Source organism: Schistocerca piceifrons, unplaced genomic scaffold (assembly GCF_021461385.2).
Source record: "Schistocerca piceifrons isolate TAMUIC-IGC-003096 unplaced genomic scaffold, iqSchPice1.1 HiC_scaffold_2481, whole genome shotgun sequence".
NCBI lineage: Eukaryota > Metazoa > Arthropoda > Insecta > Orthoptera > Acrididae > Schistocerca > Schistocerca piceifrons.
Window position 1 is genome coordinate 28179 of NW_025728425.1, and position 144179 is coordinate 172357.

General features: G+C 38.5%; 1 protein-coding gene across 1 annotated transcript; it reads left to right on the forward strand.

The window, feature by feature from the left end:
* Positions 1-31494: 31494 nt before the first annotated feature.
* Positions 31495-33407, forward strand: LOC124743645 (piggyBac transposable element-derived protein 4-like; the record flags this gene model as incomplete). The annotated part of the gene is made up of 2 exons (XM_047248846.1): positions 31495-31688; positions 31792-33407. Coding segments are annotated over 2 exons (1810 nt in total), but the record flags the coding sequence as incomplete, so codon positions are not given.
* Positions 33408-144179: the final 110772 nt, after the last annotated feature.

Consider the following 144179-nt stretch of genomic DNA (forward strand, 5'->3'; position numbering starts at 1 on the left):
AGGTCCAAAGGATACAATAAACCTGGAGTGTAGCATCGGAATCTATAACTAGTGTCACAGGAATGGTTCAAAACATAGACAGTAAGAAGAGTCAGTCTTCGTGTACTTAGGTCGGCACTGTGCTTTTTGTATTAAATTCCGATGCAATTTCTGTGTTTCATCGTCAATAAGAAGGTCCAAGGGATACAGTAAACCTGAAGTGAGGCATCGGAATCTATAACTAGTATCACAGGAATGGTTCACAACATAGACAGAAAGAAGAGTCAGTCTTCTTGTACTTAAGTCGGCTTTGTGCGTTTTGTATTTAATTCCGATGCAATTTCTGTGTTTCATCGTCAATAAGAATGTCCAAGGGATACGGTAAACCTGAAGTGAAGCATCGGAATCTATAACTAGTGTCAGAGGAATGGTTCAGACCATTGTCTATAAGAAGAGCCGGTTTTCATGTACTTAAGTCGCCATTGTGCATTTGTATTTATTTCCGATGCAATTTCTGTGTTTCATCGTCAATAAAAAGGTACAAGGGATACAGTAAACCTGAAGTGAAGCATGGGAATCTACAATTAATGTCACAGGAATGCTTTAAATCATAGACAGTAAGAAGAGTCAGTCTTATTTTACTTAAGTTTGCATTGTGCCTTTTCTATTTAATTGCGATGCAATTTCTGTGTTTCATCGTCATTGAGAAGGTCAAAGAGATACAGTAAACCTGAAGTGAAGCATCGGAATCCAAAACTAGTGTCACAGGAATGGTTCAAAGCATAGACAGTAGGAAGAGTCAGTCTGCTTGTACTTAAGTCGGCATTGTGCCTTTTGTATTTAATTCCGATGCAATTTCTGTGTTTCATCGTCAATAAGAAGTTCCAAGGGATACAGTAAACCTGAAGTGAAGCATCGGAATGTATAACTAGTGTCACAGGAATGGTTCAAAGCATAGTCTGTAAGAAGAGCAGGTCTTCTTGTTCTTAAGTCGGCATTGTGTCTTTTGTATTTAATTCCGATGCAATTTCTGTGTTTCATCGTCAATAAGAAGGTCCAAGGGATTCAGTTAACCTGGAGTGAAGCATCGGAATGTATAACTAGTGACAATGGAATGGTTCAAAACATAGTCAGTAAGAGGAGTCAGTCTTCTTGTACTTAAGTCGGCATTGTGCCCTTTCTATTTATTTTCGATGCAATTTCTGTGTTTCATCGTCAATAAGAAGCTCCAAGGGATACAGTAAACCTGGAGTAAAGCATCGGAATCTATAACTAGTGTCAATAGAATGGTTCAAAACATAGACAATAAGAAGAGTCTGTCTTCTTGTACTTATGTCTTCATTGTGCCTTTTGTATTTAATTCCGATGCAATATCTGAGTTTCATCGTCAATAAGAAGGTCAGAGGGATACAGTAAATCTGAAGTGAAGCATCGGAATCTATAACTAGTGTCACAGGAACGGTTCACAACACAGACAGTAAGAGGAGTCAGTCTTCTTGTACTTAAGTCGGCTTTTTGCGTTTTGTATTTAATTCCGATGCAATTTCTGTATTTCATCGTCAATAAGAATGTCCAAGCGATACAGTAAACCTGAAGTGAAGCATCGGAATCTATAACTAGTGTCACAGGAATGGTTCAAATCATTGTCAATAAGAAGAGTCGGTTTTCATGTACTTAAGTCGCCATTGTGCCTTTTGTATTTTTATTCCGATGCAATTTCTGTGATTCATCGTCCATACGAAGGTACAAGGGATACAGTAAACCTGAAGTGAAGCATCGGAATGTATAACTAGTGTCACAGGAATGTTTCAAAAACTAGACAGTAGGAAGAGTCAGTGTTCTTGTACTCATGTCGGCATTGTGCCTTTTGTATTTAATTCCGTTGCAATTTCTGTGTATCATCGTCAATACGATGGTCCAACGGAAACAGTGAACCTGAAGGTAAGCATCGGAATCTACAACTAGTGCCACAGGAATGGTTCAAAGCATAGACAGTAAGAAGAGTCAGTCTTCTTGTACCTATGTTGGCATTGTGCCTTATCTATTTAATTCCGATGCAATTTCTGTGTTTCATCGTCAATGAGAAGGTCAGAGGGATACAGTAACCCTTAAGTGAAGCATTGGAATCTATAACTAGTGTCACAGGAATGGTTATAAACATTGTCAGTCAGAAGAGTCAGTCTTCTTGTACTTAAGTCGGCATTGTGCCTTTCGTATTCAATTCCGATGCAATCTCTGTGTTTCACCGTCAGTAAGAAGGTCAGAGGGATCCAGTAAACCTGAAGTGAAGCATCGGAATCTATAACTAGTGTCACTGGAATGTTTCAAAGCATACATAGTAGGAAGAGTCAGTCTTCTTGTACTTAAGTCGGCATTGTGCCTTTTGTATTTAATTCCGATGCAATTTCTGTGTTTCATCGTCAATAGGAAGGTCCAAGGGATACAGCAAATCTGGAGTGTAACATCGGAATCTATAACTAGTGGCACAGAGAATGGTTCAAAACATAGACAGTAAGAAGAGTCGGTCTTCAAGTACTTAAGTCGGCATTGTGCCTTTTGTATTTAATTCCGATTCAATTTCTGTGTTTCATCGTCAATACGAAGGTCCTAGGATACAGTATACCTGAAGTGAAGCCTTGGAATCTATAACTAGTGTCACAGAAATGGTTCAAAACATAGTCAGTAAGAAGAGTCAGTCTTCTTGTACTTAAGTAGGCATTGTGCCTTTTCAATTAAATTCCGATGCAATTTCATTGTTTCATCGTCAATAAGAAGGTCCTAGGGATACAGTAAACCTGGAGTGATGCATCGGAATCTATAACTAGTGTCAATGAAATGGTTCAAAACATAGTCAGTAAGAAGAGTCAGTCCTCTTGTACTTAAGTCGGCATTGTGCCATTTGTATTTAATTCCGATGCAATTTCTGAGTTTCATTGTCAATAAGCAAGTCAGAAGGTTACAGTAAACCTGAAGTGAAGCATCGGAATCTATAACTAGTGTCACAGGAATGGTTCAAAACATAGTCAGGCATTGTGCATTTTGTATTTAATTCCGATGCAATTTCTGTGTTTCATCGTCAATAAGAATGTCCAAGGGATACAGTAAATCTGAAGTGAAGCATCGGAATCTATAACTAGTGTCACAGGAATGGTTCAAATCATTGTCAATAAGATCAGCCCGTCTTCATGTACTTAAGTCGGCATTGTGCCTTTTGTATTTCAATCCGATGCAATTTCTGTGTTTCATCGTCAATAAGAAGGTACAAGGGATACAGAAAAATTTAGTGAAGCATCGGAATCTATAACTTGTGTCAAAGGAATGGTTCAAATCATAGACAGTAGGAAGAGTCAGTGTTCTTGTACTCAAGTCGGCATTGTGCCTTTTGTATTTAATTCCGATGCAATTTCTGTGTTTCATCGTCAATAAGAAGGTCCAAGGGATACAGTAAACCTGAAGTGAAGCATTGGAACCTACAATTAGTGTCACAGAAATGGTTCAAAACATAGACAGTAAAAAGACAATTCCGATGCAATTTCTGTGTTTCATCGTCAATAAGAAATTAAAAGGGATACAGTGAACCTGGAGTGAAGCATCGGAATCTATAACTAGTGTCACAGGAATGGTTCAAAACATAGACAGTAGGAAGAGTCAGACTTCTTGTACTTAAGTCGGCATTGTGCCTTTTCCATTTAATTCCGATGCAATTTCTGTGTTTCATCGTCAACAAGATGGTCGGAGGGATACAGTAAACCTGAAGTGAAGCATCGGAATCTATAACTAGTGTCACAGGAATGGTTCAAAGCATAGTCAGTAAGAAGAGTCAGTGTTCTTGTACTTAAGTCGGCATTGTGCCTTTTATATTTAATTCCGATGCAATTTCTGTGTTTCATCGTCAATACGAAGGTCCAAGGGATACAGTAGACATGGAGTGTAGCATCGGAATCTATAACTAGTGTCACTGGAATGGTTCAAAACATAGACAGTAAGAAGAGTCAGTCTTCGTTTACTTAAGTCGGCATATTGGCTTATGTATGTAATTCCGATCCAATTTCTGTGTTTCATCGTCAATGACAAGGTCCAAGGGATACAGTAAAACTGAAGTGAAGCATCGGAATCTATAACTACTGTCACAGGAATGGTTCAAAACATAGTCAGTAACAGGAGTCAATCTTCTTGTACATAAGTCGGCATTGTGCCCTTTCTATTTAATTCCGATGCAATTTCTGTGTTTCATCCTCAATAAGAAGGTCCAAGGGATACAGTAAACTTGGAGTGAATCTATAACTAGTGTCAATAGAATGGTTCAAAACATAGACTATAAGAAGAGTCAGACTTCTTGTACTTAAGTCGCCATGGTGCCTTTTGTATTTAATTCCGATGCAATTTCTGTGTTTCATCTTCAATAAGAAGGTACAAGGGATACAATAAACCTGAAGTGAAGCATCGGAATGTATAACTAGTGTCACAGGAATGGTTCAAAACCTAGACAGTAGGAAGAGTCAGTGTTCTTGTACTTAAGTCGGCATTGTGCCTTTTGTATTTAATTCCGATGCAATATCTGTGTTTCATCGTCAATAAGAAGGTCCAAGGGATACAGTAAACCTGAAGTGAAGCATCGGAATCTACAACTAGTGTCACAGGAATGGTTCAAAGCATAGACAGTAAGAGGAGTCAGTCTTCTTGTACTTAAGTTGGCATTGTGCCTTTTCTATTTAATTCCGATGCAATTTCTGTGTATCATCGTCAATGATAAGGTCAGAGGGATACAGTAAACCTGAAGTGATGCATCGGAATCTATAACTAGAGCCACAGGAATGGTTCAAAGCATAGTCAGTAAGAAGAGTCAGTCTTATTGTACTTAAGTCGGCATTGTGCCTTTCGCATTCAATTGCGATGCAATTTCTGTGTTTCACCGTCAGTAAGAAGGTCAGAGGGATACAGTAAACCTGAAGTGAAGCATCGGAATCTATAACTAGTGTCACTGGAATGTTTCAAAACATGGACTGTAAGAAGAGTCAGTCTTCTTGCACTTAAGTCTGCATTGTGCCGTTTGTATTTAATTCCGGTTCAATTTCTGTGTTTCATCGTCAATATGAAGGACAGAGGGATACAGTAAACCTGAAGTGAAGCATCGGAATGTATAACTAGTGTCACAGGAATGGTTCAAAACATAGTCAGTAAGAGGAGTCAGTCTTCTTGTACTTAAGTCGGCATTGTGCCCTTTCTATTTAATTCCGATGCAATTTCTGTGTTTCATCGTCAATAAGAAGGTCCAAGGTATACAGTAAACCTGAGGTGAAGCATCGGAATCTACAACTAGTGTCACAGGAATGGTTCAAAGCATAGACAGTAAGAAGAGTCAGTCTTCTTGTACTTAAGTTGACATTGTGCCTTTTCTATTTAATTCGGATGCAATATCAGTGTTTCATCGTCAATAAGAAGATCAGAGGGATACAGTAAACCTGAAGAGATGCATCGTAATCCATAATTAGTGTCACAGGAATGGTTCAAAGCATAGTCAGTAAGAAGAGTCAGTCTTATTGTACTTAAGTCGGCATTGTGACTTTTGTATTTAGTTCCGATGCAATTTCTATGTTTCATCGTCAATAAGAAGGTCCAATGGATACAGTAAAACTGATGTCAAGCATCGGAATGTTTAGCTAGTGTCACAGGAATGGTTCAAAACATAGTCAGTAAGAGGAGTCAGTCTTTTTGTACTTAAGTCGGCATTGTGCCTTTTGTATTTAATTCCGATGCACTTTCTGTGTTTCATCGTCAATAAGATGGTCCAAGGGATGCAGTAAACCTGAAGTGAAGCATCGGAATCTATAACTAGTTTCACAGGATTGGTTCAAATCATAGACAGTAAGAAGAGTCAGTCTTCTCGTACTTAAGTCGGCATTGTGCCTTTTGTATTTAATTCCGCTGCAATTTCTGTGTTTCATCGTTAATAAGAAGGTCAGAGGGATACAGTAAATCTGAAGTCAAGCATTGGAATCTATAATTAGTGTCGCAGGAATGGTTGAAAACATAGACAGTAAGAAGAGTCAGTCTTCTTGTACTTATGTCGGCATTGTGCATTTTCTATTTAATTCCGATGGAATTTCTGTGTTTCATCGTTAATAAGAAGGTCAGAGGGATACAGTAAACCTGAAGTGAAGCATCGGAGTCTATAACTAGTCTCACAGGAATGGTTCAAAGCATAGTCAGTAAGAAGAGTCAGTCTTATTGTACTTAAGTAGGCATAGTGCCTTTTGTATTTAATTCCGATGCAATTTCTGTGTTACATCGTTAATAAGAAGGTCAGAGGGATACAGTAAACCTGAAGTGAAGCATCGGAATCTATAACGAGTGTCACAGGAATGGTTCAAAACATAATCAGTAAGAAGAGTCAGTCTTCTTGTCCTTAAGTCGGCATTGTGCCTTTTGTATTTAATTCCGATGCAATTTCTGTGTTTCATCGTCAATACGAAGGTCCAAGGGATACAGTAAACCTGAAGTGAAGCATCGGAATCTATAACTAGTGTCACAGGAATGGTTCAAAACATAGACAGTGGGAAGAGTCAGTCTTCTTGTACTTAAGTCGGCATTGTACCTTTTGTGTTTAATTCCGATGCAATTTCTGTGTATCATCGTCAATAAGACGGTCCAAGTTATACAGTAAACCTGAAGTGAAGCATCGGAATCTATAACTAGTGTCACAGGAATGGTTCAAACACAGACAGTAAGAAGAGTCAGTCTTCTTGTACTTAAGTCATCATTGTGCCTTTTCCATTTAATTCCGACGCAATTTCTGTGTTTCATCGTCAATAAGAAAATGAGAGGGATACAGTAAACCTGAAGTGAAGCATTGGAATCTATAACTATTGTCAGAGGAATGGTTCAAAACATAGCCAGTAATAAGAGTCAGTCTTTTTGTACTTAAGTCGGCATTGTGCCTTTTGTATTTCATTCCGATGCAATTTCAGTGTTTCATCGTCAATAAGAAGGTCAGAGGGATACAGTAAACCTGAAGTGAAGCATCGGAATCTATAACTAGTGTCACAGGAATGGTTCAAAACATAGACAGTAAGAAGAGTTAGTGTTCTTGTACTTAAGTCCACATTGTGCCTTTTGTATTTAATTCCGATGCAATTTCTGTGTTTCATCGTCAGTAAGAAGGTCCAAGGGATACAATAAACCTGAAGTGAAGCATCGGACTCTATAACTAGTGTCACAGGAATTGTTCACAACATAGACAGTAGGAAGAGTCAGTCTTCTTGTACTTAAGTAGGCATTGTGCCTTTTGTATTTAATTCCGAAGAACTTTCTGTGTCTCATCGTCAATAAGAAGGTCCAAGGGATACAGTAAACTTGAAGTGAAGCATCGGAATCTATAACTAGTGTCACAGGAATGGTTTAAACATAGACAGTAAGAAGAGTCAATCTTCTTGTACTTAAGTCGGCATTGTGCCTTTTCCATTTAATTCCGACGCAATTTCTGTGTTACATCGTCAATAAGATATTGATAGGGATACAGTAAACCTGAAGTGAAACATTGGAATCTATAACTAGTGTCAGAGGAATGGTTCAAAACATAGTCAGTAATAAGTGTCAGTCTTTTTGTACTTAAGTAGGCATTGTGCCTTTTGTATTTAATTCCGATGCAATTTCAGTGTTTCATCGTCAATAAGAAGGTCAGATGGATACAGTAAACCTGAAGTGAAGCATCGGAATCTATAACTAGTGTCACTGGAATGGAGCAAAACATAGACAGTAAGAAGAGTCAGTCTTCTTGTACTTAAGTCGGTATTGTGCCTTTTGCATTTAATTCCGATGCAATTTCTGTGTTTCATCGTCAATATGGTCAGAGGGATACAGTAAACCTGCAGTGAAGCATCGGAAACTATAACAAGTGTCACAGGAATGGTTCAAAACATAGTTAGTAGGAAGAGTCAGTCATCTTGTCCTTAAGTCGGCAATTTGCATTTTGTATTTAATTCCGATGCAATTTCTGTGATTCATCGTCAATAAGAAGGTCCAAGGGATACAGTAAACCTGAAGTGAAGCATCGGAATCTACAATTAGTGTCACAGGAATGGTTCGAAACATAGACAGTAAGAAGAGTCAGTCTTCTTGTACATAAGTCGGCATTGTGCCTTTGCTATTTATTTCCGATGCAATTTCTGTGTTTCATGGTCAATAAGAAGGTCAGAGTGATACAGGAAACCTGAAGTGAAGCATCGGAATCTATAACTAGTGTCACAGGAATGGTTGAAACATAGGCAATAAGAAGAGTCAGTCTTCATTTACTTAAGTCGGCATTGTGGTGTTTGTATTTAATTCCGATGCAATTTCTGTATTTCATCGTCAATAAGGAGGTCAGAGGGATACAGTAAACCTGAAGTAAAGCATCGGAATCTACAACTAGTGTCACAGGAATGGTTGAAACATAGGCAATAAGAAGAGTCAGTCTTCATGTACTTAAGTCGGCATTGTGGTGTTTGTATTTAATTCCGATGCAATTTCCGTATTTCATCGTCAATAAGGAGGTCAGAGGGATACAGTAAACCTGAAGTAAAGCATCGGAATCTATAACTAGTGTCACAGGAATGGTTGAAATCATAGTCAGTAAGAAGAGTCAGTCTTCTTGTCCTTATGTCGGCATTGTGCCTTTTGAATTTGATTCCGATGCAATTTCTGTGTTTCATCGTCAATAAGAAGGTCCAAGGGATACAGTAAACCTGGAATAAAGCATCGGAATCTATAACTAGTGCCACACTAATGGTTCAAACATAGACAGTAAGAAGAGTCAGTCTTCTTGTACTTAAGTCGGCATTGTGCCTTTTGTATTTAATTCCGATGCAAATCCTGTGTTTCATCGTCAAAAAGGAGGTCCAAGGGATACAGTAAACCTGATGTGAAGCATCGGAATCTATAACTAGTGTCACTGGAACGGTTCAAAATATAGACAGTAAGAAGAGTAAGTATTCTTGACTTAAGTCGGCATTGTGCCTTTTCTATTAAATTCCGATGCAATTTCAGTGATTCATCGTCAATAAGAAGGTCCAAGGGATACAGTAAACCTGAAGTGAAGCATGGGACTCTATAACTAGTGTCACAGAAATAGTTGAAAGCATAGACAGTAGGAAGAGTCAGTCTTCTTGTACTTAAGTCGGCATAGTGTCTTTTGTATTTAATTCCGATGAAATTTCTGTGTTTCATCGTTAATTAGAAGGTCCAAGGGATACAGTAAACTCGAAGGGAAGCATCGGAATCTATAACTAGTGTCACCGAAATGTTTCAAAGTATAGACAGTAAGTAGAGGCAGTCTTCTTGTACTTAAATCGGCATTGTGCCTTTTGTATTTCATTCCGATGCAATTTCTGTGATTCATCGTCAATAAGAAGATCCAAGGGATACAGTCAACCTGAAGTGAAGCATCGGACTCTATAACTAGTGTCACAGAAATAGTTGAAAGCATAGACAGTAGGAAGAGTCAGTCTTCTTGTACTTAAGTCGGCATTGTGCCTTTTATATTTAATTCCGATGCAATCTCTATGTTTCATCGGCAATAAGGTCAGAGGGATACAGTAAACCTGAAGTGAAGCATCGGAATAAATAACTAGTGTCACAGGAATGGTTCAAACATAGACAGTAGGAAGAGTCAGTCTTCTTGTACTTAAGTCGGCAGTGTGCCTTTTGTATTTAATTCCGATGCAATTTTTGTGTTTCATCGTCAATAAGAAGGTTCAAAGGATACAATAAACGTGGAGTGTAGCATCGGAATCTATAACTAGTGTCACAGGAATGGTTCAAAACATAGACAGTAAGAAGAGTCAGTCTTCGTGTACTTAAGTCGGCACTGTGCTTTTTGTATTAAATTCCGATGCAATTTCTGTGTTTCATCGTCAATAAGAAGGTCCAAGGGATACAGTAAACCTGAAGTGAGGCATCGGAATCTATAACTAGTATCACAGGAATGGTTCACAACATAGACAGAAAGAAGAGTCAGTCTTCTTGTACTTAAGTCGGCTTTGTGCGTTTTGTATTTAATTCCGATGCAATTTCTGTGTTTCATTGTCAATAAGAATGTCCAAGGGATACGGTAAACCTGAAGTGAAGCATCGGAATCTATAACTAGTGTCAGAGGAATGGTTCAGACCATTGTCTATAAGAAGAGCCGGTTTTCATGTACTTAAGTCGCCATTGTGCCTTTTGTATTTATTTCCGATGCAATTTCTGTGTTTCATCGTCAATAAAAAGGTACAAGGGATACAGTAAACCTGAAGTGAAGCATGGGAATCTACAACTAATGTCACAGGAATGCTTCAAATCATAGACAGTAAGAAGAGTCAGTCTTATTTTACTTAAGTTTGCATTGTGCCTTTTCTATTTAATTGCGATGCAATTTCTGTGTTTCATCGTCATTGAGAAGGTCAGAGAGATACAGTAAACCTGAAGTGAAGCATCGGAATCCAAAACTAGTGTCACAGGAATGGTTCAAAGCATAGACAGTAGGAAGAGTCAGTCTGCTTGTACTTAAGTCGGCATTGTGCCTTTTGTATTTAATTCCGATGCAATTTCTGTGTTTCATCGTCAATAAGAAGTTCCAAGGGATACAGTAAACCTGAAGTGAAGCATCGGAATCTATAACTAGTGTCACAGGAATGGTTCAAAGTATAGTCTGTAAGAAGAGTCAGTCTTCTTGTTCTTAAGTCGGCATTGTGTCTTTTGTATTTAATTCCGATGCAATTTCTGTGTTTCATCGTCAATAAGAAGGTCCAAGGGATTCAGTTAACCTGGAGTGAAGCATCGGAATGTATAACTAGTGACAATGGAATGGTTCAAAACATAGTCAGTAAGAGGAGTCAGTCTTCTTGTACTTAAGTCGGCATTGTGCCCTTTCTATTTATTTTCGATGCAATTTCTGTGTTTCATCGTCAATAAGAAGCTCCAAGGGATACAGTAAACCTGGAGTAAAGCATCGAAATCTATAACTAGTGTCAATAGAATGGTTCAAAACATAGACAATAAGAAGAGTCTGTCTTCTTGTACTTATGTCTTCATTGTGCCTTTTGTATTTAATTCCGATGCAATATCTGAGTTTCATCGTCAATAAGAAGGTCAGAGGGATACAGTAAATCTGAAGTGAAGCATCGGAATCTATAACTAGTGTCACAGGAACGGTTCACAACACAGACAGTAAGAGGAGTCAGTCTTCTTGTACTTAAGTCGGCATTTTGCGTTTTGTATTTAATTCCGATGCAATTTCTGTATTTCATCGTCAATAAGAATGTCAAAGGGATACTGTAAACCTGAAGTGAAGCATCGGAATCCATATCTAGTGTCACAGGAGTGGTTCAAATCATTGTCAATAAGAAGAGTTGGTTTTCTTGTACTTAAGTCGCCATGGTGCATTTTGTATTTAATTCCGATGCAATTTCTGTGTTTCATCGTCAATAAGAAGGTACAAGGGATACAATAAACCTGAAGCGAAGCATCGGAATGTATAACTAGTGTCACAGGAATGGTTCAAAACCTAGACAGTAGGAAGAGTCAGTGTTCTTGCACTTAAGTCGGCATTGTGCCTTTTGTATTTAATACCGATGCAATATCTGTGTTTCATCGTCAATAAGAAGGTCCAAGGGATACAGTAAACCTGAGGTGAAGCATCGGAATCTACAACTAGTGTCACAGGAATGGTTCAAAGCATAGACAGTAAGAACAGTCAGTCTTCTTGTACTTAAGTTGACATTGTGCCTTTTCTATTTAATTCCTATGCAATTTCAGTGTTTCATCGTCAATGATAAGGTCAGAGGGATACAGTAAACCTGAAGTGAAGCATCGGAATCTATAACTAGTGCCACAGGAATGGTTCAAAGCGTAGTCAGTAAGAAGAGTCAGTCTTATTGTACTTAAGTCGGCATTGTGCCTTTCGCATTCAATTCCGATGCAATTTCTGTGTTTCACCGTCAGTAAGAAGGTCAGAGGTATACAGTAATCCTGAAGTGAAGCATCGGAATCTATAACTAGTGTCACAGGAATGGTTCAAAACATAGACAGTAGGAAGAGTCAGTCTTCTTGTACTTAAGTCGGCATTGTACCTTTTGTGTTTAATTCCGATGCTATTTCTATGTTTCATCGTCAATAAGAAGGTCCAATGGATACAGTAAAACTGATGTCAAGCATCGGAATGTTTAGCTAGTGTCACAGGAATGGTTCAAAACATAGTCAGTAAGAGGAGTCAGTCTTTTTGTACTTAAGTCGGCATTGTGCCTTTTGTATTTAATTCCGATGCACTTTCTGTGTTTCATCGTCAATAAGACGGTCCAAGGGAGACAGTAAACCTGAAGTGAAGCATCGGAATCTATAACTAGTGTCACAGGAATGGTTCAAACATAGACAGTAAGAAGAGTCAGTCTTCTTGTACTTAAGTCGGGATTGTGTCTTTTGCATTTAATTCCGACGCAATTTCTATGTTTCATCGTCAATAAGAAAATCAGAGCGATACAGTAAGCTTGAAGTGAAGCATCGGAATCTATAACTAGTGTCACAGGAATGGTTCAAAGCCTAGTCAGTTATAAGAGTCAGTCTTATTGTATTTAAGTCGGCATTGTGCGTTTTTTATTTAATTCCGATGCAATTTCAGTGTTTCATCGTCAATAAGAAGATCAGAGGGATACAGTAAACCTGAAGAGATGCATCGTAATCCATAATTAGTGTCACAGGAATGGTTCAAAGCATAGTCAGTAAGAAGAGTCAGTCTCTTGTACTTAAGTCGGCATTGTGCCTTTTGTATTTAATTCCGATGCAATTTCTATGTTTCATCGTCAATAAGAAGGTCCAATGGATACAGTAAAACTGATGTCAAGCATCGGAATGTTTAGCTAGTGTCACAGGAATGGTTCAAAACATAGTCAGTAAGAGGAGTCAGTCTTTTTGTACTTAAGTCGGCATTGTGCCTTTTGTATTTAATTCCGATGCACTTTCTGTGTTTCATCGTCAATATGATGGTCCAAGGGATGCAGTAAACCTGAAGTGAAGCATCGGAATCTATAACTAGTTTCACAGGAATGGTTCAAAACATAATCAGTAAGAAGAGTCATTCTTCTTGTCCTTAAGTCGGCATTGTGCCTTTTGTATTTAATTCTGATGCAATTTCTGTGTTTAATCGTTAATAAGAAGGTTAGAGGGATACAGTAAATCTGAAGTCAAGCATTGGAATCTATAATTAGTGTCGCAGGAATGGTTGAAATCATAGACAGTAAGAAGAGTCAGTCTTCTTGTACTTATGTCGTCATTGTGCATTTTCTATTTAATTCCGATGGAATTTCTGTGTTTCATCGTTAATAAGAAGGTCAGAGGGATACAGTAAACCTGAAGTGAAGCATCGGAATCTGTAACTAGTCTCACAGGAATGGTTCAAAGCATAGTCAGTAAGAAGAGTCAGTTTTATTGTACTTCAGTAGGCATAGTGCCTTTTGTATTTAATTCCGATGCAATTTCTGTGTTTCATCGTTAATAAGAAGGTCAGAGGGATACAGTAAACCTGAAGTGAAGCATCGGAATCTATAACTAGTGTCACAGGAATGGTTCAAAACATAATCAGTAAGAAGAGTCATTCTTCTTGTCCTTAAGTCGGCATTGTGCCTTTTGTATTTAATTCCGATGCAATTTCTGTGTTTCATCGTCAATACGAAGGTCCAAGGGATACAGTAAACCTGAAGTGAAGCATCGGAATCTATAACTAGTGTCACAGGAATGGTGCAAAACATAGACAGTGGGAAGAGTCAGTCTTCTTGTACTTAAGTCGGCATTGTACCTTTTGTGTTTAATTCCGATGCAATTTCTGTGTATCATCGTCAATAAGACGGTCCAAGTTATACAGTCAACCTGAAGTGAAGCATCGGAATCTATAACTAGTGTCACAGGAATGGTTCAAACACAGACTGTAAGAAGAGTCAGTCTTCTTGTACTTAAGTCGGCATTGTGCCTTTTCCATTTAATTCCGACGCAATTTCTGTGTTTCATCGTCAATAAGAAAATGAGAGGGATACAGTAAACCTGAAGTGAAGCATTGGAATCTATAACTATTGTCAGAGTAATGGTTCAAAACATAGCCAGTAATAAGAGTCAGTCTTTTTGTACTTAAGTCGGCATTGTGCCTTTTGTATTTCATTCCGATGCAATTTCAGTGTTTCATCGTCAATAAGAAGGTCAGAGGGATACAGTAAACCTGAAGTGAAGCATCGGAATCTATAACTAGTGTCACAGGAATGGTGCATAACATAGACAGTAAGAAGAGTTAGTCTTCTTGTACTTAAGTAGGCATTGTGCCTTTTGTATTTAATTCCGAAGAACTTTCTGTGCGTCATCGTCAACAAGAAGGTCCAAGGGATACAGTAAACTTGAAGTGAAGCATTGGAATCTATAACTAGTGTCACAGGAATGGTTTAAACATAGACAGTAAGAAGAGTCAATCTTCTTGTACTTAAGTCGGCATTGAGCCTTTTCCATTTAATTCCGACGCAATTTCTGTGTTTCATCGTCAATAAGAAAATGAGAGGGATACAGTAAACCTGAAGTGAAACGTTGGAATCTATAACTAGTGTCAGAGGAATGGTTCAAAGCATAGTCAGTAATAAGAGTCAGTCTTTTTGTACTTAAGTAGTCATTGTGCCTTTTGTATTTAATTCCCATGCAATTTCAGTGTTTCATCGTCAACAAGAAGGTCAGAGAGATACAGTAAACCTGCAGTGAAGCATCGGAAACTATAACAAGTGTCACAGGAATGGTTCAAAACATAGTTAGTAGGGAGAGTCAGTCATCTTGTCCTTAAGTCGGCAATTTGCATTTTGTATTTAATTCCGATGCAATTTCTGTGATTCATCGTCAATAAGAAGGTCCAAGGGATACAGTAAACCTGAAGTGAAGCATCGGAATCTACAATTAGTGTCACAGGAATGGTTCAAAACATAGACAGTAAGAAGAGTCAGTCTTCTTGTACATAAGTCGGCATTGTGCCTTTGCTATTTATTTCCGATGCAATTTCTGTGTTTCATGGTCAATAAGAAGGTCAGAGTGATACAGGAAACCTGAAGTGAAGCATCGGACTCTATAACTAGTGTCACAGGAATGGTTCAAAACATAGTCAGTAAGAAGAGACAGTCTTCATGTACTTAAATCGGCATTGTTCCTTTCGTATTTGATTCCGATGCAATTTCTGTGTTTCATCGTCAATAAGAAGGTCCAAGGGATACAGTAAACCTGTAGTAAAGCATCGGAATCTATAACTAGTGCCACACTAATGGTTCAAACATAGACAGTAAGAAGAGTCAGTCTTCTTGTACTTAAGTCGGCATTGTGCCTTTTGTATTTAATTCCGATGCAATTCCCGTGTTTCATCGTCAAAAAGGAGGTCCAAGGGATACAGTAAACCTGATGTGAAGCATCGGAATCTATAACTAGTGTCACTGGAACGGTTCAAAATATAGACAGTAAGAAGAGTAAGTATTCTTGAACTTAAGTCGGCATTGTGCCTTTTCTATTCAATTCCGATGCAATTTCAGTGATTCATCGTCAATAAGAAGGTCCAAGGGATACAGTAAACCTGAAGTGAAGCATGGGACTCTATAACTAGTGTCACAGAAATGGTTCAAAACATAGACAGGAGGAAGAGTCAGTCTTCTTGTACTTAATTCGGCATAGTGTCTTTTGTATTTAATTCCGATGAAATTTCTGTGTTTCATCGTTAATTAGAAGGTCCAAGGGATACAGTAAACCCGAAGGGAAGCATCGGAATCTATAACTAGTGTCACCGGAATGTTCCAAAGTATAGACAGTAAGAAGAGTCAGTCTTCTTGTACTTAAATCGGCATTGTGCCTTTTGTATTTCATTCCGATGCAATTTCTGTGATTCATCGTCAATAAGAAGAACCAAGGGATACAGTCAACCTGAAGTGAAGCAGAGGACTCTATAACTAGTGTCACAGAAATAGTTGAAAGCATAGACAGTAGGAAGAGTCAGTCTTCTTGTACTTAAGTCGGCATTGTGCCTTTTATATTTAATTCCGATGCAATCTCTATGTTTCATCGGCAATAAGGTCAGAGGGATACAGTAAACCTGAAGTGAAACATCGGAATCTATAACTAGTGTCACAGGAATGGTTCAAACATAGAGAGTAGGAAGAGTCAGTCTTCTTGTACTTAAGTCGGCATTGTGCCTTTTGTATTTAATTCCGATGCAACTTTTGTGTTTCATCATCAATAAGAAGGTCCAAAGGATACAATAAACCTGGAGTGTAGCATCGGAATCTATAACTAGTGTCACAGGAATGGTTCAAAACATAGACAGTAAGAAGAGTCAGTCTTCGTGTACTTAAGTCGGCATTGTGCTTTTTGTATTAAATTCCGATGCAATTTCTGTGTTTCATCGTCAATAAGAAGGTCCAAGGGATACAGTAAACCTGAAGTGAGGCATCGGAATCTATAACTATTATCACAGGAATGGTTCACAACATAGACAGAAAGAAGAGTCAGTCTTCTTGTACTTAAGTCGGCTTTGTGCGTTTTGTATTTAATTCCGATGCAATTTCTGTGTTTCATCGTCAATAAGAATGTCCAAGGGATACGGTAAACCTGAAGTGAAGCATCGGAATCTATAACTAGTGTCAGAGGAATGGTTCAGACCATTGTCTATAAGAAGAGCCGGTTTTCATGTACTTAAGTCGCCATTGTGCCTTTTGTATTTATTTCCGATGCAATTTCTGTGTTTCATCGTCAATAAAAAGGTACAAGGGATACAGTAAACCTGAAATGAAGCATGGGAATCTACAACTAATGTCACAGGAATGGTTCAAATCATAGACAGTAAGAAGAGTCAGTCTTATTTTACTTAAGTTTGCATTGTGCCTTTTCTATTTAATTCCGATGCAATTTCTGTGTTTCATCGTCATTGAGAAGGTCAGAGAGATACAGTAAACCTGAAGTGAAGCATCGGAATCCAAAACTAGTGTCACAGGAATGGTTCAAAGCATAGACAGTAGGAAGAGTCAGTCTGCTTGTTCTTAAGTCGGCATTGTGCCTTTTGTATTTAATTCCGATGCAATTTCTGTGTTTCATCGTCAATAAGAAGTTCCAAGGGATACAGTAAACCTGAAGTGAAGCATCGGAATCTATAACTAGTGTCACAGGAATGGTTCAAAGTATAGTCTGTAAGAAGAGTCAGTCTTCTTGTTCTTAAGTCGGCATTGTGTCTTTTGTATTTAATTCCGATGCAATTTCTGTGTTTCATCGTCAATAAGAAGGTCCAAGGGATTCAGTTAACCTGGAGTGAAGCATCGGAATGTATAACTAGTGACAATGGAATGGTTCAAAACATAGTCAGTAAGAGGAGTCAGTCTTCTTGTACTTAAGTCGGCATTGTGCCCTTTCTATTTATTTTCGATGCAATTTCTGTGTTTCATCGTCAATAAGAAGCTCCAAGGGATACAGTAAACCTGGAGTAAAGCATCGAAATCTATAACTAGTGTCAATAGAATGGTTCAAAACATAGACAATAAGAAGAGTCTGTCTTCTTGTACTTATGTCTTCATTGTGCCTTTTGTATTTAATTCCGATGCAATATCTGAGTTTCATCGTCAATAAGAAGGTCAGAGGGATACAGTAAATCTGAAGTGAAGCATCGGAATCTATAACTAGTGTCACAGGAACGGTTCACAACACAGACAGTAAGAGGAGTCAGTCTTCTTGTACTTAAGTCGGCATTTTGCGTTTTGTATTTAATTCCGATGCAATTTCTGTATTTCATCGTCAATAAGAATGTCAAAGGGATACTGTAAACCTGAAGTGAAGCATCGGAATCCATATCTAGTGTCACAGGAGTGGTTCAAATCATTGTCAATAAGAAGAGTCGGTTTTCTTGTACTTAAGTCGCCATGGTGCCTTTTGTATTTAATTCCGATGCAATTTCTGTGTTTCATCGTCAATAAGAAGGTACAAGGGATACAATAAACCTGAAGCGAAGCATCGGAATGTATAACTAGTGTCACAGGAATGGTTCAAAACCTAGACAGTAGGAAGAGTCAGTGTTCTTGCACTTAAGTCGGCATTGTGCCTTTTGTATTTAATACCGATGCAATATCTGTGTTTCATCGTCAATAAGAAGGTCCAAGGGATACAGTAAACCTGAGGTGAAGCATCGGAATCTACAACTAGTGTCACAGGAATGGTTCAAAGCATAGACAGTAAGAACAGTCAGTCTTCTTGTACTTAAGTTGACATTGTGCCTTTTCTATTTAATTCCGATGCAATTTCAGTGTTTCATCGTCAATGATAAGGTCAGAGGGATACAGTAAACCTGAAGTGAAGCATCGGAATCTATAACTAGTGCCACAGGAATGGTTCAAAGCGTAGTCAGTAAGAAGAGTCAGTCTTATTGTACTTAAGTCGGCATTGTGCCTTTCGCATTCAATTCCGATGCAATTTCTGTGTTTCACCGTCAGTAAGAAGGTCAGAGGTATACAGTAATCCTGAAGTGAAGCATCGGAATCTATAACTAGTGTCACAGGAATGGTTCAAAACATAGACAGTAGGAAGAGTCAGTCTTCTTGTACTTAAGTCGGCATTGTACCTTTTGTGTTTAATTCCGATGCTATTTCTATGTTTCATCGTCAATAAGAAGGTCCAATGGATACAGTAAAACTGATGTCAAGCATCGGAATGTTTAGCTAGTGTCACAGGAATGGTTCAAAACATAGTCAGTAAGAGGAGTCAGTCTTTTTGTACTTAAGTCGGCATTGTGCCTTTTGTATTTAATTCCGATGCACTTTCTGTGTTTCATCGTCAATAAGACGGTCCAAGGGAGACAGTAAACCTGAAGTGAAGCATCGGAATCTATAACTAGTGTCACAGGAATGGTTCAAACATAGACAGTAAGAAGAGTCAGTCTTCTTGTACTTAAGTCGGCATTGTGTCTTTTGCATTTAATTCCGACGCAATTTCTATGTTTCATCGTCAATAAGAAAATCAGAGCGATACAGTAAGCTTGAAGTGAAGCATCGGAATCTATAACTAGTGTCACAGGAATGGTTCAAAGCCTAGTCAGTTATAAGAGTCAGTCTTATTGTATTTAAGTCGGCATTGTGCGTTTTTTATTTAATTCCGATGCAATTTCAGTGTTTCATCGTCAATAAGAAGATCAGAGGGATACAGTAAACCTGAAGAGATGCATCGTAATCCATAATTAATGTCACAGGAATGGTTCAAAGCATAGTCAGTAAGAAGAGTCAGTCTCTTGTACTTAAGTCGGCATTGTGCCTTTTGTATTTAATTCCGATGCAATTTCTATGTTTCATCGTCAATAAGAAGGTCCAATGGATACAGTAAAACTGATGTCAAGCATCGGAATGTTTAGCTAGTGTCACAGGAATGGTTCAAAACATAGTCAGTAAGAGGAGTCAGTCTTTTTGTACTTAAGTCGGCATTGTGCCTTTTGTATTTAATTCCGATGCACTTTCTGTGTTTCATCGTCAATATGATGGTCCAAGGGATGCAGTAAACCTGAAGTGAAGCATCGGAATCTATAACTAGTTTCACAGGAATGGTTCAAAACATAATCAGTAAGAAGAGTCATTCTTCTTGTCCTTAAGTCGGCATTGTGCCTTTTGTATTTAATTCTGATGCAATTTCTGTGTTTAATCGTTAATAAGAAGGTTAGAGGGATACAGTAAATCTGAAGTCAAGCATTGGAATCTATAATTAGTGTCGCAGGAATGGTTGAAATCATAGACAGTAAGAAGAGTCAGTCTTCTTGTACTTATGTCGTCATTGTGCATTTTCTATTTAATTCCGATGGAATTTCTGTGTTTCATCGTTAATAAGAAGGTCAGAGGGATACAGTAAACCTGAAGTGAAGCATCGGAATCTGTAACTAGTCTCACAGGAATGGTTCAAAGCATAGTCAGTAACAAGAGTCAGTTTTATTGTACTTCAGTAGGCATAGTGCCTTTTGTATTTAATTCCGATGCAATTTCTGTGTTTCATCGTTAATAAGAAGGTCAGAGGGATACAGTAAACCTGAAGTGAAGCATCGGAATCTATAACTAGTGTCACAGGAATGGTTCAAAACATAATCAGTAAGAAGAGTCATTCTTCTTGTCCTTAAGTCGGCATTGTGCCTTTTGTATTTAATTCCGATGCAATTTCTGTGTTTCATCGTCAATACGAAGGTCCAAGGGATACAGTAAACCTGAAGTGAAGCATCGGAATCTATAACTAGTGTCACAGGAATGGTGCAAAACATAGACAGTGGGAAGAGTCAGTCTTCTTGTACTTAAGTCGGCATTGTACCTTTTGTGTTTAATTCCGATGCAATTTCTGTGTATCATCGTCAATAAGACGGTCCAAGTTATACAGTCAACCTGAAGTGAAGCATCGGAATCTATAACTAGTGTCACAGGAATGGTTCAAACACAGACTGTAAGAAGAGTCAGTCTTCTTGTACTTAAGTCGGCATTGTGCCTTTTCCATTTAATTCCGACGCAATTTCTGTGTTTCATCGTCAATAAGAAAATGAGAGGGATACAGTAAACCTGAAGTGAAGCATTGGAATCTATAACTATTGTCAGAGTAATGGTTCAAAACATAGCCAGTAATAAGAGTCAGTCTTTTTGTACTTAAGTCGGCATTGTGCCTTTTGTATTTCATTCCGATGCAATTTCAGTGTTTCATCGTCAATAAGAAGGTCAGAGGGATACAGTAAACCTGAAGTGAAGCATCGGAATCTATAACTAGTGTCACAGGAATGGTGCATAACATAGACAGTAAGAAGAGTTAGTCTTCTTGTACTTAAGTAGGCATTGTGCCTTTTGTATTTAATTCCGAAGAACTTTCTGTGCGTCATCGTCAACAAGAAGGTCCAAGGGATACAGTAAACTTGAAGTGAAGCATTGGAATCTATAACTAGTGTCACAGGAATGGTTTAAACATAGACAGTAAGAAGAGTCAATCTTCTTGTACTTAAGTCGGCATTGAGCCTTTTCCATTTAATTCCGACGCAATTTCTGTGTTTCATCGTCAATAAGAAAATGAGAGGGATACAGTAAACCTGAAGTGAAACGTTGGAATCTATAACTAGTGTCAGAGGAATGGTTCAAAGCATAGTCAGTAATAAGAGTCAGTCTTTTTGTACTTAAGTAGTCATTGTGCCTTTTGTATTTAATTCCCATGCAATTTCAGTGTTTCATCGTCAACAAGAAGGTCAGAGAGATACAGTAAACCTGCAGTGAAGCATCGGAAACTATAACAAGTGTCACAGGAATGGTTCAAAACATAGTTAGTAGGGAGAGTCAGTCATCTTGTCCTTAAGTCGGCAATTTGCATTTTGTATTTAATTCCGATGCAATTTCTGTGATTCATCGTCAATAAGAAGGTCCAAGGGATACAGTAAACCTGAAGTGAAGCATCGGAATCTACAATTAGTGTCACAGGAATGGTTCAAAACATAGACAGTAAGAAGAGTCAGTCTTCTTGTACATAAGTCGGCATTGTGCCTTTGCTATTTATTTCCGATGCAATTTCTGTGTTTCATGGTCAATAAGAAGGTCAGAGTGATACAGGAAACCTGAAGTGAAGCATCGGACTCTATAACTAGTGTCACAGGAATGGTTCAAAACATAGTCAGTAAGAAGAGACAGTCTTCATGTACTTAAATCGGCATTGTTCCTTTCGTATTTGATTCCGATGCAATTTCTGTGTTTCATCGTCAATAAGAAGGTCCAAGGGATACAGTAAACCTGTAGTAAAGCATCGGAATCTATAACTAGTGCCACACTAATGGTTCAAACATAGACAGTAAGAAGAGTCAGTCTTCTTGTACTTAAGTCGGCATTGTGCCTTTTGTATTTAATTCCGATGCAATTCCCGTGTTTCATCGTCAAAAAGGAGGTCCAAGGGATACAGTAAACCTGATGTGAAGCATCGGAATCTATAACTAGTGTCACTGGAACGGTTCAAAATATAGACAGTAAGAAGAGTAAGTATTCTTGAACTTAAGTCGGCATTGTGCCTTTTCTATTCAATTCCGATGCAATTTCAGTGATTCATCGTCAATAAGAAGGTCCAAGGGATACAGTAAACCTGAAGTGAAGCATCGGACTCTATAACTAGTGTCACAGAAATGGTTCAAAACATAGACAGGAGGAAGAGTCAGTCTTCTTGTACTTAAGTCGGCATAGTGTCTTTTGTATTTAATTCCGATGAAATTTCTGTGTTTCATCGTTAATTAGAAGGTCCAAGGGATACAGTAAACCCGAAGGGAAGCATCGGAATCTATAACTAGTGTCACCGGAATGTTCCAAAGTATAGACAGTAAGAAGAGTCAGTCTTCTTGTACTTAAATCGGCATTGTGCCTTTTGTATTTTATTCCGATGCAATTTCTGTGATTCATCGTCAATAAGAAGAACCAAGGGATACAGTCAACCTGAAGTGAAGCAGAGGACTCTATAACTAGTGCCACAGAAATAGTTGAAAGCATAGACAGTAGGAAGAGTCAGTCTTCGTGTACTTAAGTCGGCATTGTGCTTTTTGTATTAAATTCCGATGCAATTTCTGTGTTTCATCGTCAATAAGAAGGTCCAAGGGATACAATAAACCTGGAGTGTAGCATCGGAATCTATAACTAGTGTCACAGGAATGGTTCAAAACATAGACAGTAAGAAGAGTCAGTCTTCGTGTACTTAAGTCGGCATTGTGCTTTTTGTATTAAATTCCGATGCAATTTCTGTGTTTCATCGTCAATAAGAAGGTCCAAGGGATACAGTAAACCTGAAGTGAGGCATCGGAATCTATAACTAGTATCACAGGAATGGTTCACAACATAGACAGAAAGAAGAGTCAGTCTTCTTGTACTTAAGTCGGCTTTGTGCGTTTTGTATTTAATTCCGATGCAATTTCTGTGTTTCATCGTCAATAAGAATGTCCAAGGGATACGGTAAACCTGAAGTGAAGCATCGGAATCTATAACTAGTGTCAGAGGAATGGTTCAGACCATTGTCTATAAGAAGAGCCGGTTTTCATGTACTTAAGACGCCATTGTGCCTTTTGTATTTATTTCCGATGCAATTTCTGTGTTTCATCGTCAATAAAAAGGTACAAGGGATACAGTAAACCTGAAATGAAGCATGGGAATCTACAACTAATGTCACAGGAATGGTTCAAATCATAGACAGTAAGAAGAGTCAGTCTTATTTTACTTAAGTTTGCATTGTGCCTTTTCTATTTAATTCCGATGCAATTTCTGTGTTTCATCGTCATTGAGAAGGTCAGAGAGATACAGTAAACCTGAAGTGAAGCATCGGAATCCAAAACTAGTGTCACAGGAATGGTTCAAAGCATAGACAGTAGGAAGAGTCAGTCTGCTTGTTCTTAAGTCGGCATTGTGCCTTTTGTATTTAATTCCGATGCAATTTCTGTGTTTCAACGTCAATAAGAAGTTCCAAGGGATACAGTAAACCTGAAGTGAAGCATCGGAATCTATAACTAGTGTCACAGGAATGGTTCAAAGCATAGTCAGTAAGAAGAGTCAGTCTTCTTGTACTTAAGTCGGCATTGTGAATTTTCTATTTAATTCCGATGCAATTTCTGTGTTTCATCGTCAATAACAGGGTCCAAGGGATACAGTAAACCTGGAGTGAAGCATCGGAATCTATAACTAGTGTCACAGGAACGGTTCAAAACATAGTCAGTAAGAAGAGTCAGTCTTCTTGTCCTTAAGTTGGCATTGTGCATTTTGTATTCGTTTCCGATGCAATTTCTGTGTTTCATCGTCAATAAGGAGATCAGAGGGATACAGTAAACCTGAAGTGAAGCATCGGAATCCACAACTAGTGTCACAGGAATGGTTCAAAATATAGACAATAGGAAGAGTCAGTCTTCTTGTACTTAAGTCGGCATTGTGCCTTTTGTATTTAATTCCGATGCAATTTCTGTGTTTCATCGTCAATAAGGGGGTCCAAGGTATATAGTAAACCTGAAGTAAAGCATCGGAATCTATAACTAGTGTCACAGGAATGCTTCAAACTATAATCAGTAAGAAGAGTCAGTCTTCCTGTACATAAGCCCGTATTGTGCCTTTTCTATTTAATTCCGATGCAATTTCTGTGTTTCATCGTCAATTAGAAGGTCCAAGGGATACAGTAAACCTGGAGTGAAGCATCGGAATCTATAACTAGTGTCACAGGAATGGTTCAAAAAATAGACAGTAAGACGAGTCTGTCTTCTTGTACTTAAGTCAGCATTGTGCCTTTTGTATTTAATTAAGATGCAATTTCTGTGTTTCATCATCAATATGAAGGTCCAAGGGATACAGTAAACCTGAAGTGAGGCATAGGAATCTATAACCAGTGTCACAGAAACGGTTCAAAACATAGTCAGTAAGAAGACTCAGTCTCCTTGAACTTAAGCCGGAAAGGTGCCTTTTGTACTTAATTCCGATGCAATTTCTGTTTGTCATCGTCAACAAGAAGGTCCAAGAGATACAGTAAACATGTAGTGAAGCATCGGAATCTAAAACTGGTCTCACAGGAAATTTTCAAAACATAGTCAGTAAGAAGAATCAGCCTTCTTGTACTTAAGTCGGCACTGAGCCTTTTCTATTTAATTCCGAAGCAATTTCTGTGTTTCGTCGTCAATAAGAAGGTCCAAGGGATACAGGAAACCTGAAGTGAAGCATCGGAATCTAATTCCGGTCTCACAGGTAAGGTTCAAAGCATAGAGAGTAAGATGAGCCAGTCATCTTGTATTTGAGCCGGCATTGTGATTTTTGTGTTTAATTCCTATGCAATTTCTAAGTTTCATCGTCAATAAGAAGGTCAGAGGGATACAGTAAACCTGAAGTGAAGCATCGGAATCTATAACTAGTGTCACAAGAATTGTTCAAATCATAGACAGTTGGAAGAGTCAGTCTTCTTGTACTTAATTCGGCATTGTGCCTTTTCTATTTAATTCCGATGCAATTTCTATGTTTCATCGTCAATAAGAAGGTCAGAGGGATACAGTAAACCTGAAGTGAAGCATCGGAATCTATAACTAGTGTCACAGGAATGGTTCAAAACATAGTCAGTAAGGAGAGTCAGTCTTCGTGTACTTAAGTCGGCATTGTGCCTTTTCTATTTAATTCCGATGTAATTTCTGTGTTTCATCGGCAATAATAAGGTCCAAGGGATACAGTAAACCTGAAGTGAAGCATCGGAATCTATAACTAGTGTCACAGGAATGGTTCAAAACATAGTCAGTAAGAAGAGTTAGTCTTCTTGTACTTAAGTCGACATTGTGCCTTTTCTATTTAATTCCGAGCAATTTCTGAGTTTTATCGTCAATAAGAAAGTCCAAAGGATACAGTAAACCTGGAGTAAGGAATCGGTACCTATAACTAGTGTCAATGGAATGGTTCAAAACATAGGCAGTAAGAAGAGTCAGTCTTCGTGTACTTAAGTCGGCATTGTGCTTTTTGTATTAAATTCCGATGCAATTTCTGTGTTTCATCGTCAATAAGAAGGTCCAAGGGATACAGTAAACCTGAAGTGAGGCATCGGAATCTATAACTAGTATCACAGGAATGGTTCACAACATAGACAGAAAGAAGAGTCAGTCTTCTTGTACTTAAGTCGGCTTTGTGCGTTTTGTATTTAATTCCGATGCAATTTCTGTGTTTCATCGTCAATAAGAATGTCCAAGGGATACGGTAAACCTGAAGTGAAGCATCGGAATCTATAACTAGTGTCAGAGGAATGGTTCAGACCATTGTCTATAAGAAGAGCCGGTTTTCATGTACTTAAGTCGCCATTGTGCCTTTTGTATTTATTTCCGATGCAATTTCTGTGTTTCATCGTCAATAAAAAGGTACAAGGGATACAGTAAACCTGAAATGAAGCATGGGAATCTACAACTAATGTCACAGGAATGGTTCAAATCATAGACAGTAAGAAGAGTCAGTCTTATTTTACTTAAGTTTGCATTGTGCCTTTTCTATTTAATTCCGATGCAATTTCTGTGTTTCATCGTCATTGAGAAGGTCAGAGAGATACAGTAAACCTGAAGTGAAGCATCGGAATCCAAAACTAGTGTCACAGGAATGGTTCAAAGCATAGACAGTAGGAAGAGTCAGTCTGCTTGTTCTTAAGTCGGCATTGTGCCTTTTGTATTTAATTCCGATGCAATTTCTGTGTTTCAACGTCAATAAGAAGTTCCAAGGGATACAGTAAACCTGAAGTGAAGCATCGGAATCTATAACTAGTGTCACAGGAATGGTTCAAAGCATAGTCAGTAAGAAGAGTCAGTCTTCTTGTACTTAAGTCGGCATTGTGCCTTTTCTATTTAATTCCGATGCAATTTCTGTGTTTCATCGTCAATAACAAGGTCCAAGGGATACAGTAAACCTGGAGTGAAGCATCGGAATCTATAACTAGTGTCACAGGAACGGTTCAAAACATAGTCAGTAAGAAGAGTCAGTCTTCTTGTCCTTAAGTTGGCATTGTGCATTTTGTATTCGTTTCCGATGCAATTTCTGTGTTTCATCGTCAATAAGGAGATCAGAGGGATACAGTAAACCTGAAGTGAAGCATCGGAATCCACAACTAGTGTCACAGGAATGGTTCAAAATATAGACAATAGGAAGAGTCAGTCTTCTTGTACTTAAGTCGGCATTGTGCCTTTTGTATTTAATTCCGATGCGATTTCTGTGTTTCATCGTCAATAAGGGGGTCCAAGGTATATAGTAAACCTGAAGTAAAGCATCGGAATCTATAACTAGTGTCACAGGAATGCTTCAAACTATAATCAGTAAGAAGAGTCAGTCTTCCTGTACTTAAGTCCGTATTGTGCCTTTTCTATTTAATTCCGATGCAATTTCTGTGTTTCATCGTCAATTAGAAGGTCCAAGGGATACAGTAAACCTGGAGTGAAGCATCGGAATCTATAACTAGTGTCACAGGAATGGTTCAAAAAATAGACAGTAAGACGAGTCTGTCTTCTTGTACTTAAGTCAGCATTGTGCCTTTTGTATTTAATTAAGATGCAATTTCTGTGTTTCATCATCAATATGAAGGTCCAAGGGATACAGTAAACCTGAAGTGAGGCATAGGAATCTATAACCAGTGTCACAGAAACGGTTCAAAACATAGTCAGTAAGAAGACTCAGTCTCCTTGAACTTAAGCCGGAAAGGTGCCTTTTGTACTTAATTCCGATGCAATTTCTGTTTGTCATCGTCAACAAGAAGGTCCAAGAGATACAGTAAACATGTAGTGAAGCATCGGAATCTAAAACTGGTCTCACAGGAAATTTTCAAAACATAGTCAGTAAGAAGAATCAGCCTTCTTGTACTTAAGTCGGCACTGAGCCTTTTCTATTTAATTCCGAAGCAATTTCTGTGTTTCGTCGTCAATAAGAAGGTCCAAGGGATACAGGAAACCTGAAGTGAAGCATCGGAATCTAATTCCGGTCTCACAGGTAAGGTTCAAAGCATAGAGAGTAAGATGAGCCAGTCATCTTGTATTTGAGCCGGCATTGTGATTTTTGTGTTTAATTCCTATGCAATTTCTAAGTTTCATCGTCAATAAGAAGGTCAGAGGGATACAGTAAACCTGAAGTGAAGCATCGGAATCTATAACTAGTGTCACAAGAATTGTTCAAATCATAGACAGTTGGAAGAGTCAGTCTTCTTGTACTTAATTCGGCATTGTGCCTTTTCTATTTAATTCCGATGCAATTTCTATGTTTCATCGTCAACAAGAAGGTCAGAGGGATACAGTAAACCTGAAGTGAAGCATCGGAATCTATAACTAGTGTCACAGGAATGGTTCAAAACATAGTCAGTAAGGAGAGTCAGTCTTCGTGTACTTAAGTCGGCATTGTGCCTTTTCTATTTAATTCCGATGTAATTTCTGTGTTTCATCGGCAATAATAAGGTCCAAGGGATACAGTAAACCTGAAGTGAAGCATCGGAATCTATAACTAGTGTCACAGGAATGGTTCAAAACATAGTCAGTAAGAAGAGTTAGTCTTCTTGTACTTAAGTCGACATTGTGCCTTTTCTATTTAATTCCGAGCAATTTCTGAGTTTTATCGTCAATAAGAAAGTCCAAAGGATACAGTAAACCTGGAGTAAAGAATCGGTACCTATAACTAGTGTCAATGGAATGGTTCAAAACATAGGCAGTAAGAAGAGTCAGTCTTCGTGTACTTAAGTCGGCATTGTGCTTTTTGTATTAAATTCCGATGCAATTTCTGTGTTTCATCGTCAATAAGAAGGTCCAAGGGATACAGTAAACCTGAAGTGAGGCATCGGAATCTATAACTAGTATCACAGGAATGGTTCACAACATAGACAGAAAGAAGAGTCAGTCTTCTTGTACTTAAGTCGGCTTTGTGCGTTTTGTATTTAATTCCGATGCAATTTCTGTGTTTCATCGTCAATAAGAATGTCCAAGGGATACGGTAAACCTGAAGTGAAGCATCGGAATCTATAACTAGTGTCAGAGGAATGGTTCAGACCATTGTCTATAAGAAGAGCCGGTTTTCATGTACCTAAGTCGCCATTGTGCCTTTTGTATTTATTTCCGATGCAATTTCTGTGTTTCATCGTCAATAAAAAGGTACAAGGGATACAGTAAACCTGAAGTGAAGCATGGGAATCTACAACTAATGTCACAGGAATGGTTCAAATCATAGACAGTAAGAAGAGTCAGTCTTATTTTACTTAAGTTTGCATTGTGCCTTTTCTATTTAATTCCGATGCAATTTCTGTCTTTCATCGTCATTGAGAAGGTCAGAGAGATACAGTAAACCTGAAGTGAAGCATCGGATTCCAAAACTAGTGTCACAGGAATGGTTCAAAGCATAGACAGTAGGAAGAGTCAGTCTGCTTGTACTTAAGTCGGCATTGTGCCTTTTGTATTTAATTCCGATGCAATTTCTGTGTTTCATCGTCAATAAGAAGTTCCAAGGGCTGCAGTAAACCTGAAGTGAAGCATCGGAATCTATAACTAGTGTCACAGGAATGGTTCAAAGCATAGTCAGTAAGAAGAGTCAGTCTTCTTGTACTTAAGTCGGCATTGTGCCTTTTCTATTTAATTCCGATGCAATTTCTGTGTTTCATCGTCAATAACAAGGTCCAAGGGATACAGTAAACCTGGAGTGAAGCATCGGAATCTATAACTAGTGTCACAGGAACGGTTCAAAACATAGTCAGTAAGAAGAGTCAGTCTTCTTGTCCTTAAGTTGGCATTGTGCTTTTTGTATTCGTTTCCGATGCAATTTCTGTGTTTCATCGTCAATAAGGAGATCAGAGGGATACAGTAAACCTGAAGTGAAGCATAGGAGTCTATAACCAGTGTCACAGAAATGGTTCAAAACATAGTCAGTAAGAAGACTCAGTCTCCTTGAACTTATGCCGGAATGGTGCCTTTTGTACTTAATTCCGATGCAATTTCTGTTTGTCATCGTCAACAAGAAGGTCCAAGAGATACAGTAAACATATAGTGAAGCATCGGAATCTAAAACTGGTCTCACAGGAAATGTTCAAAACATAGTCAGTAAAAAGAATCAGCCTTCTTGTACTTAAGTCGGCACTGTGCCTTTTCTATTTAATTCCGAAGCAATTTCTGTGTTTCATCGTCAATAAGAAGGTCAGAGGGATACAGTAAACCTGAAGTGAAGCATCGGAATCTATAACTAGTGTCACAAGAATTGTTCAAACCATAGACAGTTGGAAGAGTCAGTCTTCTTGTACTTAATTCGGCATTGTGCTTTTTCTATTTAATTCCGATGCAATTTCTATGTTTCATCGTCAATAAGAAGGTCAGAGGGATACAGTAAACCTGAAATGAAGCATCGGAATCTATAACTAGTGTCACAGGAATGGTTCAAAACATAGTCAGTAAGGAGAGTCAGTCTTCGTGTACTTAAGTCGGCATTGTGCCTTTTCTATTTAATTCCGATGTATTTTCTGTGTTTCATCGTCAATACGAAGGTCCAAGGGATACAGTAAACCTGAAGTGAAGCATCGGAGTCTATAACTAGTGTCACAGGAATGGTTCAAAACATAGTCAGTAAGAAGAGTTAGTCTTCTTGTACTTAAGTCGACATTGTGCCTTTTCTATTTAATTCCGAGCAATTTCTGAGTTTTATCGTCAATAAGAAAGTCCAAAGGATACAGCAAACCTGGAGTAAAGAATCGGTACCTATAACTAGTGTCAATGGAATGGTTCAAAACATAGGCAGTAAGGAGAGTCTGTCTTCTTGTCCTTAAGTCAGCATTGTGCCTTTTGTATTTAATTCCGATGCAATTTCTGTGTTTCATCGGAAATAAGGTCAGAGGGATACAGTAAACCTGAAGTGAAGCATCGGACCCCATAACTAGTGTCACAGGAATGGTTAAAACATTGACAGTAAATAGAATCAGTCTTCTTGTACTTAAGTCGGCATTATGCTTTTTGTATTTAATTCCGATGCAATTTCTGTTTTTCATTGTCAATAAGATGGTGAGAGGGATACAGTAAACCTGAAGTGAAGCATCGGAGTCTATAACTAGTGTCACAGGACTGGTTCAAAAATAGACAGTAAGAAGAGTCAGTCTTCCTGTACTTTAGTCGGCATTGTGCACTTTGTATTTAATTCCGATGCAATTTCTGTGTTTCATCGTCAATAAGAAGGTCAGAGGGATACAATAAACCTGAAGTTAAGCATCGGAATCTATAATTACTGTCACAGGAATGGTTCAAAGCGAAGTGAGTAAGAAGAGTCAGTCTTCTTGTTCTTAAGCCGGCATTGTGCCTTTTCTATTTAATTCCGATGCAATTTCTGTGTTTCATCGGCAATAAGGTCAGAGGGATACAGTAAACCTGAAGTGAAGCATCGGAATCTATAACTAGTGTCACAGGAATAGTTCAAAACATAGACAGTAGGAAGAGTCAGTCTTCTTGTACTTAAGTCGGCATTGTGCCTTTTGTATTTAATTCCCATGCAATTTTTGAATTTCATCGTCAATAAGAAGGTCGGAGGGATACAGTAAACCTGAAGTGAAGCATCGGAATCTATAACTAGTGTCACAGGAATGGTTCAAAACATAATCAGTAAGGAGAGTCAGTCTTCGTGTACTTAAGTCAGCATTGTGCCCTTTCCATTTAATTCCGATGTAATTTCTGTGTTTCATCGTCAATAAGAGGGTCCGAGGGATACAGTAAACCTGAAGTGAAGCATCGGAATATATAACTAGTGTCACAGGAATGGTTTAAAACATAGTCAGTAAGAAGAGTTAGTCTTCTTGTACTTAAGTCGACATTGTGCCTTTTCTATTTAACACTCTAAGCGCCAAGCCCGTAAAATTTACGGGCCTGGGATCGCGCGAAAATCACCAAGCCCGTAAAATTTACGGGCCGCTACATTTAATTTCATTCAAAACACTGCAACGTTATTTCTACGGGTTTGGCCAGCGCTATACGTTTTTCAGATGTTTATTAACAAAATGCGTCCATAGATGTCACGGCAGCGCTGTAATTCATGTTAAAACTTATCTTTGCGTTCTCAGTCTGTATATCATTCAGTTGTTTGTCATCATGTTTCGGCGCGGTTTATCAGACGCAGAAATTGCGGATTTGATCAATCATAGCGACACTCTGGATAATGTAGAGAGTGATTCAGACGATTCTGAATGCAATGGTGTGTTTGAAGGTACGTATTTCCGAATTTTCCACGTAATTGTGCAGTACGCACATATCTGTTGAACATGTGTAAACGATGTATGTAGTTACACATAATGTGATATTCTTTTTAGAAGACGAGATTGATGACAGTTTGTCTTCAGATGAAGACGAGAATGATGTTGAAGGTGTTGCTTCAAATCCAGCAGCTGTGCCGTATCCGAAAGACAGTGAGTGGACTGCAGTTGACACCTACCGACCTCTGCCTGTCAACACGACACCCAGGCAGATACTAGTGGATATTGATGAGTCGAGTTCTGTACTGGATTGCAGTAAAGTGTTCCTTACTGACAGTGACGTAAATGAACTCAAGAGACAGACAAATTTGTATGCATCACAGACAATACAGAAGAAAAGAAGAGGAAATAATCTGAAGCCCCATTCAGTTTTGAGTTCGTGGAAGCCAGTGACTATAAGTGAGATGAGGCGTTTCTTGGGTATTATTTTCCACATGTGTGTTTCGAAAAAGCCCAAAATTGCGGACCATTGGAGCACTAATCCTGTTCTTAGTTGTAACTTTTGTCCCCATGTCATGAGCCGTTTGCGTTTCACTCAGATACTGTCATGCTTGCATCTTGTTGACAATTCAAATCAGAAAAAACCAGGCGAAGATGGATTTCATCCACTTTACAAAGTTTTGCCATATTATAATAATTTGAAGGAGCGATGTATCCAGGCATATCGTCCCTCAGAAAAAGTGACAATTGATGAAGGAATTTGCCCATTTCGAGGTCGTGTGAGTTTCCGTGTTTACATGCAAAATAAGCCTCATAAGTATGGACTGAAAGTATATGCTGTTGCTGAAGCCAGTAGTGGCTATGTTGTAAATTTTGAAGTTTATGCTGGTAAGCATATTGTTGACAATTCTTCGTCTGCGGTTATTTTGCGATTGTTGTCTGACAGCAGCTTGCTGAACAAAGGCCACACTGTGTATTTAGATCGATTTTATTCCAGTCCAGAGCTATTTCAGCAACTGGCAGAGAAAGGCACTGGAGCTGTTGGTACTGTGAACAAATCCAGGAAAGGATTGCCTAAAGATTTAGTATCTGCTACGCTGAAAAAGGGCGAAATGTCTTTTCGGCGTAAAGATAATGTATTGGCAATGAAGTGGAAAGATAAGAGAGATGTGTATACATTGTCTACAAGGCATCAAGCAACATTTGGTACGCATACTAAGAGAAATGGGTCTGTAGTATTGAAACCACTTCAGGTACTTGATTACAACCTCAATAAAATTGGAGTGGATATTGGAGACCAACGCCTGCAGTACAATCCGTTCCAGCACAGAACTGTGAAATGGTGGCGAAAATTATATTTCCATTTGCTGCTTATGGGAGTATCAAATGCATTTTGGCTGTACAATGCAGTGCACAGGAAGAAAATTACAATAACAGACTTTATAACAGTGCTTGCAGTTCAGCTTGTTGAAGACGACACACTTGAATTCATTCCAAGAAATGAAGGAACTGTAGGTCGGCTAACAAAGAGACATTTTTTGCAGCACATACCTGCAACTACTAAGAAGTATGCTGCTCGTGTGTGTCACGTGTGCAGTTCCAGGAGCAAGAAACAGAGTGGCAAGGCTTCTCGCAAAGAGACACGATACGAATGTGAACAGTGTGGCGTTGCACTCTGCCTGGAACCTTGCTTTAAAATTTTCCACACTAAAAAACAATATGATTCTGTGTGAAATTTATATGTAATACTGTATACTATCAGAAACATGTAATGTAGTGCCACAATTTTGGTTAAAAATAAATCACAATTGTATTCCCTTATTCGTATGACTTTTTCTAAATTCTTAAAACATCTAAGTGATTTCTATAACTGTACCTTAAAGCTGTGCATTGTAAAGTAGTTTCTTTCACTCAGAATTAAAGTAGAAATGTGCAGCTTCAAGATGGTACCAAATTTGCCACAATCCAAACAGTAGATTTGATGCAGTAATTTTTTTAATATTGGTAAAATTGCCCGGTTTCTAGGGACGGGTGCATAAAATAGGCCTGGTACAGAGAGTGTTAATTCCGATGCAATTTCTGTGTTTCATCGTCAATATGAAGGTCCAAAGGATACAGTAAACCTGGAGTAAAGCATCGGAACCCATAACTAGTGTCAATGGAATGGTTCAAAACATAGACAGTAAGAAGAGTCTGTCTTCTTGTCCTTAAGTCGGCATTGTGCCTTTTGTCTTTAATTCCGATGCAATTTCTGTGTTTCATCGGCAATTAGGTCAGAGGGATACAGTAAACCTGAAGTGAAGCATCGGAATCTATAACAAGTGTCACAAGAATTGTTCAAAACATAGACAGTTGGAAGAGTCAGTCTTCTTGTACTTAATTTGGCATTTCGCCTTTTGTATTTAATTCCGATGCAATTTCTGTGTTTCATCGTCAATAAGAAGGTCTAAGGTATACAGCAAACATGAAGTGAAGCATCAGAATCTATAACTAGAGTCACAGGAATGGTTCAAAGCATAGTCAGTAAGGAGAGTCAGTCTTCTTGAACTTAATTCGGCATTGTGCATTTTGTATTTAATTCCGCTGCAATTTCTATGTATCATCGTCAATAAGAAGGTCTGAGGGATACAATAAACCTGAAGTTAAACATCGGAATCTATAATTAGTGTCACAGGAATGGTTCAAAGCGAAGTGAGTAAGAAGGTTCAGTCTTCTACTCCTTAAGCCGGCATTGTGCCATTTCTATTTAATTCCGATGCAATTTCTGTGTTTCATCGGCAATAAGGTCAGAGGGATACAGTAAACCTGAAGTGAAGCATCGGAATCTATAACTAGTGTCACAGGAATGGTTCAAAACATAGACAGTAGGAAGAGTCAATCTCCTTGTACTTAAGTCGGCATTGTGCCTTTTGTATTTAAATCCCATGCAATTTTTGAGTTTCATCGTCAATAAGAAGGTCAGAGGGATACAGTTAACCTGAAGTGAAGCATCATAATCCAAAACTAGAGTCACAGGAATGGTTCAATGCATAGACAGTTGGAAGAGTCAGTCTTCTTGTACTTAAGTCGGCATTGTGCCTTTTGTATTTAATTCCGATGCAAATTCTGTGTTTCATCGTCAATAAGAAGGGCCAAGGTATACAGTAATCCTTAAGTGAAGCATCGGAATCTATAACTAGTGTCACAGGAATGGTCAAAACATAGTCAGTAAAAAGAGTCAGTCTTCTTGTACTTAAGTCGGCATTGGGCCTTTTCTATTTAATTCCGATGCAATTTCTATATTTCATCGTCAATAAGATGGTCCAAGGGATACAGTAAACCTGGAGTGAAGCATCGGAATCCATAACTAGTGTCACAGGAATGGTTCACAACATAGACAGTAACAAGCGTCAGTCTTCTTGTACTTAAGTCGACATATTGCCTTTTCTATTTAATTCCGATGCAATTTCTGTGTTTCATCGTCAATAAGAAGGTCAGAGGGATACAATAAACTTGAAGTGAAGCATCGGAATCTATAATTAGTGTCACAGGAATGGTTCAAAACATAATCAGTAAGTAGAGTCAGTCTTCGTGTACTTAAGTCAGCATTGTGCATTTTCTATTTAATTCCGATGCAATTTCTGTGTTTCATCGTCAATAACAAGGTCCAAGGGATACAGTAAACCTGGAGTGAAGCATTGGAATCTATAACTAGTGTCACAGGAATGGTTCAAAGCATAGTCAATAAGAAGAGTCAGTCTTCTTGTCCTTCAGTTTGCATTGTGCCTTTTGTATTTAATTCCGATGCAATTTCTGTGTTTCATCGTCAATAAGAAGGTCAGATTGATACAGTAAACCTGAAGTGAATCATCGGAATCCACAATTAGTGTAACAGGAATGGTTCAAAATATAGACAGTAGGAAGAGTCAGTCTTCTTGTACTTAAGTCGGCATTGTGCCTTTTGTATTTAGTTCCGCTGCAAATTCTGTGTTTCTTCGACAGTAAGAAGGTCCAAGGGATACAGTAAACCTGGGGTGAGGCATCGGAATCTATAACTACTGTAAATGGAATGGTTCAAAACATAGGCATTAAGAAGAGTCTGTCTTCTTGTACTTAAGTCGGCATTGTGCCTTTTCTATTTAATTCCGATACAAATTCTGTGTTTCATCGTCAATGAGAAGGTCTGAGGGATACAGTAAACCTGATGTGAAGCATCGGAATCTATAACTAGTGTTACAGGAATGGTCAATACATAGTCAGTAAGAAGAGTCAATCTTCTTGTACTTAAGTCGGCATTGTGCCTTTCGTATTTAATTCCGATGGAATTTCTGTGTTTCACCGTCAGTAAGAAGGTCTGAGGGATACAGTAAACCGGAAGTGAAGCATCGGAATCTATAACTAGTGTCACACGAATGGTTCTAACATAGACAGTAAGAAGAGTCAGTCTTCTTGTACTTAAGTCGGCATTGTGCCTTTTGTATTTAATTTCGATGCCATTTCTGTGTTTCATCGTCAATAAGAAGGTCAGAGGGATACAGCAAACCTGAAGTGAAGCATCGGAATCTATAACTAGGGTCACAGGAGTGGTTCAAAACATAGTCAGTAAGAAGAGTAAGTCTTCTTGTCCTTGAGTCGGCATTGTGCCTTTTGTATTTAATTCCGATGCAATTTCTGTGTTTCATCGTCATTAAGAAGGTCCAAGGGATACAGTAAACCTGGAGTGAAGCATCGGAACCAATAACTAGTGTCAAAGTAATGGTTCAAAACATTGACAGTAAGAAGAGTCAGTCTTCTTGTACTTAAGTCGGCATTGTGCCTTTTCTATTTAATTCCGATGCAATTTCTGTGTTTCATCGTCAATAACAAGGTCCAAGGGATACAGTAAACTTGGAGTGAAGCATTGGAATCTATAACTAGTGTCACAGGAATGGTTCAAAACGTAGTCTGTAAGAAGAGTCAGTCTTCTTGTACTTAAGTCGGCATTGTGCATTTTCTATTTAATTCCGATGCAATTTCTGAGTTTCATCGTCAATTAGAAGGACCAAGGGATACAGTAAACCTGAAGTGAAGCATCGGAATCTATAACTAGTGTCACAGGAATGGTTCAAATCATAGACAGTAAGAAGAGTCAGTTTTCTTGTACTTAAGTCAGCATTGTGCTTTTCGTATTTAATTCCGATGCAATTTCTGTGTTTCATCGGCAATAATGTCAGAGGGATACAGTAAACCTAAAGTGATGCATCGGAATCTATAACTAGTGTCACAGAAACGGTTCAAAACATGGACAGTAGGAAGAGTCAGTCATCTTGTACTTAAGTCGGCATTGTGCTTTTTGTATTTAATTCCGATGCGATCTCTGTGTTTCATCGTCAATAAGAAGTTCCAAAGGATACAAAAAACCTGGAGTGTAGCATCGGAATCTATAACTAGTGTCACAGGAATGGTTCAAAACAAAGACAGTAAGAAGAGTCAGTCTTCGTGTACTTAAGTCGGCATTTTGCCTTTTGTATTTAATTCCGATGCAATTTCTGTGTTTCATCGTCAATAAGAAGGTCCAAGAGAGACGGTAAACCTGAAGTGAAGCATCGGAACCTATAACCAGTGTCACAGGAATGGTTCAAAACATAGTCAGTAAGAAGAGTCAGTCTTCTTGTCCTTAAGTTGGCAGTGTGCCTTTTGTATTTAATTCCGATGCAATTTCTGTGTTTCATCGTCAATAAGAAGGTCCAAGCTATACAGTAAACCTGAACTAAAGCATCGGAATCTATAACTCGTGTCACAGGAAAGGTTCAAACTATAATCCGTAAGAAGAGTCAGTCTTCCTGTACTTAAGTCGACATTGTGCCTTTTCTATTTAATTCCGATTCAATTTCTGTGTTTCATCGTCAATAAGAAGGTCCAAGGGATACAGTAAACCTGAAGTCAAGCATCGAATCTATAACTAGTGTCACTGGAATGTTTCAAATTATAGACAGTAAGAAGAGTCAGTATTCTTGTACTTAAGTCGGCATTGTGCCGTTTGTATTTAATCCCGATGCAATTACTGTGATTCGTCGTCAATAAGAAGGTCCAAGGGAAACAGTAAACCTGAAGTGAAGCATCGGAATCTATAACTAGTGTCACAGGAATGGTTCAAATCATAGACAGTGAGAAGAGTCAGTCTTCTTGTACTTAAGTCGGCACTGTGGCTTTTGTATTTAATTCCCATGCAATTACTGTGTTTCATCGTCAATAAGAAGGTCAGAGGGATACAGTAAACCGGAAGTGAAGGATCGGATTCTATAACTAGTGTCACAGGAATGGTTCAAAACATAGACAGTAAGAAGAGTCAGTCTTCGTGTACTTAAGTCAGCATTTTGCCTTTTGTATTTAATTCCGATGCAATTTCTGTGTTTCATCGTCAATAAGAACGTCCAATGGATACGGTTCACCTGAAGTGAAGCTTCGGAATCTATAACTAGTGTCACAGGAATGGTTCAAAGCATAATCAGTAAGAAGAGTCAGTCTTCTTGTACTTAAGTCGGCATTGTGGCTTTTCTATTTAATTCCGAAGCAATTTCTGTGTTTCATCGTCAATAACAAGGTCCAAGGGATACAGTAAACCTGGGGTGAAGCATTGGAATCTATAACTAGTGTCACAGGAATGGTTCAAAACATAGTCAGTAAGAAGAGTCAGTCTTCTTGTCCTTAAGTTGGCATTGTGCCTTTTGTATTTAATTCCGATGCAATTTCTGTGTTTCATCGTCAATAAGAAGGTCAGAGGGATACAGTAAACCTGAAGTGAAGCATCGGAATCCACAACTAGTGTCACAGGAATGGTTCAAAATATAGACAGTAGGAAGAGTAAGTCTTCTTGTACTTAAGTCGGCATTGTGCTTTTGTATTTAATTTCGATGCAATTTCTGTGTTTCATCGTCAATAAGAAGGTTCAAGGTATACAGTAAACCTTAAGTAAAGCAACGGAATCCATAACTAGTGTCACAGGAATGGTTCAAACTATAATCAGTAAGAAGAGTCAGTCTTCCTGAACTTAAGTCTACATTGTGCCTTTTCTATTTAATTCCGATTCAATTTCTGTGTTTCATCGTCAATTAGAAGGTCCAAGGGATACAGTAAACCTGAAGTGAAGCATCGGAATCTATAACTAGTGTCACAGGAATGGTTCAAAACATAGTCAGTAAGAAGAGTCAGTCTTCTTGTACTTAAGTCCGCATTGTGCCTTTTCTATTTAATTCCGATGCAATTTCTGTGTTTCATCGTCAATAAGAAGGTCCAAGGGATACAGTAAACCTGGGGTGAAGCATCGGAATCTATAACTAGTGTCAATGGAATGGTTCAAATCATAGGCATTAAGAAGAGTAAGTCTTCTTGTACTTAAGTCGTCATTGTGCCTTTTCTATTTAATTCCGATACAAATTCTGTGTTTCATCGTCAATGAGAAGGTCAGAGGGATACAGTAAACCTGAAGTGAGGCATCGGAATCTATAACTAGTGTCACAGGAATGGTTCAAATCATAGACAGTAAGAAGAGTCAGTCTTCTTGTACTTAAGTCAGCATTGTGCATTTTGTATTTAATTCCGATGCAATTTCTGTGTTTCATCGGCAATAAGGTCAGAGGGATAAAGTAAACCTGAAGTGAAGCATCGGAATCTATAACTAGTGTCACAGGAATGGTTCAAATCATGGACAGTAGGAAGAGTCAGTCATCTTGTACTTAAGTCGGCATTATGCTTTTTGTATTTAATTCCGGTGCAATTTCTGTGTTTCATCTTCAATAAGAAGGTCCAAGTGTTACAGTAAACCTGAGATGATGCTTCGGAATCTATAACTAGTGTCACAGGAATGGTTCAAAGCATAGACAGTGAGAAGAGTCAGTCTTCTTGTACTTAAGTCGGCACTGTGGCTTTTGTATTTAATTCCCATGCAATTACTGTGTTTCATCGTCAATAAGAAGGTCAGAGGGATACAGTAAACCGGAAGTGAAGGATCGGATTCTATAACTAGTGTCACAGGAATGGTTCAAAACATAGACAGTAAGAAGAGTCAGTCTTCGTGTACTTAAGTCAGCATTTTGCCTTTTGTATTTAATTCCGATGCAATTTCTGTGTTTCATCGTCAATAAGAACGTCCAATGGATACGGTTCACCTGAAGTGAAGCTTCGGAATCCATATCTAGTGTCACAGGAATGGTTCAAAACATAATCAGTAAGAAGAGTCAGTCTTCTTGTACTTAAGTCGGCATTGTGCCTTTTCTATTTAATTCCGATGCAATTTCTGTGTTTCATCGTCAATAACAAGGTCCAAGGGATACAGTAAACCTGGAGTGAAGCATTGGAATCTATAACTAGTTTCACAGGAATGGTTCAAAACACAGTCAGTAAGAAGAGTCCGTCTTCTTGTCCTTAAGTTGGCATTGTGCCTTTTGTATTTAATTCCGATGCAATTTCTGTGTTTCATCGCCAATAAGAAGGTCAGAGGGATACAGTAAACCTGAAGTGAAGCATCGGAATCCACAACTAGTGTCACAGGAATGGTTCAAAATATAGACAGTAGGAAGGGTCAGTCTTCTTGTACTTAAGTCGGCATTGTGCTTTTGTATTTAATTTCGATGCAATTTCTGTGTTTCATCGTCAATAAGAAGGTTCAAGGTATACAGTAAACCTTAAGTAAAGCAACGGAATCCATAACTAGTGTCACAGGAGTGGTTCAAACTATAATCAGTAAGAAGAGTCAGTCTTCCTGAACTTAAGTCTACATTGTGCCTTATCTATTTAATTCTGATGCAATTTCTGTGTTTCATCGTCAATTAGAAGGTCCAAGGGATACAGTAAACCTGAAGTGAAGCATCGGAATCTATAACTAGAGTCTATAAAATAAATAAAATAAAATAAAATAAAATATTAATTATGTATTATTGTATGATAGTGATTGTTTGTACTTAATATTTGCGTGACGTTTAATTATTCGGTATCAGACGCTTGACAATGGCTTTTTCGTAAATGTAATGTTATTCGTAGTTGACCGTGAAATAAAACTGAAATAATCGGACTTCGTACTTAAATCGTTACCAAAGACTGCTGCGGTAGGTGCGGACTCATAATCTAAATCTCAATATTTCAATAATTTGCCAGCCATGCCAAAACGTCGTACAGAGGTGATTGTCTACTAAACAAAAAAATTACACAGTTAGTTAAATCAGATATATTCAATGAATAAGCCTACAGTTCATAATCCGACTTACTTTTATAAATATAAATTCTTTTCAGAATCGAGTGCCTAGTATGGTTGCAACTCGCAGTAATTTTCTATAACATGAAATATGGCGGTGTGCCAGACAATAAACTAAAATACGTGCTTCTCGCACCACTTCAACCAGGACCTCTCTTTTCTTAATCGAACATACGAGTAACGTAATTGTGCTTTTGTTTTATCAGCGACACAGCGCTGCAGTTGTGTGCCATAGGCTTTATTTATTTGTCACTCATTATTTATTTAATTAATATCTCGCGTTTCCGAGGAAACCCACGCTCGGCATGCAAATGTGCCTTTATATTGCCCCCTGAATTGCGAGGCGAAAGGACACACCTGCAGGCGAGCAATTCACCTAAAGGCACAAGAAAATCTAAGTTATCTACAACTATTTACATGACTTACATTATACTGTATATTATATACAAAATTTGAACTACGCGCGTGCGCCGAAAAAGTTCTTATGTTGGCAAAACAGAGTGCGCGCATGCGCAGAAGCATCTGTGTAACTACGGCACTGCCGTTATTTCGTAAATTTAGATCACGCGGCACAGTATTGCAGTTCATATTGTTCGTGTGCGCGCGCATTTCTTAGTCGTTGCACAAAGAAAATATTCCACCAAGATTACATATGAAGACTACATTCTATGACAGGTAACTTAGTTTTAAAATTACAATATTTGTTATAATACAACTTTAGATTGTTGAATGTTCTTAGTTACATAGCATTGCAATGAAATGCTTCAACGAAAAATGTTCTGTTGTTTCAGGTGCATTGACCTATACACATCGTGTCGTTATTACAGTTCATATTCATCTACTGCACAGTACTGTTTCACAGGTTAGTGTCGTCGTGGTAAAGTTTTTTGATCACAGTAACATCGCTGTATAACAACGTGATTGATACATAAGCATGTCCATTTCCTATTTCCATTATAGTCGTTGTGATGCAGTTCGTTGTGACAAAAAGCATTGTTTATTACAGATCAGACGTGACCCGTCGAGTAATTAGTCCATATGCAGTTCGTTTTCGATATTCCGTGGAAGCTTGGTTGCAGAACCTCGGACGGCACATAGCTGGCGTCGATCCTTGGACAGTCCAGGTAAGAGTGTCCGTCACATTTCGAGAACATTTCATTCCCTGAAGTTCCAACCAGAATTCTTCCACCCGTCGTGTTGTTTTCTGGACAGGCACTTTGTGTCCATTTAATCCAGTTAACATCTTGAAGTTGGGTACTGTAGTAATGTCACTAGACGATGCACGATTTATGCACTTCACATATTCAGTTTTTTTTTTTTTTTTTTTTTTTTTTTTTTAAATATAGCTCACCTAAATGTTCGTAGTTACTCATCGAAGAAATCGTTCATCGCGTTTACAAAGGTACGATGCATCATGAATGACATTAACAGTTTCTTTCACATAGGTTTCTGCGTAGTTGCAGACTTAGTAATGTACGTTAATGTCCGTGAACAGTGGTTCACTACGCATTTTTTTTTTTAAAAAAAGTTTTTCACATTTTGGCACTCGTTATCGTTCAAATTTTCACACAGTAACAGTTACATTATACATCAGTTAAAAAAAACATAAGTAATCATACATATACACGTCACATATTTTCTTAGCATAAACATAATACACTTACACATAAACATGTTTTCATCATTATTACATAGCTATAAATTATTACATTGTGTCACATTTGATTACATGGATTGCAGATATTTACGTCCTCTTTAACGGTTTTGCTGGGATTATATCGATGTTTTTTGTGATGTCATCTGAAATTAAGATAGGTTAGACACAACATTCATTACATCAGTAGGCAAGACCAGGCGTTTTCACTACTCAATAAATATTCAAAATAATAAGAGACGGAAAGCTGTTAGATTCCTCGCGTTTTGTGCGTGTGTGTATAGTGTCTGTGTGGCCTTGGCTACTGGTAGATGCTTTTCTTGCTGAGAGATGTGCGTCTAATCTATTTCTCGAAGTAAAAGATCGCTTCACAGATGACGTCTGTCGGTTCGTCAGGTGTCATACCAAGTCAGTGGTACCTACAGTCACAAATGTTCCGTGAAAAATTTATATATCATTCACTGCTACGTAATCATAAATTTTACTTTAATATTCAGTCTTCTCGGTGGTGCCGCGGCGTTGAAAGAAAAGTTCTTCTGTCTTCAACTGCGTCACTGGAACCGCTGAAATGAAAATTTCTATACTGCTTATTATCTGTGTTGTAGCAAACAGAGTTTTGCGAGTTGCTTAGCAATGTTTTCATGGGTATGACTTTGACATTATTTGGCATGAAATGCTCTAAGATCTCGTTGTGCGTATAGCCCAATAATTTTGTTAGTTCTAGGATGTTGTAACAGATACGCACCAGGATGCGGTATGTTAACAATTATATAAGGTCCTTCATATAGCAGACGCCACTTAGCGTTGCGTCGTTTGAGTGCTACAGATTTATGATGAGTACGAAGTAGTACAAGCATTCCTACCTTGAATTTTTGTTTTCTTTTTATTATGTTTGTGTGATGTTTGTTTCGTATCTGTGCGTGATGTGTCAATGTAGTCAATACTTCTTTTATTTTCTGTTCAGGTGTGATTTCCTTGTCTGACAACTTAGGTAATGGTTCTATCCACTGATCGTTCTGTTTGCAATTGAACATGATCTCGTTAGGTGTGTAATTCGTATCGTAAATATTTAAGTTATTGTGTACGTCTTCGAAAAGACTTAGGTAGGACACCCAATTAGTATGTTTTGATGAAATATAGGTCCTCATGAATCGGTTTAGTTCTCGGAAAAGTCTCTCAGTCGCGTTACATTGTGGACTAAACTTTGAAATATATATACTTTTAATGTTATTGTCCTTCAAGAAATTTCTCCATTTGTACCCAGAGTAGTATGCTGCATTATCTGACAGAATTGCTTTAGGTTTTCCCACGTGCGTCAGGTGATCACTTGAGAATCTTCGTATTATAGCATTTGCAGTGGCGGATTTTAAAGCATAAAGTTTTACATGTTTAGAAAATATATCGTAAAAAGCTAAGATATATTTGACGCCTCCAGAGCTTGCTGGATGCGGTCCACTGATGTCAGTACACAGAATTTCCAGGGGTTTACTAGGTAAAATAGAATGTAAATCTGTTTTTGTGGATAAATTCTGAGGTTTTGATTTTTGACATATGACACATGTTTTCAGTTCCCTGTAAATCTTTCTTCTCATATTGCTAAAATAACAGTATGTACTGAGCTTCGCTAAACACTTTTTTGTCCCATAATGACCCCAAACTAAGTGTGTGTGCCAAATTAAATTACGTTCAGACTCTTTGGGAATGCATACACACCAGTTAGTAGCATTTGGATGTCGGCGGTAAAATGGCACATCATTGTGTAACTTGTAATACTTAGTCAAAGGATGATTGTGTTTTTCTACCAGTAATGTTATTATTTTATACCAGTGAGGATCAGATTTTTGTAATTCAGCCATGTTTCTGCACATATCAATATAATATTGGTGATACTGCTTGTCTTGCATTAAGAGAATCCTGTAGTCATTTATATTTTCTAAGTCACTGTTGGTATCATTCATACCTTGTGGAAGTCTAGACAAAGTGTCTGCAATGGTGTTGTCCTTACCTCTTATGTACTTAATTTCAAAACAGTAGTTCTGAAGTGTAACTGCCCATCGTGATAGTCTAGGATGTACAAGTTTACAAGTTAACAAAAATGTCAGGGCCTGGTGATCCGTGTAAATTACTGTATGTTTTCCAAATAAATAATAATTGAATTTCTTGAATGCCCATACTATGGAAAGTGTTTCTAACTCAGTAGTGGAGTATGTACGCTCACATTCAGTTAGAGTGCGACTCGCAAACCCAATAATTCTTACCTGTTCCTGCTCTTTATCCTTTACAACTTGAAATAAGCAACAGCCCAAGCCAGTACGTGAAGCGTCACAAGTCATACAAAAATCTAAATTGAAATCTGGATGGCTCAATATGTTAGCATTCACTAAAGCATGTTTAATTGTATTAAAGTCATTCTGGCACTGTTCCGACCAGATCCAAACTTGATTCTTTCTGAGTAGATTTAGCAGATGTTTACTGTTCAAAAGTGGTTGTGGCAAAAAACATCTGAAAAATGAACATAGCCCAAGGAATGATTTTAACTGCTTTTTAGTTCGAGGGCTAGGAAAATTTCTGATAGCATCTAATTTACTGGGATCCGGACGTATGCCCTGTGAATTAATGATATGTCCTAAATACTTTATCTCACTGCAACCAAATTTTGATTTTCTTAGGTTGGCTGTGACACCAGCTTGTGCAAATTCTTTTAAAATTCTTTGAAGAGTGTCAACGTGTTCATTCCAAGATTGTGTAGCTATCAGTATATCATCTACATAGTGTGTGACTGTCTCAACTAAATCGTCGCCAAGCACGGTATCCAGGGCTGTAATGAATACCCCAGAGCTGACATTCAGTCCGAAGGGTAGAACACAAAACTGATAGGTTCGCCCCCCGAACATAAATGCAGTATATTTCCGAGAATCAGGAGTGATACCCACCTGCCAAAACGAATTAGCGAGATCTATTGTGGAAAAATATTTTGCATCTAGAAATTCCTGTAATTGCTCTTCTAAATTTTCAGGTTTTGTGTGAACCGGTAAAATTATTTCATTAATAGCTCGTGCGTCTAACACTAACCTAATGCTTCCATTTGATTTTTTGACAACAAGTAGAGGACTACAATAAGGCGAGGTGGATGGTTCAATGACCTTCCAGTCTAACATTTGTTTTAATTCTTGCCACACAGCAGGTCGTTGAGATAACGGTACGTTATATGTCTTATGGTAGAAGATCTTGTGAGGGTTAACTTCAATCTTGTACACATACGTGTTGATAACACCTAATCGTTTGGTAAAAACTTGTAAATATTTGGATAACACTTCCTGTAGTTTTATACGTTCATGTACACTGAGAGCTGTAGCTTCACTTATCTTATGATCAAGCAATGTTTTCAAGTCCATTAGCTCTGTGTCAGATGAGTGTGTTTGCATGTCTTGAATGTCTTTGTCAAGTACTAACTGAACCTTGTACCCTGTACAGTGTTTGTCATGCTTTAGAGTTCTCCTGTCCAAATCAATAATAATTACACTGCCTTTATCATTTAAAATACATTTACCTTTGGAGAAGTCTATAATGCAGTCCTTCTCGCTCATAATATCTATTCCTAATATGCAATTTGTCACAAGGTTTTGTACAACCAGGAATGGCCATTGTACGGTTCCATTACCTATTTTAACGTTTACAAAAACTTGCTTTGTAACCCTACATGACTTATTACCTAGAGCGGTAGTTATTTTACAGTTTTGGGCAGGAAACTCAGGCACAGGCTCCAATCCACACATCTTTTTATAGAAATTAAAAGACAAAACGCTCACAGCTGCACCTGTATCTAAGATAATAGTAGTTGGAATCCCACCTACTACACCAGTAGTAGATGCTAAAACAATTTCATTTGTGTTTAAACGACATTGTGTACTGACTTGTAAAAGTTCATCTGATATATTGTCATTGTGGTTGTATCTTATAAATAAAACAGGTAGCTTTAGTTTAGAATTATTAGGCACATCAATATTTTGTTGTTCAATTGTGGTGTCAAATAACTGATTAACATTGAAGTCACCCCCCAAGAATTCTTCAGTCACGACCTGGGGCAAAGTAGTGACTGTTTCTAGTTTGTTGGATTATCATTTGTACTAGGTACTGACACAGATTGGGGTTGTGCATCAGGTGTCATTTCTATTATATTCACATTCGGATATTGCCTGTTATGATCTCCAAACTTTTGCGGTTGTTGTTGCTGTTGCGCATTATAACTTACCTGTCGGTCGTAAGGTATGCTCCAATTTTGTCCTGGTGGCTGCTGTGGTAAAGCAATGTTTGAATGATAGTATTGATCGCTACGAGTCCAGCCTTGATGCTGTCTTGGCTCGTAGTTATTATTATTTCTATTTCTGTTTGTGTTTTTGTTGTTACATTTGTATCCGTTGTTACCGTTGTTGTTATTACCGCGGTGCCTTTTGTATGGATTGCCGCATGAGTGTTATTACTGTTGTAATTGTTGTTTGTATTGGAATACGCGTGTTGATTTTGATTTCCGTATTGAGACGGCATGTGAGTTTGCTGTTTTTGCTGTACCGCGTATCCAACTGTGGGCGCGCCAGAATTGTGTTGGCAAGCCTGCATGTTTTGCATACCACTAGTGTAAACATTGTGGCTGCTGTTTTGCCGCGCGAAGCGCTGATCTTCAAGTAACATGTCAACCGAATCTAAAGCTGTTAAAAAATAATCTGAATCGTCATCCGGGATATGTAGAAGTTTTTCCTTAACGTTGAAAGGCAATTTGGCCTTCAACGCTCGGAGTATATCACGCGTTGCGACTGGTTCGTCTAAAAAATGTCCCATGTTCAAGTATTTTTCAAAATATCTGCGTAAGTTACCATTTTTACTGTTAAAAGTTTCAGGTTCTAAAATTTGTCTTCTGAGTCGCTCCTGGACGGATTGCGACCAGAATTTGTTCAGAAAAGCACGCTCAAACTCACTGTACGTGGTACATACGTCAGCTTGACTGTATGCCCAGACAGCTGCATCGCCTTGGATGTAACCGACAATATATGAAATCTTTTTCCGGTCACTCCAAGTGCGTGGAAATGGGTTACTAAAAGATTTAAGAAAAATCACCGGATGAATGGTTCGTTTTTCTGGGATAAAAGCCTGAAATTGCCTGTGTTTTATTAAGCTTTCTTCTTCCTTTTCATTATGATATGGATTTGTTCCACTGTAATTACTGCAATGCTCAGCTGGCGAGTAATTACGATAATGTTGCTGTAGTTTACCATGATAATAGCTTGTGTTTGTGTTTGCACGTTGTGGTATGTGTTGTTGTCGTGGTGTGTTTTGTTCTTGTGTGTATGTTGTGTGCGGTATGTGTGCGTCACACTCGTATGTATATTGGTTTCTGAACTGTACATTTTGACTGATATTTTCGTTACATTCAGACTGTGGTTGATCGGTGAATTGTCTCATGGGTGCAGTGACGGATTGTACTGCATCACTAATCAGCTGTTTGTTATTAGTGATGTATTCCGCTACGGAGTCGTGCACAATTGTTGGTAAATTTTCACGTATGCATCTATCAAAATGTTTGTCTTTGTTCTCTACCCAATCATGAAATTCTTTATTAATATTTTGAAAATGAGCTGTGGCATCAGATTGTAAGATGTCAGTCAGGTGTTGTTCAACATCGTCAAATTTATTCTGCACGTCAGTAATTCGTTTTTCAAGGTTGTCGTGTACTGAAGGATATGTTTGAATTTGTTCAGTAAGAGCTTCACACGTGACATTAAGGTTTTTTAATTGTGTCTGTAAAAGTGCTACGTCATTTGTAGTCTCGTATTAAGCTTGGAAAATTTCGTACTGAGTTCAGTCATCTGTTTGGTCAGTGTGGCGTCTATAAGTTCCACACGTTTACACAAAGTGTCATTACATGCCTTGATTGCTATGAGGTCAGATTTAATTTCGTCATTTTGTGTCTTTAAGGTTGCCATGTTTTCCGCGTTCTGTTTCATTAGCACTTGTAACATGTTGGCAATGTTTACTGTTTGCAAGGTCTCTGCCCCCGTCGCGTCATTAGACGTGACGTCATGTATTAATATGGGCTCTGACTGAGACTTTGAAATTTTTGTGGTGGACGGCCTATTGTCAAAACTTCCGTTAACACTTGCGTCAATATTTGATGAATCGTCACTACCGGTTGCTGTCGTAAAGTCATTTTCTAACACTTGTCTCTCGTCCGAGTCGGATTGCGTCCGAATAGTATGTCTTTGCTGTTCCATTTTTGCGTATTGTTTTCTAGTTATTACCATGCCACACGTGATATATATTTCAAGAAATTAATGTTTGACACTGGTTTTAAAATAAAATGGAGTTGAGCATGACTCGCTCGTAGCAACAATGGCTGTTTGTTAATTTAAAAATGTAAACTGAATATGGGATTATTGTTAATGGCTGCTGTCCATGTTACAACGTATCGTACAGAAGTCGGCCATATTGTACACTAGTGTATTGGTATTGTTGCAGAAGTTATTGTTTAAGGAAAAGTACTGAGAATGAAATTTATCACTGAAAACTGCTACGCGCGAAAGAAATACTACAGAATCTACTGAAGAGCTAATACACTGAATTATGCGTCTGGTCAAGCCTGCCAATGCAAAGATGCTGCGTCTTACCTTATTTCGCTGGAAGCTTCATTGCGTCTTCCCGCAAAATTTTAGAATTGGAAAATATCTTCAGATCTTTGTTATTTCTCATACATTCACGTCCAGGTCCAGAAAGTTGATTTTTCACATGAAACAAAGAGAACAATGTAACAAATGACAAAATAACAAGTCCGACACGCAGTCGCCAATATAAAATAAATAAAATAAAATATAATAAAATATTAATTATGTATTATTGTATGATAGTGATTGGTTGTACTTAATATTTGCGTGACGTTTAATTATTCGGTATCAGACGCTTGACAATGGCTTTTTCGTAAATGTAATGTTATTCGTAGTTGACCGTGAAATAAAACTGAAATAATCGGACTTCGTACTTAAATCGTTACCAAAGACTGCTGCGGTAGGTGCGGACTCATAATCTAAATCTCAATATTTCAATAATTTGCCAGCCATGCCAAAACGTCGTACAGAGGTGATTGTCTACTAAACAAAAAAATTACACAGCTAGTTAAATCAGATATATTCAATGAATAAGCCTACAGTTCATAATCCTACTTACTTTTATAAATATAAATTCTTTTCAGAATCAAGTGCCTAGTATGGTTGCAACTCGCAGTAATTTTCTATAACATGAAATATGGCGGTGTGCCAGACAATAAACTAAAATACGTGCTTCTCGCACCACTTCAACCAGGACCTCTCTCTTCTTAATCGAACATACGAGTAACGTAATTGTGCTTTTGTTTTATCAGCGACACAGCGCTGCAGTTGTGTGCCATAGGCTTTATTTATTTGTCACTGATTATTTATTTCATTAATATCTCGCGTTTCCGAGGAAACCCACGCTCGGCATGCAAATGTGCCTTTATAAGTCACAGGAATGGTTCCAAACATAGTCAGTAAGAAGAGTCAGTCTTCTTGTACTTAAGTCCGCATTGTGCCTTTTCTATTTAATTCCGATGCAATTTCTGTGTTTCATCGTCAATAAGGAGGTCCAAGGGATACAGTAAACCTGGGGTGAAGCATCGGAATCTATAACTAGTGTCAATGGAATGGTTCAAAACATAGGCATTAAGAAGAGTAAGTCTTCTTGTACTTAAGTCAGCATTGTGCCTTTTCTATTTAATTCCGATACAAATTCTGTGTTTCATCGTCAATGAGAGGGTCAGAGGGATACAGTAAACCTGAAGTGAAGCATCGGAATCTATAACTAGTGTCACAGGAATGGTTCAAATCATAGACAGTAAGAAGAGTCAGTCTTCTTGTACTTAAGTCAGCATTGTGCATTTTGTATTTAATTCCGATGCAATTTCTGTGTTTCATCGGCAATAAGGTCAGAGGGATACAGTAAACCTGAAGTGAAGCATCGGAATCTATAACTAGTGTCACAGGAGTGGTTCAAAACATGGACAGTAGGAAGAGTCAGTCATCTTGTACTTAAGTCGGCATTGTGCCTTTTGTATTTAATTCCGATGCGATTTCTGTGTCTCATCGTCAATAACAAGGTACAAAGGATACAATAAACCTGGAGTGTAGCATCGGAATCTATAACTAGTGTCACAGGAATGGTTCAAAACAAAGACAGTAAGAAGTGTCAGTCTTCGTGTACTTAAGTCGGCATTTTGCCATTTGTATTTAATTCCGATGCAATTTCTGTGTTTCATCGTCAATAAGAAGGTCCAAGGGAGACGGTAAACCTGAAGTGAAGCATCGGAATCTATAACCAGTGTCACAGGAATGGTTCAAAACATAGTCAGTAAGAAGAGTCAGTCTTCTTGTCCTTAAGTTGGCAGTGTGCCTTTTGTATTTAATTCCGATGGAATTTCTGTGTTTCATCGTCAATAAGAAGGTCCAAAGGATACAATAAACCTGGAGTGTAGCATCGGAATCTATAACTAGTGTCACAGGAATGGTTCAAAACAAAGACAGTAAGAAGAGTCAGTCTTCGTGTACTTAAGTCGGCATTTTGCCATTTGTATTTAATTCCGATGCAATTTCTGTGTTTCATCGTCAATAAGAAGGTCCAAGGGAGACGGTAAACCTGAAGTGAAGCATCGGAATCTATAACCAGTGTCACAGGAATGGTTCAAAACATAGTCAGTAAGAAGAGTCAGTCTTCTTGTCCTTAAGTTGGCAGTGTGCCGTTTGTATTTAATTCCGATGCAATTTCTGTGTTTCATCGTCAATAAGAAGGTCCAAGCTATACAGTAAACCTGAACTAAAGCATCTGATTCTATAACTCGTGTCACAGGAATGGTTCAAACTATAATCAGTAAGAAGAGTCAGTCTTCCTGTACTAAGTCGACATAGTGCCATTTCTATTTAATTCCAATTCAATTTCTGTGTTTCATCGTCAATAAGAAGGTCAGTGGGATACAGTGAACCTGAAGTGAAGCATCGGAATCAGTAACTAGTGTCACAGGAATGGTTCAAAACATACACAGCAAGAAGAGTCAGTCTTCTTGTACTTAAGTCGGCATTGTGCCTTTTGTATTTAATTCCGGTGCAATTTCGGTGTTTCATCGTTAATAAGAAGGTCCAAGTGTTACAGTAAACCTGAAGTGAAGCATCGGAATCTATAACCAGTGTCACAGGAATGGTTCAAAACATATTCAGTAAGAAGAGTCAGCCTTCTTGTCCTTAAGTTGGCATTGTGCCTTTTGTATTTAATTCCGATACAATTTCTGTGTTTCATCGTCAATAAGAAGGTCAGAGGGATACAGTAAACCTGAAGCGAAGCATCGGAATCCACAACTAGTGTCACAGGAATGGTTCAAATCATAGACAGTAAGAAGAGTCAGTCTTCTTGTACTTTAGTCGGCATTGTCGCTTTTCTATTTAATTCCGATTCAATTTCTGTGTTTCACCATCAAGAAGAATGTCAGAGGGATACAGTAAACCTGAAGTGAAGCATCGGAATCTATAACTAGTGTCACAGGATGGGTTCAAAACATAGTCAGTAAGAAGAGTCAGTCTTCTTGTACTTAAGTCGGCATTGTGCCTTTTCTATTTAATTCCGATGCAATTTCTGCGTTTCATCGTCAATAAGAAGGTCCAAGGGATACAGTAAACCTGGAGTGAAGCATCGGAATCAATAACTAGTGTCACAGGAATGGTTCAAAACATACACAGCAAGAAGAGTCAGTCTTCTTGTACTTAAGTAGGCATTGTGCCTTTTGCATTTGATTCCGGTGCAATTTCTGTGTTTCATCGTCAATAAGAAGGTCCAAGTGTTACAGTAAACCTGAAATGATGCTTCGGAATCTATAACTAGTGTCACAGGAATGGTTCAAAACATAGACAGTAAGAAGAGTCAGTCTACTTGTACTTAAGTCGGCATTGTGCCTTTTGTATTTAATTCCGATGCAATTTCTGAGTTTCATCGTCAATAAGAAGGTCAGAGGGATACAGTAAACCTGAATTGAAGCACCGGTATCTATAACTAGTGTCGCAGGAATGGTTCGAATCATAGTCAGTAAGAAGAGTCAGTCTTCTTGTCCTTAAGTCGGGATTGTGCCTTTTGTATTTAATTCCGATGCAATTTCTGTGTTTCACCGTCAATAAGAAGATCTAAGGGATATAGTAAACTTGGAGTGAAGCATCGGAATCTATAACTAGTGTCACAGGAATGGTTCAAAACATAGACAGTAAGAAGAGTCAGTCTTCTTGTACGTAAGTCGGCATTGTGCCTTTTGTATTTCATTCCAATGCAATTTCTGTGTTTCATCGTCAATAAGAATATCCAAGGGATACAGTAAACCTGCAGTGAAGCAACGGAATCTATAACTAGTGGCACAGGAAAGGTTCAAATCATTGTCAATAAGAAGAGTCGGTCTTCATGTACTTAAGTCGGCATTGTGCCTTTTGTATCTAATTCCGATGCAATTTCTGTGTTTCATCGTCAATAAGAAGGTACAAGGGGTACAGTAAACCTAAAGTAAAGCGTCGGAATTTATAACTAGTGTCACAGGAATATTTCAAAACATAAACAGTAGGAAGAGTCAGTGTTCTTATACTTAAGTCAGCATTGTGGCTTTTGTATTTAATTCCGATGCAATTTCTGTGTTTCATCGTCCATGAGAAGGTCCAAGGGATACAGTAAACCTGAAGTGAAGCATCGGAATCTACAACTAGTGTCACAGGATTGGTTCAAAACATAGACAGTAAGAAGAGTCAGTCTTCTTGTACTTAAGTCGGCATAGTGCCTTTTGTATTTAATTCCGATGCAATTTCTGTGATTCATCGTCAATAAGAAGGTCCAAGGGATACAGTAAACCTGAAGTGAAGCATCGGACTCTATAACTAGTGTCACAGAAATGGTTCAAAACATAGACAGTATTAAGAGTCAGTCTTCTTATAATTAAGTCGGCATTGTGCTTTATGTATTTAATTCCGATGCAATTTCTGTATTTCATCGACAATAAGAAGGTCCAAGTAAACAGTAAACCTGAAGTGAAGCATCGGAATCTATAACTAGTGGTACAGGAATGGTTCAAAACATAGACCGTATGAAGAGTCAGTCTTCTTGTACTTAAGTCGGTATTGTGGCTTTTGTATTTAAGTCCGATGCAATTTCTGTGTTTCATCGTCAATAAGAAGGTCCAAAGGATACAGTAAACCTGGAGTAAAGCATCGGAACCTATAGCTAGTGTCAATGGAATGGTTCAAAACATAGGCAGTAAGAAGAGTCTGTCTTCTAGTCCTTAAGTCGGTATTGTGCCTTTTGTATTTAATTCCGATGCAATTTCTGTGTTTCATCGGCAATAAGGTCAGACTGATACAGTAAACCTGAAGTGAAGCATCGGAATCTATAACTAGTGTCACAGGAATGGTTAAAACATTGACAGTAAAAAGAATCAGTCTTCTTGTACTTAAGTCGGCATTATGCTTTTTGTATTTAATTCCGATGCAATTTCTGTTTTTCATCGTCAATAAGATGGTGAGAGGGATACAGTAAACCTGAAGTGAAGCATCGGAATCTATAACTAGTGTCACAAGAATTGTTCAAAACATAGACAGTTGGAAGAGTCAGTCTTCTTGTACTTAATTCGGCATTTTGCCTTTTGTATTTAATTCCGATGCAATTTCTGTGTTTCATCGTCAATAAGAAGGTCTAAGGTATACAGCAAACCTTAAGTGAAGCATCAGAATCTATAACTAGAGTCACGGGAATGGTTCAAAACATAGTCAGTAAGAAGAGTCAGTCTTCTTGTACTTAAGCCGGCATTGTGCCTTTTCAATATAATTCCGATGCAATTTCTGTATTTCATCGTCAATAAGAAGGTCCAGGGGATACAGTACACCTGGAGTGAAGCATCGGAATCTGTAACTAGTGTCACAAGAACGGTTCTAAAAATAGACAGTAAGAAGAGTCAGTCTTCTTGTATGTAAGTCGGCATTGTGCATTTTGTATTTAATTCCGATGCAATTTCTGTGTTTCATCGTCAATAAGAAGGTCAGAGGGATACAATAAACCTGAAGTTAAGCATCGGAATCTATAATTAGTGGCACAGGAATTGTTCAAAACAAAGTCAATAAGAAGAGTCAGTCTTCTTGTCCTTAAGTCGGCATTGTGCCTTTTGTATTTAATTCCGATGCAATTTCTGTGTTTCATCGTCATTAAGAAGGTCTAAAGGATACAATAAACCTGGAGTGTAGCATCGGAATCTATAACTAGTGTCACAGGAATGGTTCAAAACATAGTCAGTAAGAAGAGTCAGTCTTCTTGTACTTAAGTCGGCATTGTGCCTTTCCTATTTAATTCCGATGCAATTTTTGTGTTTCATCGTCAGTAAGAAGGTCCAAGGGATACAGTAAACGTGAAGTAAAGCAACGGAATCCATAACTAGTGTCACAGGAATGGTTCAAACTATAATCAGTAAGAAGAGTCAGTCTTCCTGTTCTTAAGTCGGCATTGTGCCTTTTCTATTTGTTTTCGATGCAATTTCTGTGTTTCATCGTCAATTTGAAGGTCCAAGGGATACAGTAAACCTGAAGTGAAGCATCAGAATCTATAACTAGTGTCACAGGAATGGTTCCAAACATAGTCAGTAAGAAGAGTCAGTCTTCTTGTACTTAAGTCGGCATTGTGCCTTTTCTATTTAATTCCGATGCAATTTCTGTGTTTCATCGTCAGTAAGAAGGTCCAAGGGATACAGTAAACCTGGGGTGAAGCATCGGAATCTATAACTAGTGTCAATGGAATGGTTCAAAACATAGGCATTAATAAAAGTCAGTCTTCTTGTACTTAAGTCGGCATTGTGCCTTTTGTATTTAATTAAGATGCCATTTCTGTGTTTCATCGTCAATACGAAGGTCCAAGGTATACAGTAAACCTGAAGTAAAGCAACAGAATCCATAACTAGTGTCACAGGAATGGTTCAAACTGTAATCAGTAAGAAGAGTCAGTCTTCCTGTACTTAAGTCGGCATTGTGCCTTTTCTAATTTGATTTCGATGCAATTTCTGTGTTTCATCGTCAATTTGATGCTCCAAGGGATACAGTAAACCTGAAGTGAAGCATCGGAATCTATAACTAGTGTCACAGGAATGGTTCAAAACATAGTCAGTAAGAAGAGGTAGTCTTCTTGTACTTAAGTCGGCATTGTGCTTTTTCTATTTAATTCCGATGCAATTTCTGTGTTTCATCGTCAGTAAGAAGGTCCAAGGGATACAGTAAACCTGGGGTGAAGCATCGGAATCTATAACTAGTGTCAATGGAATGGTTCAAAATATAGGCATTAAGAAAAGTCAGTCTTCTTGTACTTAAGTCGGCATTGTGCCTTTTCTATTTAATTCCGATTCAAATTCTGTGTTTCATCGTCAATGAGAAGGTCAGAGGGATACAGTAAACCTGAAGTGAAGCATCGGAATCTATAACTAGTGTCACAACAATGGTTCAAAACATAGTCAGTAAGAAGAGTCAGTCTTCTTGTACTTAAGTCGGCATTGTGCCTTTTCTATTTAATTCCGATGCAATTTCTGTGTTTCATCGTCAGTAAGAAGGTCCAAGGGATACAGTAAACCTGGGGTGAAGCATCGGAATCTATAACTAGTGTCAATGGAATGGTTCAAAACATAGGCATTAAGAAAAGTCAGTCTTCTTGTACTTAAGTCGGCATTGTGCCTTTTGTATTTAATTAAGATGCCATTTCTGTGTTTCATCGTCAATACGAAGGTCCAAGGTATACAGTAAACCTGAAGTAAAGCAACGGAATCCATAAGTAGTGTCACAGGAATGGTTCAAACTGTAATCAGTAAGAAGAGTCAGTCTTCCTGTACTTAAGTCGGCATTGTGCCTTTTCTAATTTGATTTCGATGCAATTTCTGTGTTTCATCGTCAATTTGATGCTCCAAGGGATACAGTAAACCTGAAGTGAAGCATCGGAATCTATAACTAGTGTCACAGGAATGGTTCAAAACATAGTAAGAAGAGGTAGTCTTCTTGTACTTAAGTCGGCATTGTGCTTTTTCTATTTAATTCCGATGCAATTTCTGTGTTTCATCGTCAGTAAGAAGGTCTAAGGGATACAGTAAACCTGGGGTGAAGCATCGGAATCTATAACTAGTGTCAATGGAATGGTTCAAAATATAGGCATTAAGAAAAGTCAGTCTTCTTGTACTTAAGTCGGCATTGTGCCTTTTCTATTTAATTCCGATACAAATTCTGTGTTTCATCGTCAATGAGAAGGTCAGAGGGATACAGTAAACCTGAAGTGAAGCATCGGAATCTATAACTAGTGTCACAACAATGGTTCAAAACATAGTCAGTAAGAAGAGTCAGTCTTCTTGTACTTAAGTCGGCATTGTGCCTTTTCTATTTAATTCCGATGCAATTTCTGTGTTTCATCGTCAGTAAGAAGGTCCAAGGGATACGGTAAACCTGGGGTGAAGCATCGGAATCTATAACTAGTGTCAATGGAATGGTTCAAAACATAGGCATTAAGAAAAGTCAGTCTTCTTGTACTTAAGTCGGCATTGTGCTTTTTCTATTTAATTCCGATGCAATTTCTGTGTTTCATCGTCAATAAGAAGGTCGGAGGGATACAGTAAACCTGAAGTGAATCATCGGAATCCACAACTAGTGTAAGAGGAATGGTTCAAAATATAGACAGTAGGAAGAGTCAGTCTTCTTGTACTTAAGTCGGCATTGTGAGTTTTGTATTTAATTAAGATGCCATATCTGTGTTTCATCGTCAATAAGAAGGTCAGAGGGATACAGTAAACCTGAAGTAAAGCAACGGAATCCATAACTAGTGTCACAGGAATGGTTCAAACTATAATCAGTAAGAAGAGTCAGTCTTCCTGTACTTAAGTCGGCATTGTGCCTTTTCTAATTTGATTTCGATGCAATTTCTGTGTTTCATCGTCAATTTGAAGGTCCAAGGGATACAGTAAACCTGAAGTGAAGCATCGGAATCTATAACTAGTGTCACAGGAATGGTTCAAAACATAGTCAGTAAGAAGAGGTAGTCTTCTTGTACTTAAGTCGGCATTGTGCTTTTTCTATTTAATTCCGCTACAAATTCTGTGTTTCATCGTCAATGAGAAGGTCAGAGGGATACAGTAAACCTGAAGTGAAGCATCGCAATCTATAACTAGTGGCACAGGAATGGTCAATACATAGTCTGTAAGAAGAGTCAGTCTTCTTGTACTTAAGTCGGCATTGTGCCTTTCGTATTTAATTCCGATGCAATTTCTGTGTTTCACCGTCAGTAAGAAGGTCAGAGGGATACAGTAAACCTGAAGTGAAGCATCGGAATCTATAACTAGTGTCACACGAATGGTTCTAACATAGACAGTAAGAAGAGTCAGTCTTCTTGTACTTAAGTCGGCATTGTGACTTTTGTATTTAATTTCGATGCCATTTCTGTGTTTCATCGTCAATATGAAGGTCAGAGGGATACAGTAAACCTGAAGTGAAGCATCGGAATCTATAACTAGTGTCACAGGAGTGGTTCAAAACATAGTCAGTAAGAAGAGTAAGTCTTCTTGTCCTTGAGTCGGCATTGTGACTTTTGTATTTAATTCCGAAGTAATTTCTGTGTTTCATCGTCAATAACAAGGTCCAAGGGATACAGTAAACCTGGAGTGAAGCTTCGGAATCAATAACTAGTGTCACAGTAATGGTTCAAAACATTGACAGTAAGAAGAGTCAGTCTTCTTGTACTTAAGTCGGCATTGTGCCTTTTGTATTTAATTCCGATGCAATTTCTGTGTTTCATCGTCAATAAGAACGTCCAAGGGATACAGTTCACCTGAAGTGAAGCATCGGAATCTATAACTAGTGTCACAGGAATGGTTCAAAACATAATCAGTAAGAAGAGTCAGTCTTCTTGTACTTAAGTCGGCATTGTGCCTTTTCTATTTAATTCCGATGCAATTTCTGTGTTTCATCGTCAATAACAAGGTCCAAGGGATACAGTAAACCTGGAGTGAAGCATTGGAATCTTTAACTAGTGTCACAGAAATGGTTCATAACATAGTCAGTAAGAAGAGTCAGTCTTGTTGTCCTTAAGTTGGCATTGTGCCATTTGTATTTAATTCCGACGCAATTTCTGTGTGAAGCGTCGGAATTTATAACTAGTGTCACAGGAATGGTTCAAACATAGTCAGTAAGAAGAGTCAGTCTTCTTGTACTTAAGTCGGCATTGTGCCTTTTCTATTTAATTCCGATGCAATTTCTGTGTTTCATCGTCCATGAGAAGGTCCAAGGGATACAGTAAACCTGAAGTGAAGCATCGGAATCTACAACTTGTGTCACAGGATTGGTTCAAAACATAGACAGTAAACAAAGTCAGTCTTCTTGTACTTAAGTCGACATTGTGCCTTTTCATTATAGTTCCGATGCAATTTCTGTATTTCATCGTCAATAAGAAGGTCCAGGGTATACAGTACACCTGGAGTGAAGCATCGGATTCTGTAACTAGTGTCACAAGAACGGTTCTAAACATAGACAGTAAGATGAGTCAGTCTTCTTGTATGTAAGTCGGCATTGTGCATTTTGTATTTAATTCTGATGCAATTTCTCTGTTTCATCGTCAGTAAGAAGGTCCAAGGGATACAGTAAACCTGAAGTAAAGCAACGGAATCCATAACTAGTGTCACAGGAATGGTTCAAACTATAATCGGTAAGAAGAGTCAGTCTTCCTGTGCTTAAGTCGGCATTTTGCCTTTTCTATTTGTTTTCGAAGCAATTTCTGTGTTTCATCGTCAATTTGAAGGTCCAAGGGATACAGTAAACCTGAAGTGAAGCATCGGAATCTATAACTAGTGTCACAGGAATGGTTCCAAACATAGTCAGTAAGAAGAGTCAGTCTTCTTGTACTTAAGTCGGCATTGTGCCTTTTCTATTTAATTCCGATGCAATTTCTGTGTTTCATCGTCAGTAAGAAGGTCCAAGGGATACAGTAAACCTGGGGTGAAGCATCGGAATCTATAACTAGTGTCAATGGAATGGTTCAAAACACAGGCATTAAGAAAAGTCAGTCTTCTTGTACTTAAGTCGGCATTGTGCCTTTTCTATTTACTTCCGATACAAATTCTGTGTTTCATCGTCAATGAGAAGGTCAGAGGGATACAGTAAACCTGGAGTGAAGCATCGGAATCTATAACTAGTGTCACAGCAATGGTCAATACATAGTCAGTAAGAAGAGTCAGTCTTCTTGTACTTAAGTCGGCATTGTGCCTTTCCTATTTAATTCCGATGCAATTTCTGTGTTTCATCGTCAGTAAGAAGGTCCAAGGGATACAGTAAACCTGAAGTGAAGCATCGGAATCTATAACTAGTGTCACAGGAATGGTTCAAAACATAGTCAGTAAGAAGAGTCAGTCTTCTTGTACTTAAGTCGGCATTGTGCCTTTCCTATTTAATTCCGATGCAATTTCTGTGTTTCATCGTCAGGAGGAAGGTCCAAGGGATACAGTAAACCTGAAGTAAAGCAACGGAATCCATAACTAGTGTCACAGGAATGGTTCAAACTATAATCAGTAAGAAGAGTCAGTCTTCCTTTACTTAAGTCGGCATTGTGCCTTTTCTATTTGCTTTCGATGCAATTTCTGTGTTTCATCGTCAATTTGAAGGTCCAAGGGATACAGTAAACCTGAAGTGAAGCATCGGAATCTATAACTAGTGTCACAGGAATGGTTCAAAACATAGTCAGTAAGAAGAGGTAGTCTTCTTGTACTTAAGTCGGCATTGTGCTTTTTCTATTTAATTCCGATGCAATTTCTGTGTTTCATCGTCAGTAAGAAGGTCCAAGGGATACAGTAAACCTGGGGTGAAGCATGGGAATCTATAACTAGTGTCAATGGAATGGTTCAAAACATAGACATTAAGAAAAGTCAGTCTTCTTGTACTTAAGTCGGCATTGTGCCTTTTCTATTTAATTCCGATACAAATCCTGTGTTTCATCGTCAATGAGAAGGTCAGAGGGATACAGTAAACCTGAAGTGAAGCATCGGAATCTATAACTAGTGTCACAGGAATGGTTCAAAACATAGTCAGTAAGAAGAGTCAGTCTTCTTGTACTTAAGTCGGCATTGTGCCTTTTCTATTTAATTCCGATGCAATTTCTGTGTTTCATCGTCAGTAAGAAGGTCCAAGGGATACAGTAAACCTGGGGTGAAGCATCGGAATCTATAACTAGTGTCAATGGAATGGTTCAAAACATAGGCATTAAGAAAAGTCAGTCTTCTTGTACTTAAGTCGGCATTGTGCCTTTTCTATTTAATTCCGATACAAATTCTGTGTTTCATCGTCAATGAGAAGGTCAGAGGGATACAGTAAACCTGAAGTGAAGCATCGGAATCTATAACTAGTGTCACAGGAATGGTCAATACATAGTCAGTAAGAAGAGTCAGTCTTCTTGTACTTAAGTCGGCATTGTGCCTTTCGTATTTAATTCCGATGCAATTTCTGTGTTTCATCGTCAATAAGAAGGTCGGAGGGATACAGTAAACCTGAAGTGAATCATCGGAATCCACAACTAGTGTAAGAGGAATGGTTCAAAATATAGACAGTAGGAAGAGTCAGTCTTCTTGTACTTAAGTCGGCATTGTGCCTTTTGTATTTAATTAAGATGCCATTTCTGTGTTTCATCGTCAATAAGAAGGTCCAAGGTATACGGTAAACCTGAAGTAAAGCAACGGAATCCATAACTAGTGTCACAGGAATGGTTCAAACTATAATCAGTAAGAAGAGTCAGTCTTCCTGTACTTAAGTCGGCATTGTGCCTTTTCTAATTTGATTTCGATCCAATTTCTGTGTTTCATCGTCAATTTGAAGGTCCAAGGGATACAGTAAACCTGAAGTGAAGCATCGGAATCTGTAACTAGTGTCACAGGACTGGTTCAAAACATAGTCAGTAAGAAGAGGTAGTCTTCTTGTACTTAAGTCGGCATTGTTCTTTTTCTATTTAATTCCGATGCAATTTCTGTGTTTCATCGTCAGTAAGAAGGTCCAAGGGATACAGTAAACCTGGGGTGAAGCATCGGAATCTATAACTAGTGTCAATGGAATGGTTCAAAACATAGGCATTAAGAAAAGTCAGTCTTCTTGTACTTAGGTCGGCATTGTGCCTTTTCTATTTAATTCCGATACAAATTCTGTGTTTCATCGTCCATGAGAAGGTCAGAGGGATACAGTAAACCTGAAGTGAAGCATCGGAATCTATAACTAGTGTCACAGGAATGGTCAATACATAGTCAGTAAGAAGAGTCAGTCTTCTTGTACTTAAGTCGGCATTGTGCCTTTCGTATTTAATTCCGATGCAATTTCTGTGTTTCACCGTCAGTAAGAAGGTCAGAGGGATACAGTAAACCTGAAGTGAAGCATCGGAATCTATAACTAGTGTCACACGAATGGTTCTAACATAGACAGTAAGAAGAGTCAGTCTTCTTGTACTTAAGTCGGCATTGTGACTTTTGTATTTAATTTCGATGCCATTTCTGTGTTTCATCGTCAATAAGAAGGTCAGAGGGATACAGTAAACCTGAAGTGAAGCATCGGAATCTATAACTAGTGTCACAGGAGTGGTTCAAAACATAGTCAGTAAGAAGAGTAAGTCTTCTTGTCCTTGAGTCGGCATTGTGACTTTTGTATTTAATTCCGAAGCAATTTCTGTGTTTCATCGTCGATAAGAAGGTCCAAGGGATTCAGTAAACCTGGAGTGAAGCTTCGGAATCAATAACTAGTGTCACAGTAATGGTTCAAAACATTGACAGTAAGAAGAGTCAGTCTTCTTGTACTTAAGTCGGCATTGTGCCTTTTGTATTTAATTCCGATGCAATTTCTGTGTTTCATCGTCAATAAGAACGTCCAAGGGATACAGTTCACCTGAAGTGAAGCATCGGAATCTATAACTAGTGTCACAGGAATGGTTCAAAACATAATCAGTAAGAAGAGTCAGTCTTCTTGTACTTAAGTCGGCATTGTGCCTTATCTATTTAATTCCGATGCAATTTCTGTGTTTCATCGTCAATAACAAGGTCCAAGGGATACAGTAAACCTGGAGTGAAGCATTGGAATCTTTAACTAGTGTCACAGAAATGGTTCAAAACATAGTCAGTAAGAAGAGTCAGTCTTGTTGTCCTTAAGTTGGCATTGTGCCATTTGTATATAATTCCGACGCAATTTCTGTGTTTCATCGTCAATAAGAAGGTACAAGGGGTACAGTAAACCTAAAGTGAAGCGTCGGAATTTATAACTAGTGTCACAGGAATGGTTCAAAACATAAACAGTAGGAAGAGTCAGTGTTCTTATACTTAAGTCGGCATTGTGGCTTTTGTATTTAATTCCGATGCAATTTCTGTGTTTCATCGTCCATGAGAAGGTCCAAGGGATACAGTAAACCTGAAGTGAAGCATTGGAATCTGTAACTAGTGTCACAAGAACGGTTCTAAACATAGACAGTAAGATGAGTCAGTCTTCTTGTATGTAAGACGGCATTGTGCATTTTGTATTTAATTCCGATGCAATTTCTGTGTTTCATCGTCAATAAGAAGGTCAGAGGGATACAATAAACCTGAAGTTAAGCATCGGAATCTATAATTAGTGTCACAGGAATGGTTCAAAACGAAGTGAGTAAGAAGAGTCAGTCTTCTTGTCTTTAAGCCGGCATTGTGCCTTTTCTATTTAATTCCGATGCAATTTCTGTGTTTCATCGGCAATAAGGTCAGAGGGATACAGTAAACCTGAAGTGAAACATCGGAATCTATAACTAGTGTCACAGGAATGGTTCAAAACATAGACAGTAGGAAGAGTCAGTCTTCTTGTACTTAAGTCGCCATTGTGCCTTTTCTATTTAATTCCGATGCAATTTCTGTGTTGCATCGTCAATAAGAAGGTCAGAGGGATACAGTATACCTGAAGTGAAGCATCGCAATCTATAACTAGTGTCACAGGAATGGTTCAAAACTTAGTCAGTAAGAAGAGTCAGTCTTCTTGTACTTAAGGCGGCATTGTGAATTTTGTATTTAATACCGACGCAATTTCTAAATTTCATCGTCAATAAGAAGTTCCAAGGGATACAGTAAACCTGGAGTGAAGCATCGGAATCTATAACTAGTGTCACAGGAATGGTTCACAACATAGACAGTAACAAGAGTCAGTCTTCTTGTACTTAAGTCGACATTGTGCCTTTTCTATTTAATTCCGATGCAATTTCTGTGTTTCATCGTCAATAAGAAGGTACGAGGGGTACTGTAAACCTGAAGTGAAGCATCGGAATCTATAACTAGCGTCACAGGATTTGTTCAAAACATAGTCAGTAAGAAGAGTTAGTCTTCTTGTACTTAAGTCGACATTGTGCCTTTTCTATTTAATTCCGATGCAATTTCTGTGTTTCATCGTCAATAAGAAGGTCCAAAGGATACAGTAAACCTGGAGTAAAGCATCAGAACCTATAACTAGTGTCAATGGAATGGTTCAAAACATAGGCAGTAAGAAGAGTCTGTCTTCTTGTCCTTAAGTCGGCATTGTGCCTTTTGTATTTAATTCCGATGCAATTTCAGTGTTTCATCGGCAATAAGGTCAGACGGATACAGCAAACCTTAAGAGAAGCATCGGAATCTATAACTAGTGTCACAGGAATGGTTCAAAACATAGTCAGTAAGAAGAGTAAGTCTTCTTGTCCTTGAGTCCGCATTGTGACTTTTGTATTTAATTCCGAAGCAATTTCTGTGTTTCATCGTCAATAAGAAGGTCCAAGGGATACAGTAAACCTGGAGTGAAGCATCGGAATCAATAACTAGTGTCACAGTAATGGTTCAAACATTGACAGTAAGAAGAGTCAGTCTTCTTGTACTTAAGTCGGCATTGTGCCTTTTGTATTTAATTCCGATGCAGTTTCTGTGTTTCATCGTCAATAAGAACGTCCAAGGGATACAGTTCACCTGAAGTGAAGCATCGGAATCTATAACTAGTGTCACAGGAATGGTTCAAAACATAATCAGTAAGAAGAGTCAGTCTTCTTGTACTTAAGTCGGCATTGTGCATTTTCTATTTAATTCCGATGCAATTTCTGTGTTTCATCGTCAATAACAAGGTCCAAGGGATACAGTAAACCTGGAGTAAAGCATTGGAATCTACAACTAGTGTCACAGAAATGGTTCAAAACACAGTCAGTAAGAAGAGTCAGTCTTGTTGTCCTTAAGTTGGCATTGTGCCATTGGTATTTAATTCCGATGCAATTTCTGTGTTTCATCGTCAATATGAAGGTACAAGGGGTACAGTAAACCTAAAGTGAAGCGTCGGAATTTATAACTAGTGTCACAGGAATGGTTCAAAACATAAACAGTAGGAAGAGTCAGTGTTCTTATACTTAAGTCGGCATTGTGGGTTTTGTATTTAGTTCCGATGCAATTTCTGTGTTTCATCGTCCATGAGAAGGTCCAAGGGATACAGTAAACCTGAAGTGAAGCATCGGAATCTGTAACTAGTGTCACAAGAACGGTTCTAAACATAGACAGTAAGATGAGTCAGTCTTCTTGTATGGAAGTCGGCATTGTGCATTTTGTATTTAATTCCGATGCAATTTCTGTGTTTCATCGTCAATAAGAAGGTCAGAGGGATACAATAAACCTGAAGTTAAGCATCGGAATCTATAATTAGTGTCACAGGAATGGTTCAAAACGAAGTGAGTAAGAAGAGTCAGTCTTCTTGTCTTTAAGCCGGCATTGTGCCTTTTCTATTTAATTCCGATGCAATTTCTGTGTTTCATCGGCAATAAGGTCAGAGGGATACAGTAAACCTGAAGTGAAACATCGGAATCTATAACTAGTGTCACAGGAATGGTTCAAAACATAGACAGTAGGAAGAGTCAGTCTTCTTGTACTTAAGTCGCCATTGTGCCTTTTCTATTTAATTCCGATGCAATTTCTGTGTTGCATCGTCAATAAGAAGGTCAGAGGGATACAGTATACCTGAAGTGAAGCATCGCAATCTATAACTAGTGTCACAGGAATGGTTCACAACATAGACAGTAACAAGAGTCAGTCTTCTTGTACTTAAGTCAACATTGTGCCTTTTCTATTTAATTCCGATGCAATTTCTGTGTTTCATCGTCAATAAGAAGGTACAAGGGGTACAGTAAACCTGAAGCGAAGCATCGGAATCTATAACAAGTGTCACAGGAATTGTTCAAAACATAGTCAGTAAGAAGAGTTAGTCTTCTTGTACTTAAGTCGACATTGTGCCTTTTCTATTTAATTCCGATGCAATTTCTGTGTTTCATCGTCAATAAGAAGGTCCAAAGGATACAGTAAACCTGGAGTAAAGCATCAGAACCTATAACTATTGTCAATGGAATGGTTCAAAACATAGGCAGTAAAAAGAGTCTGTCTTCTTGTCCTTAAGTCGGCATTGTGCCTTTTGTATTTAATTCCGATGCAATTTCTGTGTTTCATCGTCAATAAGAAGGTCAGAGGGATACAATAAACCTGAAGTTAAGCATCGGAATCTATAACTAGTGTCACAGGAATGGTTAAAACATTGACAGTAAAAAGAATCAGTCTTCTTGTACTTAAGTCGGCATTATGCTTTTTGTATTTAATTCCGATGCAATTTCTGTTTTTCACCGTCAATAAGATGGTGAGAGGGATACAGTAAACCTGAAGTGAAGCATCGGAATCTATAACTAGTGTCACAAGAATTGTTCAAAACATAGACAGTTGGAAGAGTCAGTCTTCTTGTACTTAATTCGGCATTTTGCCTTTTGTATTTAATTCCGATGCAATTTCTGTGTTTCATCGTCAATTTGAAGGTCCAAGGGATACAGTAAACTTGAAGTGAAGCATCGGAATCTATAACTAGTGTCACAGGATAGGTTCAAAACATAGTCAGTAAGAAGAGGTAGTCTTCTTGTACTTAAGTCGGCATTGTGCCTTTTCTATTTAATTCCGATGCAATTTCTGTGTTTCATCGTCAGTAAGAAGGTCCAAGGGATACAGTAAACCTGGGGTGAAGCATCGGAATCTATAACTAGTGTCAATGGAATGGTTCAAAACATAGGCATTAAGAAAAGTCAGTCTTCTTGTACTTAAGTCGGCATTGTGCCTTTTCTATTTAATTCCGCTACAAATTCTGTGTTTCATCGTCAATGAGAAGGTCAGAGGGATACAGTAAACCTGAAGTGAAGCATCGGAATCTATAACTAGTGGCACAGGAATGGTCAATACATAGTCTGTAAGAAGAGTCAGTCTTCTTGTACTTAAGTCGGCATTGTGCCTTTCGTATTTAATTCCGATGCAATTTCTGTGTTTCACCGTCAGTAAGAAGGTCAGAGGGATACAGTAAACCTGAAGTGAAGCATCGGAATCTATAATTAGTGTCACACGAATGGTTCTAACATAGACAGTAAGAAGAGTCAGTCTTCTTGTACTTAAGTCGGCATTGTGACTTTTGTATTTAATTTCGATGCCATTTCTGTGTTTCATCGTCAATATGAAGGTCAGAGGGATACAGTAAACCTGAAGTGAAGCATCGGAATCTATAACTAGTGTCACAGGAGTGGTTCAAAACATAGTCAGTAAGAAGAGTAAGTCTTCTTGTCCTTGAGTCGGCATTGTGACTTTTGTATTTAATTCCGAAGTAATTTCTGTGTTTCATCGTCAATAACAAGGTCCAAGGGATACAGTAAACCTGGAGTGAAGCTTCGGAATCAATAACTAGTGTCACAGTAATGGTTCAAAACATTGACAGTAAGAAGAGTCAGTCTTCTTGTACTTAAGTCGGCATTGTGCCTTTTGTATTTAATTCCGATGCAATTTCTGTGTTTCATCGTCAATAAGAACGTCCAAGGGATACAGTTCACCTGAAGTGAAGCATCGGAATCTATAACTAGTGTCACAGGAATGGTTCAAAACATAATCAGTAAGAAGAGTCAGTCTTCTTGTACTTAAGTCGGCATTGTGCCTTTTCTATTTAATTCCGATGCAATTTCTGTGTTTCATCGTCAATAACAAGGTCCAAGGGATACAGTAATCCTGGAGTGAAGCATTGGAATCTTTAACTAGTGTCACAGAAATGGTTCATAACATAGTCAGTAAGAAGAGTCAGTCTTGTTGTCCTTAAGTTGGCATTGTGCCATTTGTATTTAATTCCGACGCAATTTCTGTGTGAAGCGTCGGAATTTATAACTAGTGTCACAGGAATGGTTCAAACATAGTCAGTAAGAAGAGTCAGTCTTCTTGTACTTAAGTCGGCATTGTGCCTTTTCTATTTAATTCCGATGCAATTTCTGTGTTTCATCGTCCATGAGAAGGTCCAAGGGATACAGTAAACCTGAAGTGAAGCATCGGAATCTACAACTTGTGTCACAGGATTGGTTCAAAACATAGACAGTAAACAAAGTCAGTCTTCTTGTACTTAAGTCGACATTGTGCCTTTTCATTATAGTTCCGATGCAATTTCTGTATTTCATCGTCAATAAGAAGGTCCAGGGTATACAGTACACCTGGAGTGAAGCATCGGATTCTGTAACTAGTGTCACAAGAACGGTTCTAAACATAGACAGTAAGATGAGTCAGTCTTCTTGTATGTAAGTCGGCATTGTGCATTTTGTATTTAATTCTGATGCAATTTCTGTGTTTCATCGTCAGTAAGAAGGTCCAAGGGATACAGTAAACCTGAAGTAAAGCAACGGAATCCATAACTAGTGTCACAGGAATGGTTCAAACTATAATCGGTAAGAAGAGTCAGTCTTCCTGTGCTTAAGTCGGCATTGTGCCTTTTCTATTTGTTTTCGAAGCAATTTCTGTGTTTCATCGTCAATTTGAAGGTCCAAGGGATACAGTAAACCTGAAGTGAAGCATCGGAATCTATAACTAGTGTCACAGGAATGGTTCCAAACATAGTCAGTAAGAAGAGTCAGTCTTCTTGTACTTAAGTCGGCATTGTGCCTTTTCTATTTAATTCCGATGCAATTTCTGTGTTTCATCGTCAGTAAGAAGGTCCAAGGGATACAGTAAACCTGGGGTGAAGCATCGGAATCTATAACTAGTGTCAATGGAATGGTTCAAAACACAGGCATTAAGAAAAGTCAGTCTTCTTGTACTTAAGTCGGCATTGTGCCTTTTCTATTTACTTCCGATACAAATTCTGTGTTTCATCGTCAATGAGAAGGTCAGAGGGATACAGTAAACCTTAAGTGAAGCATCGGAATCTATAACTAGTGTCACAGCAATGGTCAATACATAGTCAGTAAGAAGAGTCAGTCTTCTTGTACTTAAGTCGGCATTGTGCCTTTCCTATTTAATTCCGATGCAATTTCTGTGTTTCATCGTCAGTAAGAAGGTCCAAGGGATACAGTAAACCTGAAGTGAAGCATCGGAATCTATAACTAGTGTCACAGGAATGGTTCAAAACATAGTCAGTAAGAAGAGTCAGTCTTCTTGTACTTAAGTCGGCATTGTGCCTTTCCAATTTAATTCCGATGCAATTTCTGTGTTTCATCGTCAGGAGGAAGGTCCAAGGGATACAGTAAACCTGAAGTAAAGCAACGGAATCCATAACTAGTGTCACAGGAATGGTTCAAACTATAATCAGTAAGAAGAGTCAGTCTTCCTTTACTTAAGTCGGCATTGTGCCTTTTCTATTTGCTTTCGATGCAATTTCTGTGTTTCATCGTCAATTTGAAGGTCCAAGGGATACAGTAAACCTGAAGTGAAGCATCGGAATCTATAACTAGTGTCACAGGAATGGTTCCAAACATAGTCAGTAAGAAGAGTCAGTCTTCTTGTACTTAAGTCGGCATTGTGCCTTTTCTATTTAATTCCGATGCAATTTCTGTGTTTCATCGTCAGTAAGAAGGTCCAAGGGACACAGTAAACCTGGGGTGAAGCATCGGAATCTATAACTAGTGTCAATGGAATGGTTCAAAACATAGGCATTAAGGAAAGTCAGTCTTCTTGTACTTAAGTCGGCATTGTGCATTTTGTATTTAATTAAGATGCCATTTCTGTGTTTCATCGTCAATAAGAAGGTCCAAGGTATACAGTAAACCTGAAGTAAAGCAACGGAATCCATAACTAGTGTCACAGGAATGGTTCAAACTATAATCAGTAAGAAGAGTCAGTCATCCTGTACTTAAGTCGGCATTGTGCCTTTTCTAATTTGATTTCGATGCAATTTCTGTGTTTCATCGTCAATTTGAAGGTCCAAGGGATACAGTAAACCTGAAGTGAAGCATCGGAATCTATAACTAGTGTCACAGGAATGGTTCAAAACATAGTCAGTAAGAAGAGGTAGTCTTCTTGTACTTAAGTCGGCATTGTGCTTTTTCTATTTAATTCCGATGCAATTTCTGTGTTTCATCGTCAGTAAGAAGGTCCAAGGGATACAGTAAACCTGGGGTGAAGCATCGGAATCTATAACTAGTGTCAATGGAATGGTTCAAAACATAGACATTAAGAAAAGTCAGTCTTCTTGTACTTAAGTCGGCATTGTGCCTTTTCTATTTAATTCCGATACAAATTCTGTGTTTCATCGTCAATGAGAAGGTCAGAGGGATACAGTAAACCTGAAGTGAAGCATCGGAATCTATAACTAGTGTCACAGGAATGGTTCAAAACATAGTCAGTAAGAAGAGTCAGTCTTCTTGTACTTAAGTCGGCATTGTGCCTTTTCTATTTAATTCCGATGCAATTTCTGTGTTTCATCGTCAGTAAGAAGGTCCAAGGGATACAGTAAACCTGGGGTGAAGCATCGGAATCTATAACTAGTGTCAATGGAATGGTTCAAAACATAGGCATTAAGAAAAGTCAGTCTTCTTGTACTTAAGTCGGCATTGTGCCTTTTCTATTTAATTCCGATACAAATTCTGTGTTTCATCGTCAATGAGAAGGTCAGAGGGATACAGTAAACCTGAAGTGAAGCATCGGAATCTATAACTAGTGTCACAGGAATGGTCAATACATAGTCAGTAAGAAGAGTCAGTCTTCTTGTACTTAAGTCGGCATTGTGCCTTTCGTATTTAATTCCGATGCAATTTCTGTGTTTCATCGTCAATAAGAAGGTCGGAGGGATACAGTAAACCTGAAGTGAATCATCGGAATCCACAACTAGTGTAAGAGGAATGGTTCAAAATATAGACAGTAGGAAGAGTCAGTCTTCTTGTACTTAAGTCGGCATTGTGCCTTTTGTATTTAATTAAGATGCCATATCTGTGTTTCATCGTCAATAAGAAGGTCCAAGGTATACAGTAAACCTGAAGTAAAGCAACGGAATCCATAACTAGTGTCACAGGAATGGTTCAAACTATAATCAGTAAGAAGAGTCAGTCTTCCTGTACTTAAGTCGGCATTGTGCCTTTTCTAATTTGATTTCGATCCAATTTCTGTGTTTCATCGTCAATTTGAAGGTCCAAGGGATACAGTAAACCTGAAGTGAAGCATCGGAATCTGTAACTAGTGTCACAGGAATGGTTCAAAACATAGTCAGTAAGAAGAGGTAGTCTTCTTGTACTTAAGTCGGCATTGTTCTTTTTCTATTTAATTCCGATGCAATTTCTGTGTTTCATCGTCAGTAAGAAGGTCCAAGGGATACAGTAAACCTGGGGTGAAGCATCGGAATCTATAACTAGTGTCAATGGAATGGTTCAAAACATAGGCATTAAGAAAAGTCAGTCTTCTTGTACTTAGGTCGGCATTGTGCCTTTTCTATTTAATTCCGATACAAATTCTGTGTTTCATCGTCAATGAGAAGGTCAGAGGGATACAGTAAACCTGAAGTGAAGCATCGGAATCTATAACTAGTGTCACAGGAATGGTCAATACATAGTCAGTAAGAAGAGTCAGTCTTCTTGTACTTAAGTCGGCATTGTGACTTTTGTATTTAATTTCGATGCCATTTCTGTGTTTCATCGTCAATAAGAAGGTCAGAGGGATACAGTAAACCTGAAGTGAAGCATCGGAATCTATAACTAGTGTCACAGGAGTGGTTCAAAACATAGTCAGTAAGAAGAGTAAGTCTTCTTGTCCTTGAGTCGGCATTGTGACTTTTGTATTTAATTCCGAAGCAATTTCTGTGTTTCATCGTCGATAAGAAGGTCCAAGGGATTCAGTAAACCTGGAGTGAAGCTTCGGAATCAATAACTAGTGTCACAGTAATGGTTCAAATCATTGACAGTAAGAAGAGTCAGTCTTCTTGTACTTAAGTCGGCATTGTGCCTTTTGTATTTAATTCCGATGCAATTTCTGTGTTTCATCGTCAATAAGAACGTCCAAGGGATACAGTTCACCTGAAGTGAAGCATCGGAATCTATAACTAGTGTCACAGGAATGGTTCAAAACATAATCAGTAAGAAGAGTCAGTCTTCTTGTACTTAAGTCGGCATTGTGCCTTATCTATTTAATTCCGATGCAATTTCTGTGTTTCATCGTCAATAACAAGGTCCAAGGGATACAGTAAACCTGGAGTGAAGCATTGGAATCTTTAACTAGTGTCACAGAAATGGTTCAAAACATAGTCAGTAAGAAGAGTCAGTCTTGTTGTCCTTAAGTTGGCATTGTGCCATTTGTATATAATTCCGACGCAATTTCTGTATTTCATCGTCAATAAGAAGGTACAAGGGGTACAGTAAACCTAAAGTGAAGAGTCGGAATTTATAACTAGTGTCACAGGAATGGTTCAAAACATAAACAGTAGGAAGAGTCAGTGTTCTTATACTTAAGTCGGCATTGTGGCTTTTGTATTTAATTCCGATGCAATTTCTGTGTTTCATCGTCCATGAGAAGGTCCAAGGGATACAGTAAACCTGAAGTGAAGCATTGGAATCTGTAACTTGTGTCACAAGAACGGTTCTAAACATAGACAGTAAGATGAGTCAGTCTTCTTGTATGTAAGACGGCATTGTGCATTTTGTATTTAATTCCGATGCAATTTCTGTGTTTCATCGTCAATAAGAAGGTCAGAGGGATACAATAAACCTGAAGTTAAGCATCGGAATCTATAATTAGTGTCACAGGAATGGTTCAAAACGAAGTGAGTAAGAAGAGTCAGTCTTCTTGTCTTTAAGCCGGCATTGTGCCTTTTCTATTTAATTCCGATGCAATTTCTGTGTTTCATCGGCAATAAGGTCAGAGGGATACAGTAAACCTGAAGTGAAACATCGGAATCTATAACTAGTGTCACAGGAATGGTTCAAAACATAGACAGTAGGAAGAGTCAGTCTTCTTGTACTTAAGTCGCCATTGTGCCTTTTCTATTTAATTCCGATGCAATTTCTGTGTTGCATCGTCAATAAGAAGGTCAGAGGGATACAGTATACCTGAAGTGAAGCATCGCAATCTATAACTAGTGTCACAGGATTGGTTCAAAACTTAGTCAGTAAGAAGAGTCAGTCTTCTTGTACTTAAGGCGGCATTGTGAATTTTGTATTTAATACCGACGCAATTTCTAAATTTCATCGTCAATAAGAAGGTCCAAGGGATACAGTAAACCTGGAGTGAAGCATCGGAATCTATAACTAGTGTCACAGGAATGGTTCACAACATAGACAGTAACAAGAGTCAGTCTTCTTGTACTTAAGTCGACAATGTGCCTTTTCTATTTAATTCCGATGCAATTTCTGTGTTTCATCGTCAATAAGAAGGTACGAGGGTACTGTAAACCTGAAGTGAAGCATCGGAATCTATAACTAGTGTCACAGGATTTGTTCAAAACATAGTCAGTAAGAAGAGTTAGTCTTCTTGTACTTAAGTCGACATTCTGCCTTTTCTATTTAATTCCGATGCAATTTCTGTGTTTCATCGTCAATAAGAAGGTCCAAAGGATACAGTAAACCTGGAGTAAAGCATCAGAACCTATAACTAGTGTCAATGGAATGGTTCTAAACATAGGCAGTAAGAAGAGTCTGTCTTCTTGTCCTTAAGTCGGCATTGTGCCTTTTGTATTTAATTCCGATGCAATTTCAGTGTTTCATCGGCAATAAGGTCAGACGGATACAGCAAACCTTAAGTGAAGCATCGGAATCTATAACTAGTGTCACAGGAGTGGTTCAAAACATAGTCAGTAAGAAGAGTAAGTCTTCTTGTCCTTGAGTCCGCATTGTGACTTTTGTATTTAATTCCGAAGCAATTTCTGTGTTTCATCGTCAATAAGAAGGTCCAAGGGATACAGTAAACCTGGAGTGAAGCATCGGAATCAATAACTAGTGTCACAGTAATGGTTCAAACATTGACAGTAAGAAGAGTCAGTCTTCTTGTACTTAAGTCGGCATTGTGCCTTTTGTATTTAATTCCGATGCAGTTTCTGTGTTTCATCGTCAATAAGAACGTCCAAGGGATACAGTTCACCTGAAGTGAAGCATCGGAATCTATAACTAGTGTCACAGGAATGGTTCAAAACATAATCAGTAAGAAGAGTCAGTCTTCTTGTACTTAAGTCGGCATTGTGCATTTTCTATTTAATTCCGATGCAATTTCTGTGTTTCATCGTCAATAACAAGGTCCAAGGGATACAGTAAACCTGGAGTAAAGCATTGGAATCTACAACTAGTGTCACAGAAATGGTTCAAAACACAGTCAGTAAGAAGAGTCAGTCTTGTTGTCCTTAAGTTGGCATTGTGCCATTTGTATTTAATTCCGATGCAATTTCTGTGTTTCATCGTCAATATGAAGGTACAAGGGGTACAGTAAACCTAAAGTGAAGCGTCGGAATTTATAACTAGTGTCACAGGAATGGTTCAAAACATAAACAGTAGGAAGAGTCAGTGTTCTTATACTTAAGTCGGCATTGTGGGTTTTGTATTTAGTTCCGATGCAATTTCTGTGTTTCATCGTCCATGAGAAGGTCCAAGGGATACAGTAAACCTGAAGTGAAGCATCGGAATCTGTAACTAGTGTCACAAGAACGGTTCTAAACATAGACAGTAAGATGAGTCAGTCTTCTTGTATGGAAGTCGGCATTGTGCATTTTGTATTTAATTCCGATGCAATTTCTGTGTTTCATCGTCAATAAGAAGGTCAGAGGGATACAATAAACCTGAAGTTAAGCATCGGAATCTATAATTAGTGTCACAGGAATGGTTCAAAACGAAGTGAGTAAGAAGAGTCAGTCTTCTTGTCTTTAAGCCGGCATTGTGCCTTTTCTATTTAATTCCGATGCAATTTCTGTGTTTCATCGGCAATAAGGTCAGAGGGATACAGTAAACCTGAAGTGAAACATCGGAATCTATAACTAGTGTCACAGGAATGGTTCAAAACATAGACAGTAGGAAGAGTCAGTCTTCTTGTACTTAAGTCGCCATTGTGCCTTTTCTATTTAATTCCGATGCAATTTCTGTGTTGCATCGTCAATAAGAAGGTCAGAGGGATACAGTATACCTGAAGTGAAGCATCGCAATCTATAACTAGTGTCACAGGAATGGTTCACAACATAGACAGTAACAAGAGTCAGTCTTCTTGTACTTAAGTCAACATTGTGCCTTTTCTATTTAATTCCGATGCAATTTCTGTGTTTCATCGTCAATAAGAAGGTACAAGGGGTACAGTAAACCTGAAGCGAAGCATCGGAATCTATAACAAGTGTCACAGGATTTGTTTAAAACATAGTCAGTAAGAAGAGTTAGTCTTCTTGTACTTAAGTCGACATTGTGCCTTTTCTATTTAATTCCGATGCAATTTCTGTGTTTCATCGTCAATAAGAAGGTCCAAAGGATACAGTAAACCTGGAGTAAAGCATCAGAACCTATAACTATTGTCAATGGAATGGTTCAAAACATAGGCAGTAAAAAGAGTCTGTCTTCTTGTCCTTAAGTCGGCATTGTGCCTTTTGTATTTAATTCCGATGCAATTTCAGTGTTTCATCGGCATTAAGGTCAGACGGATACAGTAAACCTGAAGTGAAGCATCGGAATCTATAACTAGTGTCACAGGAATGGTTAAAACATTGACAGTAAAAAGAATCAGTCTTCTTGTACTTAAGTCGGCATTATGCTTTTTGTATTTAATTCCGATGCAATTTCTGTTTTTCACCGTCAATAAGATGGTGAGAGGGATACAGTAAACCTGAAGTGAAGCATCGGAATCTATAACTAGTGTCACAAGAATTGTTCAAAACATAGACAGTTGGAAGAGTCAGTCTTCTTGTACTTAATTCGGCATTTTGCCTTTTGTATTTATTTCCGATGCAATTTCTGTGTTTCATCGTCAATTTGAAGGTCCAAGGGATACAGTAAACCTGAAGTGAAACATCGGAATCTATAACTAGTGTCACAGGAATGGTTAAAACATTGACAGTAAAAAGAATCAGTCTTCTTGTACTTAAGTCGGCATTATGCTTTTTGTATTTAATTTCGATGCAATTTCTGTTTTTCACCGTCAATAAGATGGTGAGAGGGATACAGTAAACCTGAAGTGAAGCATCGGAATCTATAACTAGTGTCACAAGAACGGTTCTAAACATAGACGGTAAGATGAGTCAGTCTTCTTGTATGTAAGTCGGCATTGTGCATTTTGTATTTAATTCCGATGCAATTTCTGTGTTTCATCGTCAATAAGAAGGTCAGAGGGATACAATAAACCTGAAGTTAAGCATCGGAATCTATAATTAGTGTCAAAGGAATGGTTCAAAACAAAGTGAGTAAGAAGAGTCAGTCTTCTTGTCTTTAAGCCGGCATTGTGCCTTTTCTATTTAATTCCGATGCAATTTCTGTGTTTCATCGGCAATAAGGTCAGAGCGATACAGCAAACCTGAAGTGAAGCATCGGAATCAATAACTAGTGTCACAGGAATGGTTCAAAACATAGACAGTAGGAAGAGTCAGTCTTCTTGTACATAAGTCGGCATTGTGCCTTTTCTATTTAATTGCGATGCAATTTCTATATTTCATCGTCAATAAGAAGGTCCAAGGGATACAGTAAACCTGGAGTGAAGCATCGGAATCTATAACTAGTGTCACAGGAATGGTTCAAATCATAGACAGTAAGAAGAGTCAGTCTTCGTGTACCTAAGTCAGCATTTTGCCTTTTGTATTTAATTCCGATGCAATTTCTGTGTTTCATCGTCAATAAGAAGGTCAGAGGGATACAGTAAACCTGAAGTGAATCATCGGAATCCACAACTAGTGTAACAGGAATGGTTCAAAATATAGACAGTAGGAAGAGTCAGTCTTCTTGTACTTAAGTCGGCATTGTGCCTTTTGTATTTAATATCGATGCCATTTCTGTGTTTCATCGACAATAAGAAGGTCCAAGGGATACAGTAAACCTGAAGTAAAGCAACGGAATCCATAACTAGTGTCACAGGAATGGTTCAAACTATAATCAGTAAGAAGAGTCAGTCTTCCTGTACTTAAGTCGGCATTGTGCCTTTTCTATTTGATTTCGATGCAATTTCTGTGTTTCATCGTCAATTAGAAGGTCCAAGGGATACAGTAAACCTGAAGTGAAACATCGGAATCTATAACTAGTGTCACAGGAATGGTTAAAACATTGACAGTAAAAAGAATCAGTCTTCTTGTACTTAAGTCGGCATTATGCTTTTTGTATTTAATTCCGATGCAATTTCTGTTTTTCACCGTCAATAAGATGGTGAGAGGGATACAGTAAACCTGAAGTGAAGCATCGGAATCTATAACTAGTGTCACAAGAACGGTTCTAAACATAGACGGTAAGATGAGTCAGTCTTCTTGTATGTAAGTCGGCATTGTGCATTTTGTATTTAATTCCGATGCAATTTCTGTGTTTCATCGTCAATAAGAAGGTCAGAGGGATACAATAAACCTGAAGTTAAGCATCGGAATCTATAATTAGTGTCAAAGGAATGGTTCAAAACAAAGTGAGTAAGAAGAGTCAGTCTTCTTGTCTTTAAGCCGGCATTGTGCCTTTTCTATTTAATTCCGATGCAATTTCTGTGTTTCATCGGCAATAAGGTCAGAGCGATACAGCAAACCTGAAGTGAAGCATCGGAATCAATAACTAGTGTCACAGGAATGGTTCAAAACATAGACAGTAGGAAGAGTCAGTCTTCTTGTACATAAGTCGGCATTGTGCCTTTTCTATTTAATTGCGATGCAATTTCTATATTTCATCGTCAATAAGAAGGTCCAAGGGATACAGTAAACCTGGAGTGAAGCATCGGAATCTATAACTAGTGTCACAGGAATGGTTCAAATCATAGACAGTAAGAAGAGTCAGTCTTCGTGTACCTAAGTCAGCATTTTGCCTTTTGTATTTAATTCCGATGCAATTTCTGTGTTTCATCGTCAATAAGAAGGTCAGAGGGATACAGTAAACCTGAAGTGAATCATCGGAATCCACAACTAGTGTAACAGGAATGGTTCAAAATATAGACAGTAGGAAGAGTCAGTCTTCTTGTACTTAAGTCGGCATTGTGCCTTTTGTATTTAATATCGATGCCATTTCTGTGTTTCATCGACAATAAGAAGGTCCAAGGGATACAGTAAACCTGAAGTAAAGCAACGGAATCCATAACTAGTGTCACAGGAATGGTTCAAACTATAATCAGTAAGAAGAGTCAGTCTTCCTGTACTTAAGTCGGCATTGTGCCTTTTCTATTTGATTTCGATGCAATTTCTGTGTTTCATCGTCAATTAGAAGGTCCAAGGGATACAGTAAACCTGAAGTGAAACATCGGAATCTATAACTAGTGTCACAGGAATGGTTAAAACATTGACAGTAAAAAGAATCAGTCTTCTTGTACTTAAGTCGGCATTATGCTTTTTGTATTTAATTCCGATGCAATTTCTGTTTTTCACCGTCAATAAGATGGTGAGAGGGATACAGTAAACCTGAAGTGAAGCATCGGAATCTATAACTAGTGTCACAAGAACGGTTCTAAACATAGACGGTAAGATGAGTCAGTCTTCTTGTATGTAAGTCGGCATTGTGCATTTTGTATTTAATTCCGATGCAATTTCTGTGTTTCATCGTCAATAAGAAGGTCAGAGGGATACAATATACCTGAAGTTAAGCATCGGAATCTATAATTAGTGTCAAAGGAATGGTTCAAAACAAAGTGAGTAAGAAGAGTCAGTCTTCTTGTCTTTAAGCCGGCATTGTGCCTTTTCTATTTAATTCCGATGCAATTTCTGTGTTTCATCGGCAATAAGGTCAGAGCGATACAGCAAACCTGAAGTGAAGCATCGGAATCAATAACTAGTGTCACAGGAATGGTTCAAAACATAGACAGTAGGAAGAGTCAGTCTTCTTGTACATAAGTCGGCATTGTGCCTTTTCTATTTAATTGCGATGCAATTTCTATATTTCATCGTCAATAAGAAGGTCCAAGGGATACAGTAAACCTGGAGTGAAGCATCGGAATCTATAACTAGTGTCACAGGAATGGTTCAAATCATAGACAGTAAGAAGAGTCAGTCTTCGTGTACCTAAGTCAGCATTTTGCCTTTTGTATTTAATTCCGATGCAATTTCTGTGTTTCATCGTCAATAAGAAGGTCAGAGGGATACAGTAAACCTGAAGTGAATCATCGGAATCCACAACTAGTGTAACAGGAATGGTTCAAAATATAGACAGTAGGAAGAGTCAGTCTTCTTGTACTTAAGTCGGCATTGTGCCTTTTGTATTTAATATCGATGCCATTTCTGTGTTTCATCGACAATAAGAAGGTCCAAGGGATACAGTAAACCTGAAGTAAAGCAACGGAATCCATAACTAGTGTCACAGGAATGGTTCAAACTATAATCAGTAAGAAGAGTCAGTCTTCCTGTACTTAAGTCGGCATTGTGCCTTTTCTATTTGATTTCGATGCAATTTCTGTGTTTCATCGTCAATTAGAAGGTCCAAGGGATACAGTAAACCTGAAGTGAAACATCGGAATCTATAACTAGTGTCACAGGAATGGTTAAAACATTGACAGTAAAAAGAATCAGTCTTCTTGTACTTAAGTCGGCATTATGCTTTTTGTATTTAATTCCGATGCAATTTCTGTTTTTCACCGTCAATAAGATGGTGAGAGGGATACAGTAAACCTGAAGTGAAGCATCGGAATCTATAACTAGTGTCACAAGAACGGTTCTAAACATAGACGGTAAGATGAGTCAGTCTTCTTGTATGTAAGTCGGCATTGTGCATTTTGTATTTAATTCCGATGCAATTTCTGTGTTTCATCGTCAATAAGAAGGTCAGAGGGATACAATAAACCTGAAGTTAAGCATCGGAATCTATAATTAGTGTCAAAGGAATGGTTCAAAACAAAGTGAGTAAGAAGAGTCAGTCTTCTTGTCTTTAAGCCGGCATTGTGCCTTTTCTATTTAATTCCGATGCAATTTCTGTGTTTCATCGGCAATAAGGTCAGAGCGATACAGCAAACCTGAAGTGAAGCATCGGAATCAATAACTAGTGTCACAGGAATGGTTCAAAACATAGACAGTAGGAAGAGTCAGTCTTCTTGTACATAAGTCGGCATTGTGCCTTTTCTATTTAATTGCGATGCAATTTCTATATTTCATCGTCAATAAGAAGGTCCAAGGGATACAGTAAACCTGGAGTGAAGCATCGGAATCTATAACTAGTGTCACAGGAATGGTTCAAATCATAGACAGTAAGAAGAGTCAGTCTTCGTGTACCTAAGTCAGCATTTTGCCTTTTGTATTTAATTCCGATGCAATTTCTGTGTTTCATCGTCAATAAGAAGGTCAGAGGGATACAGTAAACCTGAAGTGAATCATCGGAATCCACAACTAGTGTAACAGGAATGGTTCAAAATATAGACAGTAGGAAGAGTCAGTCTTCTTGTACTTAAGTCGGCATTGTGCCTTTTGTATTTAATATCGATGCCATTTCTGTGTTTCATCGACAATAAGAAGGTCCAAGGGATACAGTAAACCTGAAGTAAAGCAACGGAATCCATAACTAGTGTCACAGGAATGGTTCAAACTATAATCAGTAAGAAGAGTCAGTCTTCCTGTACTTAAGTCGGCATTGTGCCTTTTCTATTTGATTTCGATGCAATTTCTGTGTTTCATCGTCAATTAGAAGGTCCAAGGGATACAGTAAACCTGAAGTGAAACATCGGAATCTATAACTAGTGTCACAGGAATGGTTAAAACATTGACAGTAAAAAGAATCAGTCTTCTTGTACTTAAGTCGGCATTATGCTTTTTGTATTTAATTCCGATGCAATTTCTGTTTTTCACCGTCAATAAGATGGTGAGAGGGATACAGTAAACCTGAAGTGAAGCATCGGAATCTATAACTAGTGTCACAAGAACGGTTCTAAACATAGACGGTAAGATGAGTCAGTCTTCTTGTATGTAAGTCGGCATTGTGCATTTTGTATTTAATTCCGATGCAATTTCTGTGTTTCATCGTCAATAAGAAGGTCAGAGGGATACAATAAACCTGAAGTTAAGCATCGGAATCTATAATTAGTGTCAAAGGAATGGTTCAAAACAAAGTGAGTAAGAAGAGTCAGTCTTCTTGTCTTTAAGCCGGCATTGTGCCTTTTCTATTTAATTCCGATGCAATTTCTGTGTTTCATCGGCAATAAGGTCAGAGCGATACAGCAAACCTGAAGTGAAGCATCGGAATCAATAACTAGTGTCACAGGAATGGTTCAAAACATAGACAGTAGGAAGAGTCAGTCTTCTTGTACATAAGTCGGCATTGTGCCTTTTCTATTTAATTGCGATGCAATTTCTATATTTCATCGTCAATAAGAAGGTCCAAGGGATACAGTAAACCTGGAGTGAAGCATCGGAATCTATAACTAGTGTCACAGGAATGGTTCAAATCATAGACAGTAAGAAGAGTCAGTCTTCGTGTACCTAAGTCAGCATTTTGCCTTTTGTATTTAATTCCGATGCAATTTCTGTGTTTCATCGTCAATAAGAAGGTCAGAGGGATACAGTAAACCTGAAGTGAATCATCGGAATCCACAACTAGTGTAACAGGAATGGTTCAAAATATAGACAGTAGGAAGAGTCAGTCTTCTTGTACTTAAGTCGGCATTGTGCCTTTTGTATTTAATATCGATGCCATTTCTGTGTTTCATCGACAATAAGAAGGTCCAAGGGATACAGTAAACCTGAAGTAAAGCAACGGAATCCATAACTAGTGTCACAGGAATGGTTCAAACTATAATCAGTAAGAAGAGTCAGTCTTCCTGTACTTAAGTCGGCATTGTGCCTTTTCTATTTGATTTCGATGCAATTTCTGTGTTTCATCGTCAATTAGAAGGTCCAAGGGATACAGTAAACCTGAAGTGAAACATCGGAATCTATAACTAGTGTCACAGGAATGGTTAAAACATTGACAGTAAAAAGAATCAGTCTTCTTGTACTTAAGTCGGCATTATGCTTTTTGTATTTAATTCCGATGCAATTTCTGTTTTTCACCGTCAATAAGATGGTGAGAGGGATACAGTAAACCTGAAGTGAAGCATCGGAATCTATAACTAGTGTCACAAGAACGGTTCTAAACATAGACGGTAAGATGAGTCAGTCTTCTTGTATGTAAGTCGGCATTGTGCATTTTGTATTTAATTCCGATGCAATTTCTGTGTTTCATCGTCAATAAGAAGGTCAGAGGGATACAATAAACCTGAAGTTAAGCATCGGAATCTATAATTAGTGTCAAAGGAATGGTTCAAAACAAAGTGAGTAAGAAGAGTCAGTCTTCTTGTCTTTAAGCCGGCATTGTGCCTTTTCTATTTAATTCCGATGCAATTTCTGTGTTTCATCGGCAATAAGGTCAGAGCGATACAGCAAACCTGAAGTGAAGCATCGGAATCAATAACTAGTGTCACAGGAATGGTTCAAAACATAGACAGTAGGAAGAGTCAGTCTTCTTGTACATAAGTCGGCATTGTGCCTTTTCTATTTAATTGCGATGCAATTTCTATATTTCATCGTCAATAAGAAGGTCCAAGGGATACAGTAAACCTGGAGTGAAGCATCGGAATCTATAACTAGTGTCACAGGAATGGTTCAAATCATAGACAGTAAGAAGAGTCAGTCTTCGTGTACCTAAGTCAGCATTTTGCCTTTTGTATTTAATTCCGATGCAATTTCTGTGTTTCATCGTCAATAAGAAGGTCAGAGGGATACAGTAAACCTGAAGTGAATCATCGGAATCCACAACTAGTGTAACAGGAATGGTTCAAAATATAGACAGTAGGAAGAGTCAGTCTTCTTGTACTTAAGTCGGCATTGTGCCTTTTGTATTTAATATCGATGCCATTTCTGTGTTTCATCGACAATAAGAAGGTCCAAGGGATACAGTAAACCTGAAGTAAAGCAACGGAATCCATAACTAGTGTCACAGGAATGGTTCAAACTATAATCAGTAAGAAGAGTCAGTCTTCCTGTACTTAAGTCGGCATTGTGCCTTTTCTATTTGATTTCGATGCAATTTCTGTGTTTCATCGTCAATTAGAAGGTCCAAGGGATACAGTAAACCTGAAGTGAAACATCGGAATCTATAACTAGTGTCACAGGAATGGTTAAAACATTGACAGTAAAAAGAATCAGTCTTCTTGTACTTAAGTCGGCATTATGCTTTTTGTATTTAATTCCGATGCAATTTCTGTTTTTCACCGTCAATAAGATGGTGAGAGGGATACAGTAAACCTGAAGTGAAGCATCGGAATCTATAACTAGTGTCACAAGAACGGTTCTAAACATAGACGGTAAGATGAGTCAGTCTTCTTGTATGTAAGTCGGCATTGTGCATTTTGTATTTAATTCCGATGCAATTTCTGTGTTTCATCGTCAATAAGAAGGTCAGAGGGATACAATAAACCTGAAGTTAAGCATCGGAATCTATAATTAGTGTCAAAGGAATGGTTCAAAACAAAGTGAGTAAGAAGAGTCAGTCTTCTTGTCTTTAAGCCGGCATTGTGCCTTTTCTATTTAATTCCGATGCAATTTCTGTGTTTCATCGGCAATAAGGTCAGAGCGATACAGCAAACCTGAAGTGAAGCATCGGAATCAATAACTAGTGTCACAGGAATGGTTCAAAACATAGACAGTAGGAAGAGTCAGTCTTCTTGTACATAAGTCGGCATTGTGCCTTTTCTATTTAATTGCGATGCAATTTCTATATTTCATCGTCAATAAGAAGGTCCAAGGGATACAGTAAACCTGGAGTGAAGCATCGGAATCTATAACTAGTGTCACAGGAATGGTTCAAATCATAGACAGTAAGAAGAGTCAGTCTTCGTGTACCTAAGTCAGCATTTTGCCTTTTGTATTTAATTCCGATGCAATTTCTGTGTTTCATCGTCAATAAGAAGGTCAGAGGGATACAGTAAACCTGAAGTGAATCATCGGAATCCACAACTAGTGTAACAGGAATGGTTCAAAATATAGACAGTAGGAAGAGTCAGTCTTCTTGTACTTAAGTCGGCATTGTGCCCTTTGTATTTAATATCGATGCCATTTCTGTGTTTCATCGACAATAAGAAGGTCCAAGGGATACAGTAAACCTGAAGTAAAGCAACGGAATCCATAACTAGTGTCACAGGAATATTTCAAACTATAATCAGTAAGAAGAGTCAGTCTTCCTGTACTTAAGTCGGCATTGTGCCTTTTCTATTTGATTTCGATGCAATTTCTGTGTTTCATCGTCAATTAGAAGGTCCAAGGGATACAGTAAACCTGAAGTGAAACATCGGAATCTATAACTAGTGTCACAGGAATGGTTAAAACATTGACAGTAAAAAGAATCAGTCTTCTTGTACTTAAGTCGGCATTATGCTTTTTGTATTTAATTCCGATGCAATTTCTGTTTTTCACCGTCAATAAGATGGTGAGAGGGATACAGTAAACCTGAAGTGAAGCATCGGAATCTATAACTAGTGTCACAAGAATTGTTCAAAACATAGACAGTTGGAAGAGTCAGTCTTCTTGTACGTAATTCGGCATTTTGCCTTTTGTATTTAATTCCGATGCAATTTCTGTGTTTCATCGTCAATTTGAAGGTCCAAGGGATACAGTAAACTTGAAGTGAAGCATCGGAATCTATAACTAGTGTCACAGGATAGGTTCAAAACATAGTCAGTAAGAAGAGGTAGTCTTCTTGTACTTAAGTCGGCATTGTGCCTTTTCTATTTAATTCCGATGCAATTTCTGTGTTTCATCGTCAGTAAGAAGGTCCAAGGGATACAGTAAACATGGGGTGAAGCATCGGAAACTATAACTAGTGTCAATGGAATGGTTCGAAACATAGGCATTAAGAAAAGTCAGTCTTCTTGTACTTAAGTCGGCATTGTGCCTTTTCTATTTAATTCCGATACAAATTCTGTGTTTCATCGTCAATGGGAAGGTCAGAGGGATACAGTAAACCTGAAGTGAAGCATCGGAATCTATAACTAGTGTCACAGGAATAGTCAATACATAGTCAGTAAGAAGAGTCAGTCTTCTTGTACTTAAGTCGGCATTGTGCCTTTTCAATATAATTCCGATGCAATTTCTGTATTTCATCGTCAATATGAAGGTCCAGGGGATACAGTACACCTGGAGTGAAGCATCGGAATCTGTAACTAGTGGCACAAGAACGGATCTAAACATAGACGGTAAGATGAGTCAGTCTTCTTGTATGTAAGTCGGCATTGTGCATTTTGTATATAATTCCGATGCAATTTCTGTGTTTCATCGTCAATAAGAAGGTCAGAGGGATACAATAAACCTGAAGTTAAGCATCGGAATCTATAATTAGTGTCACAGGAATGGTTCAAAACAAAGTGAGTAAGAAGAGTCAGTCTTCTTGTCTTTAAGCCGGCATTGTGCCTTTTCTATTTAATTCCGATGCAATTTCTGTGTTTCATCGGCAATAAGGTCAGAGCGATACAGCAAACCTGAAGTGAAGCATCGGAATCAATAACTAGTGTCACAGGAATGGTTCAAAACATAGACACTAGGAAGAGTCAGTCTTCTTGTACATAAGTCGGCATTGTGCCTTTTCTATTTAATTGCGATGCAATTTCTATATTTCATCGTCAATAAGAAGGTCCAAGGGATACAGTAAACCTGGAGTGAAGCATCGGAATCTATAACTAGTGTCACAGGAATGGTTCACAACATAGACAGTAACAAGAGTCAGTCTTCTTGTACTTAAGTCGACATTGTGCCTTTTCTATTTAATTCCGATGCAATTTCTGTGTTTCATCGTCAATAAGAAGGTCAGAGGGATACAATAAACTTGAAGTGAAGCATCGGTATCTATAATTAGTGTCACAGGAATGGTTCAAAACAAAGTCAGTAAGAAGAGTCAGTCTTCTTGTCCGTAAGTCAGCATTGTGCTTTTGTATTTAATTCCGATGCAATTTCTGTGTTTCATCGTCAATAAGAAGGTCTAAAGGATACAATAAACCTGGAGTGTAGCATCAGAATCTGTAACTAGTGTCACAGGAATGGTTCAAATCATAGACAGTAAGAAGAGTCAGTCTTCGTGTACCTAAGTCAGCATTTTGCTTTTTGTATTTAATTCCGATGCGATTTCTGTGTTTCATCGTCAATAAGAAGGTCAGAGGGATACAGTAAACCTGAAGTGAATCATCGGAATCCACAACTAGTGTAACAGGAATGGTTCAAAAAATAGACAGTAGGAAGAGTCAGTCTTCTTGTACTTAAGTCGGCATTGTGCCTTTTGTATTTAATATCGATGCCATTTCTGTGTTTCATCGACAATAAGAAGGTCCAAGGGATACAGTAAACCTGAAGTAAAGCAACGGAATCCATAACTAGTGTCACAGGAATGGTTCAAACTATAATCATGAAGAAGAGTCAGTCTTCCTGTACTTAAGTCGGCATTGTGCCTTTTCTATTTGATTTCGATGCAATTTCTGTGTTTCATCGTCAATTAGAAGGTCCAAGGGATACAGTAAACCTGAAGTGAAGCATCGGAATCTATAACTATTGTCACAGGAATGGTTAAAACATTGACAGTAAAAAGAATCAGTCTTCTTGTACTTAAGTCGACATTATGCTTTTTGTATTTAATTCCGATGCAATTTCTGTTTTTCACCGTCAATAAGATGGTGAGAGGGATACAGTAAACCTGAAGTGAAGCATCGGAATCTATAACTAGTGTCACAGTAATGGTTCAAACATTGACAGTAAGAAGAGTCAGTCTTCTTGTACTTAAGTCGGCATTGTGCCTTTTGTATTTAATTCCGATGCAGTTTCTGTGTTTCATCGTCAATAAGAACGTCCAAGGGATACAGTTCACCTGAAGTGAAGCATCGGAATCTATAACTAGTGTCACAGGAATGGTTCAAAACATAATCAGTAAGAAGAGTCAGTCTTCTTGTACTTAAGTCGGCATTGTGCATTTTGTATTTAATTCCGATGCAATTTCTGTGTTTCATCGTCAATAAGAAGGTCAGAGGGATACAATAAACCTGAAGTTAAGCATCGGAATCTATAATTAGTGTCACAGGAATTGTTCAAAACGAAGTGAGTAAGAAAAGTCAGTCTTCTTGTCTTTAAGCCGGCATTGTGCCTTTTCTATTTAATTCCGATGCAATTTCTGTGTTTCATCGGCAATAAGGTCAGAGGGATACAGTAAACCTGAAGTGAAACATCGGAATCTATAACTAGTGTCACAGGAATGGTTCAAAACATAGACAGTAGGAAGAGTCAGTCTTCTTGTACTTAAGTCGCCATTGTGCCTTTTCTATTTAATTCCGATGCAATTTCTGTGTTGCATCGTCAATAAGAAGGTCAGAGGGATACAGTATACCTGAAGTGAAGCATCGCAATCTATAACTAGTGTCACAGGAATGGTTCAAAACATAGTCAGTAAGAAGAGTCAGTCTTCTTGTACTTAAGGCGGCATTGTGAATTTTGTATTTAATACCGACGAAATTTCTATATTTTATCGTCAATAAGAAGGTCCAAGGGATACAGTAAACCTGGAGTGAAGCATCGGAATCTATAACTAGTGTCACTGGAATGGTTCACAACATAGACAGTAACAAGAGTCAGTCTTCTTGTACTTAAGTCGACATTGTGCCTTTTCTATTTAATTCCGATGCAATTTCTGTGTTTCATCGTCAATAAGAAGGTCCAAGGGATACAGTAAACCTGGAGTGAAGCATCGGAATCAATAACTAGTGTCACAGTAATGGTTCAAACATTGACAGTAAGAAGAGTCAGTCTTCTTGTACCTAAGTCGGCATTGTGCCTTTTGTATTTAATTCCGATGCAGTTTCTGTGTTTCATCGTCAATAAGAACGTCCAAGGGATACAGTTCACCTGAAGTGAAGCATCGGAATCTATAACTAGTGTCACAGGAATGGTTCAAAACATAATCAGTAAGAAGAGTCAGTCTTCTTGTACTTAAGTCGGCATTGTGCATTTTGTATTTAATTCCGATGCAATTTCTGTGTTTCATCGTCAATAAGAAGGTCCAAGGGATACAGTAAACCTGGAGTGAAGCATCGGAATCAATAACTAGTGTCACAGTAATGGTTCAAACATTGACAGTAACAAGAGTCAGTCTTCTTGTAGTTAAGTCGACATTGTGCCTTTTCTATTTAATTCCGATGCAATTTCTGTGTTTCATCGTCAATAAGAAGGTACAAGGGGTACAGTAAACCTGAAGCGAAGCATCGGAATCTATAACTAGTGTCGCAGGATTTGTTCAAAACATAGTCAGTAAGAAGAGTTAGTCTTCTTGTACTTAAGTCTACATTGTGCCTTTTCTATTTAATTGCGATGCAATTTCTGTGTTTCATCGTCAATAAGAAGGTCCAAAGGATACAGTAAACCTGGAGTAAAGCATCAGAACCTATAACTAGTGTCAATGGAATGGTTCAATACATAGGCAGTAAGAAGAGTCTGTCCTCTTGTCCTTAAGTCGGCATTGTGCCTTTTGTATTTAATTCCGATGCAATTTCTGTGTTTCATCGTCAATAAGAAGGTCTAAGGTAACCAGCAAACCTGAAGTGAAGCATCAGAATCTATAACTAGAGTCACAGGAATGGTTCAAAACATAGTCAGTAAGAAGAGTCAGTCTTCTTGTACTTAAGTCGGCATTGTGCCTTTTCAATATAATTCCGATGCAATTTCTGTATTTCATCGTCAATAAGAAGGTCCAGGGGATACAGTACACCTGGAATGAAGCATCAGAATCTGTAACTAGTGGCACAAGAACGGTTCTAAACATAGACAGTAAGATGAGTCAGTCTTCTTGTATGTAAGTCGGCATTGTGCATTTTGTATTTAATTCCGATGCAATTTCTGTGTTTCATCGTCTATAAGAAGGTCAGAGGGATACAATAAACCTGAAGTTAAGCATCGGAATCTATAATTAGTGTCACAGGAATGGTTCAAAACAAAGTGAGTAAGAAGGGTCAGTCGTCTTGTCTTTAAGCCGGCATTGTGCCTTTTCTATTTAATTCCGATGCAATTTCAGTGTTTCATCGGCAATAAGGTCAGAGCGATACAGCAAACCTGAAGTGAAGCATCGGAATCAATAACTAGTGTCACAGGAATGGTTCAAAACATAGACAGTAGGAAGAGTCAGTCTTCTTGTACATAAGTCGGCATTGTGCCTTTTCTATTTAATTGCGATGCAATTTCTATATTTCATCGTCAATAAGAAGGTCCAAGGGATACAGTAAACCTGGAGTGAAGCATCGGAATCTATAACTAGTGTCACAGGAATGGTTCACAACATAGACAGTAACAAGAGTCAGACTTCTTGTACTTAAGTCGACATTGTGCCTTTTCTATTTAATTCCGATGCAATTTCTGTGTTTCATCGTCAATAAGAAGGTCAGAGGGATACAATAAACCTGAAGCGAAGCATCGGAATCAATAACTAGTGTCACAGGAATGGTTCAAAACATAGACAGTAGGAAGAGTCAGTCTTCTTGTACATAAGTCGGCATTGTGCTTTTGTATTTAATTCCGATGCAATTTCTGTGTTTCATCGTCAATAAGAAGGTCTAAAGGATACAATAAACCTGGAGTGTAGCATCAGAATCTGTAACTAGTGTCACAGGAATGGTTCAAATCATATACAGTAAGAAGAGTCAGTCTTCGTGTACCTAAGTCAGCATTTTGCCTTTTGTATTTAATTCCGATGCAATTTCTGTGTTTCATCGTCAATAAGAAGGTCAGAGGGATACAGTAAACCTGAAGTGAATCATCGGAATCCACAACTAGTGTAAGAGGAATGGTTCAAAATATAGACAGTAGGAAGAGTCAGTCTTCTTGTACTTAAGTCGGCATTGTGCCTTTTGTATTTAATATCGATGCCATTTCTGTGTTTCATCGACAATAAGAAGGTCCAAGGGATACAGTAAACCTGAAGTAAAGCAACGGAATCCATAACTAGTGTCACAGGAATGGTTCAAACTATAATCATGAAGAAGAGTCAGTCTTCCTGTACTGAAGTCGGCATTGTGCCTTTTCTATTTGATTTCGATGCAATTTCTGTGTTTCATCGTCAATTAGAAGGTCCAAGGGATACAGTAAACCTGAAGTGAAGCATCGGAATCTATAACTAGTGTCACAGGAATGGTTCAAAACATAGTCAGTAAGAAGAGTCAGTCTTCCTGTCCTTAAGTCGGCATTGTGCCTTTTCTATTTAATTCCGATGCAATTTCTGTGTTTCATCGTGAGTAAGAAGGTCCAAGGGATACAGTAAACCTGGGGTGAAGCATCGGAATCTATAACTAGTGTCAATGGAATGGTTCAAAACATAGGCATTAAGAAAAGTCAGTCTTCTTGTACTTAAGTCGGCATTGTGCCTTTTCTATTTAAATCCGATACAAATTCTGTGTTTCATCGTCAATGAGAAAGTCAGAGGGATACAGTAAATCAGAAGTGAAGCATCGGAATCTATAACTAGTGTCACAGGATGGTCAATACATAGCCAGCAAAAAGAGTCAGTCTTCTTGTACTTAAGTCGGCATTGTGCCTTTCGTATTTAATTCCGATGCAATTTCTGTGTTTCACCGTCAGTAAGAAGGTCAGGGGGATACAGTAAACCTGAAGTGAAGCATCGGAATCTATAACTAGTGTCACACGAATGGTTCTAACATAGACAGTAACAAGAGTCAGTCTTCTTGTACTTAAGTCGGCATTGTGCCTTTTGTATTTAATTTCGATGCCATTTCTGTGTTTCATCGTCAATAAGAAGGTCAGAGGGATACAGTAAACCTGAAGTGAAGCATCGGAATCTATAACTAGTGTCACATGAGTGGTTCAAAACATAGTCAGTAAGAAGAGTAAGTCTTCTTGTCCTTGAGTCGGCATTGTGACTTTTGTATTTAATTCCGAAGCAATTTCTGTGTTTCATCGTCAATAAGAAGGTCCAAGGGATACAGTAAACCTGGAGTGAAGCATCGGAATCAATAACTAGTGTCACAGGAATGGTTCAAAACATTGACAGTAAGATAGGTCATTCTTCTTGTACTTAAGTCGGCATTGTGCCTTTTGTATTTAATTCCGATGCAATTTCTGTGTTTCATCGTCAAAAAGAAGGTCCAAGGGATACAGTAAACCTGAAGTGAAGCATCGGAATCTATAACTAGTGTCACTGGAATGTTTCACATTACAGACAGTAAGAAGAGTCAGTATTCTTGTACTTAAGTCGGCATTGTGCCTTTTGTATTTAATCCCGATGCAATTACTGTGATTCGTCGTCAATAAGAAGGTCCATGGGAAACAGTAAACCTGAAGTGAAGCAACGGAATCTATAACTAGTGTCACAGGAATTGTTCAAATCATAGACAGTAAGAAGAGTCAGTCTTCTTGTACTTAAGTCGGCAATGTGGCTTTTGTATTTAATTCCGATGCAATTACTGTGTTTCATCGTCAATAAGAAGGTCAGAGGGATACAGTAAACCTGAAGTGAAGCATCGGATTCTATAACTAGTGTCACAGGAATGGTTCAAAACATAGACAGTAAGAAGAGTCAGTCTTCGTGTACTTATGTCAGCATTTTTCCTTTTGTATTTAATTCCGATGCAATTTCTGTGTTTCATCGTCAATAAGAACGTCCAAGGGATACAGCTCACCTGAAGTGAAGCATCGGAATCTATTACTAGTGTCACAGGAATGGTTCAAAACATAAACAGTAAGAAGAGTCAGTCTTCTTGTACTTAAGTCGGCATTGTGCCTTTTCTATTTAATTCCGATGCAATTTCTGTGTTTCATCGTCAATAACAAGATCCAAGGGATACAGTAAACCTGGAGTGAAGCATTGGAATCTATAACTAGTGTCACAGGAATGGTTCAAAACATAGTCAGTAAGAAGAGTCAGTCTTGTTGTCCTTAAGTTGGCATTGTGCCTTTTGTATTTAATTCCGATGCAATTTCTGTGTTTCATCGTCAATAAGAAGGTCAGAGGGATACAGTAAACCTGAAGTGAAGCATCGGAATCCACAACTAGTGTCACAGGAATGGTTCAAAATATAGACAGTAGGAAGAATCAGTCTTCTTGTACTTAAGTCGGCATTGTGCTTTTGTATTTAATTTCGATGCAATTACTGTGTTTCATCGTCAATAAGAAGGTCCAAGGTATACAGTAAACCTGAAGTAAAGCAACGGAATCCATAACTAGTGTCACAGGAATGGTTCAAACTATAATCAGTAAGAAGAGTCATGTCTTCCTGTACTTAAGTCGGCATTGTGCCTTTTCTATTTAATTCCGATGCAATTTCTGTGTTTCATCGTCAATAAGAAGGTCCAAGGGATACAGTAAACCTGGGGTGAAGCATCGGAATCTATAACTAGTGTCAATGGAATGGGTCAAAACATAGGCATTAAGAAGAGTCAGTTTTCTTGTACTTAAGTCGGCATTGTGCCTTTTCTATTTAATTCCGATTCAAATTCTGTGTTTCATCGTCAATGAGAAGGTCAGAGGGATACAGTAAACCTGAAGTGAAGCATCGGAATCTATAACTAGTGTCACAGGAATGGTTCAATACATAGTCAGTAAGAAGAGTCAGTCTTCTTGTACTTAAGTCGGCATTGTGCCTTTCGTATTTAATTCCGATGCAATTTCTGTTTTTCACCGTCAATAAGATGGTGAGAGGGATACAGTAAACCTGAAGTGAAGCATCGGAATCTATAACTAGTGTCACAAGAATTCTTCAAAACATAGACAGTTGGAAGAGTCAGTCTTCTTGTACTTAATTCGGCATTTTGCCTTTTGTATTTAATTCCGATGCAATTTCTGTGTTTCATCGTCAATAAGAAGGTCTAAGGTATCCAGCAAACCTAAAGTGAAGCATCAGAATCTATAAGTAGAGTCACAGGAATGGTTCCAAACATAGTCAGTAAGAAGAGTCAGTCTTCTTGTACTTAAGTCGGCATTGTGCCTTTTCAAGATAATTCCGATGCAATTTCTGTATTTCATCGTCAATAAGAAGCTCCAGGGGATACAGTACACCTGGAGTGAAGCATCGGAATCTGTAACTAGTGGCACAAGAACGGTTCTAAACATAGACAGTAAGATGAGTCAGTCTTCTTGTATGTAAGTAGGCATTGTGCATTTTGTATTTAATTCCGATGCAATTTCTGTGTTTCATCGTCAATAAGAAGGTCAGAGGGATACAATAAACCTGAAGTTAAGCATCGGAATCTATAATTAGTGTCACAGGAATGGTTCAAAACAAAGTGAGTAAGAAGAGTCAGTCTTCTTGTCTTTAAGCCGGCATTGTGCCTTTTCTATTTAATTCCGATGCAATTTCTGTGTTTCATCGGCAATAAGGTCAGAGCGATACAGCAAACCTGAAGTGAAGCATCGGAGTCAATAACTAGTGTCACAGGAATGGTTCAAAACATAGACAGTAGGAAGAGTCAGTCTTCTTGTACGTAAGTCGGCATTGTGCCTTTTCTATTTAATTGCGATGCAATTTCTATATTTCATCGTCAATAAGAAGGTCCAAGGGATACAGTAAACCTGGAGTGAAGCATCGGAATCTATAACTAGTGTCACAGGAATGGTTCACAACATAGACAGTAACAAGAGTCAGTCTTCTTGTACTTAAGTCGACATTGTGCCTTTTCTATTTAATTCCGATGCAATTTCTGTGTTTCATCGACAATAAGAAGGTCCAAGGGATACAGTAAACCTGAAGTAAAGCAACGGAATCCATAACTAGTGTCACAGGAATGGTTCAAACTATAATCAGTAAGAAGAGTCAGTCTTCCTGTACTTAAGTCGGCATTGTGCCTTTTCTATTTGATTTCGATGCAATTTCTGTGTTTCATCGTCAATTAGAAGGTCCAAGGGATACAGTAAACCTGAAGTGAAGCATCGGAATCTATTACTAGTGTCACAGGAATGGTTCAAAACATAGTCAGTAAGAAGAGTCAGTCTTCCTGTCCTTAAGTCGGCATTGTGCCTTTTCTATTTAATTCCGATGTAATTTCTGTGTTTCATCGTCAGTAAGAAGGTCCAAGGGATACAGTAAACCTGGGGTGAAGCATCGGAATCTATAACTAGTGTCAATGGAATGGTTCAAAACATAGGCATTAAGAAAAGTCAGTCTTCTTGTACTTAAGTCGGCATTGTGCCTTTTCTATTTAATTCCGATACAAATTCTCGGTTTCATCGTCAATGAGAAGGTCAGAGGGATACAGTAAACCAGAAGTGAAGCATCGGAATCTATAACTAGTGTCACAGGATGGTCAATACATAGTCAGTAAGAAGAGTCAGTCTTCTTGTACTTAAGTCGGCATTGTGCCTTTCGTATTTAATTCCGATGCAATTTCTGTGTTTCACCGTCAGTAAGAGGGTCAGGGGGATACAGTAAACCTGAAGTGAAGCATCGGAATCTATAACTAGTGTCACACAAATGGTTCTAACATAGACAGTAACAAGAGTCAGTCTTCTTGTACTTAAGTCGGCATTGTGCCTTTTGTATTTAATTTCGATGCCATTTCTGTGTTTCATCGTCAATAAGAAGGTCAGAGGGATACAGTAAACCTGAAGTGAAGCATCGGAATCTATAACTAGTGTCACAGGAGTGGTTCAAAACATAGTCAGTAAGAAGAGTAAGTCTTTTTGTCCTTGAGTCGGCATTGTGACTTTTGTATTTAATTCCGAAGCAATTTCTGTGTTTCATCGTCAATAAGAAGGTCCAAGGGATACAGTAAACCTGGAGTGAAGCATCGGAATCAATAACTAGTGTCACAGGAATGGTTCAAAGCATTGACAGTAAGATAGGTCAGTCTTCTTGTACTTAAGTCGGCATTGTGCCTTTTGTATTTAATTCCGATGCAATTTCTGTGTTTCATCGTCAATAAGAACGTCCAAGGGATACAGTTCACCTGAAGTGAAGCATCGGAATCTATAACTAGTGTCACAGGAATGGTTCAAAACATAAACAGTAAGAAGAGTCAGTCTTCTTGTACTTAAGTCGGCATTGTGCCTTTTCTATTTAATTCCGATGCAATTTCTGTGTTTCATCGTCAATAAGAAGGTCTAAAGGATACAATAAACCTGGAGTGTCGCATCAGAATCTGTAACTAGTGTCACAGGAATGGTTCAAATCATAGACAGTAAGAAGAGTCAGTCTTCGTGTACCTAAGTCAGCATTTTGCCTTTTGTATTTAATTCCGATGCAATTTCTGTGTTTCATCGTCAATAAGAAGGTCAGAGGGATACAGTAAACCTGAAGTGAATCATCGGAATCCACAACTAGTGTAACAGGAATGGTTCAAATTATAGACAGTAGGAAGAGTCAGTCTTCTTGTACTTAAGTCGGCATTGTGCCTTTTGTATTTAATATCGATGCCATTTCTGTGTTTCATCGACAATAAGAAGGTCCAAGGGATACAGTAAACCTGAAGTAAAGCAACGGAATCCATAACTAGTGTCACAGGAATGGTTCAAACTATAATCAGTAAGAAGAGTCAGTCTTCCTGTACTTAAGTCTTCATTGTGCCTTTTCTATTTGATTTCGATGCAATTTCTGTGTTTCATCGTCAATTAGAAGGTCCAAGGGATACAGTAAACCTGAAGTGAAGCATCGGAATCAATAACTAGTGTCACAGGAATGGTTCAAAACATAGTCAGTAAGAAGAGTCAGTCTTCCTGTCCTTAGGTCGGCATTGTGCCTTTTCTATTTAATTCCGATGCAATTTCTGTGTTTCATCGTCAGTAAGAAGGTCCAAGGGATACAGTAAACCTGGGGTGAAGCATCGGAATCTATAACTAGTGTCAATGGAATGGTTCAAAACATAGGCATTAAGAATAGTCAGTCTTCTTGTACTTAAGTCGGCATTGTGCCTTTTCTATTTAATTCCGATACAAATTCTCTGTTTCATCGTCAATGAGAAGGTCAGAGGGATACAGTAAACCAGAAGTGAAGCATCGGAATCTATAACTAGTGTCACAGGATGGTCAATACATAGTCAGTAAGAAGAGTCAGTCTTCTTGTACTTAAGTCGGCATTGTGCCTTTCGTATTTAATTCCGATGCAATTTCTGTGTTTCATCGTCAATAAGAAGGTCCAAGGGATACAGTATACCTCGAGTGAAGCATCGGAATCTATAACTAGTGTCACTGGAATGTTTCAAATTATAGACAGTATGAAGAGTCAGTATTCTTGTACTTAAGTCGGCATTGTGCCTTTTGTATTTAATCCCGATGCAATTACTGTGATTCGTCGTCAATAAGAAGGTCCAAGGGAAACAGTAAACCTGAAGTGAAGCATCGGAATCTATAACTAGTGTCACAGGAATGGTTCAAATCATAGACAGTAAGAAGAGTCAGTCTTCTTGTACTTAAGTCGGCATTGTGCCTTTTGTATTTAAATCCGATGCAATATCTGTGTTTCATCGTCAATGAGAAGGTCAGAGGTATACAGTATACCTGAAGTAAAGCATCGGAATCTATAACCAGTGTCACAGGAATGGTTCAAAACATAGTCAGTAAGAAGGGTCAGTCTTCTTGTCCTTAAGTTGGCAGTGTGCCTTTTGAATTTAATTCCGATGCAATTTCTGTGTTTCATCGTCAATAAGAAGGTCCAAGTGTTACAGTAAACCTGAAATGATGCTTCGGAATCTATAACTAGTGTCACAGGAATGGTTCAAAACATAGACAGTAAGAAGAGTCAGTCTACTTGTACCTAAGTCGGCATTGTGCCTTTTGTATTTAATCCCGATGCAATTTCTGTGTTTCATCGTCAATAAGAAGGTCCAAGGGATACAGTACACCTCAAGTGATGCATCGGAATCTATAACTATTGTCACAGGAATGGTTCAAATCATAGACAGTAAGAAGAGTCAGTCTTCTTGTACTTTAGTCGGCATTGTGGCTTTTCTATTTAATTGCGATGCAATTTCTGTGTTTCACCATCAAGAAGAATGTCAGAGGGATACAGTAAACCTGAAGTGAAGCATCGGAATCTATAACTAGTGCCACAGGATGGGTTCAAAACATAGTCAGTAAGAAGCGTCAGTCTTCTTGTACTTAAGTCGGCATTGTGCCTTTTCTATTTAATTCCGATGCAATTTCTGTGTTTCATCGTCAATAAGAAGGTCCAAGGGATACAGTAAACCTGGAGTGAAGCATCAGAATCTATAACTAGAGTCAATGGAATGGTTCAAAACATAGGCAGTAAGAAGCGTCAGTCTTCTTGTACTTAAGTCGGCATTGTGCCTTTTGTATTTAATTCCGATGCAATTTCTGAGTTTCATCGTCAATAAGAAGGTCAGAGGGATACAGTAAACCTGAAGTTAAGCACCGGTATCTATAACTAGTGTCACAGGAATGGTTCAAATCATAGTCAGTAAGAAGAGTCAGTCTTCTTGTCCTTAAGTCGGCATTGTGCCTTTTGTATTTAATTCCGATGCACTTTGTGTGTTTCTCCGTCAATAAGAGGATCTAAGGGATATAGTAAACTTGGAGTGAAGCATCGGAATCTATAACTAGTGTCACAGGAATGGTTCAAAACATAGACAGTATGAAGAGTCAGTCTTCATGTACGTAAGTCGGCATTGTGCCTTTTGTATTTAATTCCGATTCAATTTCTGTTTTTCATTGTCAATAAGAATGTGCAAGGGATACAGTAAACCTGAAGTGAAGCAACGGAATCTATAACTAGTGTCACAGGAAAGGTTCAAATCATTGTCAATAAGAAGAGTCGGTCTTCATGTACTTAAGTCGGCATTGTGCCTTTTGTATCTAATTCCGATGCAATTTCTGTGTTTCATCGTCAATAAGAAGGTCCAAGGGATACAGTAAACCTGAAGTGAAGCATCGGACTCTATTACTAGTGTCACAGAAATGGTTCAAACCATAGACAGTAGGAAGAGTCAGTCTTCTTATTACTAAGTCGGCATTGTGACTTATGTATTTAATTCCGATGCAATTCCTGTGTTTCATCGACAATAGGAAGGTCCAAGGAAAAAGTAAACCTGAAGTGAAGCATCGGAATCTATAACTAGTGGTACAGGAATGGTTCAAACCATAGACCGTACGAAGAGTCAGTCTTCTTGTACTTAAGTCGGTATTGAGGCTTTTGTATTTAAGTCCGACGCAATTTCTGTGTTTCATCGTCAATGAGAAGGTCAGAGGGATACAGTAAACCTGAAGTGAAGCATCGGAATCTATAATTAGTGTCACAGGAATGGTTCAAAAGAAAGTCAGTAAGAAGAGTCAGTCTTCTTGTCCTTAAGTCGGCATTGTGCCTTTTGTATTTAATTCCGATGCCATTTCTGTGTTTCATGGCCAATACGAAGTTCGAGGGATACAATAAACCTGGAGTGTAGGATCGGAATCTACAACTAGTGTCACAGGAATGGTTCAAAACATAGACAGTAAGAAGAGTCAGTCTTCGTGTACTGAAGTCGGCATTTTGCCTTTTGTATTTAATTCTGATGTAATTTCTGTATTTCATCGTCAATAAGAAGGTCCAAGGGTTACAGTAAACCTGAAGTGAAGATGCGGAATCTATAACTAGTGTCACAGGAATGGTTCAAAACATAGTCAGTAAGAAGAGTCAGTCTTCTTGTACTTAAGTCGGCATTGTGCCTCTTCTATTTAATTCCGATGCAATTTCTGTGTTTCATCGTCAATATCAAGGTTCAAGGGATACAGTAAACCCGGAGTGAAGCATCGGAATCTATAACTAGTGTCACAGGAATGGTTCAAAACATAGTCAGTAAGAAGAGTCAGTCTTCTTTTCCTTGTGTTGGCATTGTGCCTTTTGTATTTATTTCCGATGCAATTTCTGTGTTACATCGTCAATAAGAAGGACAGCGGGATACAGTAAACCTGAAGTGAAGCATAGGAATCCACAACTAGTGTCACAGGAATGGTTCAAAACATAGACAGTAGGAAGAGTCAGTCTTCTTGTACTTAAGTCGGCATTGTGCCTTTTGTATTTAATTCCGATAAAGTATCTGTCTTTCATCGTCAATAAGAAGGTCAGAGGTATACAGTAAACCTGAAGTAAAGCATCGGAATCTATAACTAGTGTCACAGGAATGGTTCAAACTATAATCAGTAAGAAGAGTCAGTTTTCTTATACTTACGTCGGCATTGTGCCTTTTCAATTTCATTCCGTTGGAATTTCTGTGTTTCATCGTCAATAAGAATGTCCAAGGGATATAGTAAACCTGAAGGGAAGCATCGGAATCTATAACTAGTGTCACAGGAATGGTTCAAATAATTGTCAATAATAAGAGTCGGTCTTCATGTACTTAAGTCGGCATTGTACCGTTTGTATTAAATTCCGATGCAATTTCTGTGTTTCATCGTCAATAAGAATGTACAAGGGGTACAGTAAACCTGAAGTAAAGCGTAGGAATTTATAACTAGTGTCACAGGAATGGTTCAAAACATAGACAGTAGGAAGAGTCAGTGTTCTTATACTTAAGTCGGCATAGTGGCTTTCGTATTTAATTCCGATGCAATTCCTGTGTTTCATTGTCAATGAGATGATCCAAGGGATACAGTATACCTTAAGTGAAGCATCGGAATCTGCAACTAGTGTCACAGGATTGGTTCAAAACATAGTCAGTAAGAAGAGTCAGTCTTCTTGTACTTAAGTCGGCATTGTGCCTTTTCTATTTAATTCTGATATAATTTCTGTGTTTCATCGTCAATAAGAAGGTCCAAGGGATACAGTAAACCTGAGGTGAAGCATCGGACTCTATAACTAGTGTCACAGAAATGGTTCAAAACATAGACAGTAGGAAGAGTCAGTCTTCTTATAATTAAGTCGGCATTGTGCCTTATGTATTTAATTCCGATGTAATTTCTGTGTTTCATCGACAATAAGAAGGTCCAAGGAAACAGTAAACCTGAAGTGAAGCTTCGGAATCTATAACTAGTGGTGCAGGAATGGTTCAAATAATAGACCGTACGAAGAGTCAGTCTTCTTGTACTTAAGTCGGTAGTGTATCTTTTGTATTTAAGTCCGATGCAATTTCTGTGTTTCATCGTCAATAAGAAGGTCAGAGGGATACAGTAAACCTGAAGTGAAGCATCGGAATCTATAATAAGTGTCACAGGAATGGTTCAAAACAAAGTCAGTAAGAAGGGTCAGTCTTCTTGTCGTTAAGTCGGCATTGTGCCTTTTGTATTTATTTCCGATGCAATTACTGTGTTTCATCGCCAATAAGAAGGTTCAAGGGATACAATAAACCTGGAGTGCAGCATCGGAATCTATAACTAGTGTCACAGGAATGGTTCAAAACATAGACAGTAAGAAGAGTCAGTCTTCGTGTACTTAACTCGGGATTATGCTTTTTGTATTTAATTCTGATGTAATTTATGTATTTCATCGTCAATAAGAAGGTCCAAGGGATACAGTAAACCTGAAGTGAAGATGAGGAATCTATAACTAGTGTCACAGGAATGGTTCAAACTATAATCAGTAAGAAGAGTCAGTTTTCTTATACTTAAGTCGGCATTGTGCCTTTTCAATTTAATTCCGATGCAAATTCTGTCTTTCATCGTCAATAAGAAGGTTCAAGGGATACAATAAACCTGGAGTGCAGCATCGGAATCTATAACTAGTGTCTCAGGAATGGTTCAAAACATAGACAGTAGGAAGAGTCAGTCTTCTTGTACTTAAGTAGGCATTGTGCTTTTTCTATTTAATTCCGATGTAATTTCTGTGTTTCATCGTCAATAAGATGGTCACAGGGATACAGTAAACCTGAAGTGAATCATCGGAATCTATAACTAGTGTCACAGGAATGGTTCAAAACATAGTCAGTAAGAAGAGTCAGTATTCTTGTACTTAATTCGGCATTGCGCCTTTCGTATTTAATTCCGATTCAATTTCTGTGTTTCACCGTCAATAAGAAGGTCAGAGGGATTCACAAATCCTGAAGTGAAGCATCGGAATCTATAACTAGTTTCACAGGAATGGTTCAAAACATAGTCAGTAAGAAGAGTCAGTCTACTTGTACTTAAGTCGGCATTGTGCCTTTTGTATTTAATTCCGATGCAATTTCTGTGATTCATCGTCATTAAGAAGGTCCAAGGGGTACAGTAAACCTAAAGTGAAGCATCGGACGCTATAACTAGTGTCACAGAAATGTTTCAAAACATAGACAGTAGGAAGAGTCAGTCTTCTTATACTTAGGTCGGCATTGTGCCTCTTGTATTTAATTGCGATGCAATTTCTGTGTTTCATCGTCAATAAGAAGGTCCGAGGGATACAGTAAACCTGAAGTGAAGCACCGGAATCTATAACTAGTATCACAGGAATGGTTCAAAACATAGTCAGTAAGAAGAGTCCGTCTTCTTGTACTTAAGTCGGCTTTGTGCCTTTCGTATTTAATTCCGATGCAATTTCTGTGTTTCATCGTCAATAAGAAGGTCCAAGGGAAACAGTAAACCTGAAGTGAAACATCGGAACCTATAACTAACGTCACAGGAATGGTTCAAAATTTAGACCGTACGAAGAGTTAGTCTTCTTGTACTGAAGTCGGCATTGTGGCTTTTGAGTTTAATTCCGATGCAATTTCTGTGTTTCATCGTCATCAAGAAGGTACAAGGGGTACAGTAAACCTGAAGTGAAGCATAGGAATTTATAACTAGTGTCAGAGGAATGGTTCAAAACATAGACAGTAGGAAGATCAGTGTTCTTATACTTAAGTCAGCATTCTGGCTTTTCTATTTAATTACGATGCAATTTCTGCGTTTCATCGTCAATAAGAAGGTCCAAGGGATACAGTAAACCTGAAGTGAAGCATCGGAATCCACAACTAGTGTCACAGGAATGGTTCAAAAGATAGACAGCTGGAAGAGTCAGTCTTCTTGTACTTAAGTCTTCATTGTGCCTTTTGTATTTAATTCCGTTGCAACATCTGTGTTACATCGGCAATAAGAAGGTCAGCCGGATACAGTAAACCTGAAGTGAAGCATCGGAATCCACAACTAGTGTCACAGGAATGGTTCAAAGGATAGACAGGTGGTAGAGTCAGTCTTCTTGTACTTAAGTCTTCATGGTGCCTTTTGTATTTAATTCCGTTGCAATTTCTGTGTTTCATCGTCAATAAGAATTTCCAAGGGATACAGTAAAACTGGAGTGAAGCATCGGAATCTATAACCAGTGTCACAGGAATGGTTCAAAACATAGACAGTAAGTAGAGTCAGTCTTCTTGTACTTAAGTCGGCATTGTGCCTTTTCTATTTAATTCCGATGCAATTTCTGTGTTTCATCGTCAATATGAAGGTCAGAGGGATACAGTAAACCTGAAGTGAAGCATCGGATTCTATAACTAGTGTCACAGGAATGGTTCAAACATAGACAGTTAGAAGAGTCAGTCTTCTTGTACTTGAGTCGGCATTGTGCCTTTTGTATTTAATTCCGATGCAATTTCTGTGTTTCATCGTCAATAAGAAGGTCCAAGGGAAACAGTAAACCTGAAGTGAAGCCTCGGAACCTATAAGTAGTGTCACAGGAATGGTGCAAAACATAGTCAGTAAGAAGAGTCAATCTTCTTGCACTTAAGTCGGCATTGTGCCTTTTGTATCTAATTCCAATGCAATTTCTGTATTTCATCGTCAATAAGAAGGTCCAAGGGATACAGTAGACCTGGAATCAAGCACCGAATTCTATAACTAGAGCAACAGTAATGGTTCAATAAATAGACAGTAAGAAGAGTCAGTCTTCTTGTACTTAAGTCGGCATTGTGCCTTTTGTGTTTAATTCCGATGCAATTTCTGTGATTCATCGTCAATAAGAAGGTCCAAGGGATACAGTAAACCTGAAGTGAAGCATCGGACACTATAACTAGTGTCACAGAAATGGTTCAAAACATAGACAGTAGGAAGAGTCAGTCTTCTTATACTTAGGTCGGCATTGTGCCTTTTGTATTTAATTCCGATGCAATTTCTGTGTTTCATCGTCAATAAGAAGGTCAGAGGGATACAGTAAACCTGAAGTAAAGCATCGGAATCTATAATTAGTGTCACAGGAATGGTTCAAACTATAATCAGTAAGAAGAGTCAGTTTTCTTATACTTACGTCGGCATTGTGCCTTTTCAATTTCATTCCGTTGGAATTTCTGTGTTTCATCGTCAATAAGAATGTCCAAGGGATACAGTAAACCTGAAGTGAAGCATCGGAATCTATAACTAGTGTCACAGGAAAGGTTCAAATAATTGTCAATAAGAAGAGTCGGTCTTCGTGTACTTAAGTCGGCATTGTACCGTTTGTATTAAATTCCGATGCAATTTCTGTTTTTCATCGTCAATAAGAATGTACAAGGGGTACAGTAAACCTGAAGTAAAGCGTAGGAATTTATAACTAGTGTCACAGGAATGGTTCAAAACATAGACAGTAGGAAGAGTCAGTGTTCTTATACTTAAGTCGGCATAGTGGCTTTCGTATTTAATTCCGATGCAATTCCTGTGTTTCATCGTCAATGAGATGATCCAAGGGATACAGTATACCTTAAGTGAAGCATCGGAATCTGCAACTAGTGTCACAGGATTGGTTCAAAACATAGTCAGTAAGAAGAGTCAGTCGTCTTGTACTTAAGTCGGCATTGTGCCTTTTCTATTTAATTCTGATATAATTTCTGTGTTTCATCGTCAATAAGAGGGTCCAAGGGATACAGTAAACCTAAGGTGAAGCATCGGACTCTATAACTAGTGTCACAGAAATGGTTCAAAACATAGACAGTAGGAAGAGTCAGTCTTCTTATAATTAAGTCGGCATTGTGCCTTATGTATTTAATTCCGATGTAATTTCTGTGTTTCATCGACAATAAGAAGGTCCAAGGAAACAGTAAACCTGAAGTGAAGCTTCGGAATCTATAACTAGTGGTACAGGAATGGTTCAAATAATAGACCGTACGAAGAGTCAGTCTTCTTGTACTTAAGTCGGTAGTGTATCTTTTGTATTTAAGTCCGATGCAATTTCTGTGTTTCATCGTCAATAAGAAGGTCAGAGGGATACAGTAAACCTGAAGTGAAGCATCGGAATCTATAATAAGTGTCACAGGAATGGTTCAAAACAAAGTCAGTAAGAAGGGTCAGTCTTCTTGTCGTTAAGTCGGCATTGTGCTTTTTGTATTTAATTCCGACGCAATTACTGTGTTTCATCGCCAATAAGAAGGTTCAAGGGATACAATAAACCTGGAGTGCAGCATCGGAGTCTATAACTAGTGTCACAGGAATGGTTCAAAACATAGACAGTAAGAAGAGTCAGTCTTCGTGTACTTAAGTCGGGATTTTGCTTTTTGTATTTAATTCTGATGTAATTTATGTATTTCATCGTCAATAAGAAGGTCCAAGGGATACAGTAAACCTGAAGTGAAGATGAGGAATCTATAACTAGTGTCACAGGAATGGTTCAAACTATAAACAGTAAGAAGAGTCAGTTTTCTTATACTTAAGTCGGCATTGTGCCTTTTCAATTTAATTCCGATGCAAATTCTGTGTTTCATCGTCAATAAGAAGGTTCAAGGGATACAATAAACCTGGAGTGCAGCATCGGAATCTATAACTAGTGTCTCAGGAATGGTTCAAAACATAGACAGTAGGAAGAGTCAGTCTTCTTGGACTTAAGTAGGCATTGTGCTTTTTCTATTTAATTCCGATGTAATTTCTGTGTTTCATCGTCAATACGATGGTCAGAGGGATACAGTAAACCTGAAGTGAATCATCGGAATCTATAACTAGTGTCACAGGAATGGTTCAAAACATAGTCAGTAAGAAGAGTCAGTATTCTTGTACTTAATTCGGCATTGCGCCTTTCGTATTTAATTCCGATTCAATTTCTGTGTTTCACCGTCAATAAGAAGGTCAGAGGGATTCACAAATCCTGAAGTGAAGCATCGGAATCTATAACTAGTTTCACAGGAATGGTTCAAAACATAGTCAGTAAGAAGAGTCAGTCTTTTTGTACTTAATTCGGCATTGTGCCTTTTGTATTTAATTCCGATGCAATTTCTGTGGTTCATCGTCAATACGAAAGTCCAAGGGATACAGTAAACCTGAAGTGAAGCATCGGACTCTATAACTAGAGCAACAGTAATGGTTCAATACATAGACATTAAGAAGAGTCAGTCTTCTTGTACTTAAGTCGGCATTGTGCCTTTTGTATTTAATTCCGATGCAATTTCTGTGATTCATCGTCAATAAGAAGGTCCAAGGGGTACAGTAAACCTAAAGTGAAGCATCGGACGCTATAACTAGTGTCACAGAAATGATTCAAAACATAGACAGTAGGAAGAGTCAGTCTTCTTGTACTTAAGTCGGCATTGTGCATTTTCTATTAATTTCCGATGCAATTTCTGTGTTTCATCGTCAGTAACAAGGTCCAAGGGATACAGTAAACCTGGAGTGAAGCATCGGAATGTATAACTAGTGTCACAGGAATGGTACAAACATAGATAGTAAGAAGAGTCAGCCTTCTTCTACTTAAGTCGGCATTGTGCCTTTTCTATTTAATTCCGATGCAATTTCTGTGTTTCATCGTCAATAAGAAGGTCAGAGGGATACAGTAAACCTGAAGTGAAGTACCGGAATCTATAACTAGTATCACAGGAATGGTTCAAAACATAGTCAGTAAGAAGAGTCCGTCTTCTTGTACTTAAGTCGGCTTTGTGCCTTTCGTATTTAATTCCGATGCAATTTCTGTGTTTCATCGTCAATAAGAAGGTCCAAGGGAAACAGTAAATCTGAAGTGAAACATCGGAACCTATAACTAACGTCACAGGAAGGGTTCAAAACATAGACCGTACGAAGAGTTAGTCTTCTTGTACTGAAGTCGGCATTGTGGCTTTTGAGTTTAATTCCGATGCAATTTCTGTGTTTCATCGTCATCAAGAAGGTACAAGGGGTACAGTACACCTGAAGTGAAGCATAGGAATTTATAACTAGTGTCAGAGGAATGGTTCAAATCATAGACAGTAGGAAGATCAGTGTTCTTATACTTAAGTCGGCATTGTGGCTTTTGTATTTAATTACGATGCAATTTCTGTGTTTCATCGTCAATAAGAAGGTCCAAGGGATACAGTAAACCTGAAGTGAAGCATCGGAATCCACAACTAGTGTCACAGGAATGGTTCAAAAGATAGACAGCTGGAAGAGTCAGTCTTCTTGTACTTAAGTCTTCATTGTGCCTTTTGTATTTAATTCCGTTGCAACATCTGTGTTACATCGGCAATAAGAAGGTCAGCCGGATACAGTAAACCTGAAGTGAAGCATCGGAATCCACAACTAGTGTCACAGGAATGGTTCAAAGGATAGACAGGTGGTAGAGTCAGTCTTCTTGTACTTAAGTCTTCATGGTGCCTTTTGTATTTAATTCCGTTGCAATTCTGTGTTTCATCGTCAATAAGAATTTCCAAGGGATACAGTAAAACTGGAGTGAAGCATCGGAATCTATAACTAGTGTCACAGGAATGGTTCAAAACATAGACAGTAAGTAGAGTCAGTCTTCTTGTACTTAAGTCGGCATTGTGCCTTTTCTATTTAATTCCGATGCAATATCTGTGTTTCATCGTCAATATGAAGGTCAGAGGGATACAGTAAGCCTGAAGTGAAGCATCGGATTCTATAACTAGTGTCACAGGAATGGTTCAAACATAGACAGTAAGAAGAGTCAGTCTTCTTGTACTTAAGTCGGCATTGTGCCTTTTGTATTTAATTCCGATGCAATTTCTGTGTTTCATCGTCAATAAGAAGGTCCAAGGGAAACAGTAAACCTGAAGTGAAGCATCGGAATCTATAAGTAGTGTCACAGGAATGGTGCAAAACATAGTCAGTAAGAAGAGTCAGTCTTCTTGCACTTAAGTCGGCATTGTGCCTTTTGTATTTAATTCCAATGCAATATCTGTATTTCATCGTCAATAAGAAGGTCCAAGGGATACAGTAGACCTGGAATCAAGCACCGAATTCTATAACTAGAGCAACAGTAATGGTTCAATAAATAGACAGTAAGAAGAGTCAGTCTTCGTGTACTTAAGTCGGCATTGTGCCTTTTGTGTTTAATTCCGATGCAATTTCTGTGATTCATCGTCAATAAGAAGGTCCAAGGGATACAGTAAACCTGAAGTGAAGCATCGGACTCTATAACTAGTGTCACAGAAATGGTTCAAAACATAGACAGTAGGAAGAGTCAGTCTTCTTATACTTAGGTCGGCATTGTGCCTTTTGTATTTAATTCCGATGCAATTTCTGTGTTTCATCGTCAATAAGAAGGTCAGAGGGATACAGTAAACCTGAAGTAAAGCATCGGAATCTATAATTAGTGTCACAGGAATGGTTCAAAACAAAGTCAGTAAGAAGAGTCAGTCTTCTTGTCCTTAAGACGGCATTGTGCCTTTTGTATTTAATTCCGATTCAATTTCTGTGTTTCATCGTCCATAAGAAGGTTCAAGGGACACAATATACCTGGAGTGTAGCATCGGAATATATAGCGAGTGTCACAGGAAAGGTTCAAAACATAGACAGTAATAAGAGTGAGTCTTCGTGTACTTAAGTCGGCATTTTGCCTTTTGTATTTAAATCCGATGAATTTTCTGTGTTTCATCGTCAACAAGAAGGTCCAAGGGATACAGTAAACCTGAGTGAAGATTCGGAACCTATAACTGGTGTCACAGGAATGGTTCAAAACATAGTCAGTAAGAAGAGTCAGTCTTCTTGTACTTAAGTCGGCATTGTGCCTTTTCTATTAATTTCCGATGCAATTTCTGTGTTTCATCGTCAGTAACAAGGTCCAAGGGATACAGTAAACCTGGAGTGAAGCATGGGAATGTATAACTAGTGTCACTGGAATATGTTCAAACATAGACAGTAAGAAGAGTCAGCCTTCTTCTACTTAAGTCGGCATTGTGCCTTTTCTATTTAATTCCGATGCAATTTCTGTGTTTCATCGTCAATAAGAAGGTCAGAGGGGTACAGTAAACCTGAAGTGAAGCACCGGAATCTATAACTAGTGTCACAGAAATGGTTCAAAACATAGTCAGTAAGAAGAGTCCGTCTTCTTGTACTTAAGTCGGCTTTGTGCCTTTCGTATTTAATTCCGATGCAATTTCTGTGATTCACCGTCAATAAGAAGGTCAGAGGGATACAGTAAACCTCAAGTGAAGCATCGGAATCTATAACTAGTGTCACAGGAATGGTTTAAACATAGACAGTAAGAAGAGTCAGTCTTCTTGTACTTAAGTCGGCATTGCGCCTCTTGTATTTAATTCCGATGCAATTTCTGTGTTTCATCGTCAATAAGAAGGTCCAAGGGATACAGTAAACCTGGAGTGAATTACCGAATTCTATAACTAGAGCAACAGTAATGGTTCAATACATAGACAGTAAGAAGAGTCAGCCTTCTTGTACGTAATTCGGCATTGTGCCTTTTGTATTTAATTCCGATGCAATTAATGTGATTCATCGTCAAAAAGAATGTAAACCTGAAGTGAAGCATCGGACTCTATAACTAGTGTCACAGAAATGGTTCAAATCATAGACAGTAGGAAGAGTCAGGCTTCTTATGCTTAGGTCGGCATTGTGCCTTTTGTATTTAATTGCGATGCAATTTCTGTGTTTCATCGTCAATAAGAAGGTCCAAGGGAAACAGTAAACCTGAAGTGAAACATCGGAACCTATAACTAGCGTCACAGGAATGGTTCAAAACATAGACCGTACGAAGAGTTAGTCTTCTTGTACTGAAGTCGGCATTGTGGCTTTTGAGTTTAATTCCGATGCAATTTCTGTGTTTCATCGTCATCAAGAAGGTACAAGGGGTACAGTAAACCTGAAGTGAAGCATAGGAATTTATAACTAGTGTCAGAGGAATGGTTCAAAACATAGACAGTAGGAAGATCAGTGTTCTTATACTTAAGTCGGCATTGTGGCTTTTGTATTTAATTACGATGCAATTTCTGTGTTTCATCGTCAATAAGAAGGTCCAAGGGATACAGTAAACCTGAAGTGAAGCATCGGAATCCACAACTAGTGTCACAGGAATGGTTCAAAAGATAGACAGCTGGAAGAGTCAGTCTTCTTGTACTTAAGTCTTCATTGTGCCTATTGTATTTAATTCCGTTGCAACATCTGTGTTACATCGGCAATAAGAACGTCAGCCGGATACAGTAAACTTGAAGTGAAGCATCGGAATCCACAACTAGTGTCACAGGAATGGTTCAAAACATAGACAGTAAGTAGAGTCAGTCTTCTTGTACTTAAGTCGGCATTGTGCCTTTTGTATTTAATTCCGATGTAATATCTGTGTTTCATCCTCAATAAGATGGTCAGAGGAATACAGTAATCCTGAAGTGAAGCATCGGCATCTATAACTAGTGTCACAGGAATGGTTCAAAACATAGTCAGTAAGAAGAGTCAGTCTTCTTGTACTTAAGTCGGCATTGTGCCTTTTCTATTAATTTCCGATGCAATTTCTGTGCTTCATCGTCAGTAACAAGGTCCAAGGGATACAGTAAACCTGGAGTGAAGCATGGGAATGTATAACTAGTGTCACTGGAATATGTTCAAACATAGACAGTGAGAAGAGTTAGCCTTCTTGTAATTAAGTCGACATTGTGCCTTTTCTATTTCATTCCAATGCAATTTCTGTGTTTCATCGTCAATAAGAAGGTCAGAGGGATACAGTAAACCTGAAGTGAAGCATCGGAATCTATAACTAGTGTCACAGGAATGGTTCAAAACATAGTCAGTAAGAAGAGTCAGTCTTCTTGCACTTAAGTCGGCTTTGTGCCTTTCGTATTTAATTCCGATACAATTTCTGTGTTTCACCGTCAATAAGAAGGTCAGAGGGATACAGTAAACCTCAAGTGAAGCATCGAAATCTATAACTAGTGTCACAGGAATGGTTCAAACATAGACAGTAAGAAGAGTCAGTCTTCTTGTACTTAAGTCGGCATTGCGCCTCTTGTATTTAATTCCGATGCAATTTCTGTGTTTCATCGTCAATAAGAAGGTCCAAGGGATACAGTAAACCTGGAGTGAAGCACCGAATTCTATAACTAGAGCAACAGTAATGGTTCAATACATTGACAGTAAGAAGGGTCAGTCTTCTTGTACTTAAGTCGGCATTGTGCCTTTTGTATTTAATTCCGATGCAATTTCTGTGATTCATCGTCAAAAAGAAGGCCCAACGGATACAGTAAACCTGAAGTGAAGCATCGGACTCTATAACTAGTGTCACAGAAATGGTTCAAATCATAGACAGTAGGAAGAGTCAGGCTTCTTATGCTTAGGTCGGCATTGTGCCTTTTGTATTTAATTGCGATGCAAATTCTGTGTTTCATCGTCACTAAGAATGTCCAAAGGAAACAGTAAACCTGAAGTGAAACATCGGAATCTATAACTAGCGTCACAGGAATGGTTCAAGACATAGACCGTACGAAGAGTCAGACTTCTTGTACTTAATTCGGCATTGTGGCTTTTGTGTTTAATTCCGATGCAATTTCTGTGTTTCATCGCTCATCATGAAAGTACAAGGGGTACAGTAAACCTGAAGTGAAGCATCGGAATCTATAACTAGTGTTACAGGAATGGTTCAAACGTAGTCAGTAAGAAAAGTCAGTCTTCTTGTACTTAAGTCGGCATTGTGCCTTTTGTATTTATTTCCGACGCAATTTCTGTGTTTCACCGTCAATAAGAAGGTCAGAGGGATACAGTAAACCTGAAGTGAAGCATCGGAATCTGTAACTAGTGTCACACTAATGGTTCAAACATAGACAGTAAGAAGAGTCAGTCTTCTTGTACTTAAGTCGGCATTGTGCCTCTCGTATTTAATTCCGATGAATTTCTGTGTTTCATCGGCAATAAGAAGGTTCCAGGGATACATTAAACCTGGAGTGTAGCATCGGAATCTATAACTAGTGTCACAGGAATGGTTCAAAACATAGTCAGTAAGAAGAGTCAATCTTCTTGTACTTAAGTCGGCATTGCGCCTTTTCTATTAATTTCCGATGCAATTTCTGTGTTTCATCGGCAATAACAAGGTCCAAGGGATACAGTAAACCTGGAGTGAAGCATCGCAATCGATAACTAGTGTCACAGGAATGGTTCAAAACATAGTCAGTAAGAAGAGTCAGTCTTCTTGCCCTTAAGTCGGCATTGTGCATTTTGTATTTAATTCCGATGCAATTTCTGTGTTTCATCGTCAATAAGAAGGTCCAAGGGATACAGTAGACCTGGAGTGAAGCACCGAATTCTATAACTAGCGTCACAGGAATGGTTCAAAACATAGACCGTACGAAGACTCAGTCTTCTTGTACTTAAGTCGGCATTGTGGCTTTTGTTTTTAATTCCGATGCAATTTCTGTGTTTCATCGTCATCAAGAAGGTACAAGGGAAACAGTAAACCGGAAGTGAAGCATCGGAATCTATAACTAGTGTCACTGGAATGGTTCAAAACACAGACCGTACGAAGAGTCAGTTTTCTTGTACTAAAGTCGGCATTGTGCCTTTTCTATTTAATTCCGATGTACTTTCTGTGTTTCATCGTCACTAAGATGGTCAGAGGGATACAGTAAACCTGAAGTGAAGCATCGGAATCCATAACTAGTGTCACAGGAATGGTTCAAAACATAGTCTGTAAGAAGAGTCAGTCTTCTTGTACTTAAGTCGGCATTGTGCCTTTCGTATTTAATTCCGATGCAATTTCAGTGTTTCACCGTCAATAAGAAGGTCAGAGGGATACAGTAAACCTGAAGTGAAGCATCGGAATCTAAAACTAGTGTCACAGGAATGGTTCAAACATAGACAGTAAGAAGAGTCAGTCTTCTTGTACTTAAGTCGGCATTGTGCCTCTTATATTTAATTCCGATGCAATTTCTGTGTTTCATCGTCAATAAGAAGGTCCAAGGGATACAGTAGACCTGGAGTGAAGCACCGAATTCTATAACTAGAGCAACAGTAATGGTTCAATACATAGACAGTAAGAAGAGTCAGTCTTCTTGTACTTAAGTCGGCATTGTGCCTTTTGTATTTAATTCCGATGCAATTTCTGTGATTCATCGTCAATAAGAAGGTCCAAGGGGTACAGTAAACCTAAAGTGAAGCATCGGACTCTATAACTAGTGTCACAGAAATGGTTCAAAACATAGACAGTAGGAAGAGTCAGTCTTCTTATACTTAGGTCGGCATTTTGCCTTTTGTATTTAATTCCGATGCAATTTCTGTGTTTCATCATCAATAAGAAGGTCCAAGGGATCAGTAAACCTGAGGTGAAGCATCGGAATCTATAACTAGTGTCACAGGAATGGTTCAAAACATAGACCGTACGAAGAGTCAGTCTTCTTGTACTTAAGTCGGCATTGTGGCTTTTGTATTTAATTCCGATGCAATTTCTGTGTTTCATCGTCAATAAGAAGGTCAGAGGGATACAGTAACCCTGAAGTGAAGCATCGGAATCTATAATTAGTGTCACAGGAATGGTTCAAAACAAAGTCAGTAAGAAAAGTCAGTCTTCTTGTCCTTAAGACGTCATTGTGCCTTTTGTATTTAATTCCGATGCAATATCTGTGCTTCATCGTCCATAAGAAGGTTCAAGGGATACAATAAACCTGAAGTGAAGATTCGGAATATATAACTAGTGTCACAGGAATGGTTCAAAACATAGTCAGTAAGAAGAGTCAGTCTTCTTGTACTTAAGTCGGCATTGTGCATTTTCTATTAATTTCCGATGCAATTTCTGTGTTTCATCGTCAGTAACAAGGTCCAAGGGATACAGTAAACCTGGAGTGAAGCATCGGAATGTATAACTAGTGTCACAGGAATGGTTCAAACATAGACAGTAAGAAGAGTCAGCCTTTTTCTACTTAAGTCGGCATTGTGCCTTTTCTATTTAATTCCGCTGCAATTTCTGTGTTTCATCGTCAATAAGAAGGTCAGAGGGGTACAGTAAACCTGAAGTGAAGCACCGGAATCTATAACTAGTGTCACAGAAATGGTTCAAAACATAGACAGTAAGAAGAGTCAGTCTTTTTGTACTTAAGTCGGCATTGCGCCTCTTGTATTTAATTCCGATGCAATTTCTGTGTTTCATCGTCAATAAGAAGGTCCAAGGGATACAGTAAACCTGGAGTGAATTACCGAATTCTATAACTAGAGCAACAGTAATGGTTCAATACATAGACAGTAAGAAGAGTCAGCCTTCTTGTACGTAATTCGGCATTGTGCCTTTTGTATTTAATTCCGATGCAATTAATGTGATTCATCGTCAAAAAGAATGTAAACCTGAAGTGAAGCATCGGACTCTATAACTAGTGTCACAGAAATGGTTCAAATCATAGACAGTAGGAAGAGTCAGGCTTCTTATGCTTAGGTCGGCATTGTGCCTTTTGTATTTAATTGCGATGCAATTTCTGTGTTTCATCGTCAATAAGAAGGTCCAAGGGAAACAGTAAACCTGAAGTGAAACGTCGGAACCTATAACTAGCGTCACAGGAATGGTTCAAAACATAGACCGTACGAAGAGTTAGTCTTCTTGTACTGAAGTCGGCATTGTGGCTTTTGAGTTTAATTCCGATGCAATTTCTGTGTTTCATCGTCATCAAGAAGGTACAAGGGGTACAGTAAACCTGAAGTGAAGCATAGGAATTTATAACTAGTGTCAGAGGAATGGTTCAAAACATAGACAGTAGGAAGATCAGTGTTCTTATACTTAAGTCGGCATTGTGGCTTTTGTATTTAATTACGATGCAATTTCTGTGTTTCATCGTCAATAAGAAGGTCCAAGGGATACAGTAAACCTGAAGTGAAGCATCGGAATCCACAACTAGTGTCACAGGAATGGTTCAAAAGATAGACAGCTGGAAGAGTCAGTCTTCTTGTACTTAAGTCTTCATTGTGCCTATTGTATTTAATTCCGTTGCAACATCTGTGTTACATCGGCAATAAGAACGTCAGCCGGATACAGTAAACTTGAAGTGAAGCATCGGAATCCACAACTAGTGTCACAGGAATGGTTCAAAACATAGACAGTAAGTAGAGTCAGTCTTCTTGTACTTAAGTCGGCATTGTGCCTTTTGTATTTAATTCCGATGTAATATCTGTGTTTCATCCTCAATAAGATGGTCAGAGGAATACAGTAATCCTGAAGTGAAGCATCGGCATCTATAACTAGTGTCACAGGAATGGTTCAAAACATAGTCAGTAAGAAGAGTCAGTCTTCTTGTACTTAAGTCGGCATTGTGCCTTTTCTATTAATTTCCGATGCAATTTCTGTGCTTCATCGTCAGTAACAAGGTCCAAGGGATACAGTAAACCTGGAGTGAAGCATGGGAATGTATAACTAGTGTCACTGGAATATGTTCAAACATAGACAGTGAGAAGAGTTAGCCTTCTTGTAATTAAGTCGACATTGTGCCTTTTCTATTTCATTCCAATGCAATTTCTGTGTTTCATCGTCAATAAGAAGGTCAGAGGGATACAGTAAACCTGAAGTGAAGCATCGGAATCTATAACTAGTGTCACAGGAATGGTTCAAAACATAGTCAGTAAGAAGAGTCAGTCTTCTTGCACTTAAGTCGGCTTTGTGCCTTTCGTATTTAATTCCGATACAATTTCTGTGTTTCACCGTCAATAAGAAGGTCAGAGGGATACAGTAAACCTCAAGTGAAGCATCGAAATCTATAACTAGTGTCACAGGAATGGTTCAAACATAGACAGTAAGAAGAGTCAGTCTTCTTGTACTTAAGTCGGCATTGCGCCTCTTGTATTTAATTCCGATGCAATTTCTGTGTTTCATCGTCAATAAGAAGGTCCAAGGGATACAGTAAACCTGGAGTGAAGCACCGAATTCTATAACTAGAGCAACAGTAATGGTTCAATACATTGACAGTAAGAAGGGTCAGTCTTCTTGTACTTAAGTCGGCATTGTGCCTTTTGTATTTAATTCCGATGCAATTTCTGTGATTCATCGTCAAAAAGAAGGCCCAACGGATACAGTAAACCTGAAGTGAAGCATCGGACTCTATAACTAGTGTCACAGAAATGGTTCAAATCATAGACAGTAGGAAGAGTCAGGCTTCTTATGCTTAGGTCGGCATTGTGCCTTTTGTATTTAATTGCGATGCAAATTCTGTGTTTCATCGTCACTAAGAATGTCCAAAGGAAACAGTAAACCTGAAGTGAAACATCGGAATCTATAACTAGCGTCACAGGAATGGTTCAAGACATAGACCGTACGAAGAGTCAGACTTCTTGTACTTAATTCGGCATTGTGGCTTTTGTGTTTAATTCCGATGCAATTTCTGTGTTTCATCGCTCATCATGAAAGTACAAGGGGTACAGTAAACCTGAAGTGAAGCATCGGAATCTATAACTAGTGTTACAGGAATGGTTCAAACGTAGTCAGTAAGAAAAGTCAGTCTTCTTGTACTTAAGTCGGCATTGTGCCTTTTGTATTTATTTCCGACGCAATTTCTGTGTTTCACCGTCAATAAGAAGGTCAGAGGGATACAGTAAACCTGAAGTGAAGCATCGGAATCTGTAACTAGTGTCACACTAATGGTTCAAACATAGACAGTAAGAAGAGTCAGTCTTCTTGTACTTAAGTCGGCATTGTGCCTCTCGTATTTAATTCCGATGAATTTCTGTGTTTCATCGGCAATAAGAAGGTTCCAGGGATACATTAAACCTGGAGTGTAGCATCGGAATCTATAACTAGTGTCACAGGAATGGTTCAAAACATAGTCAGTAAGAAGAGTCAATCTTCTTGTACTTAAGTCGGCATTGCGCCTTTTCTATTAATTTCCGATGCAATTTCTGTGTTTCATCGGCAATAACAAGGTCCAAGGGATACAGTAAACCTGGAGTGAAGCATCGCAATCGATAACTAGTGTCACAGGAATGGTTCAAAACATAGTCAGTAAGAAGAGTCAGTCTTCTTGCCCTTAAGTCGGCATTGTGCCTTTTGTATTTAATTCCGATGCAATTTCTGTGTTTCATCGTCAATAAGAAGGTCCAAGGGATACAGTAGACCTGGAGTGAAGCACCGAATTCTATAACTAGCGTCACAGGAATGGTTCAAAACATAGACCGTACGAAGACTCAGTCTTCTTGTACTTAAGTCGGCATTGTGGCTTTTGTTTTTAATTCCGATGCAATTTCTGTGTTTCATCGTCATCAAGAAGGTACAAGGGAAACAGTAAACCGGAAGTGAAGCATCGGAATCTATAACTAGTGTCACTGGAATGGTTCAAAACACAGACCGTACGAAGAGTCAGTTTTCTTGTACTAAAGTCGGCATTGTGCCTTTTCTATTTAATTCCGATGTACTTTCTGTGTTTCATCGTCACTAAGATGGTCAGAGGGATACAGTAAACCTGAAGTGAAGCATCGGAATCCATAACTAGTGTCACAGGAATGGTTCAAAACATAGTCTGTAAGAAGAGTCAGTCTTCTTGTACTTAAGTCGGCATTGTGCCTTTCGTATTTAATTCCGATGCAATTTCAGTGTTTCACCGTCAATAAGAAGGTCAGAGGGATACAGTAAACCTGAAGTGAAGCATCGGAATCTAAAACTAGTGTCACAGGAATGGTTCAAACATAGACAGTAAGAAGAGTCAGTCTTCTTGTACTTAAGTCGGCATTGTGCCTCTTATATTTAATTCCGATGCAATTTCTGTGTTTCATCGTCAATAAGAAGGTCCAAGGGATACAGTAGACCTGGAGTGAAGCACCGAATTCTATAACTAGAGCAACAGTAATGGTTCAATACATAGACAGTAAGAAGAGTCAGTCTTCTTGTACTTAAGTCGGCATTGTGCCTTTTGTATTTAATTCCGATGCAATTTCTGTGATTCATCGTCAATAAGAAGGTCCAAGGGGTACAGTAAACCTAAAGTGAAGCATCGGACTCTGTAACTAGTGTCACAGAAATGGTTCAAAACATAGACAGTAGGAAGAGTCAGTCTTCTTATACTTAGGTCGGCATTTTGCCTTTTGTATTTAATTCCGATGCAATTTCTGTGTTTCATCATCAATAAGAAGGTCCAAGGGATCAGTAAACCTGAGGTGAAGCATCGGAATCTATAACTAGTGTCACAGGAATGGTTCAAAACATAGACCGTACGAAGAGTCAGTCTTCTTGTACTTAAGTCGGCATTGTGGCTTTTGTATTTAATTCCGATGCAATTTCTGTGTTTCATCGTCAATAAGAAGGTCAGAGGGATACAGTAACCCTGAAGTGAAGCATCGGAATCTATAATTAGTGTCACAGGAATGGTTCAAAACAAAGTCAGTAAGAAAAGTCAGTCTTCTTGTCCTTAAGACGTCATTGTGCCTTTTGTATTTAATTCCGATGCAATATCTGTGCTTCATCGTCCATAAGAAGGTTCAAGGGATACAATAAACCTGAAGTGAAGATTCGGAATATATAACTAGTGTCACAGGAATGGTTCAAAACATAGTCAGTAAGAAGAGTCAGTCTTCTTGTACTTAAGTCGGCATTGTGCATTTTCTATTAATTTCCGATGCAATTTCTGTGTTTCATCGTCAGTAACAAGGTCCAAGGGATACAGTAAACCTGGAGTGAAGCATCGGAATGTATAACTAGTGTCACAGGAATGGTTCAAACATAGACAGTAAGAAGAGTCAGCCTTTTTCTACTTAAGTCGGCATTGTGCCTTTTCTATTTAATTCCGCTGCAATTTCTGTGTTTCATCGTCAATAAGAAGGTCAGAGGGATACAGCAAACCTGAAGTGAAGCACCGGAATCTATAACTAGTGTCACAGGAATGGTTCAAAACATAGTCAGTAAGAAGAGTCCGTCTTCTTGTACTTAAGTCGGCTTTGTGACTTCCGTATTTAATTCCGATGCAATTTCTGTGTTTCACCGTCAATAAGAAGGTCAGAGGGATACAGTAAACCTCAAGTGAAGCATCGGAATCTATAAATAGTGTCACAGGAATGGTTTAAACATAGACAGTAAGAAGAGTCAGTCTTCTTGTACTTAAGTCGGCATTGCGCCTCTTGTATTTAATTCCGATGCAATTTCTGTGTTTCATCGTCAATAAGAAGGTCCAAGGGATACAGTAAACCTGGAGTAAAGCACCGAATTCTATAACTAGAGCAACAGTAATGGTTCAATACATAGACAGTAAGAAGAGTCAGCCTTCTTGTACTTAATTCGGCATTGTGCCTTTTGTATTTAATTCCATTGCAATTTCTGTGATTCATCGTCAAAAAGAGGGTCCGAGGGATACAGTAAACCTGAAGTGAAGCATCGGACTCTATAACTAGTGTCACAGAAATGGTTCAAATCATAGACAGTAGGAAGAGTCAGGCTTCTTATGCTTAGGTCGGCATTATGCCTTTTGTATTTAATTGCGATGCAATTTCTGTGTTTCATCGTCAATAAGAAGGTCCAAGGGAAACAGTAAACCTGAAGTGAAACATCGGAACCTATAACTAGCGTCACAGGAATGGTTCAAAACATAGACCGTACGAAGAGTTAGTCTTCTTGTACTGAAGTCGGCATTGTGGCTTTTGAGTTTAATTCCGATGCATTTTCTGTGTTTCATCGTCATCAAGAAGGTACAAGGGGTACAGTAAACCTGAAGTGAAGCATAGGAATTTATAACTAGTGTCAGAGGAATGGTTCAAAACATAGACAGTAGGAAGATCAGTGTTCTTATACTTAAGTCGGCATTGTGGCTTTTGTATTTAATTCCGATGCAATTTCTGTGTGTCATCGTCAATAAGAAGGTCCAAGGGATACGGTAAACCTGAAGTGAAGCATCGGAATCCACAACTAGTGTCACAGGAATGGTTCAAATGATAGACAGCTGGAAGAGTCAGTCTTCTTGTACTTAAGTCTTCATTGTGCCTTTTGTATTTAATTCCGTTGCAACATCTGTGTTACATCGGTAATAAGAAGGTCAGCCGGATACAGTAAACCTGAAGTGAAGCATCGGAATCCACAACTAGTGTCACAGGAATGGTTCAAAAGATAGACAGCTGGAAGAGTCAGTCTTCTTGTACTTAAGTCTTCATTGTGCTTTTTGTATTTAATTCCGTTGCAATTTCTGTGTTTCATTGTCAATAAGAATTTCCAAGGGATACAGTAAAACTGGAGTGAAGCAGCGGAATCTATAACTAGTGTCACAGGAATGGTTCAAAACATAGACAGTAAGAAGAGTCAGTCTTCTTGTACTTAAGTCGGCATTGTGCCTTTTCTATTAATTTCCGATGCAATTTCTGTGTTTCATCGTCAGTAACAAGGTCCAAGGGATACAGTAAACCTGGAGTGAAGCATGGGAATGTATAACTAGTGTCACTGGAATATGTTCAAACATAGACAGTAAGAAGAGTCAGCCTTCTTTTACTTAAGTCGGCATTGTGCCTTTTCTATTTAATTCCGATGCAATTTCTGTGTTTCATCGTCAATAAGAAGGTCAGAGGGGTACAGTAAACCTGAAGTGAAGCACCGGAATCTATAACTAGTGTCACAGAAATGGTTCAAACATAGTCAGTAAGAAGAGTCCGTCTTCTTGTACTTAAGTCGGCTTTGTGCCTTTCGTATTTAATTCCGATGCAATTTCTGTGATTCACCGTCAATAAGAAGGTCAGAGGGATACAGTAAACCTCAAGTGAAGCATCGGAATCTATAACTAGTGTCACAGGAATGGTTTAAACATAGACAGTAAGAAGAGTCAGTCTTCTTGTACTTAAGTCGGCATTGCGCCTCTTGTATTTAATTCCGATGCAATTTCTGTGTTTCATCGTCAATAAGAAGGTCCAAGGGATACAGTAAACCTGGAGTGAATTACCGAATTCTATAACTAGAGCAACAGTAATGGTTCAATACATAGACAGTAAGAAGAGTCAGCCTTCTTGTACGTAATTCGGCATTGTGCCTTTTGTATTTAATTCCGATGCAATTAATGTGATTCATCGTCAAAAAGAATGTAAACCTGAAGTGAAGCATCGGACTCTATAACTAGTGTCACAGAAATGGTTCAAATCATAGACAGTAGGAAGAGTCAGGCTTCTTATGCTTAGGTCGGCATTGTGCCTTTTGTATTTAATTGCGATGCAATTTCTGTGTTTCATCGTCAATAAGAAGGTCCAAGGGAAACAGTAAACCTGAAGTGAAACATCGGAACCTATAACTAGCGTCACAGGAATGGTTCAAAACATAGACCGTACGAAGAGTTAGTCTTCTTGTACTGAAGTCGGCATTGTGGCTTTTGAGTTTAATTCCGATGCAATTTCTGTGTTTCATCGTCATCAAGAAGGTACAAGGGGTACAGTAAACCTGAAGTGAAGCATAGGAATTTATAACTAGTGTCAGAGGAATGGTTCAAAACATAGACAGTAGGAAGATCAGTGTTCTTATACTTAAGTCGGCATTGTGGCTTTTGTATTTAATTACGATGCAATTTCTGTGTTTCATCGTCAATAAGAAGGTCCAAGGGATACAGTAAACCTGAAGTGAAGCATCGGAATCCACAACTAGTGTCACAGGAATGGTTCAAAAGATAGACAGCTGGAAGAGTCAGTCTTCTTGTACTTAAGTCTTCATTGTGCCTTTTGTATTTAATTCCGTTGCAACATCTGTGTTACATCGGCAATAAGAAGGTCAGCCGGATACAGTAAACTTGAAGTGAAGCATCGGAATCCACAACTAGTGTCACAGGAATGGTTCAAAACATAGACAGTAAGTAGAGTCAGTCTTCTTGTACTTAAGTCGGCATTGTGCCTTTTGTATTTAATTCCGATGTAATATCTGTGTTTCATCCTCAATAAGATGGTCAGAGGAATACAGTAATCCTGAAGTGAAGCATCGGCATCTTTAACTAGTGTCACAGGAATGGTTCAAAACATAGTCAGTAAGAAGAGTCAGTCTTCTTGTACTTAAGTCGGCATTGTGCCTTTTCTATTAATTTCCGATGCAATTTCTGTGCTTCATCGTCAGTAACAAGGTCCAAGGGATACAGTAAACCTGGAGTGAAGCATGGGAATGTATAACTAGTGTCACTGGAATATGTTCAAACATAGACAGTGAGAAGAGTTAGCCTTCTTGTAATTAAGTCGACATTGTGCCTTTTCTATTTCATTCCAATGCAATTTCTGTGTTTCATCGTCAATAAGAAGGTCAGAGGGATACAGTAAACCTGAAGTGAAGCATCGGAATCTATAACTAGTGTCACAGGAATGGTTCAAAACATAGTCAGTAAGAAGAGTCAGTCTTCTTGCACTTAAGTCGGCTTTGTGCCTTTCGTATTTAATTCCGATACAATTTCTGTGTTTCACCGTCAATAAGAAGGTCAGAGGGATACAGTAAACCTCAAGTGAAGCATCGAAATCTATAACTAGTGTCACAGGAATGGTTCAAACATAGACAGTAAGAAGAGTCAGTCTTCTTGTACTTAAGTCGGCATTGCGCCTCTTGTATTTAATTCCGATGCAATTTCTGTGTTTCATCGTCAATAAGAAGGTCCAAGGGATACAGTAAACCTGGAGTGAAGCACCGAATTCTATAACTAGAGCAACAGTAATGGTTCAATACATTGACAGTAAGAAGGGTCAGTCTTCTTGTACTTAAGTCGGCATTGTGCCTTTTGTATTTAATTCCGATGCAATTTCTGTGATTCATCGTCAAAAAGAAGGCCCAACGGATACAGTAAACCTGAAGTGAAGCATCGGACTCTATAACTAGTGTCACAGAAATGGTTCAAATCATAGACAGTAGGAAGAGTCAGGCTTCTTATGCTTAGGTCGGCATTGTGCCTTTTGTATTTAATTGCGATGCAAATTCTGTGTTTCATCGTCACTAAGAATGTCCAAAGGAAACAGTAAACCTGAAGTGAAACATCGGAATCTATAACTAGCGTCACAGGAATGGTTCAAGACATAGACCGTACGAAGAGTCAGACTTCTTGTACTTAATTCGGCATTGTGGCTTTTGTGTTTAATTCCGATGCAATTTCTGTGTTTCATCGCTCATCATGAAAGTACAAGGGGTACAGTAAACCTGAAGTGAAGCATCGGAATCTATAACTAGTGTTACAGGAATGGTTCAAACGTAGTCAGTAAGAAAAGTCAGTCTTCTTGTACTTAAGTCGGCATTGTGCCTTTTGTATTTATTTCCGACGCAATTTCTGTGTTTCACCGTCAATAAGAAGGTCAGAGGGATACAGTAAACCTGAAGTGAAGCATCGGAATCTGTAACTAGTGTCACACTAATGGTTCAAACATAGACAGTAAGAAGAGTCAGTCTTCTTGTACTTAAGTCGGCATTGTGCCTCTCGTATTTAATTCCGATGAATTTCTGTGTTTCATCGGCAATAAGAAGGTTCCAGGGATACATTAAACCTGGAGTGTAGCATCGGAATCTATAACTAGTGTCACAGGAATGGTTCAAAACATAGTCAGTAAGAAGAGTCAATCTTCTTGTACTTAAGTCGGCATTGCGCCTTTTCTATTAATTTCCGATGCAATTTCTGTGTTTCATCGGCAATAACAAGGTCCAAGGGATACAGTAAACCTGGAGTGAAGCATCGCAATCGATAACTAGTGTCACAGGAATGGTTCAAAACATAGTCAGTAAGAAGAGTCAGTCTTCTTGCCCTTAAGTCGGCATTGTGCCTTTTGTATTTAATTCCGATGCAATTTCTGTGTTTCATCGTCAATAAGAAGGTCCAAGGGATACAGTAGACCTGGAGTGAAGCACCGAATTCTATAACTAGCGTCACAGGAATGGTTCAAAACATAGACCGTACGAAGACTCAGTCTTCTTGTACTTAAGTCGGCATTGTGGCTTTTGTTTTTAATTCCGATGCAATTTCTGTGTTTCATCGTCATCAAGAAGGTACAAGGGAAACAGTAAACCGGAAGTGAAGCATCGGAATGTATAACTAGTGTCACTGGAATGGTTCAAAACACAGACCGTACGAAGAGTCAGTTTTCTTGTACTAAAGTCGGCATTGTGCCTTTTCTATTTAATTCCGATGTACTTTCTGTGTTTCATCGTCACTAAGATGGTCAGAGGGATACAGTAAACCTGAAGTGAAGCATCGGAATCCATAACTAGTGTCACAGGAATGGTTCAAAACATAGTCTGTAAGAAGAGTCAGTCTTCTTGTACTTAAGTCGGCATTGTGCCTTTCGTATTTAATTCCGATGCAATTTCAGTGTTTCACCGTCAATAAGAAGGTCAGAGGGATACAGTAAACCTGAAGTGAAGCATCGGAATCTAAAACTAGTGTCACAGGAATGGTTCAAACATAGACAGTAAGAAGAGTCAGTCTTCTTGTACTTAAGTCGGCATTGTGCCTCTTATATTTAATTCCGATGCAATTTCTGTGTTTCATCGTCAATAAGAAGGTCCAAGGGATACAGTAGACCTGGAGTGAAGCACCGAATTCTATAACTAGAGCAACAGTAATGGTTCAATACATAGACAGTAAGAAGAGTCAGTCTTCTTGTACTTAAGTCGGCATTGTGCCTTTTGTATTTAATTCCGATGCAATTTCTGTGATTCATCGTCAATAAGAAGGTCCAAGGGGTACAGTAAACCTAAAGTGAAGCATCGGACTCTATAACTAGTGTCACAGAAATGGTTCAAAACATAGACAGTAGGAAGAGTCAGTCTTCTTATACTTAGGTCGGCATTTTGCCTTTTGTATTTAATTCCGATGCAATTTCTGTGTTTCATCATCAATAAGAAGGTCCAAGGGATCAGTAAACCTGAGGTGAAGCATCGGAATCTATAACTAGTGTCACAGGAATGGTTCAAAACATAGACCGTACGAAGAGTCAGTCTTCTTGTACTTAAGTCGGCATTGTGGCTTTTGTATTTAATTCCGATGCAATTTCTGTGTTTCATCGTCAATAAGAAGGTCAGAGGGATACAGTAACCCTGAAGTGAAGCATCGGAATCTATAATTAGTGTCACAGGAATGGTTCAAAACAAAGTCAGTAAGAAAAGTCAGTCTTCTTGTCCTTAAGACGTCATTGTGCCTTTTGTATTTAATTCCGATGCAATATCTGTGCTTCATCGTCCATAAGAAGGTTCAAGGGATACAATAAACCTGAAGTGAAGATTCGGAATATATAACTAGTGTCACAGGAATGGTTCAAAACATAGTCAGTAAGAAGAGTCAGTCTTCTTGTACTTAAGTCGGCATTGTGCATTTTCTATTAATTTCCGATGCAATTTCTGTGTTTCATCGTCAGTAACAAGGTCCAAGGGATACAGTAAACCTGGAGTGAAGCATCGGAATGTATAACTAGTGTCACAGGAATGGTTCAAACATAGACAGTAAGAAGAGTCAGCCTTTTTCTACTTAAGTCGGCATTGTGCCTTTTCTATTTAATTCCGCTGCAATTTCTGTGTTTCATCGTCAATAAGAAGGTCAGAGGGATACAGTAAACCTGAAGTGAAGCACCGGAATCTATAACTAGTGTCACAGGAATGGTTCAAAACATAGTCAGTAAGAAGAGTCCGTCTTCTTGTACTTAAGTCGGCTTTGTGACTTCCGTATTTAATTCCGATGCAATTTCTGTGTTTCACCGTCAATAAGAAGGTCAGAGGGATACAGTAAACCTCAAGTGAAGCATCGGAATCTATAAATAGTGTCACAGGAATGGTTTAAACATAGACAGTAAGAAGAGTCAGTCTTCTTGTACTTAAGTCGGCATTGCGCCTCTTGTATTTAATTCCGATGCAATTTCTGTGTTTCATCGTCAATAAGAAGGTCCAAGGGATACAGTAAACCTGGAGTAAAGCACCGAATTCTATAACTAGAGCAACAGTAATGGTTCAATACATAGACAGTAAGAAGAGTCAGCCTTCTTGTACTTAATTCGGCATTGTGCCTTTTGTATTTAATTCCATTGCAATTTCTGTGATTCATCGTCAAAAAGAGGGTCCGAGGGATACAGTAAACCTGAAGTGAAGCATCGGACTCTATAACTAGTGTCACAGAAATGGTTCAAATCATAGACAGTAGGAAGAGTCAGGCTTCTTATGCTTAGGTCGGCATTATGCCTTTTGTATTTAATTGCGATGCAATTTCTGTGTTTCATCGTCAATAAGAAGGTCCAAGGGAAACAGTAAACCTGAAGTGAAACATCGGAACCTATAACTAGCGTCACAGGAATGGTTCAAAACATAGACCGTACGAAGAGTTAGTCTTCTTGTACCGAAGTCGGCATTGTGGCTTTTGAGTTTAATTCCGATGCAATTTCTGTGTTTCATCGTCATCAAGAAGGTACAAGGGGTACAGTAAACCTGAAGTGAAGCATAGGAATTTATAACTAGTGTCAGAGGAATGGTTCAAAACATAGACAGTAGGAAGATCAGTGTTCTTATACTTAAGTCGGCATTGTGGCTTTTGTATTTAATTCCGATGCAATTTCTGTGTGTCATCGTCAATAAGAAGGTCCAAGGGATACGGTAAACCTGAAGTGAAGCATCGGAATCCACAACTAGTGTCACAGGAATGGTTCAAATGATAGACAGCTGGAAGAGTCAGTCTTCTTGTACTTAAGTCTTCATTGTGCCTTTTGTATTTAATTCCGTTGCAACATCTGTGTTACATCGGTAATAAGAAGGTCAGCCGGATACAGTAAACCTGAAGTGAAGCATCGGAATCCACAACTAGTGTCACAGGAATGGTTCAAAAGATAGACAGCTGGAAGAGTCAGTCTTCTTGTACTTAAGTCTTCATTGTGCTTTTTGTATTTAATTCCGTTGCAATTTCTGTGTTTCATTGTCAATAAGAATTTCCAAGGGATACAGTAAAACTGGAGTGAAGCAGCGGAATCTATAACTAGTGTCACAGGAATGGTTCAAAACATAGACAGTAAGAAGAGTCAGTCTTCTTGTACTTAAGTCGGCATTGTGCCTTTTCTATTTAATTCCGATGCAATTTCTGTGTTTCATCGTCAATAAGAAGGTACAAGGGGTACTGTAAACCTGAAGTGCAGCGTTGTAATTTATAACTAGTGTCACAGAATGGTTCAAGACATAGACAGTAGGAAGAGTCAGTCTTCTTATACTTAGGTCGGCATTGTGCCTTTTGTATATAATTCCGATGCAATTTCTGTGTTTCACCGTCAATAAGAAGGTCAGAGGGATACAGTAAACCTGAAGTGAAGCATCGGGTTCTATAACTAGTGTCACAGGAATGGTTCAAACATAGACAGTAAGAAGAGTCAGTCTTCTTGTACTTAAGTCGGCATTGTGCCTTTTGTATTTAATTCCGATGCAATTTCTGTGTTTCATCGTCAATAAGAAGGTCCAAGGGAAACAGTAAACCTGAAGTGAAGCATCGGAATCTATAAGTAGTGTCACAGGAATTGTGCAAAGCATAGTCAGTAAGAAGAGTCAGTCTTCTTGCACTTAAGTCGGCATTGTGCCTTTTGTATTTAATTCCAATGCAATCTCTGTATTTCATCGCCAATAAGAAGGTTCAAAGGATACAGTAGACCTGGAGTCAAGCACCGAATTCTATAACTAGAGCAACAGTAATGGTTCAATGTATAGACAGTAAGAAGAGTCAGTCTTCTTGTACTTAAGTCAGCATTGTGCCTTTTGTATTTAATTCCGATGCAATTTCTGTGATTCATCGTCAATAAGAAGGTCCAAGGGATACAGTAAACCTGAAGTGAAGCATCGGACTCTATAACTAGTGTCACAGAAATGGTTCAAAACATAGTCAGTAGGAAGAGTCAGTCTTCTTATACTTAGGTCGGCATTGTGCCCTTTGTATTTAATTCCGATGCAATTTCTGTGTTTCATTTTTCAATAAGAAGGTCCAAGGGAAACTGTAAACCTGAAGTGAAGCATCGGAATCTATAACTAGTGTCACAGGAATGGTTCAAAACATAGACCGTATGAAGAGTCAGTCTTCTTGTACTTAAGTCGGCATTGTGGCTTTTGTATTTAATTCCGATGCAATTTCTGTGTTTCCTCGTCAATACGAAGGTCAGAGGGATACAGTAAACCTGAAGTGAAGCATCGGAATCTATAATTGGTGTCATAGGAATGGTTCAAAACAAAGTCAGTAAGAAGAGTCAGTCTTCTTGTACTTAAGTCGGCATTGTGCCTTTTCTATTTAATTCCGATGCAATTTCGGTGTTTCATCGTCAATAACGAGGTCCAAGGGATACAGTAAACCTGGAGTGAAGCATCGGAATCTATAATTAGTGTCACAGGAATGGTTCAAAACATAGACAGTAAGAAGAGTCAGTCTTCGTGTACTTAAGTCGGCATTTTGCCTTTTGTATTTAATTCCTATGTAATTTCTGTATTTCATCGTCAATAAGAAGGTCCAAGGGATACAGTAACCCTGAAGTGAAGATTTGGAATCTATAACTAGTTTCACAGGAATGGTTCAAACATAGTCAGTAAGAAGAGTCAGTCTTCTTGTACTTAAGTCGGCATTGTGCCATTTCTATTAATTTCCGATGCAATTTCTGTGTTTCATCGTCAGTAACAAGGTCCAAGGGATAAAGTAAACCTGGAGTGAAGCATGGGAATGTATAACTAGTGTCCCTAGAATATGTTCAAACATAGACAGTAAGAAGAGTTAGCCTTCTTGTACTTAAGTCGACATTGTGCCTATTCTATTTCATTCCAATGCAATTTCAGTGTTTCATCGTCAATAAGAAGGTCAGAGGGATACAGTAAACCTGAAGTGAAGCATCGGAATCTATAACTAGTGTCACTGGAATGGTTCAAAGCATAGTCAGTAAGAAGAGTCAGTCTTCTTGCACTTAAGTCGGCTTTGTGCCTTTCGTATTTAATTCCGATACAATTTCTGTGTTTCACCGTCAATAAGAAGGTCAGAGGGATACAGTAAACCTCAAGTGAAGCATCGAAATCTATAACTAGTGTCACAGGAATGGTTCAAACATAGACAGTAAGGAGAGTCAGTCTTCTTGTACTTAAGTCGGCATTGCGCCTCTTGTATTTAATTCCGATGCAATTTCTGTGTTTAATCGTCAATAAGAAGGTCCAAGGGATACAGTAAACCTGGAGTGAAGCACCGAATTCTATAACTAGAGCAACAGTAATGGTTCAATACATAGACAGTAAGAAGGGTCAGTCTTCTTGTACTTAAGTCGGCATTGTGCCTTTTGTATTGAATTCCGATGCAATTTCTGTGATTCATCGTCAAAAAGAAGGCCCAACGGATACAGTAAACCTGAAGTGAAACATCGGAATCTATAACTAGCGTCACAGGAATGGTTCAAAACATAGACCGTACGAAGAGTCAGACTTCTTGTACTTAAGTCGGCATTGTGGCTTTTGTGTTTAATTCCGATGCAATTTCTGTGTTTCATCGTCATCAAGAAAGTACAAGGGGAACAGTAAACCTGAAGTGAAGCGTAGGAATTTATAACTAGTGTCACAGGAATGGTTCAAAACGTAGACAGTAGGAAGAGTCAGTGTTCTTATACTTAAGTCGGCATTGTGGCTTTTGTATTTAATTCCGATGCAATTTCTGTGTTTCATCGGCAATAAGAAGGTCCAAGAGATACAGTAAACCTGAAGTGAAGCATCGGAATCTACAACTAGTGTCACAGGATTGGTTCAAAACATAGTCAGTAAGAAGAGTCAGTCTTCTTGAACTTAAGTCGGCATTGTGCCTTTTCTATTTAATTCCGATATAATATCTGTGTTTCATCGTCGATAAGATGGTCAGAGGGATACAGTAATCCTAAAGAGAAGCATCGGCATCTATAACTAGTGCCACAGGAATGGTTCAAAACATAGTCAGTAAGAAGAGTCAGTCTTCTTGTACTTAAGTCGGCATTGTGCCTTTCGTATTTAATTCCGATGCAATTTCTGTGTTTCACCGTTAATAAGAAGGTCAGAGGGATACAGTAAACCTGAAGTGAAGCATCGGAATCTATAACTAGTGTTACAGGAATGGTTCAAACGTAGTCAGTAAGAAAAGTCAGTCTTCTTGTACTTAAGTCGGCATTGTGCCTTTCGTATTTAATTCCGATGCAAATTCTGTGTTTCACCGTCAATAAGAAGGTCAGAGGGATACAGTAAACCTGAAGTGAAGCATCGGAATCTATAACTAGTGTCACACTAATGGTTCAAACATAGACAGTAAGAAGAGTCAGTCTTCTTGTACTTAAGTCGGCATTGTGCCTCTCGTATTTAATTCCGATGAATTTCTGTGTTTCATCGTCAATAAGAAGGTTCCAGGGATACATTAAACCTGGAGTGTAGCATCGGAATCTATAACTAGTGTCACAGGAATGGTTCAAAACATAGTCAGAAAGAAGAGTCAGTCTTCCTGTACTTAAGTCGGCATTGTGCCTTTTCTATTAATTTCCGATGCAATTTCTGTGATTGATCGTCAGTAACAAGGTCCAAGGGATACAGTAAACCTGGAGTGAAGCATCGGAATGTATAACTAGTGTCACAGGAATGGTTCAAACATAGACAGTAAGAAGAGTCAGCCTTCTTGTACTTAAGTCGGCATTGTGCCTTTTCTATTTCATTCCGATGCAATTTCTGTGTTTCATCGTCAATAAGAAGGTCAGAGGGATACAGCAAACCTGAAGTGAAGCATCGGAATCTATAACTAGTGTCACAGGAATGGTTCAAAACATAGTCAGTAAGAAGAGTCTGTCTTCTTGCACTTAAGTCGGCTTTGTGCCTTTCGTATTTAATTCCGATGCAATTTCTGTGTTTCACCGTCAATAAGAAGGTCAGAGGGATACAGTAAACCTCAAGTGAAGCATCGGAATCTATAACTAGTGTCACAGGAATGGTTCAAACATAGACAGTAAGAAGAATCAGTCTTCTTGTACTTAAGTCGGCATTGCGCCTCTTGTATTTAATTCCGATTGAATTTCTGTGTTTCATCGTCAATAAGAAGGTCCAAGGGATACAGTAAACCTGGAGTGAAGCACCGAATTCTATAACTAGAGCAACAGTAATGGTTCAATACATAGACAGTAAGAAGGGTCAGTCTTCTTGTACTTAAGTCGGCATTGTGCCTTTTGTATTTAATTCCGATGGAATTTCTGTGATTCATCGTCAAAAAGAAGGCCCAACGGATACAGTAAACCTGAAGTGAAGCATCGGACTCTATAACCAGTGTCACAGAAATGGTTCAAATCATAGACAGTAGGAAGAGTCAGGCTTCTTATGCTTAGGTCGGCATTTTGCCTTTTGTATTTAATTGCGTTGCAAATTCTGTGTTTCATCGTCACTAAGAATGTCCAAAGGAAACAGTAAACCTGAAGTGAAACATCGGAATCTATAACTAGCGTCACAGGAATGGTTCAAAACATAGACCGTACGAAGAGTCAGACTTCTTGTACTTAAGTCGGCATTGTGTCTTTTGTGTATAATTCCGATGCAATTTCTGTGTTTCATCGTCATCAAGAAAGTAAAAGGGGTACAGTAAACCTGAAGTGAAGCGTAGGAATTTATAACTAGTGTCACAGGAATGGTTCAAAACGTAGACAGTAAGAAGAGGCAGTGTTCTTATACTTAAGTCGGCATTGTGGCTTTTGTATTTAATTCCGATGCAATTTCTGTGTTTCATCGGCAATAAGAAGGTCCAAGAGATACAGTAAACCTGAAGTGAAGCATCGGAATCTACAAGTAGTGTCACAGGATTGGTTCAAAACATAGACAGTAAGAAGAGTCAGTCTTCTTGTACTTAAGTCGGCATTGTGCCTTTTCTTTTTAATTCCGATGTAATATCTGTGTTTCATCCTCAATAAGATGGTCAGAGGAATACAGTAATCCTGAAGTGAAGCATCGGCATCTATAACTAGTGTCACAGGAATGGTTCAAAACATAGTCAGTAAGAAGAGTCAGTCTTCTTGTACTTAAGTCGGCATTGTGCCTTTCGTATTTAATTCCGATGCAATTTCTGTGTTTCACCGTCAATAAGAAGGTCAGAGGGATACAGTAAACCTGAAGTGAAGCATCGGAATCTATAACTAGTGTTACAGGAATGGTTCAAACGTAGTCAGTAAGAAAAGTCAGTCTTCTTGTACTTAAGTCGGCATTGTGCCTTTCGTATTTAATTCCGATGCAATTTCGGTCTTTCACCGTCAATAAGAAGGTCAGAGAAATACAGTAAACCTGAAGTGAAACATCGGATTCTATAACCAGTGTTACAGGAATGGTTCAAACGTAGTCATTAAGAAAAGTCAGTCTTCTTGTACTTAAGTTGGCATTGTGCATTTTGTATTTAATTCCGATGCAATATCTGTGTTACATCGGCAATAAGAAGGTCAGCAGGATACAGTAAACCTGAAGTGAAGCATCGGAATCCACAACTAGTGTCACAGGAATGGTTCAAAACATAGACAGTAAGAAGAGTCAGTCTTCTTGTACTTAAGTCGGCATTGTGCCTTTTCTATTTAATTCCGATGCAATTTGTGTGTTTCATCATCAATAAGAAGGTAAGAGGGATACAGTAAACCTGAAGTGAAGCATCGGAATCTATAACTAGAGTCACAGGAATGGTTCAAAACATAGACAGTAAGAAGAGTCAGTCTTCGTGTACTTAAGTCGGCATTTTGCCTTTTGTATTTAATTCCGATGTAATTTCTGTATTTCATCGTCAATAAGAAGGTCCAAGGGATACAGTAAACCTGAAGTGAAGCATCGGAATCTATAACTAGTGTCACAGGAATGGTTCAAAGCATAGACAGTAAGAAGAGTCAGTCTTCGTGTACTTAAGTCGGCATTTTGCCTTTTGTATTCAATTCCGATGTAATTTCTGTATTTCATCGTCAATAAGAAGGTCCAAGGGATACAGTAAACCTGGAGTGAAGCATCGGAATCTATAACTAGCGTCACAGGAATGGTTCAAAACATAGACCGTACGAAGAGTCAGTCTTCTTGTACTTAAGACGGCATTGTGGCTTTGTGTTTAATTCCGATGCAATTTCTGTGTTTCATCGTCATCAAGAAGGTACAAGGGGTACAGTAAACCTGAAGTGAAGCGTAGGAATTTATAACTAGTGTCACACGAATGGTTCAAAACATAGACAGTAAGTAGAGTCAGATTTCGTTTACTTAAGTCGGCATTTTGCCTTTTGTATTTAATTGCGATGGAATTTCTGTGTTTCATCGTCAATAAGTATGTCCAAGGGATACGGTAAACCTGAAGTGAAGCATCGGAATCTATAACTAGTGACACAGGAATGGTTCAAATCATTGTCAATAAGAAGAGTCGGTCTACATGTACTTAAGTCGGCATTGTACCTTTTGTATTTAATTCCGATGCAATTTCTGTGTTTCATCGTTAATAAGAAGGTACAAGGGGTGCAGTAAACCTGAAGTGAAGCGTAGGAATTTATAACTAGTGTCACAGAATGGTTCAAGACATAGACAGAAGGAGGAGTCAGTCTTCTTATACTTAGGTCGGCATTGTGCCTTTTGTGTATAATTCCGATGCTATTTATGTGTTTCACTGTCAACAAGAAGGTCGGAGGGATACAGTAAACCTGAAGTGAAGCATCGGAATCTATAACTAGTGTCACAGGAATGGTTCAAACATGGACAGTAAGAACAGTCAGTCTTCTTGTACTTAAATCGGCATTGTGGCTTTTGTATTTAATTCCGATGCAATTTCTGTGTTTCATCGTCAATAAGAAGGACCAAGGGAAACAGTAAACCTGAAGTGAAGCATCGGAATCTATAAGTAGTGTCACAGGAATGGTTCAAAACGTAGTCAGTAAGAAGAGTATGTCTTCTTGCCCTTAAGTCGGCATTGTGCCTTTTGTATTTAATTCCGATGCAATTTCTGTGTTTCATCGTCAATAAGAAGGTCCAAGGGATACAATAGACCGGGAGTGAAGCACCGAATTCTATAACTAGAGCAACAGTAATGGTTCAATGCATAGACAGTAAGAAGAGTCAGTCTTCTTGTTCTTAAGTCGGTATTGTGCCTTTTGTATTTAATTCCGATGCAATTTCTGTGATTCATCGTCAATAAGAAGGTCCAAGGGATACAGTAAGCCTGGAGTGAAGCATCGGAATGTATAATTAGTCTCACAGGAATGGTTCAAACGTAGACAGTAAAAAGAGTCAGCCATCTTGTACTTAAGTCGGCATTGTGCCTTTTCTATTTCATTCCGATGCAATTTCTGTGTTTCATCGTCAATAAGAAGGTCAGAGGGATACAGTAAAACTGAAGTGAAGCATCGGAATGTATAACTAGTGTCACAGGAATGGTTCAAAACATAGTCAGTAAGAAGAGTCAGTCTTCTTGTACTTAGGTCGGCTTTGTGCCTTTGGTATTTAATTCCGATCCAATTTCTGTGTTTCACCGTCAATAAGAAGGTCAGAGGGATACAGTAAACCTCAAGTGAAGCATCGGAATCTATAACTAGTGTCACAGGAATGGTTCAATACATAGACAGTAAGAAGGGTCAGTCGTCTTGTACTTAAGTCGGCATTGTGCCTTTCGTATTTAATTTCGATGCAATTCCTGTGTTTCATCGACAATAAGAAGGTCCAAGGGATACAGTAAACCTGAAGGGAAGCATCGGAATCTACAACTAGTGTCACAGGATTGGTTCGAAACATAGACAGTAAGAAGAGTCAGTCTTCTTGTACTTAAGTCGGCATTGTGCCTTTTCTATTTAATTCCGATGTAATATCTGTGTTTCATCGTCAATAAGATGGTCAGAGGGATACAGTAAACCTGAAGTGAAGCATCGAAATCTATAACTAGTGTCACAGGAATGGTTCAAAACATAGTCAGTAAGAAGAGTCAGTTTTCTTGTACTTAAGTCGGCATTGTGCCTTTCGTATTTAATTCCGATGCAATTTCTGTGTTTCACCGTCAATAAGAAGGTCAGAGGGATACAGTAAACCTGAAGTGAAGCATCGGATTCTATAACTAGTGTCACAGGAATGGTTCAAACATAGACAGTATGAAGAGTCAGTCTTCTTGTACTTAGGTCGGCAATGTGCCTTTTGTATTTAATTCCGATGCAATTTCTGTGTTTCATCGTCAATAAGAAGGTCACAGGGATACAGTAAACCTTAAGTGAAGCATCGGAATCTATAACTAGTGTTACAGGAATGGTTCAAACATAGTCAGTAAGAAAAGTCAGTCTTCTTGTACTTAAGTCGGCATTGTGCCTTTCGTATTTAATTCCGATGCAATGTCTGTGTTTCACCGTCAATACGACGGTCAGAGGGATACAGTAAACCTGAAGTGAAGATTCGGAATCTATAACTAGTGTCACAATAATGGTTCAAAACATAGTCAGTAAGAAGAGTCAGTCTACTTGTACTTAAGTCTTCATTGTAACTTTTCTATTTAATTCCGATGCAATTTCGGTGTTCCATCATCAATAACAAGGTCCAAGGGATACAGTAACCCTGGAGTGAAGCATCGGAACCTATAACTAGTGTCACAGGAACGGTTCAAAACATAGTCAGTACGAAAAGTCAGTCTTCTTGTCCTTAAGTTGGCATTGTGCATTTTGTAATTAATTCCGATGCAATATCTGTGTTACATCGGCATTAAGAAGGTCAGCGGGATACAGTAAACCTGAAGTGAAGAATCGGAATCCACAACTAGTGTCACAGGAATGGTTCAAAAGATAGACAGCTGGAAGAGTCAGTCTTCTTGTACTTAAGTCGGCATTGTGCCTTTTGTATTTAATTCCGATGCAATTTCTGTGTTTCATCGTCAATAAGAATTTCCAAGGGATACAGTAAAACAGGAGTGAAGCATCGGAATCTATAACTAGTGTCACAGGAATGGTTCAAAACATAGACAGTAAGAAGAGTCAGTCTTCTTGTACTTAAGTCGGCATTTTGCCTTTTGTATTTAATTCCGATGTAATTTCTGTATTTCATCGTCAATAAGAAGGTCGAAGGGATACAGTAAACCTGAAGTGAAGATTCGGAATCTATAACTAGTGTCACAGGAACGGTTCAAAACATAGTCAGTAAGAAGAGTCAGCCTTCTTGTACTTAAGTCAGCATTGTGCCGTTTCTATTAATTTCCGATGCAATTTCTGTGTTTCATCGTCAATAACAAGGCCCAAGGGATACAGTAAACCTGGAGTGAAGCATCGGAATCTATAACTAGTGTCACAGGAATGGTTCAAAACACAGTCAGTAAGAAAAGTCAGTCTTCTTGTCCTTATGATGGCATTGTGCATTTTGTATATGATTCCGATGCAATTTCTGTGTTTCATCGTCAATAAGAAGGTCCAAGGGATACAGTAGACCTGGAGTGAAGCACCGAATTCTATAACTAGCGTCACAGGAATGGTTCAAAGCATAGACCGTACGAAGAGTCAGTCTTCTTGTACTTAAGTCGGCGTTGTGACTTTTGTGTTTAATTCCGATGCAATTTCTGTGTTTCATCGTCATCAAGAAGGTACAAGGGGTACAGTAAACCTGCAGAGAAGCGTAGGAATTTATAACTAGGGTCACAGGAATGGTTCAAAACATAGACAGTAGGAAGAGTCAGTGTTCATATACTTAAGTCGACATTGTGGCTTTTGTCTTTAATTCCGATGCAATTTCTGTGTTTCATCGTCAATAAGAAGCTCCAAGGGATACAGTAAACCTGAAGTGAAGCATCGGAATCTACAACTAGTGTCACAGGATTGGTTCAAAACATGGACAGTAAGAAGAGTCAGGCTTCTTGTACTTAAGTCGTCATTGTGCCTTTTCTATTTATTTCCGATGTAATTTCTGTGTTTCATCGTCAATAAGATTGTCAGAGGGATACAGTAAACCTGAAGTGAAGCATCGGAATCTATAACTAATGTCACAGGAATGGTTCAAAACATAGTCAGTAAGAAGAGTTAGTCTTCTTGTACTTAAGTCGGCATTGTGCCTTTTCTATTAATTTCCGATGCAATTTCTGTGGTTCATCGTCAATAACAAGGTCTAAGGGATACAGCAAACCTGGAGTGAAGCATCGGAATCTATAACTAGTGTCACAGGAATGGTTCAAAACATAGTCAGTAAGAAAAGTCAGTCTTCTTGTCCTTAAGTTGGCATTGTGCATTTTGTATTTAATTCCGATGCAATATCTGTGTCACATCGGCAATAAGAAGTTCAGCTGGATACAGTAAACCTGAAGTGAAGCATCGGAATCCACAACTAGTGTCACAGGAATGATTCAAATGATAGACAGCTGGAAGAGTCAGTCTTCTTGTACTTAAGTCGGCATTGTGAATTTTGTATTTAATTCCGATGCAATTTCTGTGTTTCATCGTCAATAAGAATTTCCAAGGGATACAGTAAAACTGGAGTGAAGCATCGGAATCTATAACTAGTGTCACAGGAATGGTTCAGAACATAGGCAGTAAGAAGAGTCAGTCTTCTTGTACTTAAGTCGGCATTGTGCCTTTTCTATTTCATTCCGATGCAATTTCTGTGTTTCATCGTCAATAAGAAGGTAGGAGGGATACAGTAAACCTGAAGTGAAGCATCGGAATCTATAACTAGAGTCACAGGAATGGATCAAAACATAGTCAGTAAGAAAAGTCAGTCTTCTTGTACTTAAGTCGGCATTGTGCCTTTTGTATTTAATTCCGATCCAATTTCTGTGTTTCATCGTTAATAAGAAGGTCCAAGGGAAACAGTAAACCTGAAGTGAAGCATCGGAATCTATAAGTATTGTCACAGGAATGGTTCAAAATATAAACAGTAATAAGAGTCAGTCTTCGTGTACTTAAGTCGGCATTTTGCCTTTTGTATTTAAATCCGATGTAATTTCTGTGTTTCATCGTCAATAAGAAGGTCCAAGGGATAAAGTAAACCTGAAGTGAAGATTCGGAATCTATAACTAGTGTCACAGGAATGGTTCAAAACATAGTCAGTAAGAAAAGTCAGTCTTCTTGTCCTTAAGTTGGCATTGTGCCTTTTGTATTTAATTCCGATGCAATTTCTGTGTTACATCGTCAATAAGAAGGTCAGCGGGATGCAGTAAACCTGAAGTGAAGCATCGGAATCCACAACTAGTGTCACTGGAACGGTTCAAAGCATAGACAGTAGAAAGAGTCACTCTTCTTGTACTTAAGTCGGCATTGTGCCTTTTGTATTTAATTCCGATGCAATTTCTGTGTTTCATCGTCAATAAGAAGGTGCAAGGTACCCAGTAAACCTGAAGTAAATCATCGGAATCTATAACTAGTGTCACAGGAATGGTTCACACTATAATCAGTAAGAAGAGTCAGTTTTCTTATAGTTATGTCGGCATTGTGCCTTTTCTATTTAATTCCGATGCAATTTCTGTGTTTCATCGTCAATAACAAGGTCCAAGGGATACAGTAAACCTGGAGTGAAGCATCGGAATCTATAACTAGTGTCACAGGAATGGTTCAAAGCACACACAGTAAGAAGAGTCATTTTTCGTGTACTTAAGTCGGCATTGTGCCTTTTCTATTTATTTCCGATGCAATTTCTGTGTTTCAACGTCAATAAGAAGGTCACAGGGATACAGTAAACCTGAAGTGAAGCATCGGAATCTATAACTAGTGTCACAGGAATGGTTCAAACATAGACAGTATGAAGAGTCAGTCTTCTTGTACTTAAGTCGGCAATGTGCCTTTCGCATTTAATTCCGATGCAATTTCTGTGTTTCATCGTCAATAAGAAGGTCAGAGAAATACAGTAAACCTGAAGTGAAACATCGGATTCTATAACCAGTGTTACAGGAATGGTTCAAACGTAGTCATTAAGAAAAGTCAGTCTTCTTGTACTTAAGTTGGCATTGTGCATTTTGTATTTAATTCCGATGCAATATCTGTGTTACATCGGCAATAAGAAGGTCAGCAGGATACAGTAAACCTGAAGTGAAGCATCGGAATCCACAACTAGTGTCACAGGAATGGTTCAAAACATAGACAGTAAGAAGAGTCAGTCTTCTTGTACTTAAGTCGGCATTGTGCCTTTTCTATTTAATTCCGATGCAATTTGTGTGTTTCATCATCAATAAGAAGGTAAGAGGGATACAGTAAACCTGAAGTGAAGCATCGGAATCTATAACTAGAGTCACAGGAATGGTTCAAAACATAGACAGTAAGAAGAGTCAGTCTTCGTGTACTTAAGTCGGCATTTTGCCTTTTGTATTTAATTCCGATGTAATTTCTGTATTTCATCGTCAATAAGAAGGTCCAAGGGATACAGTAAACCTGAAGTGAAGCATCGGAATCTATAACTAGTGTCACAGGAATGGTTCAAAGCATAGACAGTAAGAAGAGTCAGTCTTCGTGTACTTAAGTCGGCATTTTGCCTTTTGTATTCAATTCCGATGTAATTTCTGTATTTCATCGTCAATAAGAAGGTCCAAGGGATACAGTAAACCTGGAGTGAAGCATCGGAATCTATAACTAGCGTCACAGGAATGGTTCAAAACATAGACCGTACGAAGAGTCAGTCTTCTTGTACTTAAGACGGCATTGTGGCTTTGTGTTTAATTCCGATGCAATTTCTGTGTTTCATCGTCATCAAGAAGGTACAAGGGGTACAGTAAACCTGAAGTGAAGCGTAGGAATTTATAACTAGTGTCACACGAATGGTTCAAAACATAGACAGTAAGTAGAGTCAGATTTCGTTTACTTAAGTCGGCATTTTGCCTTTTGTATTTAATTGCGATGGAATTTCTGTGTTTCATCGTCAATAAGTATGTCCAAGGGATACGGTAAACCTGAAGTGAAGCATCGGAATCTATAACTAGTGACACAGGAATGGTTCAAATCATTGTCAATAAGAAGAGTCGGTCTACATGTACTTAAGTCGGCATTGTACCTTTTGTATTTAATTCCGATGCAATTTCTGTGTTTCATCGTTAATAAGAAGGTACAAGGGGTGCAGTAAACCTGAAGTGAAGCGTAGGAATTTATAACTAGTGTCACAGAATGGTTCAAGACATAGACAGAAGGAGGAGTCAGTCTTCTTATACTTAGGTCGGCATTGTGCCTTTTGTGTATAATTCCGATGCTATTTATGTGTTTCACTGTCAACAAGAAGGTCGGAGGGATACAGTAAACCTGAAGTGAAGCATCGGAATCTATAACTAGTGTCACAGGAATGGTTCAAACATGGACAGTAAGAACAGTCAGTCTTCTTGTACTTAAATCGGCATTGTGGCTTTTGTATTTAATTCCGATGCAATTTCTGTGTTTCATCGTCAATAAGAAGGACCAAGGGAAACAGTAAACCTGAAGTGAAGCATCGGAATCTATAAGTAGTGTCACAGGAATGGTTCAAAACGTAGTCAGTAAGAAGAGTCTGTCTTCTTGCCCTTAAGTCGGCATTGTGCCTTTTGTATTTAATTCCGATGCAATTTCTGTGTTTCATCGTCAATAAGAAGGTCCAAAAGATACAATAGACCGGGAGTGAAGCACCGAATTCTATAACTAGAGCAACAGTAATGGTTCAATGCATAGACAGTAAGAAGAGTCAGTCTTCTTGTTCTTAAGTCGGCATTGTGCCTTTTGTATTTAATTCCGATGCAATTTCTGTGATTCATCGTCAATAAGAAGGTCCAAGGGATACAGTAAGCCTGGAGTGAAGCATCGGAATGTATAATTAGTCTCACAGGAATGGTTCAAACGTAGACAGTAAAAAGAGTCAGCCATCTTGTACTTAAGTCGGCATTGTGCCTTTTCTATTTCATTCCGATGCAATTTCTGTGTTTCATCGTCAATAAGAAGGTCAGAGGGATACAGTAAAACTGAAGTGAAGCATCGGAATGTATAACTAGTGTCACAGGAATGGTTCAAAACATAGTCAGTAAGAAGAGTCAGTCTTCTTGTACTTAGGTCGGCTTTGTGCCTTTGGTATTTAATTCCGATCCAATTTCTGTGTTTCACCGTCAATAAGAAGGTCAGAGGGATACAGTAAACCTCAAGTGAAGCATCGGAATCTATAACTAGTGTCACAGGAATGGTTCAATACATAGACAGTAAGAAGGGTCAGTCGTCTTGTACTTAAGTCGGCATTGTGCCTTTCGTATTTAATTCCGATGCAATTCCTGTGTTTCATCGACAATAAGAAGGTCCAAGGGATACAGTAAACCTGAAGGGAAGCATCGGAATCTACAACTAGTGTCACAGGATTGGTTCGAAACATAGACAGTAAGAAGAGTCAGTCTTCTTGTACTTAAGTCGGCATTGTGCCTTTTCTATTTAATTCCGATGTAATATCTGTGTTTCATCGTCAATAAGATGGTCAGAGGGATACAGTAAACCTGAAGTGAAGCATCGAAATCTATAACTAGTGTCACAGGAATGGTTCAAAACATAGTCAGTAAGAAGAGTCAGTTTTCTTGTACTTAAGTCGGCATTGTGCCTTTCGTATTTAATTCCGATGCAATTTCTGTGTTTCACCGTCAATAAGAAGGTCAGAGGGATACAGTAAACCTGAAGTGAAGCATCGGATTCTATAACTAGTGTCACAGGAATGGTTCAAACATAGACAGTATGAAGAGTCAGTCTTCTTGTACTTAGGTCGGCAATGTGCCTTTTGTATTTAATTCCGATGCAATTTCTGTGTTTCATCGTCAATAAGAAGGTCACAGGGATACAGTAAACCTTAAGTGAAGCATCGGAATCTATAACTAGTGTTACAGGAATGGTTCAAACATAGTCAGTAAGAAAAGTCAGTCTTCTTGTACTTAAGTCGGCATTGTGCCTTTCGTATTTAATTCCGATGCAATGTCTGTGTTTCACCGTCAATACGACGGTCAGAGGGATACAGTAAACCTGAAGTGAAGATTCGGAATCTATAACTAGTGTCACAATAATGGTTCAAAACATAGTCAGTAAGAAGAGTCAGTCTACTTGTACTTAAGTCTTCATTGTAACTTTTCTATTTAATTCCGATGCAATTTCGGTGTTCCATCATCAATAACAAGGTCCAAGGGATACAGTAACCCTGGAGTGAAGCATCGGAACCTATAACTAGTGTCACAGGAACGGTTCAAAACATAGTCAGTACGAAAAGTCAGTCTTCTTGTCCTTAAGTTGGCATTGTGCATTTTGTAATTAATTCCGATGCAATATCTGTGTTACATCGGCATTAAGAAGGTCAGCGGGATGCAGTAAACCTGAAGTGAAGCATCGGAATCCACAACTAGTGTCACTGGAACGGTTCAAAGCATAGACAGTAGAAAGAGTCACTCTTCTTGTACTTAAGTCGGCATTGTGCCTTTTGTATTTAATTCCGATGCAATTTCTGTGTTTCATCGTCAATAAGAAGGTGCAAGGTACCCAGTAAACCTGAAGTAAATCATCGGAATCTATAACTAGTGTCACAGGAATGGTTCACACTATAATCAGTAAGAAGAGTCAGTTTTCTTATAGTTATGTCGGCATTGTGCCTTTTCTATTTAATTCCGATGCAATTTCTGTGTTTCATCGTCAATAACAAGGTCCAAGGGATACAGTAAACCTGGAGTGAAGCATCGGAATCTATAACTAGTGTCACAGGAATGGTTCAAAGCACACACAGTAAGAAGAGTCATTTTTCGTGTACTTAAGTCGGCATTGTGCCTTTTCTATTTATTTCCGATGCAATTTCTGTGTTTCAACGTCAATAAGAAGGTCACAGGGATACAGTAAACCTGAAGTGAAGCATCGGAATCTATAACTAGTGTCACAGGAATGGTTCAAACATAGACAGTATGAAGAGTCAGTCTTCTTGTACTTAAGTCGGCAATGTGCCTTTCGCATTTAATTCCGATGCAATTTCTGTGTTTCATCGTCAATAAGAAGGTCAGAGAAATACAGTAAACCTGAAGTGAAACATCGGATTCTATAACCAGTGTTACAGGAATGGTTCAAACGTAGTCATTAAGAAAAGTCAGTCTTCTTGTACTTAAGTTGGCATTGTGCATTTTGTATTTAATTCCGATGCAATATCTGTGTTACATCGGCAATAAGAAGGTCAGCAGGATACAGTAAACCTGAAGTGAAGCATCGGAATCCACAACTAGTGTCACAGGAATGGTTCAAAACATAGACAGTAAGAAGAGTCAGTCTTCTTGTACTTAAGTCGGCATTGTGCCTTTTCTATTTAATTCCGATGCAATTTGTGTGTTTCATCATCAATAAGAAGGTAAGAGGGATACAGTAAACCTGAAGTGAAGCATCGGAATCTATAACTAGAGTCACAGGAATGGTTCAAAACATAGACAGTAAGAAGAGTCAGTCTTCGTGTACTTAAGTCGGCATTTTGCCTTTTGTATTTAATTCCGATGTAATTTCTGTATTTCATCGTCAATAAGAAGGTCCAAGGGATACAGTAAACCTGAAGTGAAGCATCGGAATCTATAACTAGTGTCACAGGAATGGTTCAAAGCATAGACAGTAAGAAGAGTCAGTCTTCGTGTACTTAAGTCGGCATTTTGCCTTTTGTATTCAATTCCGATGTAATTTCTGTATTTCATCGTCAATAAGAAGGTCCAAGGGATACAGTAAACCTGGAGTGAAGCATCGGAATCTATAACTAGCGTCACAGGAATGGTTCAAAACATAGACCGTACGAAGAGTCAGTCTTCTTGTACTTAAGACGGCATTGTGGCTTTGTGTTTAATTCCGATGCAATTTCTGTGTTTCATCGTCATCAAGAAGGTACAAGGGGTACAGTAAACCTGAAGTGAAGCGTAGGAATTTATAACTAGTGTCACACGAATGGTTCAAAACATAGACAGTAAGTAGAGTCAGATTTCGTTTACTTAAGTCGGCATTTTGCCTTTTGTATTTAATTGCGATGGAATTTCTGTGTTTCATCGTCAATAAGTATGTCCAAGGGATACGGTAAACCTGAAGTGAAGCATCGGAATCTATAACTAGTGACACAGGAATGGTTCAAATCATTGTCAATAAGAAGAGTCGGTCTACATGTACTTAAGTCGGCATTGTACCTTTTGTATTTAATTCCGATGCAATTTCTGTGTTTCATCGTTAATAAGAAGGTACAAGGGGTGCAGTAAACCTGAAGTGAAGCGTAGGAATTTATAACTAGTGTCACAGAATGGTTCAAGACATAGACAGAAGGAGGAGTCAGTCTTCTTATACTTAGGTCGGCATTGTGCCTTTTGTGTATAATTCCGATGCTATTTATGTGTTTCACTGTCAACAAGAAGGTCGGAGGGATACAGTAAACCTGAAGTGAAGCATCGGAATCTATAACTAGTGTCACAGGAATGGTTCAAACATGGACAGTAAGAACAGTCAGTCTTCTTGTACTTAAATCGGCATTGTGGCTTTTGTATTTAATTCCGATGCAATTTCTGTGTTTCATCGTCAATAAGAAGGACCAAGGGAAACAGTAAACCTGAAGTGAAGCATCGGAATCTATAAGTAGTGTCACAGGAATGGTTCAAAACGTAGTCAGTAAGAAGAGTCTGTCTTCTTGCCCTTAAGTCGGCATTGTGCCTTTTGTATTTAATTCCGATGCAATTTCTGTGTTTCATCGTCAATAAGAAGGTCCAAAAGATACAATAGACCGGGAGTGAAGCACCGAATTCTATAACTAGAGCAACAGTAATGGTTCAATGCATAGACAGTAAGAAGAGTCAGTCTTCTTGTTCTTAAGTCGGCATTGTGCCTTTTGTATTTAATTCCGATGCAATTTCTGTGATTCATCGTCAATAAGAAGGTCCAAGGGATACAGTAAGCCTGGAGTGAAGCATCGGAATGTATAATTAGTCTCACAGGAATGGTTCAAACGTAGACAGTAAAAAGAGTCAGCCATCTTGTACTTAAGTCGGCATTGTGCCTTTTCTATTTCATTCCGATGCAATTTCTGTGTTTCATCGTCAATAAGAAGGTCAGAGGGATACAGTAAAACTGAAGTGAAGCATCGGAATGTATAACTAGTGTCACAGGAATGGTTCAAAACATAGTCAGTAAGAAGAGTCAGTCTTCTTGTACTTAGGTCGGCTTTGTGCCTTTGGTATTTAATTCCGATCCAATTTCTGTGTTTCACCGTCAATAAGAAGGTCAGAGGGATACAGTAAACCTCAAGTGAAGCATCGGAATCTATAACTAGTGTCACAGGAATGGTTCAATACATAGACAGTAAGAAGGGTCAGTCGTCTTGTACTTAAGTCGGCATTGTGCCTTTCGTATTTAATTCCGATGCAATTCCTGTGTTTCATCGACAATAAGAAGGTCCAAGGGATACAGTAAACCTGAAGGGAAGCATCGGAATCTACA